At 41.7% G+C, this 121,896-nt stretch overlaps 1 protein-coding gene across 24 annotated transcripts; it reads left to right on the top strand.

Annotated features, from left to right (window-relative positions):
• Positions 1-1,629: 1,629 nt before the first annotated feature.
• Positions 1,630-86,486, top strand: ZDHHC20 (zinc finger DHHC-type palmitoyltransferase 20). 24 transcript variants are annotated; one of them, XM_034936433.3, is made up of 15 exons: positions 1,643-1,945; positions 6,421-6,463; positions 33,208-33,234; positions 37,726-37,829; positions 45,114-45,234; positions 56,568-56,637; positions 57,752-57,784; positions 58,950-59,070; positions 66,439-66,474; positions 67,586-67,718; positions 71,793-71,919; positions 76,421-76,527; positions 77,492-77,536; positions 77,921-78,036; positions 82,422-86,486. In XM_034936433.3, the coding sequence occupies exons 4-15, from the start codon at positions 37,770-37,772 to the stop codon at positions 82,473-82,475; spliced, it is 1,023 nt and encodes a 340-aa protein (XP_034792324.1). In that variant the 5' UTR covers positions 1,643-1,945; positions 6,421-6,463; positions 33,208-33,234; positions 37,726-37,769; the 3' UTR covers positions 82,476-86,486. The 24 variants fall into 24 exon arrangements, 21 of the variants coding, with proteins under 21 accessions (XP_034792308.1, XP_008956766.1, XP_034792311.1 ...); XR_004665820.3 differs by lacking the exon at positions 6,421-6,463 and adding an exon at positions 80,753-80,830 and having other exon boundaries at positions 1,690-1,945; XM_034936417.3 differs by lacking the exon at positions 6,421-6,463 and having other exon boundaries at positions 1,630-1,945.
• The last annotated feature ends 35,410 nt before the right edge of the window (positions 86,487-121,896 follow it).

Here is a 121,896-nt window from a genome sequence, read left to right as displayed (position 1 = left end):
TTTTGTGGTACTTTGTTATAGTCACCCTAGGAAACGAATTTGACAGTTTTATAGTTAGGTTATAAACAAAATGTCATGAAAGATCATTTCTAGCAGCCCTGGAGCTTGTAAAGGACATGGCTTTGTGCTGAGCTCTAGCAGCATGGTTTTGGTACGTAGAGATGACATAGAGGAGAAACGGCTTTATGTTCTTCCATGTCCATCCGAATTCTATGTTGAGGTCTAACCCTCCTAAGCAGCCTCTCTGGAAAAGTAGTTGAACTTGAACCTGAACCTACTGTCAACTAGGCCACTAACTAATATGACTTTTAAGGCACAAAATCGGGGAGAACAGAATCTTTTATACATGCTTTATTACTCAAGCAGCAGTGTGCAGTGATTAAATAATTACTCGCTTTTACTACATTTCTCTGACACTGCAAAGGGTGACGTCTTCTTCATGGAGACTTTAGTGAGCAGTAGCTAATTTAAAGCTCAGTGTAGGCCGGTCGTGGTGGCTCACACCTGTAATCTCAGCACTTCTTTGGGAGGTGGAGGCGGAGAGGGGTTGGGATTCCTTGAGCCTTGGAGTTCAGGGCCAGCATGGCAACAGGGCGAAACCTAGTTTTTACACAAAATACAAACATCAGCTGAGCATGGTGGTGGGCCTGTAGTCCCTGCTACTCTGCAGGCTGAAGCAGGAGGAGTGCTTTAGCCGGGAGGTCGAGGCTTGAATGAGCCCAGGTCGTGCCACTGCACTCCAGCTTGGGCGACAGAGCGAGAAGACCCTGTTTCAAAAAACAAACACAAAAATTCATTCTAACCAAAACTGAACGCTAGTAGCAGGAACTGGTATGAAGATTGCGGTCTGGAATCCCTTCTAATGCGTCTGACCTTGCAATGTGAAGTCTTCACAGTGATGCTTCTGGGTTCTATATGATTATCGTCATTGCTTAGCAACCTCTAGTTGTAAATAAATTCTTTAAATTTCCGTAGTCGTTTGCGGGGCAAGGAGAGGGTCATTTACATGCCCTTTCCTTCTCGCTACTCAATCTTAAATTTGGGTTACGAATCAAACTGATGGACCCTACATGGCTTCTACCCGAAATTACAGCTATCTACCGTTCCATCTTCAAGAAAGGGAGGGGTTCCGCCAAGATGGACGAACATAAAAATCACAGGAGGAGCCTTCTAACAATGTGCATTCTTCGCACACTGAGTGGGGAATGGCCTTGTCATGTTTGAAATAGTGCCCCAACTACTCAATGTCCCAGGAACCCCAGTGGAGCGAGTTCTGTACACAGAGAGGGCCAAGATCCACAAATCAGCTAAGGAATCATTTCCATAGTCTCCCTCCCCCAATGAGTCTCGATCCACAAAAGCTATCCCCTGTCCCTCTCATCCATCAAAGGCGTGTTTTTCGCCTCTCCTTCCCCGGCCTCCCGCGTCCGCCCAGCCTGTCCGCATCCAGCCCCGCCACGCCCCATGGGCGGTCCCGAGCTTCGCCCCCGCCCCCTCACCGCCTCCCCGGCCGCGGAAACCCCGCCCCAACGACGCGGAGACCGGGGGCGGCCCGCGGCCCGCGGCGGGCGGGCGGGCGGGCGGGCGGGCTGGCGGGGACGGAAGCGGGGGGAGGGGGGCGACGGGATGTGGGGTGGGGGCGGGGCCTGGCCGGGCGCCGGGACGGGAGGAGTCCCGGCGGCGCCTCGGACTTTTGCTCCCACAAGTCCTGCCTCGGAGGCGGAGGAGCTGGACCAGCAGCCGCCTGGAGCGTCCGAGTCGCCGTCGCCGGGGCTCCCGCGCTCCCCAGAACGGTGGGACGCGGGGCTCGGCAGCCGCCAGCGGAACATGGCGCCCTGGACGCTGTGGCGTTGCTGCCAGCGCGTCGTGGGCTGGGTGCCGGTGCTCTTCATCACCTTCGTGGTCGTCTGGTCCTACTACGCGTACGTGGTGGAGCTTTGCGTGTGTGAGTACCGTCCCCGGGGACTGCGGCGGGGCGCGGGCCGCGGCTAGGGCGCGAGATAGGCCTCTGCGCCCCACACCCGCCGCCTTTCTGGAGCCAGCGCCGGACGCCGGGCGTCCGGCCCCGAACGCGCTCGGAAGCGCCGAGGTTGCTGCACCCGCCGCTTTGTTCAATCCTGCGGCGCGGCCTTCGGGCGACCTGGGGCTCCTGAAGCCTTGCGGCGGCTTCCCGGGTGCAGGTCTGGCCCAGGGAGGCCCCAAGAGCTTCCTGGTTCCCGCCGACACCCGGGGTCTGCATCCTTCTGGGAAGGAACGTGCAGAACGGGAGTAGTCGAGCTTCTTAGAAGGTTTAGGTTGTGTTTGTGGCTTTTTTGGCTTTTGTTCATTTTTTTTAAAAAAAACCAAATCTGTTCCTTCTGGATTGTTTTTGTTCAAACTGCGCGAGAAGAAACGCCTGTTACCTGTAGAGCCGGCTGTGGCGGGTTGGGGGAAGGGAGGTGTGTCTTTTCGTGGCCTCGGGCTGGAGGCGGGTCAGACCTGGAGGACGAGTAAGCTCCCACTTTTGATTTTTGGTGGTACTCGACTCATTGTAAAATTCATTTATTTCTACTCTGAATCCAGCCGGCTTTTGCAAAAGGTTAAGACAGAAAGAATGGGTGGGAGGAGACATAACCTGATTATCTTTTTCTTGGCTGATTATTAAGGAGGCTTATATTTCTTATACTCATATTTTGGCGTGTTACTTTCGTTACTTCCATTTCCCTGATTAGTTCTTAGCACAAAATTCTCATCTGATTCCCTGGAAAAAAGGAGTAGCATTGCAGTATACTTCAAGGATTTAACCTACTGGCTTGAATTGGTTGCCTTTAAGATTGAAGGAAATTGGTTGTCATTAATCAAAAACACTGTTTAGGGGTGACTGCTATATTTGTGATATTGGGCAATTTCTCCAAGATTGTTTTGTCTTAAGTAAATTGTTCTTAGGCTTTGAGTATGTGGGTATTTTACACTTAAACTGGCCTCAACTAGGTTGTTCTGTATACATCTGCTGCCTATATCAATTTTTTATGAAAACCTAGGACCAAATGGTAAGTGGTGTTTGTAAACGTTATTGTTATTCCAGAATGTTCTACCCTTAGTCCTTAGACTGAATCTACCATTTTATGAAGGACTGTTAAGTGTTCTTTGAATAACGAACCACATCAGCTAGAAACTAATGTTATGAATGAGAAGAATCTGTACCACCCACTCTTGAAAGTGGCAGAATCAAGACTTCAATTATGTTTGGATTTGTACAGCTTTCAACCAAGTATTTGGTTAAAACCCTAGTTCTATACATGGAAGAGAATGCTTTGGCTCGGAAAATTTATAAGTTTTGAAATTAAAACATCCAGTCTTAAAATTACTTTGTACCTATAGAACGTTTAATTTTGGGACGACTATCCCTGCAGGTAGGCCCAGAATAAATTAGTTGTGGAATATATTTCCAAATAATATTAATCTTTTCAATATCATTGTTTAGTCTCATCCTTTTGGATACCAGAATGTTTACTAAAAATGATGTTTGAGTCGATTAAAATTACTAGATTTTAATATTTCTGGGAGCTACTTCCAGAAAGTGATAGTGATCATAGGATTCTCATCAACGTATGATGATACCTCCTTTATCTTCTTATTTACTCTGAAGTGGGCATTTATTCCAAAAGTTATATCATTCCTATTCTGCCAGAAGATTATTCCTACCATATTTTAATTCCCGTAGTGGTTTTGAATTAAAGCTGAAGGAACACTAAAAATGTGCATTTATGTTGAGATTCCACAGCTTAACCTGTAGATGGTTTTTGTCAAAAATATTAAGAAATGAGATCAAACAGTGCTGTGAAAAGTCTTAAATTGCTTCTGATTTCTTTCACCACTTCAAATAAAGAAGGAGAAATGAACATGAATTGAGAAGTGCCATGTGCTAGTGGGCATAGAGGGGACATTTCATTCACCCTCTCCTTTAATTCTTTCAGTATGTCACAGCATAGGTATCTCTACAGGTGGAGGACGTGAGACTGAGCGAATAGGTCCTTTTGGTTAGGTCACACAATTGATTATTGGAATGTGACCCACATCTTTCCGTTCTTTCATATAACTTCAGTGAGCTATGAGGGTCAATGGAACTGTAATTGTTTGGTCCATAATGGTGTGGGGGGATTAAGAGGTTGGCATATTTTTGGAGATCACTTAGTTAGGCTTGAGGCCCATTCTGTAGAGATTATACCCTACAATTTCATTAAGTTAAAACATTCTACAACTATGGCCTGATGCTTGGCAGAATCTTAAAATATTTGGTGGTGAAAGGTCTTATGTAGAGGCTGTATTAACTTCTGAGTTATCTCATTTTAACTAGAGAGAATTTGGCAGGTCTGCAATGTCACTGGAGTATAAAATAGTTGAGCATAAAAGTGCATTTACTCATATTAAAACTATCCTTTAAACTACTTGTATGTATTTGTTTTCATAAGTACTGACCCTCCCACTGAAATATGTATAGATATATTACTTTACAGGAGGACTTAAATGGAGGGAAGTGTGAGTTTTACTTAAAAGTGCTGTTTTAATACTTTTATAGGATATTCTTTTTATTTATATTTGTATTTTTTGAGCCGGAGTTTCACTCTTGTTGCCCAGGATGGAGTGCAATGGTGCGATCTTGGCTGACTGCAACCTCTGCCTCCCGGGTTCAAGTGACTCTCCTGCCTCAGCCTCCCAAGTAGCTGGGATTACAGGTGCCCGCCACCATGCCCAGCTAATTTTTTTTGTATTTTTAGTAGAGACGGGAGTTTCACCATGTTGGTCAGGCTGGTCTCGAACTCCTGACCTCAGGCAATCCACCCGCCTTGGCCTCCCAAAGTGCTGGGATTACAGGCATAAGGCATTGTGCCTGGCCTATAGGATATTCTTAGATTCTGGTATTCTTTATCAAACTAGGAGGAGAAGATCATAATTATATCTTTACATGTATGTATTAATTCATTTAATCTTAATAATGATCCCCATAAGGTTAAGTAATTTGTCCATGGTCATAGAGCCAGTAAGTAGCATGGTAAGAATTGGAATTCAAGGGGTTTGGCTCCAAAGCCCATGCTGTTAACCACTATACAATTAATGACTAATCTATTTGGTGTCCAGATCTGGACACTCAGGGCAGATTTCAGTCCTGTATATGATATATTTATATAAAGTACTTTTCTCCTAAAAGGCAGCTGCAGAAGATTCCTAAATATCTCAGACAATAAAAATACCTGACCCACAGTTGGCTGTAAGTTGAACAAATTGTTGATTACCAAGAGGCCCTCATTCCATCTTACCCTCTGTAACTTGCTAATTGTGTAATTAGACACACAAACACACACACACACACACACACACACCACTTCACTGGGAGTAATACTGAGGACAAAATTGAGGAAGAGGGTAATGCATGTAAAACGGCCATCTCACAGGAGTGATAAGCTGAGAAGCAAAGATTAAGTAATTAGTAATATTGGTCCTTGATTTTAAATTAGACTGAAATTCTCCTGTGATTTTTTTCCCCAGGGTTGATATTTAAAGTACGAATGGATTGAATAACTTCTTCTCTTTGGTCAAGGTGGTTATTTTTGAGGAAAGTGCTAATTCTGGTTCCCAAGGTTTTATCAGAATATCTTGTTGTTCAGGTCATCTTGAGTTGTTAGTGGATGTGTACCTCTTCTTTGGCATGTAGAGAATCTTAGAACTTAAAGAGATTTTAAAGATAATCTCATTCAGTCCCTTTACTTCTGATGAAACTATTGCTCAAAAGAGCTATGTTGGCCAGGCGTGGTGGCTCACACCTGTAATCCCAGCGCTTTGGGAGGCCGAGGCGGGCGGATCACGAGGTCAGGAGATCGAAACCATCCTGGCTAACGCGGTGAAACCCCATCTCTCTAAAAATACAAAAAATTAGCCGAGTGTGGTGGCGGGTGCCTGTAGTCCCAGCTACTCGGGAGGCTGAGGCAGGAGAATGGCATGAACCTGGGAGGCGGAGCTTGCAGTGAGCAGAGATTGCACCCTTGCACTCCAGCCTGGGTGACAGAGCGAGACTCTGTCTCAAAAACGAACCAACAAACCAACAAACAAACAAACAAAAGAGCTATGTTGTTTGTTCAAGGACAGGTATACCTTTTATATTTTTTTCAGACAAATTTGTGGAGTGGACTCTAACCTTTGAGTCTGTATTAAATATTTCCTTGTGTCTCCTGCATAACTTCTTCAAATTTAGAGACAGATTAAGATAAATAACTTAAGCACTATCATTGCACACGCTAGCTTGACACAGTTGATTCTGAAGTATTTTATTGATCTTGAAAGAACTAGTTTTCTATTTCATTGATTTTTCTGTTTTGTTGTTTTCCTGTCTGATCTTTACTATTTCCTTTCTTTTACTTTGGGTTTAATATGCTCTTTTTCTAGATTAATGTGGAAACCAAGGTCATTGATTTGAGCCCTTTCTTAGGTAGGTAGTCCTATAAATTTACCTCCAAATACTGCTTTAGTTTTATTCTATCAATTTTGATATGTTGTGTTGTGGTTGTCATTCAATTCAAATTATTTTCTTGGGCTGGGCACAGTGGCTCACCTCTGTACTACCAGCACTTTGGGAGGCTTGATGAAACCTCATCTTTTTGTTTGTTTGTTTTTGTTTTTGTTTTGAGATGGAGTCTCATTTTGTTGCCCAAGCTTGAGTGCAATGTGGCGATCTTGGCTCACTGCAACCTCCTCCTCCTGGGTTCAAGCAATTCTCCTGCCTCAGCCTCTTGAGTAGCTGGGATTATAGGCATGTGCCACCACGCCCGGCTAATTTTTGTATTTTTAGTAGAGATGGGGTTTTGCCATGTTGGCCAGGGTGGTCTTCAACTCCTGACCTCAAGCGATCCACCCACCTCGGCCTCCCAAAGTGCTGGGATTACGGGTGTGAGCCACCATGCCTGCCGAAACTCCATCTCTACAAAAAATACAAAAAATTAGATGGGCATGGTGGCTTGTGTCTGAAGTCCAACCTACTCAGGAGGCTGAGATGGGAGGATACCATGAGCCCAGGAGTTCAAGGCTGCGTTGAGCCATGATTGTGCCATTGCACTCCAGCCTGGGTTACAGAGCAAGACCCTTTCCCAAAGAACAAACAAATCCTTTTATTTTGTTTTGTTTTAAGACAGTTTTGCTCTGTTGCCCAGGCTGGAGTGCAGTGGCGCAATCTCGGCTCACTGCAGCTTCCACCCTTCAAAATTCAAATTATTTTCCAATTTCATTTTTGGTTTGATCTTTGACCCCATGGATTTAGTTTCCATTTATTTGGGGGTTTTCCAGATATCTTTCTCTTATTGATTTCAAATTTCCTTGTGGTCAGAGAACATACTTTGTATGACTTAAATCCTTTAAAATGTATTCAGGCTTGTTTTATAGCCCAGAATGTGGTCTCTCTGAGCTGTGTTCCATGTGTGCTTACGAAAAATATGTCTGTACTCAGCAATGTATTGTGCTGTTTGTTGCTGGGTGGAGTATTCTGTTATGTCATAATGCTCCATAAATGTCAGTTAAGGCAAGTTGGTAGTGTTATTCAAGTCCTCTATTTTCTTGCTTTCCTGTTTGTTCTCTCAATTATTAAGAGAGGTATAACTATAATTGTGATTTATTTCTCCTTGTAGTTCTATCAGTTTTTGCCTCATGTATTTTACATCTGTGTAATTAGGTGCATAAAACATTTAGGATTGTGATATCCCATTGACCAGTTGGCTCATTTAACATTATGAAGTGACTTTATTACCCCTGGTGATATTGTTTACTCTGAAATCTGCTTTGGCGGATATTAACATGGGCACTAATCTTTCTTTTAATTATTGTGAGCATGGTGTATCTTTCTCTGTCCTTTTAATGTGTATATGTCTTATATTTAAATTGTAATTCTCGTAAAGAGCATATATTTGGGTCTTTTAAAATCCAACCTGAAAATCTCTGCCTTTTAATAGGGGGTTTTGACCATCTACATTTAATGTGATTATTGATATAGGCTTAAGTCTATCATTTGCTCTTTTGTTTTATTGTCCGTCCTCTTCTTTGTTCCATTTTCTCCTTCTTTGACCTTCTTTTGAATTAATTGATCTTTACAATTTTTTTTAATTTTGATTTTTAAAAATGACTCTATTTTATCTCCTTATTGGCTTATTACTAGTAATTCTTTTTGTTACTTTATTGATTGCTTTAGGGCTTATAACATGTGTCTTTGAGTTATCACAGTCTACCTTCAAGTTACGTACTGTTTCATATATAATACCTTATAAAAGTATACTTCTATCTCTTCCATCTTGGCCTTTATGCTATTATGGTGCATTTTATATGTTGTAAACCTCACACTGTATTGCTACTATGTTTAAACAGTTGATTATATTAATAGTTTTTAAAGATTTAGGTTTAAAAAACCCAAAATATATATATTTATTCCTATAGTTACCATTTCTAGTTCTCTTCATTCCTTTTTATAAATCCATCTAGTGTCATTTCCTTTTGCCTGAAGGGCCTCTTTTAACGTTTATTGTAGTGCAAGTCAGCTGGACTGAATCATTTCAGTTTTTGTATGTTTGTAAAAGTTTTAATTTTGCCTTTAGTTTTTAAAGACAACTTGATCGAGACATAGTTTGCATGTCATAAAATTCACTAATTTAAGATGTACAATGCAGTTATTTTTAGTAAATTTGCCAAGTTTTGCAGTCATCACAACAATCCGTTTTTTGAAAATTTCTGTCGCCACATTAAGATCCCTCATGCCCATTTACAGTTAATCCTTCTTCCCACCCCCAGCCCAAGGCAACCACTAATCCATGTTGTCTCCAAATGCCTTTTCTGAACATCCCATATAACTGGAATAATACATGCTTGCAACACATATACTAAAATTGGAAGAGTACAGAGAAGATTAGCATAAAAACCAAGAAAAATTTAAAAAGGGAAAAAAATAAATGGAATCATACAATAAGTGTTTTTTTTGTTTTTTTTTTTTGGAGATGGAACTTCACTCTTGTTGCCCAGGGTGGAGTGCAATAGTGTGATCTCGGCTCACTGCAACCTCCGCCTCCTGAGTTCAAACAATTCTCCTGCCTCAGCCTCTCAAGTAGTTGGGACTACAGGTGTGTGCCGCCATGCCCTGCTAATTTTTTTTTGTATTTTTAGTAGAGACAGGGTTTCACCATGTTGGCCAGGCTAGTCTTGAACTCCTGATCTCAGGTGATCCACCTGCCTCAGCCTCCCAAAGTGCTGGGGTTACAGGTGTGAGCCACCGTGCCCGGCCAATAAGTGGTCTTTTTTGTCAGGTGTATTTTGCATAGCATAATGTTTTTGAGGTTCATCTGTGTATTATGTATCAGTATTTCTCCTCTACTCTTCACTTCACATCCTAATTTGTATTTTTCTGTTTTCAAAACATATTCACAGTTTTATTTAGGAATATATTTCTAGTAAGCCTCCTCACATCATTTGTACATTGAATTAGAATATAAATTAAAAGTATGCACTTTCTTATATTTATTTATGTACCTGAATAATCCTGCTTACAAGACTTATAGTATAATTGGGTCCTGTTTGTTCTTGTATCCATTAGAGCCTAGTGCTAGTAGACTTTAAATTAATATAACTTGAATTGAATTGAATCATACTCTTGTAAACTCACTTGAATCATGTTTGAATGTTAGGACACACAAACATCTAGAATAATAATACTAATTATAGTTACAAAACATGTATTTCACAATCTTTAGTGGTAAAGGCTACGTGAAATGGCTTATTGGTCCTACATACAGTCTTTGTTTTGGGTTATGAAACAGTGATTCTTTGAAATTATGCCGACATGGTTTAAAAAACCTATTTCCCTAAATGTTATCCTCAGTGGTTGGCATACTTATAGGAAAAGTTAAATGTGAATTAGAATTAAAAACAAAAAACTTTTGGCCAGGCATGGTGATTCATGCCTATAATTTCAGTACTTTGGGAAGCCCAAGTGGGAGGATTGCTTGAAGCCAGGAATTCAAGGGCAGTTTGGGCAACATAGCAATACCCTTTAAAAAATAAAATAAAAAATTAGCCAGGCATGGTGGTACCCACCTGTAGTCCCAGCTACTTGGGAGGCTGAAGCAGGAGGATTACTTGAGCCCAGGATTTCGAGGCTGCAGTGAGCTATGATCACACCACTGCACTCCAGCCTGAGTTACAGAGTGAGACCCTGTCTCCAAAAAAAAAAAAAACACCTTTTTATTAATTTTATCATTTCACATCTATTTTCAGATGCGAGAGTGTAGTAATTTTCTAGATAACTTGCCTTTGAAAGATACAGTGGCCAGAAGACCTATTTATTTGAATTCTGCAGTTACCTTAGCCTTCTCTTTTACTTTTTGTTATTTTTGAAGAAAAAGTTTTTTTTCTCATGACTACTAGTGAGTTAATCTGTCCTGGTATTATTTTCTGTGCCACCAGATAGCATACTGGTCTGAGAGAGCTCTGTAAATATATATATTTAAAAACCCACCTAAAATCAAATGAAAAAAAAAGATCTGTTTTATTTCCCCACATAAACTCAACCTTCTCTGGGGCTTCCCTGCTTTCTCGAAAGACAAGAAATGTGGAAGAGAAAGATGCTGGACAACCTAGAAACCAAGTCAGACTGTTCAGAAGAACCTTATGTCCTAGTCATGCAAGTAAAAGCCTGGCTGCCTCTCTGCCCACTCCCTTTCCGGCAGAGAAGTAGTAGTATGCTGAATTCCGGACTCTAATCTGTTTACTTGACATCTCTGCTTGGAGATCTAATAGGCATTGTAGACAAAACTCTTGATTTCCTTTTTTTTTCTCCCTTGAACCTGCTGCTCCTAATAGCTCAGTAAATGACAGTTGTATCCTTCTACTTCTTGGGTTGAAAAGTCATTCTACATCTGGATAATCAGCTTGTTCTGTCATTAAATGTATAAAATCCAGCTGCTTCTCACCACTACTACTGCAACTGTTATACTCCTTTAAACCACCATGATCTCTGCTTAGTGTAATAGATTGAAAAACGTGACTATAATAATTTGCACCATCTGGGTGCAGTGGCTCACACCTGTAATCCCAGCGTTTTGGGAGGCCGAGGTGGGCAGATCACGTGAGGTCAGGAGTTCGAGACCAGCTTCATCAACATGGCAAAACCCCATCTCTACTAAAAATACAAAAATTAGCACACACCTGTAATCCCAGGTACTCAGGAGGCTGAGGTAGGAGAATCGCTTGAACCCTGGAGGCAGAGGTTGCAGTGAGCTGAGATCATGTCACTGCTCTCCAGCCTGGGCGACAGAGTGAGACTCTGTCTCCAAAAAAAAAAAAAAAAGTATAATAATAATTTGTACCATCTTCCATCAAGAAATAGTCTGTTTACCACCCATTGAATCTGGGCTGGCCTTGTACTTGCTTTGGCGAGTAGAATGTGGTAGATATGTGAGTTCTGGAACTTAGGCCTCAAGACATCTTCTGCCTTAGCTCTTTTGGGACATTCTGGTCATCATGTAAGGAGTCCAGACTAGACTGCTGAGTGAGAGACCACATGGAGAAGAGGCCCAGCCAAGAGAAGCCAGAACCCCTAATGTGTGAACAAGGCGATTTTAGACTCCCACCCCATTCGAGCTGCCTGATGACTGCTATTAGTAGAAAAACATTCCAGCTGATCATAGCCCAAACTGCTGGCCCACACAATTGCAGGAAATAATGAACAGTGGTTGTTTAAAGTAACTAAGTTTTAGGGTGGGTTGTTAATGCCACATTATCACCTATATTGTAGTATCCTTGTAAACCTGTCTCTTCCTGTGCTCCACCCCCACCTTTATTCCATGTATTCTCCAGGAAGCAGTCAGAATGGTCTTTTTCAAATTAATACCAGTTTGTTACTCCTATTCTCAAGATCTTGACTGGCGTCCTTTCTTGCTCAGCAAGATATCTAAAAGCCTTACCATGGCCTTTAAGGCATTATGTGTTCATTACTTCATTACTTCTCTGACATAATTTCCTTTCCACTCTTCCTCTAATTTTATCTCTAGCTTAAGAAATCTATTTTCTATAGACAGAGGTGTGGGAGGGTGTGTTGTCTAAGGGAGGGAGCCCTCCACATCATCACCATGTGGGATTTTAAGATTAATACCTGACACTATTCCTGTAAGCATATAAGCAACACATTTAGATACTGCTCAAATATGTAGAACATATACTTGAACAGATGGGCATTACACTTAAATGACTGATATAATAAAGAATAAAGGTGACTAGTTTTATGGAGAATAGATTCCCTTAAATAGAGATCCATAGGTCTTTAAAATAAAATTTTAAAAAAATTTGGTTTTAAAACATCTCTATTTTGGCTTTCCCAATGCATTTTACTATCGTAAACTTTGAACCACTCATTGGAATCATAGGAAGAATTAATTTTTATGGACATACTAATTCAACAGCATATAAAAACAAACACAAACTTATTAAATGTGAAGTCTTCTGGGAAGCTTTTAAAACTAATTGCATGAAAAGGATATCCTCAGCATCTGAAGGAAATAATACCAAATACACCAACATATTAACAGTGTATGTTGCTGGGTTTGAGATTATACTGATTTTTTCCTTATGCAATACATAGCCTCTTAATAGACTTTCATATTTTCCCCTTACAGCATATTCTTCCCTTATCCCCCGAAGAGCTAATGAATCTGCTAAAAAAATACAAGTCATGATTATTACTCCTCTGCTCAGCACCCTCTGATGGCTTTCCACTTTGCTTAAAATGAAATTCAAAGTTGAAAATATATAAGGCTCTAGATGCTGTGGCCTGCCACTGCTAATTTCTTCCTTTGCTCATTCTGCTTCAGCCAACAGGCCACCTTTCTTTTCATCTGTCAGGCCACCTGAGGACCCTTGAACTTCCTGTTCCTTCTGCCTGGAATGCTTTCCTCCCAGATTTCCGCATGGCTAGCTCTCACTTCGTCTAGATCGCTGTTCAGGTAGTCACCTATCAGAGAGGCATTCCTGACTACCCTCTGTAAAAGAAGTACTTCGTCTTTTACTGTCTCCTCACCCTGCATTTTTCCCCCCTCATAACGCCTATTATTACTTGACATACAGTTATTTTTGTTTCTCTCCAGAGTCGTATATTCACTGCTGTATTTCCAGAACCTAAAATAGGGTCTGGTATAATATGTTCTCAATAGATATTTGTTGAATGAGTGAATTGATTGTGTAGCCGCCAATTCCCATGTTAGTAGAAGAGGGAGAATTGGAATGTTTTCATATAGTAGACAACTTGCAATTATTGATAATCGGTATTATTGATAATCTTAAAGTTGCTTCTGGATTTCAGATAGCCTGTTCATTAGGCAGGTGAGGAAACTGTCTTGAATTGTCAGGAGGAAATGTTAATTATAATAGCTATTGTTATTATTGTTTATTGTATGCCCGTTGTGTGTCTGACATATAGTCTGAGGCAGTTCACTTATGTTAGGTCTTTTTTAATTCTAACTCTATTGGAGAGAGATTATTAGCACTATTTTGTGGATTAAAAACAAAGACTCATAGGTTAAAGATCTCTTTTGAGGCCATACAATTGATACATAAAACCAAAGCTCAAATCCACATCTGTGTAACTCTATAAGTTTTGCCCTTTCCATTATACATTTGTCCATTAAAATATTTAATAATTTATAAGCTCTATTTGCAGGCCTTTCATTATATTTGTTATAACTAGTCAAATCTTGTGTTTGGGGCATGTAATGCAAATAAGACAAAACCTCTCCCATATATATATATAAATATATAAAACATACATGTAAAACGTGTGTGTGTGTGTGTGTATGTGTTTTGAGACAGGGTCTCACTGTGTTGCCCAGGCTGGAGTGCATTTGGCATGACCACGGCTCACTGCATCCTCAATCTCCCAGACTCAAGCAATCCTTCCACCTTAGCCTCCTGAGTAGCTGGGACTACAGGCGCATAACACCATGGCCGGCCAATTTTTGTAATTTTTATAGAGACGAGGTCTTGCTATGTTGCCAGGGCTGGTCTCCAACTCCTAAGCTCAAGCAGTCCTCCCACCTCAGCCTCCCAGAGTGCTGGGATTGAAGACATGAGCCACTGTGCCCAGCCCTATATTTTTATACAGGTGACATTTGGTATAACAGTACCTATCAAGAGCAGTTTGGAGGAAAAATATCATAAAACGGTAGGGGATGGATATACCTACTAACTTTCACGTAGAGAAGGCTGATTTACTGGCTGTTTGTATTTATAACTATTTCAGATGTATCCTTATTTCTTGGGTTTATGGCCCAATACGAATAATTTAATTTAGTAGAACAACATAAATTTACTAATTTTATCATATATAATGTATTTTTTGAAAGTACCCTTTATTATCACTATCATTTTATAAAAGGATATTCTAATATCAAAGTATGAGACATAATCTGAATGAAGACTTCAGTGCTTTTAAATTATTGCAGTTTATGAAAAATTCTCTCCCTTTTGCTTATGTTTCTTGTTTTACTGTGGCCTGGGTCATGGACTTGGATTTGGGAGTCATTTCTTTAGCACACCAATTTATCTCTCCAACTAGTTTCTATGTTGATGTACATAATAAACAAGTAACCTTCTGTGACTTCCAGGCAGTCTGTTTAAAGCCTAAAGCCTTAACGTGAAACCAGGGAGGTGAGGTATTCCTGGTTCTAACAACAAAATTTTACTTATTTATTTACTAATTTTTTTGAGACAGAGTCTCGCTCTGTTGCCCAGGGTAGAGTGCAGTGGCACAATCTCAGCTCCCTGCAACCCCCACCTCCCGGGTTCAAGCAATTCTCCTGCCTCAGCCTCCCAAGTAGCTGGGACTATAGGCACACGCCACCACACCTGGCTAATTTTTGTATTTTTAGTAGAGATGGGGTCTCACCATGTTGGCCAGGCTGACTCCTGACATCAGGTGGTCCTCCTGCCTTGGCCTCCCTAACTGCAGGAATTACAGGTGTGAGCCACCACACGCAGCCAAAATTTTAGAACACAGACTAATCATAAGATGATGTTATCTATAGCTACATGTGGAAGTTCTAGAAAAATGAGTGTTGGCAGATAATATTTTAAATCCTTCTGAACAATATTGAAGGACCCCAGGAAATAGTAATAATTATCCTTACTATTCATGCATTTAATGCGCTAAGTAATTAAGTGGTCTGTCTATATCTTTTGATCTTTACAATAACTCTACAAAGGAGATGCATATTTTTCTTCAGTTTATAACTTGAGAAGTTGACTTAGTTCCTCAATTCAGACCTTTCCACATATCCTTCTAAAACCCATACAGATTAGTAAGAGCAAATAAAATCAACTATATAACCTGGGCCTATGGCATAGCTAGGACATAGAGAATTTTTGAAACCACAGTTTATATGTGAGTGGGGAAATAGTCATCTAAGAATAGCTAGGTGAACTCTGGTGACTGTATCAGAACTAAGAGTAAGGGACTCTGCAGAGGATAACAGGCTCTTTGTTCATCCTCAGAAGATGAGAACCCTATCCCGAGTGGAAAATACTGAAAACAGGTCTGTAATCTGGTGGATCAGAGCATAGCAACTGAGAATGCAAAAGAAAAGGGACTTGGAAAAGTGTTTATGACTTGAGATGGCAGCCTTAAAAAAAAACACCACTCCTAGGGGAGAAGGTAGCACCTTGGAAGTTGAAAGTGTCCCATGAAGTATTAATATTTAATAGTAAAGAGAAAGAAGGAAATAGCTGGAAGGATACAGCTGAAACCAAGAGTATCAAAGCGATAGAGGATAAATAAATGCACTGTCCATCTAGCAAATAAACTGTACTTCATTGAAGTAACAGAAGAAGGCACTGGTAGAAATAAGAAATTAAGCAAGCCCTTTTGCCCCAGAGGGTTTCTTGCTGTGGATGGTCCATGAAAATCAGTGTAACTCAGCATGAACAATAATTAAAACAGCATCCATGTAGATTTCTCTGATTCAAAAAATGAGAATCAGTGTTTTCAGTAGATGAAAATACATTAAAAGGCAACAAAGAAGAGAACTAATTCAGTATCCAGACATAAATATAAATAAATATCTGCTGAATAAAAGAAACTCCAAGTCAAAAGTTTTTTTTTTTTTTTTGAGATAGAGTCTCGCTCTGTCACCCAGGCTGGAGTCCAGTGGTGTGATCTCGGCTCACTGTAATCTCTGCTTCCCGGGTTCGAGCAATTCTTGTGCCTCAGCCTCCTGAGTAGCTGGGATTATAAGCGCATGCCACCACACCCAGCTAATTTTTGTATTTTTAGTAGGGACAGGGTTTCACCATGTTGGCCAGGCTGGTCTTGAACTCCTGACCCCAAGTGATCCACCCACCTTGGCCTCCCTAAGTGCTGGGATTACGGGCATGAGTCACCGTGCCCGGCCACGTCAAAAGTTTTTAAAACTCAATAAAAACAGTCAGCGAGCAGGAAGATCTGAAATAAGAGCTGTTCAAACTCAGGAAAGAAATGGAAAATAAGACAGTATCAGAAATGAAGACTAAACTACAAGATGCCCAAAGGTGAACAGATGTGATTGAAGATACAGTAAAGGCATAGAGGATAGAAATGGAAAAAGCCAAGAACCTGAAATCACGATAAAGGGAAAGGTAAAAGGATTGGAGGAAAAAATGATAGATATACAAGCTAGGCTGAGATTCATTATTATAATTCACCATCTTAATGCATCTAGTAAGAAAAATCATTATTTCCATATATACCAAAAAGGAATTTGAAAAGTCCAACACATCCATTCTTGATAAACAATAAAATAGGGATACATAACGTAAACAACGTAAACAAAATTTATGATACCTAACGTAAACAAAATTTATGTACACACAAAATGCTTGATAATATTCCACTATAAAACCAGGAATAATGATACCTACTATGTCTGTTACTTGGTAACATTGTATTGACGGAATTAATTACCACATTCATTCAAGAGAAGATAATCAGGAGCATGAGACTTTGGAAGAGGGAAAACTATTTCTGTGTGCAGATTATCTGATAGTGTATGTTGAAAAGCCAAGAGAATAACAACAGAAAACCCAGACAAAAAGAATTGAGTAAAACGGCAGAATAAAAAAATTAGCAACAAAACTCAATACTTTTTATATATACAATAATTTAGTTTGAAAATATAGTGGAAGAGGGCTGGGCGTGGTGGCTCATGCCTGTATCCCAGCACTTTGGGAGGCTGAGGTGGGCGGATCACGAGGTCAGGAGATCAAGACCATCCTGGCTAGCACGGTGAAACCCTGTCTCTACTAAAAATACAAAAAAAAAAAAAAAGCCGGGCGTGGTGGCGGGCGCCTGTAGTCCCAGCTACTTGGGAGGCTGAGTCAAGAGAATGGCGTGAACCCAGGAGGCGGAGCTTGCAGTAAGTGGAGATCGCGCCACTGCACTCCAGCCTGGGTGACAGTGCTAGACTCCGTCTCAAAAAAAAAAAAGAAAAGAAAAGAAAATAGAGTGGAAGAGAACTGTCCATATCCAGTAGCATCAAAAAGAGAAAATACCTTAGAAAAAAAAACAAGAAAAATGTCACATTCACAAGAGGAAAACATTCTTAAAAGACCCAAAATGTGACTTGAACAAATGGAAAGACATTTCATACTTTATGTTCATAGACAGAATAATTCAGCATTACAAAGATGCCAGTTCTCCCCCAATTAATATATAAATGAATTCTAATCCCAGTAAACATTTTTTTGTTTTGGGTGCTAGACAAGTTGATACCAGAGGTCTTATGGAAAAATAAGAAAGAATAAGCAACCAGGAAATCTCTGAAAAATTAAGAACAATAAGTAGGGGAAATCCCCCAGATTTTAAACCAAAAAGCCTTATAATTAAAACTGTGGGGGCAGGAAGTATATGAGGAACTTTCTACTTTCTGCCCAATTTTGCTGTGAACTTAAAACTACTCTAAAAAATAGTCTCTCTCTCTTTTTTTTTTTTAAACTGTGTGGTATGGTGCATGGACAGATGTATTGACTAATGGAACAGTATATAATGTCCAGAAATAGACTAATTAAAGAAATTTAGAATATTGTAAAAATAGCACATCAAATTACAGAGGAAAAGATGGGACAATTGGATACATGTTTTCTAAGAGTAAAATCAGGTCCATACCTCATGCTATGTTTTAGTATAAAGTACAAATGGATAAAATCTTTCTTTTGTCATATATATATATACACACACATACACACACACTTTTTGTTTGTTTGTTTTTGAGACAGAGTTTTGCTTTTGTCACCCAGGCTGGAGTGCAATGGCATGATCTCGGCTCACTGCAACCTCAGCGTCCCGGATTGAAGTGATTCTCCTGCCTCAGCCTCCCAAGTAGCTGGGACTACAGGCGTGTGCCACCATACTTGGCTAATTTTTGTATTTTTAGTAGAGACAGGGTTTCACCATGTTGGCCAAGCTGGTCTCAAACTCCTGACCTCAGGTGATCCACCCGCCTCGGCCTCCCAAAGTGCTGGGATTACAGGCGTTGAGCCACTGCACCTGCCGGATCTTATATTTTTAACTTTTTATTTTAAAATAATTTGACTTTTGAAAAACAGTACAAACAATTGTCATATAACCTTCACCCACATTTTCTAAGTGTTACTATTTGTCATATGTGCTTTGTCATTCATTCATTCATTCTCTCTCTGAAATGTATGAGAGTAAGTTGTAGAGCTAATGCCCCTTTACCTATGTTTACCTTTATTTCCTAAGAACAAGAACATTGTCTTTTTTTTTTTTTTTTTTTTTTTCTGAGAAACAGTCTTACTCTGTCGCCCAGGCTGGAGTGCCATGGCGCGATCTTGGTTCACTGAAACCTCTGCCTCCTGGGTTTGAGCAATTCTCGTGCCTCGGCCTCTTGAGTAGCTGGGATTACAGGTGCGTGCCACCAAACCTGGCTAATTTTTGTATTTTTAGTAGAGATGGGGTTTCACCGTGTTGGCCAGGCTGGTCTTGAACTTGTGACCTCAGGTGATCCACCTGCCTCAGCCTCCCATATTGCTGGTATTACAGGCATGAGCCACTGCGCCTGGGAATTAGAATATTATATAACCAGAGTGCAGTTATTAAAATCAATAAATTAGTATTGATTAAATACTACTCTTTAATCTGTAGGCCTATTCAGACTTCATTTGTCCACTCAGTTCCTTGTTCTGCTCCACAGTTCAGTCTAGGATCACACATTGCAGATGTCATGTCTCTTTAGTGTCCTTATATTTGGAAGAGTTCTTCAGTCTTTATTTCATAATCATGATTTTTTAAGAGTACAGGTTTGTTTTACTTTGTTTTGTTTTGTTTTGAGACAGGGTATCACTCTGTTATCACTCTGTTGCAGTGCAGAGTGCAGGCTGGAGTGCAGTGGTGTGTTCGTGGCTCACTGCAGCCTAGACCTCCTGGGCTCAGGCAATCCTCCTGCCTCAGCCTCTTTAGTAGCTGAGACCACAGGCATATGCCACCATGCCTGGCTAATATTTGAAATTTTTGTAGAAACAGGGTCCCACTATGTTGCCCAAACTGGGCTCAAGTTCCTGGGCTCAAGCGATCCTCTTGCCTCAGCCTCCTTATGTGTTGGGATTACAGGCGTGAGCCACTGCACTCGGCCAAGGTTTATTTTGTAAATGTTCCTCAATTTAGGTTTATTTGATCTTTCCTCATGATTAGATTCAGAGAATTGCAGGCATACCTTGGTGGGAAAATTGCAAGTTTGATTTCATACCACCACAATAAAGCAAATATCAAAATAAAGCAAGTCATACAAGTTTTTGGTTTCCTACTGCATATAAAAGTTACGTTCACCCTATACTGTAGTCTGTTAAGTGTGCAATAGCATTGTGTCTTTAAAAAATACTTTTTGCTAAAAAATGCTAGCAATTAGCAGTCACCTAAGCCTTCAGCAAGTCTTGATCTTTTTGCTGGTGAAAGGTCTTGCCTCAATGATGATGGCTGCTGACTGATCAGGGAGGTTGTTGCTGAAGGCTGGGGTAGCTGTGGCAATTTCTCAAAACGACAAGAACGAAGTTTGCCACATCTGTTGACTCTTCCTTTCACAATATTTTTCTGTAGCATGTGATGCTGTTTGACAGCATTTTACTCACAGTAGAACTTCTTTCAGAAATTGGTATCAGTCCTCTCAAACCCTGCTGATACTTTATCAACTAAGTTTATGTAATATTCTAGATCGTTTTTGTCATTTTATCAGTGTTCACAGTATCTTCACCAGGTATAGATGCCATGTCAAAAAAACCATTTTCTTTTCTCTTCCATAAAAAGCAACTCCTCATCTGTTCAAGTTTTATCATGAGGTTGCAGCAATTCCATCACATCTTCAGGCTCTGTTTCTTATTCTACTTCTCTTGCTGTTTTCACCACATCTGCAGTCCCTTCCTCCACTGAAGTCTTGAACTGTTCAGTGTCATCCATGATCTTGGACTGGAATCAGCTTCTTCTGTGGTCCTGTTAATGTTGATATTTTGACCTCCCATGAAAAACGAGTGTTCTTAATGGCATCTAGAAATGATGAATCCTTTCCAGAAGGTGATCAATGTAGTTTGCCTAGATCCATCAGAGGAATCACTGTGGCATTGATAGCCTTATGAAATGTATTTCTTAAATAAATAATAAGGCTTGAAAGTTGAAATGACTCCTTGATCCATGGGCTGCAGAATAGATGTGTTAGCAGGCATAAAAACAACATGAATCTCCTTGTACATCTCCATCAGAGTCCTTGGGTTTCAAAGTGCATTTTCAATGAGCAGTAATATTTTGAAAGGAATCTTTTTTCTGAGCAGTAGGTCTCAACAGTGGGCTTAAAATATTCAATAAAGCCGCTGGGTGCGGTGACTCACGCCTGTAATCCCAGAATTTTGGGAGGCCGAGGCGGGCAGATCACGAGGTCAGGAGATCGAGACCATCCTGGCTAACATGGTGAAACCCCATCTCTACTAAAAATACAAAAAATTAGCCAGGCGTGGTGGCGGGCGCCTGTAGTCCCACCTACTCAGGAGGCTGAGGCAGGAGAATGGCGTGAACCCGGGAGGTGGAGGTGGCAGTGAGCTGAGATTGTGCCACTGCACTCCAGCCTGGGTGACAGTGTGAGACTCCATCTCAAAAAAAAAAAACATCAGTAAAGCATACTGTAAACAGATGTGCTGTCACCCAGGTTTTGTTCTTCCATTTCTAGAGCATAGGCAGAGTGGATTTAGCATAATTCTTCAGAGCCCTAGGGTTTTTGGAATGGTAAATGAGCATTGGCTTCAACTTAAAGTCCCCAGCTACATTGGCTCCTGAGAAGAGTCTCCCTATTCTTTGAAGCTGGACATTGACTTCCTCTCTCTGGCTAGTAAAGTTCTAGGTGACCTCTTCTTCCAATAAAAGACTATTTCATCTGCAGCGAGCATCTGTTATTTAGTGTAGCCACTGATATGGCGTGGCTCTGTGTCCCCACCCAAATTTCACAGTGTGAAAATGGACTAATATAGCTACCTTCATCAATTATCTCAGCTAGATCTTCTGAATAACTTGCTGCAGCTTTTACATAAAAACTTGCTGCTTCGTCCTGTACTTTTGTGTTATGGAGATGGCTTATTTCCTTAAACTTCATAAATCAACTTCTGCTAGCTTAAGACTTTTCTCCTGCAGCTTTCTCGTCTCTCTCAGCCTTCACAAAATTAAAGAGAGTTAGGACTCTGCTCTGAGTTAGGCTTTGGCTTAAGGGAATGTTTATGGCTGGTTTGACTCTCTGTCTAGAAAACTCAAACTTTTTTTGTATCAACCTCATTGCACTTTCTTATTCATCTATTCACTGGAGTAGTACTTTTTTTAAAATTAATTTTTTTATTATACTTTAAGTTCTAGGGTACATGTACACAACGTGGGCCAAAGTTAGTGCCACTCCACTGGAGTAGTACTTTTAATTTTCTTCAAGAACTTTTCCTTGGCATTCACAACTTGGCTAACTTTGGCCCAAGAGGCCTAGCGTTTATCCTGTCTTGGTTTTTAACATGCCTTTCTCACTAAGCTTAGTCATTTCTAGCTGTTGATCTAAAGTGACAGGTGTGTGACTTTTCCTTTCACCTGAACACTTAAGAGGCCATTGTAGGATTATTAATTGGCTTGATTGCAGTATTGTTGTGTCTCCGGAAATAGGGAGGCCCAAGGAGACGGAGAGAGATAGAGGAATGTCTGGTCAGTGGAGTGGTAGAAACACCACATTTATTAAGTTTTCCATCGTATATGGATGCAGTTGGTGGTACTCCAAAACAATTACAATAGTAACGTCACAGATCACTGATCACAGAGCACCAGAGCAGACATTATGATAATGAAAAAGGTTGAAATACTGTGAGAATTAACCAAAATGTGACACGGAGACACAAAGTGAGCACAAAGTGTTGGAAAAATAGCACAGATAGACTTGCTTAATGCAGGGTTGCCACAACCTTCGATTTGTAAAAAACATAATGTCTGCAAAGCACAATAAATCAAAGCACCTTATGAGATGTGCCTATATGTATTTTCAGCAAGAATATCACAGAAGTAATGCTGTGTCATTATAACATTTTGGGGACCATTAATGTTGATCAACACCCAAGGTAGTGTGTGCTATGTTTCTCCATTCTATAAAGGTACAGTTTTTCTTTGTAATTAATATTCTATTAGACCACCACATCACACGGATTCCTTTTTGAGGAAGGACTTGTTGCTCAATTTTGGTCAGTGCAGTCAGCAGATAGCTTCCAACACTTTCTGCATGACTCATATCACCCAAGGTCACACCGTTCCTGGTGCAGCTTGCACACAATGCCTGAGTGAGATGGGGTGGGACTGCCCACTTCAGAGCTCCCTGCCGGTTGCTGAAGCTAGGCCTACATTGCAGTGAGATTGCTCCCTTAGCCCAATTATACCTCTTCCCCCTTCCTTTCACATATGCTGGTCCCTAGTAAATACATTGCACCCCAAACTCTGTCTTAGCATCTGATTCCAGAGAACCCAACCTGAGTCATTTCTTATTGGGAGACATTTTGAAACCCTGTGAATAATCTGTTTGTTATTACTTTCACTTACTCCTTTTAGCATCTATTGAGAATTCTTGCTTGAAACAGTTATTACTGTCCTGGTTGCCAAATGGTGGTTTTCTAATTCCATGATTTCTTCTACATTTACTAGTTAGAATTCTACTGTATGGAAGAGATTATCCTTCTCCCATTTACTTATTTATTGATTCACTCACATATATCAGCATGCGCCGGCAAATTCTATTTTGTGAATTATAATCTAACATTTATTTTATTGTTCAATTTGTCCCAGATTTGGCCAGTAGGAGCCGTTTCCGTCTTGTTTCTGTGTGCTTTGATGTGTCCTTATTGTTTTTTTAGTACTTCCTTTCTTTCTGGCAATATATTTCAGCATTGTTTGATACTTTTCCTGCCCCTGGAATTGGTCATTTCAACAGGGACCAAGAATGAATATAAAAAATGGAAACATTCAAGCATTAGAAGAAAATATGGGTGAATGATCTTAAGGCAATGAGGAAAGCCTCTAACATCTCAGAATCACCAAGCACAATAGAAAAAACAAACAAACAAAAAAATAAGCAGATGTTTCACAGGAAAAAAAAAATGAAAATGACACATAAGCATAAGAAAAGATACTGACCCTCACTTATAAGATAAATACGAGGTAAAATTATCCTGCCATACCAAAAGATTGAAAACTTCATTGAGTAGACTGCAGAGAAACAGTCAGTTTCATTCATTGCTGGTAGAAGTATAAAATGGTACAAGCCGTATAAAAGGGTTTTTGCAAAAAGCTAAAGACATGGTGGACAGATTTACTTTTGGTTCAGTAATCCCACTGTTAGGAATCTACACTGAAGATAAACTTCCACAAATAAACAACACATGCACAAGGTTATTTATTGCAACATTGTAGTAGCAAAGGATTGGCGACAACACAGCCCATCAATAGAAGGCTGGTTGTATAACTGGAATATCCACACAATGGAATATTGTGCAATGCTTTAAAAAAAAAAAAAGGATGTCTCTGTGTGCTAATGGGTAGCGATTTCTAGAATTTGTAGGACATTTCACAAGACATCTGGCCTGATCTTTTCAAAAAGTCATCATCATATGGATTTAGGGAAGATGTTGGTAATAGTACATTATTTTTGAGTCACTCCAAATCACTGCATAAAGACAGAACATGAACAGTATCTGTAGCAAAACTAGTTTGCTAGAGAATGACAATGAGCTTCAGACAACCAAATTGACTGCAGAGATACAAATTAAACTCTAATATGAACATTAAATATTTATTTTCTTGTGGACCCAAGACTAAGACTAAATGAGGAATAATGTTTGTAATGGATACTATATGCTTTAACAATTTTGATTCAGCACAACTACTAGAGAATGGAGAGAGAATATATGAAAAAAATTATTCAAACTTCTAAGTAATCATATTACTGGCAGTGTTATTGGTGTCATTATCTTGAGATTATTGGGTAAGCAATATGGGATATTCTAATTCTTCATCCCTTGTGTCCTTGAGAACCAGAATTCTCAATGGAAAAAGGAGATACAAATGTGAGATAGAAGATGTTAAGTGAAAACCCTGTAGACTTTAATTTTAATTGGAAATATCAGTATCAACTTATCAGGTATTTAATCTTCCTTTTAAAATGGTGTGCACGCACACACACAGACACACAGACACACACACACACACACACGTAGGAAAGGAAAACAAACCCTGTTGATTACCAGACTAGTCATTTATGTAGAAAATCCCAAAGAAACTGCAAACAAGCTACTAGAACCGAAAAGTGAATTTAGCCAGCATACAAGGTCAATAAAAAAACTAAAACATATTTCTAAATAGTATTCTATAGCAATGAGTAATTAAAATTGGAATTTTTAGAAATGCTGTTTATAATAGCATCAAAAACATGAAATATTTTAGGGATAAGTCTAATAAAATATGTGCAAGATTCTGTGTGATAGAGAAAATCTAAAATGGAGAGCCACACCATGGTCATGGGCTGTAAGACAATATTTCAAAGACATTAGTTCTCCCCAAGTTGATCTGTAAGTTCAGCCAGTCAAAATCCAGGCATCAGCCAGCACTGGATCTGCCAGAACAAACAAACAAAAAACAAAACCAGGCAGATTTTTGTTTGTGAATTCCCGCCTCCCACCCCCACCAGATGGAGTCTTGCTCTGTCGCCCAGGCTGGAGTGCAGTGGAGTGATCTCGGCTCACTGCAAGCTCTGCCTTCTGGGTTCACGCCATTCTCCTACCTCACCCTCCTGAGTAGCTGGGACTACAGGCACCCGCCACCACGCCCGGCTAATTTTTTGTATTTTTAGTAGAGATGGGGTTTTACTGTGTTAGCCAGGATGGTCTCGATCTCCTGACCTCATGATCCGCCCGCCTCAGCCTCCCAAAGTGCTGGGATTACAGACATGAGCCACCATGCCTGGCCTTGTTTGAGTATTTTTTTAAGGAAATCAATAAGATGAGTTTAAAATTTACATGGGCCAGACACAATGGCATGCAAACTGTCTAGCTACTCAGGAGGCCTATAGTCCTAGCTACTTGGGAGGCTGAGACAGACAGACTGCTTGAGCCCAGGAGTTTGAGACAAGCCTGGGCAATACAGCAAAATCCTGTCTCTAAAAAAGGTAAAAATAAGTAAATATTTATATGGAAATGCAAACCTAAAATAGCCAAAATACTTTTGAAAAATAATAAGTTGGAGGACCCATACTATCTGATTTCAAGATTTACTGAAAGCTATATGTAATCAAGACTGTAGTATCTGAGTAAGAATGGACATATAGATCAGTGGAACAAAATAGAGTTCAGAAATAAACCCTTACACGTATAGTCAGTTGATTCCCATAAGAAAATTCCAAGTTAATTTAATGAAGAACAAATAGTTATTTCAACTAACACTGTAAGAACTATTCACCATTCATATGTAAAAAAAATTAACCTCAACCTTTACCTGTACCATATACAAAGTATCAACTTTTTAAAATGGATTACATGGGGGGGCATGGTGGGTCACACCTGTAATCCCAGCACTTTGGGAGGCCATGGTAGGCAGATCAGTTGAGGTCAGGAGTTCAAGACAAGCCTGGCCAACATGGTGAAACCCTATCTTTATTAAAAATACAAAAAAGTTGTCCAGGAGAGATGGCTCATGCCTGTAATCCCAGCACTTTGGGAGGCCGAGGCAGGTGGATCACGAGGTCAGGAGATCCAGACCACCTTGGCTAACATGGTGAAACCCCATCTCTACTAAAAAACACAAAAAAAATTAGTCAGGCATGGTGGTGGGCACCTGTAGTCCCAGCTACTCGGGAGGCTGAGGCAGGAGAATGGTGTGAACCCAGGAGGCAGAGCTTGTAGTGAGCTGAGATCACGCCACTGCACACCAGCCTGGGCTACAGAGCGAGACTCCGTCTCAAAAAAAAAAAAAATTAGTGGGACACTGTGGTGCATGCCTTTAGTCCCAGCTACTTGGGAGGCTGAGGCAGGAAAATGGCTTGAACCAGGAAGCGGAGGTTTTAGTGAGCTGAAATTGCACCACTGCACTCCAGCCTGGGCGACAGAGCGAGATTCTGTCTCAAAAATAATAAAATAAAATATGAAATAAAATGAGAGCAAGACTCTGTCTCAAAAATAAGAAAAAATATGAAATGATATAAAATGAAAATGAAATATATTACAGACCTAAATATAAAACCTATAAAACTTCCAGAAGAAAACATATGAGAAACTGTGACTTTCATAGGTTGGCAAAGATTTCCCAGGCATGAATGATAAAAGAAAAAAATTGATAAATTAAATTAAGACTTCATCAAAATTAAGAGTTTGTGCTCTTCAAAAGACACTGTTAAAAATATAAAGAGGCAAGTTATGGCCTAGGAGAAAATATTGGCACACACATATCAAGATTTGTATCCAGAATATATGAACTCATGACTCAATAAGCAATACAGTTAAAAGAGGGGCACCATTGAACATATAACTTCACAAATAAGGGATAGTGATTGTTAAACACATGAAAAGATGCTGTAGTTATTAGAAAAACACAAAAGTAAAATGAAGATACCACTGCATATTTTTTAGAACAGCTAAATTTTAAAAACTGTCAATTCTAAGTATTGGTGAGGATGTGGAGCAACTATAACTCTGATCCATTGTAAGTGGAAGTGCCAAACACTTTGTGCCAAATACAGCCACTTTGAAAACAGTTGGCCGTTACTGGTAAAGTGAAGCACATATTTAACATTAGACCCAGCAATCCCATTTTTAGATATTTACTTAAGTAATGAAAATTGATATTGTTTGGCTGTGTCCCCATCCATATCTCATCTTCAGTTGTACTCCTGTAATTTCCCCTGTGTTGTGGGAGGGACCCAGTGGGATATAATTTGAATCATGGGGGTGGTTTCCCCCATACTGTTCTCGTGGTAGTGAATGAGTCTCAAGAGAGATCTGATGGTTTTATCAGGGGTTTCTGCTTTTGCATCCTCATTTTCTCTTGCCTGCACTGTGTAAAAAGTGCCTTTTTGCCTCCAGCCATAATTCTGAGGCCTCCCCAGCCATGTGGAACTGTGAGTCCAATTAAACCTCTTTTTCTTCCTAGTCTTGGGTATGTCTTTATCACCAGCGTGAAAATGGACTAATACAAAAATATTATGTCCACCCAAAGGCTTGGTGAATACACGAGTAATCATAATAGACAAAAAGGTGAAATCACTCAAATGTCTATGAACTGATTAATGGATAAAGTTGTCGTACCTCCATATAACAGAATGCTATTCGGCAGTAAAAGGACAAGCAGGGACTTCCAGTTCTGAGACAAGATGAAATAGAGACTTCTTCCTTTTCTTAGTAAGTACAGCTAAAATCCCTGGAAAATGTACAGAAAACAAACCTGAGGAGACTCTGAAAGGTAGCAAGAAGAAGCCAGATCAGCTAGGGACCTTGCGACCTGAGGAATAACATGGTGGTGTGTTCCCTAGATTTTTTTTTTTCTTCATATATGTGCTAGAGAAGCTGTCAACCTGGAAACACCAATGAATACAGACCAAAACAAACCCTAGAAAAGACCAGTTTTATTAGTCAAGCCAGGAAAGGGACAACCTAGTAGTAAGACAGAAAACTTGTAGACAATAACTGCCCTACTCTAGCCAAAAACAATAGACAAACTGTGCTCCATCCCCCACTCTCACCAGCAAAGACTGAGTATTGAGCTTAAGACCTCTCCTGCTTGCCCAGCTGTAACAAGACCCCCCTCCTGTGTCTCTTCCCCAATATTCCTGCTGGGATAGTATCAGAAAAGGTGAAGCCCTAGTCAGGAGCCTAGATTTTCATTCCCACTGGGCAGTAATGATGTGTCCCTTCCATCCCCTCACCCCAAACAGTAACAAGTTCCCTCTCATGGTGTCAATGGAGGCTATCTGGGAAGCACTAAGGAGGCACCTCTACCCTTCCCAGCCAAGATATGTGTGCAGAAGCCTAGCAGGGAGCTGGGACTTGGACTCCCACCTGATGGCAACAAGGTGGTGCTCCCACATCTCTCACTGCACGGAGTCAGACGAGGCCTGCAAAAACAAATTTAAATAAGATCTAGAGTCTCAGCATAATACTAAAACATTTCAGGATACAATTGAAAACCATCCATCCTACCAAGAACCAGGAAAACTAAATGAGAAAAGAGAATAGATACTAAAACCAAAAAGACACAGATGTTGGAATTACTTGACAAGGACTTTAATGCAGCTATCTTTAAAATGATTCAATTTGCTATTGAATCATGAAAAAATAGAATTCTCAACAAAGAAATAGAAGATGTAAAGAACCAGATGGAGATTTTTAAACTGAAAATACAATAGCCAAAATTTTAAAAAGTCAACTGAACAGAATGGAGAGGGCAGAGAAAAAAAGTGAAGTGAATGAACTTGAAGATAAAACATTAGAAATTACCCAATCTGAACAAAAGAGAGAAAATATACTGAAAAATAAAAATGAACAAATCATCAGGGACTTGTGGGACTATTTTTAAAAGTTCTAATATTTGTACCATCAGAGTCCCAGGGGAGAAGAAAGACGATATGGTTGAAAAGGTATTCAAAGAAATGATAGCTTAAAATTTTCGAACTTGGCGAAGGACATATTCAAGAAGAACTTAAGAAGTTCAGCAAACTCTGAACAGGAAAATCCCAAAGAAATCCACTCCAACATACATTATAACCAAATTTCTGACCACTAAATATAAAATCTTGAAAACAGTGAGGACACTTTACCTATAGGGGAAAAACAGAATAACAGCAGATTTGTCATCAGAAACCATGGAATTTAGAAGGAAGTAGTACATATTTAAAGTACTGAATGAAAAGAACTGTCAACCCAGAATTCTATATCCAGCATATAACTGGCCCATCAAGGTTGAAAGTTGACAGTTGTACATTCAGATAGCACATCCTCACATTATAAGAATTCAAAGCAAAAACAGGATAAAGGAAATAATACAGCTTCTTTTTCACGTGCTTCTCACTTGTTAAGGAGGGCAAAAAAATTTTTTCCCAGTGACAGTTTTTCCCTCCCTCAAGATGTATCCATTTGCAAGAACTGGATCCCATAGCCATAGTAGATACAAGTATACTGATAAAGTGAGTATCTGATATTTTCAGGCTCAATAAGTGGGAGACAGGCAAGAAAAGGGGGCAATGAAATGAAGAATAGGACATAGCCAGCCCTCATGTTCACAAAGAACCATAAATTACTGTTGTCTCTAAATGAGGTTAGTGTCATTGACAAGATTGAAAAATGACATTTCTTACATAAAAAAAATGTATAAACATTTAGTGTGCCTAATAATTTTTGTTGTTGTTGGGTTTTTTTTGTTGTTGTTTTGTTCTTTTGTTTTGTTTTGTTTTGTTTTTGAGGCAGAGTGTCACTCTTTCACCCAGGCTGGAGTGCAGTGGTGTGATCTTGGCTCACTGCAACCTCCGCCTCCCAGGTTCAAGCGATTCTCCTGCCTCATCCTCCTGAGTAGCTGGGACTACAGGCGCACGCCACCATGCCCAGCTAATTTTTTGTATTTTTAGTAGAGATGGGGTTTCACCATCTTGGCCAGGCTGGTCTTGAACTCCTGACCTCCTGATCCACCTGCCTCAGCCTCCCAAAGTGCTGAGATTACGGGCATGAGCCACCATGCCCAGCCCTAATAGTTTTTATAAGCTTGGTTTTGTCATCAAAAGAATTTTTAAAAAACATAGTTTGGGCCTGGGTGCGGTGGCTCACGCCTGTAATCCCAGCACTTTAGGAGTCCAAGGCAGGTGGATCACGAGGTCAGGAGATCAAGACCATTCTGGCCAACATGGTGAAACCCCGTCTCTACTAAAAATACAAAAATTAGCCAGGCGTGGTGGCGTGCACCTGTAATCCCAGCTACTCGGGAGGTTGAGGCAGGAGAATTGCTTGAACCTGGAGGGTGGAGGTTGCAGTGAGCCAAGATCACACCACTTCACTCCAGCCTGGGTGACAGAACAAAACTCTGTCTCAAAAACAAAACAAAACAAAAAAGAAAAAAATATTTTGGGATCCCCATAAAAAGGAATAGCCTTGTCTCACTGAGAGAGGTTCTGCAGATTGCTGTTCCCAGCCATGTCTTTGTCTCTGTAGTTAGAGGTGCCATTAGCAAATATTGAGAACGTGTTCCATGCCGTACACTGTTTCAGATGCTGGTGAAAAAGTCATGTCCTCTACCTCCAGGAAAAAAACCTAGGAGGAACTATGAACTGTAAACCAGTAATTACAAGTGTCAGGGGTGTTATGAAAGGGAAAGTATAAAGTGTTGTGGGAATATATAATATATACCGAGATTTATTTAACCCATTCTGTGGTCAGGAAAGTCCTCTGTGAAGAAGTGATTCTAGCCATTGTTGGTTTGGTTTTTTTTTTTTTTTTTTTTTTTGAAACAGAGTCTAGTTCTGTTGTCCAGGCTGGAGTGCAGTGGTGCAATCTTGGCTCACTGCAACCTCTGCCCCCTGGGTTCAAGTGATTCTCCTGCCTCAGCCTCCCGAGTATGTGGGACTATAGGTGCATGCCACCACGCCTGGCTAATTTTTGCATTTTTTAGTGCAGACGGGGTTTCACCATGTTGGTCAGGCTGGTCTCGAATTCCTGACCTCAAGTGATCCGCCCATCTCAGCCTCCCAAAGTGCTGAGATTACAGGCGTGAGCCACCGTGCCCGGCCTAGCTTTGTTTTTATATGAAGCAGTTTTATTGTTCCCTGAATATCTTAGTGAGAAGCTGAAAGAGACAACCGCTGGAAACTGTTAGCTAGATGTTATTTTAAATTCAGATTTTCTACTTGGAGGAGGGTGATAACACAGTATATTATCAAGTTTTCGTCCTTACCAGTAGTCTGAACAGACTTTTAGTTCAAATCCCATCTATACTACATATACTAGCTCTGTGACCTTAGGAAGGTCATTTAATTATTTGGAGCCTTAGTTTACTTATCTGTAAAATGGAGCTAATGATAACTTGCAGGGTTGTTACTATTCTAAGACATGATTCCACACTTCAAGGAGCATTTATTCCAGTAAGGTGAGACAGACATATTGACAAGTAATTGAAAAAATAAAAAGAAAAAAAGAAAAATGAGATGGTGTGGTAAAGATGGAAGAGTGATCAGTGGTGATATAAAGGAGTGATCTACTCTGGCTAAAGAGGGACTCAGGAAGACTTTACAGAGGAGTATTCAAAACGGGCCTTGAAGGGTGAATAGTCAAGGTACATGGCACATATGAAACAGCTTGATGCATTTGGGAAACCACAATTTGTTTAGAATAATTACACCAGAAGTATGGGCAAATGACAGAAGAAACTAGAGAGGGCCTGGCGCGGTGGCTCATGCCTGTAATTCCAACACTTTGGGAGGCTGAGGTGGGCGGATTCACTTGAAGTCAGGAGTTCGAGACCAGCCTGGCCAACATGGTGAAAACCCATCTCTACTAAAAATACAAAAATTAGCCAGGCGTGGTGGCACTCACCTGTAATCCCAGCTACTCGGGAAGCTGAGGCAGGAGAATCACTTGAACCTGGGAGGTGGAGGTTGCAGTGAGCCAAGATTGTGCCACTGCACTCCAGGCTGGGCGACAGAGCTAGACCCTGTCTCAAAAAAAAAAAAAAAAGAAAAAAAGGAAGAAACCAGAGAGGTAGAAAGATTGTAGATTACAGAGGGCTTGTAGTGTTTGCTACCCTGAAGATTTTGGACTTCATTCTGAAAGTGACTCACAGGTATTGAAGAGTATTCATCAGATTTGCTAGTGGTGGTGGTGTGTTACACTGACTGCAGGAAGATGCCTTAAGCTGTTGCATTTGAGGAAGACAGTGGGGAGGGACTGAAGAATAGGTGACATATTATAAAGAGACTTAGATAGTAGAACCAGCAGGACTCGAGGCCATTGAATTATCCAGGAAGAAAGAGTAAATAGCAGTTCACAGGGTTTCAGGCTTGGTAGACTGAAGTGGTTGTTGGCTTTATTCATCACAATAGTAATACAAGGTGGAAGAAAACATAAGAGAGGTAGACACTGAATTACCTTTTCTGTGCGTAGTCTGACTTCTTCAGTATTTGATTATTCAGAGGAAAAAAACACTAAAAATTAGGGTAAGTTCCTCTACTTTTTTCTTTAGAAAAATACATTTGTCTTGAGTATAGATTCACAAAGAGGTTGATAAGAGTACATCACAGACTAACAAATAAGTTACGGGGGTCATAGAGGACAGTTCTGTTCATTCTGCAGATATCATTAAGGAAAGAGCTAAAGAAAACATTGCAGCTATAACCATGTTGATACACTTAAAATTAATAAAGTTCTGAAAACATTTAGTGTGACTGTAGCGTTAATGATAAAGAATTTGGATTTTAGTATTTTAATGGTTTTGGAGTTTTTTAAGTGCAATTTTGACTTTGCATTAGTGTCTACAATTTATAACTAAAGTTTATTTTTTTGAAAATGATATTAAGATGAATATTCAACCTGAAATAAAACTTACATACAAAATGTTTAAAGTATATTTATTCACTATTTTTTCTTCTATTCTAGTTACTATTTTTGGAAATGAAGAAAATGGTAAGGCACTTTTAGTTTCAATTTAAGTTAAATGCTTAATGATATTTTAATTGGAACATACTTTTTATTTAGTGATGAATGCATGTGTTTTTGTTTTTTAGAAATAAAATCCCTATCTTTACATTTTAAGTAATTAAAAGGAGATCTAGTAATGGGGTTATTTCCAGACCAAGACATTTCATGTATTCTCATTTTGTGTTATTTATGTAAATTAAAGTAGACATTATTTTGTACAACACCTAGTACTCAAACTTCTTTGTGTATTTATATAAATATTTGTCTCATATGTTCTTCAAAACTTTTTATTTAGATTTTTTTAATATGAGTTCTAGCTAGGTTGAGGAGACAATTCTGCTTTCATGATGTCTAAATTTTATTGATGGTTCTCGTTTAGGCATTTGTTAAAATCGCAATTTACAATGCACAGATATTTAAGAAAATAACCAGACTGTAAATTTGTAAATTGCATTACCAGTTTAAGGAAGCTAAAGTTTTTATAACAACTAAGTAAAAAAGATAGTGCCTAGAGGGAAAACTCATTTCTCAAAATTTCACTGGGATAAAAGCAAATTTCATAAGTCTGTTGAGATTAAATGTAAACAAAATTTAATTGGGCATACAAAACTCCAGAGGATTTCTAAAATACTCGAACAGTTAGAAATTATTAATAAATAGTAATTCCTCTTACTGGAGACAATTAGGCATTAAGTATGTAAATATTAAATTACCTTTAAATTTAATTTGTCAGTAACAGAATAAACGCAGACTCAATCTTGGTTGGCTTATTTTCTTTCTTTAAATCAAAAATGTTTCCTGTATGTTGGAAGCACAGATATAGAAAGCAGAGAATTTCAGAAGTTCTTATAAAAGAACTTTTAACTTATATCATTATCTCTTGGGGCTATTTTTACCGTGTCTCTCAAAGAGTCTTTTTTTTTTTTTTTTTTTGAGACAGAGTCTCGCTCTGTCGCCCAGGCTGGAGTGCAGTGGCGCAATCTCGGCTCACTGCAAGCTCCGCCTCCCAGGTTCACGCCATTCTCCTGCCTCAGCCTCCTGAGTAGCTGGGACTACAGGCACCCGCCACCACGCCTGGCTAATTTTTTGTATTTTTTAGTAGAGACGGGGTTTTACTGTGTTAGTCAGGATGGCCTCGATCTCCTGACCTCGTGATTCGCCTGCCTCTGCCTCCCAAGGTGCTGGGATTATAGGCGTGAGCCACGTTGCCTGGCCAAAGAGTCTTTCAATACAGTCTTTTGTTGTTGTTAGCTTGTTTGTTTTTAAATTCAGTTACGGGTGATTTTTGAACTTCTGAACACAGAGTTTGGTATATAGGTTTCAGGTTTTTCTTTCAACTTTGATTTAATTTTCTCAGTTAACTATGATTTTACTTCCTATATTACTTGTAACCAATGGTTTAATAGCATGTATATGTAACCAGAAGTTTGCCTATTGATAATCACATTCATTTGAATTTAGTGAAAAGCATTGTTTTCTGTTACTCTTTACTCATTATAAGTTAATGATAACATCTTTTAAGTACTTACCATATTCTAGGTCTTGTGTTAAGAGCTTTATTTTATCTATTTTTTAACAGAATATATTTTTAAGCAAAACCATTTTCTTTTGTTTTCATGAAGAAAGGAAATATTCTAAAATTATATTAAATGTTTTTAAAACTATGAAGAGTATATTGTTTTTACATTTAAAGTATCTCAAAGTTACCATTTATCTCAAAGTTAAATGATAGTGTATAGATGAGGAACAACAAGCCTGATTTAATATGGGGTCTAGGCAAAAATATTTATAAAGGAAGTAAGCAAAGTGAAGATAACATTGCATGGTTGTTAAATGGTCTCAGTGTTATCATAGCAGTAGGAAACTAAGTTCTTGCACACTTTTCCAAAGGAAAAACAAATGAAGCAATTATATATAATATATAAAATATACATATATATATTTTTTCTTTTTCTTTTTTTTTTTTGAGATGGAGTCTCGCTCTGTTGCTCAGGCTAGAGTGCAGTGGCACGATCTCGGCTCACTGCAACATTTGCCTCCCAGGTTTAGGCGATCTTCCCACCTCAGCCTACCAAGTAGCTGAGATTACAAGTGTGCACCACTACGCCCAGCTAATTTTTTGTATTGGTAGAGATGGAGTTCTACCGTGTTGGCCAGGCTGGTCTTGAACTCCTGACCTCAAGTGATCCGCCCGCCCCAGCCTCCCAAAATGCTGGGAATACAGGCGCGAGCCACTGCACCTGGCCAAAGCAATGATACTGAGTCCATTGGGTACACCATAGGGTTCAACCTGAAGGGAACTGACAGGATAGAGAAAGCAGATTTTGAGAAACCAGTTTTTAATGTGTATGACAATCAATGTTAGTGGAAACAAGAAGAGCACATTTGAAAATAGAAGGAAGTTAGGGTTACGATTTTATCTTGGCATCAGATATTGGCTTAGAAGTGGAATATGACCATTAAGATGATGGTTTAAAACGTGGAGGAAACTATAATTTTAGCTAGGACATAGTGAAAAGAACCTTGGATTTTTGTCAAACAGATATGAGTTTGAATTCTGGCTTCATGATTTAATAACTAAGTGACGTTGGGCAAAGTATTAAATTCTCTGAGCCTCACTGTTTACATCTGTAAACTGGAATGATACCTTAGAAGACTTACTGTGAGGGTTAGAAATAAGGCATAGATTATATGCCTTCTAGTTGGCTTTCAGTACATAGGAATGGTGATTTGAGTACCTATAGTCAAATATGGTGGCTGAGTAGTCCCAGGGTTTTACTAGGATGCACTGGTCATGAGGTTGGAATTATTTCTTAGGAATTCCATAGCCAAGAGGGGAAAGAAACTATGAGCAACATATTTTACATCACCACTGAGATGGATTGGAAGCAAGGAGACCAATTGGCTTTTGCAGCAATCCAAAGAACGTAGGCAACAATTTATGTAGTATGCACTGGCAGTGAAAATAATGATAATTATTGAAATTATTGAAAAATAACGAAAATAATAATAATGAGTTCACTTGGTGAGAAATTTTAGGAGCTAGAATTAGTAGTATTTGTACTGATAAGCTGTGAGATACAAGGAGTCATTTCAGGCCTGGATTTCTGCATTGGTCAACTGCGTGACTGGAGTTTCTGTTCTCTGACATCTGGCATGAACCCAATACAATTTCAGAAGAAAAGGTTGGGTTGCAACAGGGTTGTCACATTATTAGTATTATTTTATTTGAAAAGTACAAGCAATTTTTAAACCAAAAACATAAAGGAAAATAAACCTCAGTCCAAAGGAAGGACAGTACTTCAAACTGAATACATGTTAGCTTTTACAAAAGCTTCCTTACATTGTTCTTGGTCTTTCTTTTCTTTTTTTTTTTTTCAGCGCAGACCAGTGAACACTTTATCACTTCTTAAAATCGAGAAACACTGATAAGGGGAATGCACAAAAAGGACCAAATTTTGGAGAAAATCATTAAAATACCTGGATAAGACTAATAGTAATAATATTAATAATCAGTATTTATTGAGGATTTATTGTGTGCCAGGCATTCTTCTAAGTGTTTTGCATGTATTACCTCATCAGTATTAAGCAGCTAACTTTACTGAAATAAGTACTTTAATTGAAATCTAAGCAAATTATTTGGAGAGTGCAATATGAAGAAGTAATGAATTCTGAAAGTAACAGAAAAGACCTTTGTGGAAGGAGTAGCATTTTATCTAAACTTTAAAAATGAGCAGAATTTCAGACTTGTCTGAATTTATTATCTTCAGTGGGTTTATGGTGCTGCATTACAAACTGAAAAAGAGTTTAAGCATCTGATAGATAGTTCTTGCTTCTTAAAGAAATCAGTACTGCTTCTTTCAAATATGTAGAATACAACAAAAATCTTTTGAAATATTTTGGAATGTTAACATTAATCTACTTGGGAAACAGTTATGTTAGATATTCAAAATGGCCAAAACTTTTTCTTGTTAGCCTGTATTGAACAGGGGAATGAAATTTAGGTCACTTTTTCTGAACAATACAGGGAATGAGTTACTCAGATGTATTCATCATTTATGGTGATGGTAACTTATTTACTTTCAGTTGACAGTTCCTTGGATGTAATGTTCATAGTAATAGATTCTGTTTAAAATAATTTTAAGTCATTTAAAATGAGCTTTTGGAGAACTTGAAATATAGTGCGTGAAGAAAGTGTTTTAGCTTAAATCTTCAGCAATTTAATACAATCAAATCTCATCTTAAATCTCATCTTATAAACCAGACTGATAATCCTTAAATATAGGAACAGAATATTTCTTCATATCTAGTAATGTTTCCTCATGCAAGTAAAGTTTATATATTTGATGTTTCAGTACATTTTAATTTAATTGTTTATTGGATTCGGCCTCCTGACCCAATTATTGTGTTTTAATGTAATGCTTTTTGCTGTTTTCACCTGGATTCAATGAACTGTTATTTGTTTTTATTTACCAGGAAAGACCGTTGTTTACCTTGTGGCTTTCCATCTGTTCTTTGTTATGTTTGTATGGTCCTATTGGATGACAATTTTCACATCTCCCGCTTCCCCCTCCAAAGAGGTAAATTTAATGTTGGTAAATTACCAAATGTTTTAACTGATTATGGAATTTTTTTTCCCTTGTGTTACCTTTGTTAAAACTTTACATAATGCATGTGTTCTGTTTCCATTCATAAAACTGCTTGGTTGCTCTGTACTGTGAATGTGAGTCATCAGCCTATTCTCAGATACAGTCCACTGACACAGCATAGTAAAAGTTCAGCGGTATAGAAATGCTTACTATTTTTCTGCCATGCTATGTGTCCTTAAAGACATACTTTATATTACTGGAATAAAAAGTCTCAAGGAACAGAACTGAGTTAGGAAAGTAGAGTTTATTTTTAGAAACTCTCAACATTTATATTTTCTCAGGCATGAACAGATATGCTGCAATTAAAGAAAGTTTTGTGATGGAAACAAATTGTCTAGGCTATTGCTTGCTGCACTTAAATATGACTAGTGTTTCTTCTAATTGGAGGTTCCATTTGGAAAATAATATAGGTAAACATTTATGTGGAGTAGGTTTTATGACCAGTGTGTCTCTTACCTCGCCATAGCTGACTGAATTCTTCCTTCACCGAAAATTTCTTCTAGCAAGGTGGTCAAGAATATATTCTCTAGAGTTAGAGTTGTCTAAGTTTGACCTTTTGCTCTAACAATTTAATCTCTCCAAGCTGCAGTTTTCTTATCAAAAAATGGAACTAACAATTGTGCCTGTCTCTGTAGGATGTTTGTAAAGATTGTGAGATTTATTCAGTTAAAACATGCATGTATTTATATATTTATTTATTTATTGAGATGGAGTTTCGCTCTTGTCACCCAGGCTGGAGTACAATGGCACGATCTTGGCTCACTGCAACCTCCGCCTCCCAGGTTCAAGCGATTCTCCTGCCTCAGCGTCCTGAGTAGCTGGGATTACAGGCACGCATCACCATGCCCGGCTAATTTTTGTATTTTCAGTAGAGACGGGATTTCCCCATGTTGGTCAGGCTGGTCTTGAACTCCTGGCCTTGGGTGATCCACCCGCCTCAGCCTCCCAAAGTGCTGGGATTACAGGCATGAGCCATTTACGCCCGGCCTAAGCTTTTAAAATAGTAGTGTACCTGCCACATTGTTAGGACTCAAATATTAGATGATGATGATAATGTAATCGTTTCCCTTTGTGTTAAATTTATCAAAATCATTAAAAATTATAGACCATATGTTTAAAAATAGTATCAACTTCTATTTAACTTTGCAGTGAAGAACATATATACAAAAAGTATGCATATGTGTACACACCTGTGTAACTACCACCCAATTCAAGAAACAGAACATTACCAGAACCCCATCAACCCCTGATGCTTCCTTTCAGTCATCCACTTCATAAGAGGCCACTCTCTCGCCTTCTAACAGCATACATTAGTTTTGCCTGTTTTTGTATTAAATATAAATGGAGTTTTCTAGTGGTGTGTGTATGTGTATAGTCATAGTCATATGTGTGTGTGGCTTCTTTCATTAACATTCTATTTGTAAGATTCATCTGTGTTACGTATAGTTGCAGATCATTCATTCTCATTATTGTTTAGTATTCAGTTGTAGTAACATGTAACACAATTTATTTACTTGGTCTACTGTTGATGAGCATGTGGGTAGCCTCCAGCTTAGAGCTGTTACAAATAGGGCTGCTGTTAACATTCTAGTGCATGTCTCTTGGATAATATATATGTAGTTCTTTTGGATAGATGCCTAGGAGTAGAACTAGTATATATACATTTAACATTAGCAAGTAATGCCGTATAGTCTTTTGCCTGCTTTTTCTATTAGATGCTTTTGTTTTAAAAGGTAAAGTAAATTATAAGTCAAACTTTAGTGTTGCTTCAAATATATTCACCAGGCATTTGTTACTAATTAGTCAACCCTTAAAGTTATGTTACAAACTATCCATTTCTTAATCTTGAAATTGAAAAGGACTTAATTTTATTTAATCAATTACTAGTAGTGATGACTATTGAAAACATAGCATGTGTAAAAAGTAAATAATTCTCATTTCAGGAAATAAGAAATAGAATAAGAAAAATAATTGGTAGTACTTTTGAGAAGCAGTATAATGTAGAGGTTAAGAATGCAGGCCAGGCGTGGTGGCTTATGCCTGTAATCCAGCACTTTGGAAGGCCAAGGCAGGCAGGCAGATCACTTTAGCCCAGGACTTTGACATCAGCCTTGGCAATGTAGCAAACCCCATCTCTACAAAGAATAAAAAAAATTAGCTGGGCATGGTGGCATGCACCTGTAGTCCCAGCTACTCGGGAGGCTGAGGTGGGAGGATCACTGAGCCCATGAAGGTTGAGCCTGCAGTGAGCCGTGATCATGCCACTGCACTCCAGCCCAGGCAGCAGAGTGAGACCCTGTCTCAGACAACAGCAACAACAACAGTACCACACAGACTCTGGACTAAAACTGCTCGGGTTTAGCTCATACTTCTGCAGCCTACTAGCCATGTTAGCTGTGTGACTTTGGAGACTTTCCTTAGTTGATCCCTCCTCTGTAAAGTGAGGGTGATATTAGTACCCACCTCATAGGGTAGCTATAATAATTGAGCAAATTAGCAATCTATGTAATCAATAATAGATAATTAATATATGGAGTTAATAGTGTATATAAAGGACTCAGAAGAATGCTTAGCACCTAATAAGTACCATCAAAATGTTATTATTATTATTTTTGGTGGTGGTTCTAGCATATTGCATCCATTTAGCATTCAGCCCAGAGCTTAAGCCTTTACATCAACTTCTCCTTCATTCTCCTCTACTCCTATAAGGTCATCTGACTGCCCAAGCCTGTATCCAGTGACCTTGCTGTGGCATGCTCCATTTGCCCTGTCAGAGAACTTATCATCTGGTATTGTAATTGCCTGTTTACTAATATGCATCACATTATTAAATTTTAAATATTGTGAGGGCAGGGATATTTACGTTGCATTCTGCACTGTATCCCTTCCCACACTATCTGGCATATAGTGGATTTTCAGTAACTATTAAATTAATTAATTATTAAATCTTCATGGGCCAGCTAAGCTAAGCTCTAGAGACAACCAAGAACAGGAATTTAAGATTCTCTTTGTCACTGAGCTTACAGTGTACTGACTGAGGTAGGCCTGTATAAGCAATTACAAAGCTGTGAGTTTGATGTTAATGTAATACCAAGCTCACAGCTTTGTTAGGAGGATTCTGTCAGCTCAGAAGTTGGTGCTAATATAACACCAAACTCACAGCTTTTATTAGGAGGATTCAGTCAGCTCAGAGCTTAGAACAATGCTTGGAGATCTAGGTCTAGGGGAATTGATTGGGTCTAAAAAGCAAAAACTAGGGCCAGATGTGGTGGCTCACGCCTATAATCCTAGCACTTTGGGAGGCCAAGGCAGGTGGATCACCTGAGGTCAGGAGTTCGAGACCAGCCTGACCAACATGGTGAAACCCCATCTCTACTAAAAACACAAAATTAGCCGGGTGTGGTGGCGTGCTCCTGTAATCCCAGCTGCTTAGGAGGCTGAGGCAGGAGAATTGCTTGAACCTGGGAGGCAGAGGATGCAGTAAGCCAAGATTGCGCCATTGCATTCTAGCCTGGGCAACAAGAGCAAAACTGTGTCTCAAAAATAATAATAAAAAGTAAAAACTATAAATCTTTAAGGAAGTTAAGTTATAAATACGGGTGGGGTGTCTTTTCTTTTTTTCATTGTTTCAATCCAGTACTTCTTGACCACCCACCGGATATCAGACTGTGCTAGGCTTAAAGGTAGAGACAGACAGTAAACAAATAAAATAATTATAAATTGTGATAAATTTAGAAAAATAACATGGTAATATGATAGAGTATAACAAAGTAAAAGCTACTTTCGGGGAGAAAGAGCTACTTTAGATAGTATAGTCAGATAAATCTCCGAGGAAGTGGTATTTAAGCTGAGACCTTTATAAGTATCTCTTCCACTAAGCTTTTTGAAGGAAAAATCTTTGTTGTTTATTCCTGTATCCCCAGTACTTAGAATCAGACCTCGTATATAACAGGCAGATTGATAAAGACTTAAATGAAGAAATGGTGAGGAAGAGGCGGCAGCATGTGAATAGCTGATAGATATCTCCCATCCCTTCCCTGACTATAATCCTACAGAGTTTGCCAGTTAGCTGTAAGATAAAGGTCATGTTCATTTGCATGGTACACCAAATCCCTTCATGAACTAAAATCTTACTAATTTAATCTTCATTGCTTCTTCATGGAACTCTATACTCAAGCAGTGTATTGAGCTGAATATACTGTACCATTTTCACATCCTTGTGCTTTCTGTATGCTGTTCCCTTTGCCAAGATTTTCTTTTCTTCTCTGTCTTCCTGAAAGATTCCTGTTTATCTTTCAAAACTTAGGTACACTGCCTTCAAGAAACTTTCATTGATATCTCCCACTGCCTCCCAAGGGAGCTTTTATCATACCTTGTAATATATTATTAATGTTGTACTTTATGCTGATTCGTATTTTGTAATTCTTTGTTTATATGGCTCTCTTACTAGACTATAGAAATATACTTTTTGAAGGCCAGGGTTGTTTTTATTCATCTTTGGATCTCTGATATCTGGGACAACACCTCACTCTTAATTGGCATTTAATATATATTTAAATAGAACTGTCTGAACACTGAATTTAAGACAATAATAGCATTTCATAGTTTGAATTCTGTTCACTAGTTTTGAATAAAAAGACAAACTTGTAGTACTAATTCAAAATTACGATCTGTTTGAATATTTGTTTTGTTCCATTCCTCATCTAAAATTCTGATGTCTCTTGAAATTTTCATTTGGTTTAAGCTTTTCATAATTTTATAACCTTCATTCTTTTTTTTTTTTTTTTGAGATGGAGTCTCACTCTGTCACCAGGCTGGAGTGTAGTGGTGTGACCTCGGCTCACTGCAACCTCCACCTCCCGGGTTCAAGCAATTCTCCTGCCTCAGCCTCCCGAGTAGCTGGGACTACAGGCGCATGCCACCACACCCAGCTAATTTTTGTATTTTTTTAGTAGAGGCGGGGGTTTCACCATGTTGGCCAGGCTGGTCTTGAATTCCTGACCTTGTGATCCACCAGCTTCGGCCTCCCAAAGTGCTGGGATTATAGACGTGAGCCACCGCACCCAGCCCATAACCTTCATTCTTAAGGAAAAGTAATGATGTTGAGTAGCAGTAGAGAGGCTTGAGGCCTGGGATACTACTGCAGACTAGGAATAGGATAGCCCAGGGAAATCTGTTGAAGTTTTATAAGGAATCTGTAAAATTTGATCAGAACATCTTCTATTCAAATATATTTAACATGTTACCATGTGATTTTTATACTCTATTATGAATATGTAAGAGACACATCATGTCAGGAAATAACTTTCTAACAAGTTAAAATTCTCTTAAAAGAGAACATGCCATCTTGCAAAATAGAAAAATATTTCTCTGAAAGTATTCAAGAGGGGCCCAATCTGTCAGAAATGTCTGAAGACCCCTGCTTGTGATGGAAGATTAGATAAGGGACCTCCATTGTCTTTAAGACTTTTTCATCTTTAAGATTATGTGAGTCTTTCCTGACTTCTTACTGTCCTGTTCATCTGTCCATGTTGCTTCTTGTCCCCCATAAGTAATTTGGGGGTTTCTTGTCCCATCACAATTTGATTGTGGAAGCTGAGCTAGGTAATCTAAATAGACTCTTCTATTTCCTAAAGTATGGTGTTTTAGTCAGGTTAGAGTAACTATCTATAAAAAGCAAAAACATTTATTTTACACTGTAATATAGAGGAAAATGTACCAGAGTAGAACACAGAAGACCTGTATTTTATTATTGGCTCTGCCAGTAGTTCTGCAATCTTAGAAAATTGCCTAAGTCTCTTAGAATCATAATTTCCTCAACTCAGAGCTCTCTCTACTATGCCAAGCTATTGCCTTGTTTATAGCAGAATACCGTGTTGTTAAGCTAATACCATTAGCAATGATGGGGCAGCAAGAGGAGGAGACATTTTGGTATTTGAGTTAGCAACTAGACCAAATACTCCTTAAACATGAAAGTCAGGATTCCTTAGGGCTTTTTAAGCAGAACCTTACAAGTAAATAAAAATTGAGGAATTGTATTATTAAAATATAAAACACAATGAAGAACAAATCTCAAGCCATTCTTAGTTTTTTTTTTTTTAAATCTATGAAATAAAGACTGATAGAAACCTGTAGTTCCTGGTAACATGAAATTAAGGTATAAAACTTAGGATCCTTGAGATGTTAGGATGACATATGAAAAGAACAATTAAACATAAACAAGTACTCTGAAGGGAAAATGCTATTAAGAGAAATGAACCAGAGGCTGGCCACACGTGGGAACAAACAGTAAGAAGTGAAAACAAGAAACAGCCCTAGGCCAGGTGCGGTGGCTCACGCCTGTAATCCCACCACTTTGGGAGGCCAAGGCGGGCAGATCACGAGGTCAGGAGATCGAGACCATCCTGGCTAACACGGTGAAACCTCGTCTCTACTAAAAATACAAAAAAAAAAAAAAAAAAAAAAAAATTTAGCCAGGCATAGTGGCGGGCGCCTGTAGTCCCAGCTACTCGAGAGTCTGAGGCAGGAGAATGGCATGAACCCGGGAGGCGGAGCTTGCAGTGAGCAAATCACACCACTGCACTCCAGCCTGGGCGACAGAGCGAGACTCCGTCTCAAAAAAAAAAAAAAGCTCTATAAAGGACTGTCCTTGAAAAGGCAACTGTGCTTGCCTTGACAATCTTTCATAATTCTGGTGAAACTAAGTCCTATTGGTTAACTTTTCAGAAGCTAAAAATGGTTAAAAAAAAAAAGACTCGTTGGCCTTCATGAGACATTTGGCTAGAAATTAGCGGGACCCCATGACTGTGATTTAGCCTTTCACCCAAAGCAAGTAAATCTTTGGACATTCTTGCAAAAATTAAAAATCTCTTGACAGTAACTTTTAAACAACTAAAATTTTTACTAATGGAGACTATATATTAAGCCTTTCCTGTGTAGAAATTTAATTTTATTTGTGAAAAACAAAGATGGAAAAATATTTAGTTCATATTCTTTGCCATCTGGTGTGGAGGGCAAATATTTTTTAATATGCCAAAGGTATGTAGTTTTTGTTAAAATGTACTTGATTTATCTGCTTAACAGTTAAGTTTGAAGACAAGTTTTGTCTTCATAAAATAGTTTTTGGTTTTCTTTTTTCTAGATAAAACTTTTTCTGAGCATGATAATTAACATCATGGGATTTAAAAAATTTAATAGTCCTCTTTCCTTTTATAGTTCTACTTGTCCAATTCTGAAAAGGAACGTTATGAAAAAGAATTCAGCCAAGAAAGACAACAAGAAATTTTGAGAAGAGCAGCAAGAGCTTTACCTATCTATACCACATCAGCTTCAAAAAGTAAGAAAAAGAATAAGTTTTCCTTTTCAAATGATTTTTAAAGTATGCTTATTCCTGCCAGGATATATTTGCATGGTTTGACTATTAAATGGATACTATGATTGCCATAAATAATATCTGTAGCAACAAGACTTTCCTGTTTCCTTACTGTGGTATTTCAGATGCAGAAATAGATATATAAAAATAATATATAAAAATAATAATCAATATAAATTGTTTAAGGGGCCCACTTTAATATGAATCTCTTCTGTACTTGTTTTTTCCCCCAACTCAACTTTCATGGCTAAAAATTTTAATTATTATTCTTAGTAAACTGTCATTTGGAAGTCTGAATTTGAGTATTATGTGTCATCACTGAATAATTTAAAAAAAATCCAAAAGTGTGCAAAGAATGGGGAACAGTAAAAGACACAAATAGGAAGAAACTTGTTCAGATGTATAAGGCTGATATTCTGAGAGTCAGGCTGTGAACTCAGGTTTGTCTAGTTCCAAAGCCCTTGGTGTTTCCTCTGTACTAATGCCTCCACTGAGATCCATGACTGTAACAGCAGCTTCCTGTTCCTAGGTTGTAATCTTATGACAGGGAAGAGTCTATAAGTGGCTGGTCGTTTAAATACAGGGAATTGTTTTATTTTGTTTATTTAAAAAAATTTTTTGTTGTTGTTTGGGAAATTGTTTTAAATTATGTATTATATACTTCATTAATTGGTTTAAACACCAGGTAACGATTGCAGCTTAACAGTTATTCTGTTTACATGTACGAACTCATTTAGACCTCACAACAACCTTATGAAGTGTAGACTATAGTTTCCATTTTACAGATGAGGAAACTAAGACACAGTGAGGCTAAGTAGCTTGTTCAAAGTCATAGAGCCAGTATAAAAACAACAGGATTTTAAGTCCAGGTGCTCTGCCTCTTCAACCCACTAAGTTTCTAAACTCCAACGGGAAATTACCTTTGTGTAGCTATGTACAGATTGTGACTCAAGAAAATTTAAAGTGTCTACAAGATTTTAGGAGGGGATATTTGACTGACTGTCCTTTTTGTGTAACTAATATAGTATAGGAAAATATGGACTACAGATCAAACCCTAGCTTTTCCCTTACTAATATAGTGCAAGTCACTTAAACTTTCTAAGCACCAACTTCCTCATTTTAAGGTAAGGATAATAATATTTACATGGCTGGGTTATTGGAAGTATTAAAAGAGACAATATATGTAAAGTACTTAGTATAGCTCTTTGCATATAATAATACATTTCCAGTAATTTTTTTTTTTTGAAACGGAGTCTCGCTCTGTTGCCCAGTCTTGAGTGCAATGGTGCAGTCTCAGCTCACTGCAACTTCCACCCCCAGGGTTCAAGCGATTTCCTGCCTCAGCCTCCTGAGTAGGTGGGATTGCAGGCACATGCCACCAAACCCGGCTAATTTTTGTATTTTTAGTAGAAATGGGGTTTCACTATGTTGGCCAGGCTGGTCTCGAATTCCTGGCCTCAAGTGATCTGCCCACTTTGGCCTCCCAAAGTGCTGGGATTACAGGTGTGAGCCACCGTGCCTGGCCTATTATTTTATTTTATTTTCCCTTGATTGTAGGTCTTCTAGGTGGTCTGTATCCAGGGCCTCACTTTCTTCTAGTGAATTCCAGGCAACGGGCTTTCATTCTCCCTACCAGGATCAGTGGCGTTTTGTCATTCTGTCTTCTTGAAACGCTTTCCTCTTTGTGTTTTTCTGTAGTTTTATACTTCTGTTTTTGTTTACTTGTATGATTGTTCTTCTTCATCCCACATTTGTTGTTTTCTCCTATGTCTTAACTGCACAATGGTGCCTTACCCCATTTTTTCTGTACTGTCCTTTCAACTGTTACTTTTAGCCTTGGAATTCTAGTACCACAATATTGTGATCATTTGCTTATTGTGCTGCATAATTTGTTTTATTTAATAGTTTTCAGTAATGAGTTACCTTCTTAATACAAATTACAACAGATTCAAGGATATTACCATACTGGCACTCACCTACATTCCAAACCCTTTCTTGTGTGCCAGGCCCAGGGGTAGATTTGCAGCTGCATTCAAGGATTGCACGTCTGCAGAGTGGTCTGCAATCTAGCTGCACTCTGGGATGCAGCACCCTTCCTGTTGTTTCAGAGGAGGGAGCTGCAGACCTCTACCCAGAGCATCCAATCGCCACTATCAAGACTTCATCATTCACCTTGGCATGTGCCCTTCAATCCAGCGTTTGTAGCTCTCACTAGAGCTCCACTCGTGTATTTGCAGCTTCCAAAGGATAGCTGTACTTGAATGGCCTATTATGCAAAGCTTCAAGCTCCTACAATACTGGATTCATCATTTAAAACCTAATATCTTGGGGGAGGGGCCAAAAGTCTGCCTCGTTCACTTTTATATTTCCTGCATCTAGCAGTATTTGTCACGTGGTAGAAACTCTAAATATTTGTCAATGAAAAACACTACCCTCACGCAAACTCAGCTCTATTTCTATCCTTGGCACCATCATTCTTCTAGCCACCCTAGAAACTCAGATTTCCTTTGATTGCTACTTTTTGAGTTCAGTCTGCTCAGTCATCAAGCCTTTTCCTACAAGGTCTGTTTGGTTTAATCCCATCTCAGAGCCTAGGTAATTTCACAGCCTTTGCAATGTCAGAATGTTGAGTGGAGAAGGGTAGGGGAAAGAGAAAAGAAGATACTCGTTCCTGATGTTACCACTCGCTTAGCCATACAACCTTCAACAGATGACTCTCTAACCTTTGGGGTGTCTTTGATCTATAAAATGGAGAGATTGAACTAGGAAATCTCTAAGGTCCTTTATAGCTCTACTTTTTCTACATTATATGGTTTTACCTCCCTAGTGCCTAACCCAGGCAAGGTGTTATAGAAGGCCCTCAATAAAATATAACATACTCGGTCAATCGGGGCAAGATGGCCAAATAGGAACAGCTCCCAGTGAGACCAACGCAGAAGGCAGGTGATTTTTGCATTTCCAACTGAGGTACCCTCTTCATCTCACTGGGACTGGTTAGACAGTGGGTGAAGCCCACAGAGGATGAGCGGAAGCAGGGTAGGGCGTCGCCTCACCCGGGAAGCACAAGGGGTCAGGGAACTCCCTCCCCTAGCCAAGGGAAGCCATGAGGGACTGTGCCGTGAGGGACAGTGCTATTCGGCCCAGACACTATGCTTTTCCCACGGTCTTTGCAACCCACAGACCAGGAGATTCCCTCGGGTGCCTACACCACCAGGGCCCTGGGTTTCAAGCACAAAAGTGGGTGACCATTTGGGCAGACACTGAGCTAGCTGCAGGAGTTTTTTTCATACCCCAGTGGCACCTGGCACGCCAGCAAGACAGAACCGTTCCTTCTCCTGGAAAGGGGGCTGAAGCTAGGGAGCTGAGTGGTCTTGCTCAGCAGATCCCACCTCCACAGACCCCAACAAGCTAAGATCCACTGGCTTGAAATTCTTGCTGCCAGCACAGCAGTCTGAAGTTGACCTGGGACGCTGGAGCTTGATGGGGGGAGGGGCTTCTGCCATTACTGAGGCTTGAGTAGGTGGATTTTCCCCTCACAGTGTAAACAAAGCCGCCAGGAAGTTCCAACTGGGCAGAGCCCACCACAGCTCTGCAAAGGCACTGTAGCCAGACTGCCTCTCTTGATTCATCCTCTCTGGGCAGGGCATCTCTGAAAGAAAGGCAGCAGCCCCAGTCAGGGGCTTATAGATAAAACTCCCATCTCCCTGGGACACAGCACCTGGGGGAAGAGGCAGCTGTAGGCACAGCTTCAGCAGACTTAAACGTTCCTGTCTGCTGGCTCTGAAGAGAGCAGCTGATCACCCAGCACAGTACTCGAGCTCTGCTAAGGGACAGACTGCCTCAAGTAGGTCCCTGACCCCCATGCCTCCTGACTGGGAGACACCTCATACAGGAGAGCTGCAGCTGACATCTGGAGGGTGCCCCTCTGGGAGGAAGCTTCCAGAGGAAGGAGCAGGCAGCAATCTTTGCTGTTCTGCAGCCTCCGCTGGTGATACCCAGGCAAACAGGGTCTGGAGTGGACTTCCAGCAAACTCCAGGAGATCTGCAGAAGAGGGGCCTGACTGTTAGAAGGAAGACTAACAAACAGAAAGCAGTAGCATCAACATCAACAGAAAGGATGACCACAAAAAAAACCCATCTGAAGGTCACCAACATGAAAGACCAAAGGTAGATAAATCCACGAAGATGAGGAAAAACCAGCGCAAAAAGGCTGAAAATTCCAAAACCAGAATGCCTCTCCTCCTCCAAAGGGTCACAACTCCTTGCCGGCAAGGGAACAAAACTGGACTGAGATTGAGTTTGACAGATTGACAGAAGTAGGCTTCAGAAGGTGGATAATAAACTCCGCTGAGCTAAAGGAGCATGTTCTAACCAAATGCAAGGAAGCTAAGAACCTTGATATAAAGATATGGGAACTGCTAACTAGAATAACCAGTTTAGAGAAGAACCTTTGACTTGATGGAGCTGAAAAACACAGCATGAGAACTTTGTGAAGCATACACAAGTATCAATAGCTGAATCGATCAAGTAGAAGAAAGGATATCGGTGATTGAAGATCAACTTAATGAAATAAAGCATAAAGACAAGATTAGAGAAAAAAGAATGAAAAGGAACGAACAAAGCCTCCAAGAAATATGGGACTCTTTTAAAAAAGATTAACAAAATAGACCACTAGCCAGACTAATAAAGAATAAAAGAGAGAAGAATCAAAGAGACAAATAAAAAAATGATAAAGGGGATATCACCACTGATCCCACAGAAATACAAACTACCATCAGAGAATACCATAAATACCTCTACACAAATAAACTAGAAAATCTGGAAGAAATGGATAAATTCCTGGACACATATACCCTCCCAAAACTAAACCAGGAAGAAGTCGAATCCCTAAATTGACCAATAACAAGTTCTGAAATTGAGGCAGTAGTTAATAGCCTACCAACCAAAACAAGCCCAGGACCAGACGGATTCACAGCTAAATTCTACCAGAGGTACAAAGAGGAGGTGGTACCATTCCTTCTAAAACTATTCTAAACAATAGAAAAAGGGGGACTCCTCCCTAACTCATTTTATGAGGCCAGCATCATCCTGATACCGAAACCTGGCAGAGACGTGACAAAAAAAGAAAATTTCAGGCCAATATCCCTGATGAACATCAATGTGAAAATCCTCAATAAAATACTGGCAGACTGAATCCAGCAGCACATTAAAAAGCTTATCCACTATGATCAAGTTGGCTTCATCCCTGGGATGCAAGGCTGGTTCAACATACACAAATCAATAAATGTAATCCATCACATCGAACCAATGACAAAAACCACATAATTATCTCAGTAGATGCAGAAAAGGCCTTCAATAAAATTCAGCAACCTTTCATGCTAAAAACACTCAATAAACTAGGTATTGATGGAACGTTTCTCAAAATAATAAGACCTATTTATGACAAACCCACAGCCAATATCATACTGAATGGGCAAAAGCTGGAAGCATTCCCTTTGAAAACTGGCACAAAACAAGGATGCCCTCTCTCACCACTCCTATTCAACATAGTATTGGAAGTTCTGGCTAAGGCAATAAGGCAAGAGAAAGAAATAAAGGGTATTCAAATAGGAAGAGAGGAAGTCAAATTATCTGTGCAGATGACATGATTGTATATTTAGAAAACCCCATCGTCGCAGCCCCAAAACTCCTTAAGCTGATAAACAACTTCAGCAAAGTCTCAGGATACAAAACCAATGTGCAAAAATCACAAGCATTCCTATATGCCAATAATAGACAAACAGCCAAATCATGAGTGAACTCCCATTCACAATTGCTACAAAGATAATAAAATACCTAGGAATAAGCTTACAAGGGATGTGAAGGAGCTCTTCAAGGAGAACTACAAACCACTGCTCAAGGAAATAAAAGAGGACACAAACAAATGGAAGAACATTCCATGCTCATGGATAGGAAGAATCAATATCGTGAAAATGGCCATACTGCCCAAAGTAATTTATAGATTCAATGCTATTCCCATCAAGCTGCCATTGACTTTCTTCACAGAATTAGAAAAAACTACTTTAAATTTCATGTGGAACCAAAAAAAGAGCCTGTATAGCTGAGACAATCCTAAGCAAAAAGAACAAAGATGGAGGCATCACATTACCTGACCTCAAACTATACTACAAGGCTACAGTAACCAAAACAGCATGGTATTGGTGCCAAAACAGATATATAGACCAATGGAACAAAACAGAGGCCTCAGAAATAACACCACACATCTACAACCATCTGATCTTTGACAAACCTGACAAAAACAAACAATGGGGAAAGGATTCCCTGTTTAATAAATTGTGTTGGGAAAACTGGCTAGCCACATGCAGAAAACGGAAACTGGATCTCTTCCTTACACCTTATACAAAAATTAACTCAAGATGGATTAAAGATTTAAATATAAGACCTAAAACCATAAAAACCCTAGAAGAAAATCTAGGCAACACCATTCAGGATATATGCATGGGCAAAGACTTAATGACTAAAACACCAAAAGCAATTGCAACAAAAGCCAAAATTGACAATTGGCATCTAATTAAAGAGCTTCTGCACAGCAAAATAAACTATCATCAGAGTGAACAGGCAACCTACAGAATGGGAGAAAATTTTTGCAATCTATCCATCTGGCAAAGGGCTAATCTCCAGAATCTACAAGGAACTTACATTTCCAAGAAAAAAAAAAACCTCATCAAAATGTGGGCGAAGGGTATGAACAGACACTTTTCAAAAGAAGACATTTATGTGACCAACAAACATTTTAAAAAGCTCATTATCACTGGTCATTAGAGAAATGCAAATCAGAACCACAATGAGATACCATCTCACACCAGTTAGAATGGCGATCATTAAAAAGTCAGGAAAGAAACTGGGTGTGGTGGCTGACACCTATAATCCCAGCACTTTGGGAGGCCGAGGCAGGTGGATCACAAGGTCAGGAGTTCGAGACCAGCCTGACCAACATGGTGAAACCCTGTCTCTACTGAAAAAAATACAAAAAAAAATTAGCCGGACCTGGTGGCGGGCACCTGTAATCCCAGCTACTCAAGAGGATGAGGCAGGAGAATCATTTGAACCTGGGAGATGGAGGTTGCAGTGAGCTGAGATCGCGCCACTGCACTCCAGCCTGGGTGACAAAGAAATAGAAACACTTTTACACTGTTTGTGGGAGTGTAAATTAGCTCAACGATTGTGGGAGACAGCGTGGCGATTCCTCAAGGATCTAGAACCAGAAATACCATTTGACCCAGCAATCCCATTACTGGGTATATACCCAGAGGATTATAAATCATTCTGTAAAGACACATGCACATGTATGTTTATTGCAGCACTGTTCACAATAGCGAAGACTTGGAACCAACCCAAATGCCCATCAATGATAGACTGGATAAAGAAAATGTGGCACATATACACCATGGAATACTATGCAGCCATAAAAAAGAATGAGTTCATGTCCTTTGCAGGGACATGGATGAAGCTGGAACCCATCATTTTCAGCAAACTAACACAGGAGCAGAAAACCAAACACTGCATGTTCTCACTCATAAGTGGGAGCTGAACAATGAGATCATATGGACACAGGGAGGGGAACATAACACACTGGGGCCTGTCAGCGGGTGGAGGGGAAGGGGAGGAATAGCATTAGGAGAAATACCTATTGTAGATGACAGATTGATAGGTGCAGCAAACCACCATGGCACATGTATACCTATGTAACAAACCTGTATGTTCTACACATCTATTTTAGAACATAAAGTATAATAATAAAAACATAGAAAAGCACAAATAACAGAAACCTGGTTGAAATGCTTAAGTAGAGTCAATTAGATGTGCAGGAATAAGTAGTATAAGAAGAATCAAGTCCAGGAGTGATCGGGAAATGAGTATTAAGCAGTATTTGAAAAAGAGAAGATGTCCCAGGGCCCAAAAGTCAGAAGGGACCCACAAGCCAGGCAAGTTGCTTAGATGCTGTAAGTAGGTGTAGCCAAGGGAAGCCAGGAGTATTTGATATATGGCAGCAGGGGTTTATGGCTGCCGGGGGAAATAACTGGTCAAGTGTTGGGCTTTCAGTTAAGATCTAATTTAATTTCCTTTTCCTCATTCTGCAGCAATCAGAATACACAATCTTAACCACTCAGTCCTTAGTGGTTTTGTTCCATTTTACATTGGATGTTTTCACTGCCTCACAGAGTCCGTTTCAAATGTTTTGGCTGAAAGGGCTTTTTGCATTTGTATGTTCTGAGTTCAGATCCTGCTGGTGCACCCAAGCATTATGGAAACAGGGACTTAACTTAGCCCTTCCAATAGAGTGATGAGGGATTCTGCTTTTAAAATTTGTAGCATTTATCTTTTTATATAAGGTTTTCATTTACAGTTGAATAGGTCTCCATATTTTTCCATCATTAGACAAATACTAAAATGGACTAAATAATTTTAAGCGATAGTGGAGGAGAGGGGGTACAGATTTCCTTCTTAGAGAGTGTCAAAGAATATGCTCCCAGTAGTGGAAAAGGAAGATTTTCAGTCTAGCAGCTAAGTACCTCCTACACATTGCTCATCAATCAGAAAACAGGTGCACTAGAAGCACCCTGAGAACTCATATGGTAATTTCAGCACACCCAAAATCAAGGGCCCAGATGCCAGCAGCTGCAGCAAACAGGTTTTTCCTCCCTGTTGATCAAGACAGGTGAGCGAGACAGAACTTGGCTTTCTTATGTGATGTGGGATTATCTTGTGACTTGTGTCTTTTTCCCTAATGTGCTAGAGGGAAAAAAATAGCTGAGCTAGATTTCTAAAGCGATAGCTCTCTATTTTTAAATGAATTTGAAAAGTCAATTAAATTATGTATTTTATTGCCTCTGTATCATATTAAATGAATATTTTATTTTAAAGGCTTAAATGAAAATGATTTTTGTTAAAAATAACATTTAATAAGTAGATATTTGTGTAAATTCCCTTTGTTCTAGAGAAATTCTTATTTACATTATAGAAGTAATACATGCCCATTATTTAAAAAAAAAATTTTTAGGGGCACCAAAAAAGATTGAGTCTACACATCTCACCCATGACACCACTCATCAGAGGCTACCACCTTTTCTTGTGTATCCTAGCAGAAATGTTTTATATATAACAGAGTATTGTAGAACTATATACAAGTGACAATCAAATAGCTAAATATTAACTAATACAAATTTGGTTACCTGGATAGAGCTTTCTATGAGCTATAGCTTCTAACATTGCTTCAAAATATACTGTTTCCCTGTTATATATATTAATTGACATCCGAAAGATGTATGCATTTTATTGGGATAGGGTATATAGTTATAAAAAGAAAATATATATTCTTTTCCCTTTGGAGATGGGAACTCTATTCTGTATGACTTGCTTTTTTTTTTTTTTTGAGATGGAATCTCGCTCTGTCACCCAGGCTGGAGTGCAGTGGCACGATCTCAGCTCACTGCAAGCTCCACCTCCTGGGTTCACGCCATTCTCCTGCCTCAGCCTCCCGAGTAGCTGGGACTACAAGCGCCCACCACCACACCCAGCTAATTTTTTGTATTTTTTTAGTAGAGACGGGGTTTCACCGTGTTAGCCAGGATGGTCTCAATCTCCTGACCTCGTAATCCACCCGCCTCAGCCTCCCAGAGTGCTGGGATTACAGGTGTGAGCCACCGCGCCCAGCCCTGAATTCCTTTTTTTCCATGTAATGTCCTTGTATTTTTCCATATTAGGGTTGTCAAAAACCAAAATTTCAACAAATTGAGTTTGAAAGATCTAATTGCCTTTCATTAATGATTTATGAACTAGGCCTCATGCAGTCTACAAAATAGAAAGGAGCTCCAATGAGCTGGACAGGGGAAGTCGGCTTTAGAAAAGGCTGAAGAAAGTGGAAACAAAGAACAGAAAGAAGATTGGTTATTTCCAAGTGAGCCACCGCACCCAGTCATAAATGTATTCTGTATGGAAAATTTTTGTTAAACTCCACATAGTGTTTCACTGGATATACCAGTAGATGGTTAACTATTTTTATAAGTTATTCCTAGTGTTTTAGTAAAAACAATGCTGTAATGAACATCACTCTTCTTTGCTAATCCTTGAACAAGCCAAGCATACTCACACCTCAGGGTCCATTCTCTGATTAGAATCCTCATTCTCCCCGCCAGCCACGGTGGCTCACGCCTGTAATCTCAGCACTTTGGGAGGCCGAGGTGGGTGACTCACCTGAGGTCAGGAGTTCGAGACCAGCCTGACCAATATGGTGAAACCCTGTCTCTACTAAAAATACAAAAATTACCTGGGCATGATGGCGCACACCTGTTGTCCCAGCTACTCGGGAGGCTGAGGCAGGAGAATTGCTTGAACCCAGGAGGCGGAGGTTGCAGTGAGCCGAGATTGTGCAACTGCACTCCAGCCTGGGCGACGGAGCGACACTCCGTCCCAAAAAAAACAAAAAATAAACAAAAAAGCAACCTCTTTCTCATGACTCACTAACTTGCTTCTTTCAATTTCATTTTTCTCACATCTTTCTAAAATTACAATTCCCCAATGTTTCCTTCCCTGCTATCTATATTATCACTGTCTAATACATTATTTATTTTGTTAACTTGTTTATTATTACTCCACATTGCTTCCTGTAAAATGAAAGGTCTGTGAAGGCATGAACAATATCTGGCACCTAGCAGGTGTTCCATACATTTTAAATGAACATATGTATTGGGCAACAATAGTATATATTAGGATTTAGTGGAAAACAATTCAGAGTTTTTATTCAAAAATGCATTCCCAATTTTATTTTTTATCTGGGGTAGGGATGGCAGATAAAAAGTGTTTTTTTTTAATAAAGCTATTTCAGAATTTCAAAAACAATCCCACGGGATGCCTTAAAAGTCTAAATTTTGATATTACTGTAGGCATTGTGGTATAATAGAAAAAAACACTGGACTTGGGACTTACTAAATCTTGAGTTCTGGTCTAGTTCTGCTACTCACCCTGGTGTTTGACCTTGTATGAGTCATTTATTTGCTTTGCATCTACTTTTCATCTAAAAATTGCTGAGCAAACTACATTCTGATGTTCTCTTTTATCTCTTGACATTTTGATTTGAGAAGCTCTCTAGTATAATACATTTTGGTATTGTTGGTATTGTTTTAAAATTATTATCAATTACCCAGAGTTGTTTATTTTTTTTAGAAAATCAAGTTTTAATGTCAAATTAGTTAAGTTTGTACATCCTTCAGCATCTTCCTTTTACTTCTTTCGTGTAGCTATCAGATATTGTGAAAAATGTCAGCTGATTAAACCTGATCGGGCACATCACTGCTCAGCATGTGACTCGTAAGTGTTACTCACACATATGCTTAATATCTAGCACTGGAAATCAGTGATGGGAAAGTGCAAGGGGAAGGAACATTTTATATGCTTTACACTTGACAAGAACACTTCATCCTCTCCCATTATTTGCTGTGCATACAGGGCAGACAAAAATATTGATAAAAGCTGGAATATACTCACAAGTTATCTTTGATAACAGTTCCTATACCAGTTAATAGAATTTTCTTGGACTTTATGCTGTCTATGCTTGCGCTTAATATAAGTCTTTGTGCACATGTAAGGAGATAATATGTTGAAGGAAAGATCATTAGTTTGGAATCCCAGATAATCCTTGACTTTTAGTAACACAGTTACTTAACTTTCTAAGTATTAGATTACTCATTTTGTTATATTTTTTTAGATGATCTGTGGTCTACCTTCATATAAGTATAGAATACATATTCTAGTAGGGAGGCAAATGTGGGGTTTGGTGTTTTTTTTTTATTACAAAAATACAGTAGTGCTTATGCATGGGGTAAAATTTTATAGAATATGTGGAAAAATAACCATCTCCAAGCCCATCAGTGTTAATATTTTGACTTACTTCCTCCTAAATTTTTGTTTTTATGACCTGCATATGTTTAAAATAACATAGGGGCCATCTGTATTGCATTTTATCTCCTTCAGCTAATTTGTTAGCTGGATCTATCTTATGTACCAAGTACTGTGTACCAGAACTGAATGTTGTTTTTTTCAGGACAGGGTCTCACTATGTCAGCCAGGCTGGTCTTGAACTCATGGCCTCAAATGATCCTACGGCCTCCACCTCCCAAAGTGCTGGAATTAATTACACGCATGAGCCACTGTGCCCAGCCCAGATCTAAATATTACAGTATTATTTGATGTGGTCTAAGGCAGCTGAATATGTTCAGCTGAATTCCCAGTATAAAAATCATGACTTTTTACCTATGAACATTCTTGTGGAAGCATCAGAAATTATCTCTAACCTAGTTTCTGGGTTGATTCTCTTAAGATGTAGTTGTAAAGGGAATTTTAAGTCAAATAAAAGAAAATTATGAGAAGTTAGAATTAGAAGAATTTTTCTGCATGGATTTTCTTATGCTTGTTTGTTTCCTAGATGTATTCTTAAGATGGATCATCACTGTCCTTGGTATGTATAAAAAAACAGAAGAAATTGCATTGGTGGTGAGAGAGAGAATTTAGAGTAACTTCAGTATTCCTAAATTTTGAAGGCCAGTTTACTCATAGATATTAAGATTGATCTCTTTACATATATGCATAGATTTGTATGTAAACAGTTATATTAAATGGTTTCTATTAAAATATCTGCTGAAATTAACCCAAATAACAATGTATTAAGAATTAACATTAAAATTCCACATTCCTTATGGAATTTATTAAATACAAACATTCACAATTAAGACACTGCTCTCAATTTCCCAGATGACCCATTTCTAGGTAATAATGATTAAGTTTTCTAGTTTTCTGATTTGTCTTTCTTTGTGTTTCTTTGTTTTGTTTTATTTTATTTTTGAAACGGGGTCTCTGGTTGCCCAGGCTGGAGTACAGTGGCACGATCTTGTCTCACTGCAGCCTTGACCTTCTGGGCTCAGGTGATTCTTCCACCTCAGTCTCTCAAGTAGCTGGGACTGCAGGCATGCGCCACCACGCCTGGCTGGTTTTTTGTATTTTTAATAGAGATGGGGTCTCTCCATGTTGCCCAGGCTGGTCTTGCACTCCTGGGCTCAAGCAGTCCACCCGCCTTGGCCTCCCAAAGTACTAGGATTACAGGCATGAGCCACTGCATTCGGCCCAATTTATTTTTTTTAATTATTATGTTTTAATTGTTTTAAAAAACATTGAAGAGGTCAGGAGTTCAAGACCAGCCTGGGCAACATGGTGAAACCCCATCTCTACTAAAAATACAAAAATTAGCCGGCCGTTGTGTTGGGCGCCTGTAATCCCAGCTACTTGGGAGTCTGAGGCAGGAGAATCACGTGAACCTGGGAGGCAGAGGTTGCAGTGAGCCGAGATTGTGCCACTGCACTCCAGCCTGTGCAACAGAGTGAGACTCCCATAAGATGTACCATCTTAACCGTTTCTTAGGGTACGGTTCAGTAGTGTTAAGTATGTTCAAATTGTTGTGCAATTAATCTCCAGAACTTTTTCATCCTGCAAAACTGAAATTTTATTCTCATTAAAAAGCTCCCCTTCCCCACACCACACCAGCCCCTGGCAGCCTCCATCCTACTTTCTATTTCTGTGAATTTGTGATTTGTCTTACTTTTATAATGTGGCTTTCTTTATTTTTCCAGGGTGAATAACTGTGTGGGATTTTCTAATTACAAATTCTTCCTGCTGTTTTTATTGTATTCCCTATTATATTGCCTTTTCGTGGCTGCAACAGTTTTAGAGTACTTTATAAAATTTTGGACGGTAAGTCTTTTTTTCTATCTTGAAACATGTATTTAAGACTTTAAGATGCTATCTTCCTAATAAATTATTTTTTATGACAAGTAGATCTACTTTAGTTTAATTTTACAGGTTAGAGTTTTATAAATCCATCAGAGGACAGATAGGGCTACAATTTACTTTCATATACACATGTTTATTTGTAAATAAATGTATATTAAACAGGATATAGTGAGCCTCTTTTAGTGATCCAAATTATTTTCACCCACATTCTAACAAAGACATATTCATTTTAGGGAGGTAAATTGCTTTTCTTTGAGTTGGTGAGACTTACTGCAATTTTATAGTAATAAAATCTATAAAGACAGGAAGCAGTTTAGTGGTTGCCTCAGCCCCAGGCAGCCACTAAACTGCTTCCTGTCTTTATAGATTTTACAGCATTTCTTAAAATGGCAAATGAATGAAAACAATCAAATGTCTTATCAACTGAGGTCCCCTGAAACTATGATACATCTATACAAAGGAATGCAATGCAGCTTAAGAAAGAATAAGGAAGCTCTTTATAACAAATGATGTGAAATGATCTTTGAGATCTTTTATTAACGTGAAAAAAACAAGGTACGGAAGAATGCATATAGTATGCTGCCATTTCTACAGCAAAATAACATGTATATATATTTGTATATGTCTTATCTGAAAGAATGCAGTAAAAAATTCTTAACTGGTTGCCTCTGGGGAGGGCACTTAGAAGGGAGACATGCTTTCTACAGTTATCCTTTGGATTTTGTATAACATGGACAAATAGTAATATATTCAAAACAGATAAATATAGCATTAAAATTTTTTTTAGTATGGAAGTATATATTTTTTGGGGAAAAACTACGAAAAACATTGAAAGTAACTGCCTCTTGGAAGTGGAAAATGCTGTTTTTCATTCATAGCTTTTTAGCATTATTTTAATTTTCTCTGTGCATGTACCATTTTTAAAAAATTTATAAATTATTTTATATTTTATTTTATTTTTATTTTTATTTTATTTTATTTTTATTTGAGACAGAATCTTGCTTGGTCACCCAGGCTGGAGTCCAGTGGCACGATCTCATCTTACTATAACCTCTGCCTTCTGGGTTCAAGCGATTCTCCTGCCTCAGCCTCCCTGAGTAGCTGGGATTATGGGTGCCCTGCCACAATGCCTGGGTAATTTTTGTACTTCTAGTAGAGACAGGGTTTCACCATGCTGGCGAGGCTGGTCTCGAGCTCCTGACTTCAAGTGATTTGCCCGCCTCGGCCTCCCAAAGTGCTGGGATTACAAGTGTGAGCCACCGCGCCTGGCCAAGAAATAATTTCAAAATAAATGAACATTTTCTCCTTCATTTAAACTCTCTTTAAATTTCAAGATAATATTAATTCCTTTCTCTTTCCCCTTCAGCCCTTTAAATATAGGTTCAGTCCTGGGCTGTCTCACTGTTGGTTCTTTCTACTGTGTTTCTGGGTTATTGCATTGTCCCCCTGTGGCATTCACAATTGCTGTTCCTAGCCCTAGCGCTCACATGGGTTGAGCCCATTCCCCTGTTTCCAGTTGCTATTTATTGAACCAGCAGATATGAGGAAGACACCATAAAAATCAGCGCGTCTCAAACCAACCTCATTTTCATTTCACTGTTCTATGTTTATCTGATTGATTGGGAACAACATCTTTACAAATCTTATCAGTTTCCAAGCTAGAAAAATTAATAGCATCTTGCAACTATTGTTATTCCTGTATGAAACTGAGGTATAGAATCAGGGTGGTATACTAGGGAAAAAAAATGAGCTTTCTTTACATGTAAATGCCATGTATGTATTTATTTGCCAGAATCTAAGCTCCATGAGAGCACGAATATTCGTTTATTTTGTTTATTTGTTTCTTTCTTTTTTTTTTTTTTTTGAGACGGAGTCTCGCTCTGTCGCCCAGGCTGGAGTGCAGTGGCACGATCTTGGCTCACTGCCAGCTCCGCCTCCCGGGTTCATGCCATTCTGCTGCCTCAGCCTCCCGAGTAGCTGGGACTACAGGCACCCGCCACCTCGCCCGGCTAATTTTTTGTATTTTTAGTAGAGACGGGGTTTCACCGTGTTAGCCAGGATGGTCTCGATCTCCTGACCTCGTGATCTGCCCGCCTCGGCCTCCCAAAGTGCTGGGATTACAGGCATGAGCCACCGTGCCCAGCCTGTTTGTTTATGTTTCTTAATCACCCAGTACTGAACACACAGTAGGTGTTCAGTAAATATTTGCTGAGTGAATAGCCAGAATCAAGATACTTAAACTTTAGACTCTTTGTTCTTTCATTTTAAAACTGAGGTAATAACTTATAGGATTGATGTAATGATTAAAATAAATAGTGTAAATACATGGAAAGCAGTCAGTAGATGTTTTTTATTTTGTTTTTTCCAACTCTGTGCCTCAAATCATTCCTATTCCTAATATCACAGACATGGTTTAGACCCTCCATCTCCTAATTTCCTGTCTTTATTCTCTCCTTTCTTAAGTACAATCGCTGCCAATTTATGAGCAGAGGAAAATTTTTTTTTGCATATGCTTATGAGGATATGCTTGCTAGCTACTGGCATGTCTTTTTTGTGAAATTTCTATTGTATTCTTTGCCCATTTCTAGTAGGTTTTCATATTTACACATGAAAGAGTTTGTCTTATATTAAAGATACTAATCTTTTTTGTTGTTGTTTTGTTTTTTGAGATAGGGTCCCACTCTGTCTCCCAGGCTGGAGTGCAGTGGTGCGATCACGGCTTACTGCAATTTCAATCTTCCAGGCTCAAGCAATCCTCCTGCCTCAAGCCCCCAAGTAGCTGGGACCATGGGCAGGCACCACCATGCCCGGCTAATTTTTGTATTGTTTGTAGAGACGGGGTTTCACCATGTTGCCCAGGCTGGTCTATAAGTCCTGATCTCAAACAGTCCTCCCACCTTGGCCTCCCAAAGTGCTGGGATTACAGGTGTGAGCCACCGAGCCCAGCCACTAATCGTTATTCTTGACCTTGAGTTAGATGAGGATTTCTTTTTTTTTTTTTTTGAGATGGAGTTTCGCTCTTGTCACCCAGGCTAGAGTGTGATGGCACGATCTCGGCTCACTGCAACCTCCACTTCCTGGGTTCAAGTGATTTTCTATCAGAGACGGGGTTTTACCATGTTGGCCAGGCCAGTCTTGAACTCCTGACCTCAGGTGATCCGCCCGCCTCGGTCTCCCAAAATGCTGGCATTACAGGCACGAGCCACTGCGGCCAGCCCAAATGAGGATTTCTTACATTGAACATAGCAATCACCATAAAAGAAAAGATCAATAAATTGGACTTCATTAAAATAAAGAACTTTTTATAAAAAGGTGACTTTTGGAGTGAAAAAGCAAGCTACTGACTGGGAGAAGATATTTACAACGCATATATCTCACAAAGGACTCCTAACCAGAATATGTGAGACACTTCTAAAGATATTAATCCTTTTTCTGTCATGGGTTGCAAATGCTTTTTCCACATTTTCTGAGTTTTCCTTCTTTCTTTCTTTCTTTCTTTTTTTTTTTTTTTTTTTGAGACAGAGTCTTACTCTGTCATGCAGGCTGGAGTGCAGTGGCACAATCTCAGCTCACTGTAACCTTCACCTCCCGGATTCAAGCGATTTTCCTGCCTTTGCCTCCTGAGTAGCTGGGACTACAGGCATGCACCACCATGCCTGGTTAATTTTTGTATTTTTAGTAGAGACAGGGTTTTGCCATGTTGGCCAGACTGGTCTTGAACTCCTGACCTTAGGTGATCCACCCACCTCGGCCTCCTAAAATACTGGGATAATAGGTGTGAGCCACCATGCCTGACCCACATTTTCTGTTTATGTCTTACATTTCTGCTTTCTTTTGTTTTTGTCACATCAAAGTTTTATATTTTTAAAGCAGTTCTTTTTATATATGATACCTGTCTGTTGTCTATTCCATATAAATTTATACAGATATTGTCCTATTTTTTTCCTCTGGCACTTTTGTTATTTTTGGTTTTACCTTTAAATCTCTGATTTTGGAGGAGGGATTATTGTAGTTAAAAAGTACTTTTACATCTACTCTTTCTAAAAACCGTGTGAAGGTGTTTTACAATGTAGGTTTTGTTATTATTCAGGTATGGTGAGGCCAATAGATCAGGAGACAATTGCCATTGAAAAGATAGTTTGTTACTCACAGCGCCAAGAGGAAGGGGCCCCAGGATAGGAAGCACCACATGGGAACCAGAGCCTTTATTGTGGTTCTTGTGGGGAAGGCAGGGTAAGCAGATTTCGGATTGGCTGGCTGCAGGAATTGCAGAGGACTCAGGTATCGGGGCTATCTCTAGTTGTCTTGTACCTGGTCCTGGGATGATGAAGGCAGAGGACTGCTGCCTTCTGGGGTGTAAAAGGCAGAAGAGGTGGTTCTCAGTGTGGGATCTGGATTGTTTAGTTTGTGTATGAAAGATGTGCTCCTGGGTGAGTGGTTTGCTGTCTCTTAAGAACTGGCTAGCCTGGGGAGGGGCAGTTTCTCCCCAGTTAGTGAGGCCCCAGATGCCAGAGCCTCAGGAATATAGAAAATAAGAAAATAGGGTTGGGCGCGGTGGCTTATGCCTGTAATCCCAGCACTTTGGGAGGCTGAGGCGAGCGGATCACGAGGTCAGGAGATCGAGACCATCCTGGCCAACAATGGTGAAACCCCATCTCTACTAAAAATACAAAATTAGCCAGGTGTGGTGGCACGCACCTGTAGTCCCAGCTACTTGGGAGGCTGAGGCAGGAGAATCGCTTGAACCCGGGAGGTGGAGGTTGCAGTGAGCCAAGATCACGGATCACGCCACTGCACTCCAGCCTGGCGAGAGAGCAAGACTCTGTCTCAAAAAAAAAAAAGAAAAGAAAAGAAGAAAATATGGTTTATATAGAAGGGGGCCATTATTATTTCAGTTTTCAGAGTTGGAAACAAATTGGAGAAATTATGCAACTACCGAAGGTCACATACTTAATAACATAGGAATAATTTAGGCCGGGCACGGTGGCTCACACCTGTAATCCCAGCACTTTGGGAGACCGAGGCGGGTGGATCACGAGGTCAGGAGATCAAGACCATCCTGGCTAACATGGTGAAACCCCGTTTCTACTAAAAATACAAAGAATTAGCTGGGCCTGGTAGCTGGCGCCTGTAGTCCCAGCTACTCTGGAGGCTGAGGCAGGAGAATAGCGTGAACCTAGGAGACGGAGCTTGCAGTGAGCTGAGATTGCACCACTGCACTCCAGCCTGGGCTACAGATCGAGACTCTGTCTCAAAAAAAAAAAAATTTAAACTAAAATCTGGCTATTCCAGCATCCAGCTACTTTCCACTATAACTTGCTACTCATAGTTAGGAAGAATATAATTATAATTAAAGAATATAATTAAAGTAGGAGATACCTACTACATTTTAGAAGGATTTAAACATCATTAGATGTTTAAAGTTTGGGTATGTAAAACCAGGGGATGCTAACACTTACAATGCCTTTGCACATATTAGAAGAGAACACCCCTACCTGTGTGGTGTCAGCCTCATGAATTTTGGCTTTTGATTTCCCCCTTAGCTGGGCACCTTTGTTCAGTTCACAACATACTAACCATACCCCTTATTTAAACAGATGTAGTGCCAGATAGATGAAATCTAAATTACCTAATTTCATATTTCTCTATCAGAAAATTCAGCAATGTTTGTGTGCAATGATTTATTAAAGAATGAATAACTTTTCTGGATCAATTCTGAGTAAAAAAAGACTAGTAAACGTAAATATACCTTTTTCTTCATTCATTCAATAAATATGTATTTAGTACCTACTGTATGGCAGGTAGTACTCTAGAGACTTGTAGTATATCTCTGAAAAAACGGGCAGAGTTCTCTTTGTAGAGCTTGCTTTTGAGAAGGAGGGGGACAAGTAATAAATAATGAGCAGGGTAAGAGATTTAAGTATTGGGCGGTGGCATGATAGGGCAGGTGGCAATATTGAATAGCACAGTCAGGGTAGACCTCATTTAGAAAGTAGGATTTAAGCAAAAACTTGAAGGGAATTAATGGATATCTGAGAGAAGAGCATTCAGGCCCAGAGAACATGATACGTGTCCCTGCCATGTTTCAGTAACACAAGAAGGCTACTGTGGCTGGGGTAGAATGAGCAGAAAGGAGACTGAAAGGAATGGACCAAGAGGGGGCCAAAATGACAGAGGGCCTTGGAGAGTATTGAAATGACTGTGGCTTTTACTAGCAGCCAGGTTGGGACATGATCTGATTTGTGCAAGGCTCACTCTGATTGCTGAGCTGAGAATAGATGGGAGAGGGCAAGTGCCAATACACAGGCTGACATGGTAGGCTGTTGCAGCATCCCGGCTGGAATAAGGTAGAAGCAGTGAAGGTGGTTAGAAGTCATCAGATCTAGTTTTTGGAAACTAGTCGGAGGTTTGTTGGTTTGTTTGTTTTCAATATTGGCTAAAAACATTTTATTTTATTCTTCCCCAGACTGAAATGTGTCTGCAGGCCCAGCACAGGTGGCTCACGCCTGTAGTCCAGCACTTTGGGAGGCCAAGGCGGGAGGATCACTTAAGACCAGGAGTTAAAAGACTAGCCCTAGCTCTGGTGCCTTAGTGAGACCTTGTATCTTTTTTGTGTGTGTGTGAGACTTGCTGTGTTGCCCAGGCTGGAGTGCAGCAGTGCGATCTCGGCTCACTGCAACCTCCACCTTCTGGGTTAAGTGATTCTCCTGCCTCAGCCTCCTAAGTAGCTGGGATTATAGGCGTGTACCACCATGCCTGGCTAATTTTTGCATTTTTAGTAGAGACGGGGTTTCACCATGTTGGCCAGGCTGGTCTCGAACTCTTGACCTCAGGTGATCTGCCTGCCTCTGGAGTGCAGCAGTGCCATCTTGGCTCACTGCAACCTCCACCTTCTGGGTTAAGTGATTCTCCTGCCTCAGCCTCCCAAGTAGCTGGGATTATAGGCGTGTACCACCATGCCTGGCTAATTTTTGCATTTTTAGTAGAGACAGGGTTTCACCATGTTGGCCAGGCTGGTCTCAAACTCGACCTCAGGTGATCCGCCTGTCTCCGCCTCCCAAAGTACTGGGATTACAGGTGTGAGCCACCGCGCCCAGCCAAGACCTTGTATCTTTAAAAAAAAAAAAAAAGAAAGAAAAAAGAAAAGAAATGTGCTTGAACAGCTACATGTTCTTGTCTATTTTTTCTTTTGTATTTCTTGAGAAAATGTTATAGATGGCCATTAGAAAGCAACATCTTAGTGTCCCTTCAACAGGATTTATAAAACTAGTGTTTAGGATAATTTTGCATAAAAATTGGTTTCTTAATATATGTCTCTATTTGCACAAGCTTTGCCGCAGGAAGTCTACAGAGAGTTGTCCAAAGGTAAAATACATCATTACCATGACATTCTCATGATCTCTTTTGTGACATTTATAGTGAATATGTTTAATAAAAATTTGCTTCACAAAATGATCAGAAGACTCACTTGATATGTTTGAAACATTTGAAACATGTTGGTTACTCTGGAAGAAAAGAGAAAAAGATCAATATCACAATAACCTAATGCTAATAGTCTTCTTTTAGTCTGTAATACTTTTTAAATCAAACAGAACAGCCTCGTGTTCTGGTGGAGTAGATGCTTTGCCTATATGGTTTATTTTAAGAGCTAACATTTAAAGGCTGCCTCCTTCTATTAAAGGTACTAATTTCTTCTAGGCTCTAGTTTGCTTCTGTTAAAATGTATATAGCCATAAGAAGGGATACCAGAGAAGCTGTTTTCATTCATTAATACCTTGTGGTAAATTTATTTATCAAAATTGCTAACTATGCACAGAGGCTCTGTAGACATACAGATGAAAAAAGTAGGAAGTGAAGCAGCTGAAGGCACGGGTAAGGTGGCCTGAAAATAGAGATTAGAGAAGTTCAAAAATATTTCACAATTAGTTTTTAGTTAGCAGCAAATCTAAATAAAATAAGCAAATATTTTTGTATAGATATGGGCAGCTTATATATGTTGGATGTTGGAGAAAGCTTGAATATATACATAAAGTACAAAAGAAAATTTGTTGGGTAGAAGAGTCGATCTTTTCACTTTATTACTGAAAGTATTGCTTTTTTTTTTTTTTTTTTTTTATGAGACAGGGTCTCACTGTGTTGCCCAGGATGGCCTAGAACTCCTAGGCTCAGTGACCCTCCTGTCTCAGTCTCCCCAATAGCTGGGATTACAGGTATGCACCACCATGCCAAGCTAAAATTAAAAAAAATTTAAGAGCAGTATTTTAAATAACTCTTCCTGAACTCCTAGATAAGCAGGTTGCTTTGGTAATACCAATTCTTTGCTTTTGCCCTTGTTGCATTGGGATATATTAAGTAATTTATTAGTTTTCAAATATGGCAAGTATTTTGATATATTCAACAATCTTTAGGCAGAACTAACTTGTAAGTTATATTTTAGAGGTTGACCTCAAAATTAACATCTTTTTTTCCTCCTCAGAATGAACTGACAGATACACGTGCAAAATTCCACGTACTTTTTCTTTTCTTTGTGTCTGCAATGTTCTTCATCAGCGTCCTCTCACTTTTCAGCTACCACTGCTGGCTAGTTGGAAAAAATAGAACAACAATAGGTAAGTAGGTTAAAATAAATTATAATTACTTAGGACAATGACCATAAATAAATATGAAATCTAGAGAAGAACAAGGGTCAGATGATACAGAAGTGTAAGACAATTCTGACTCTGGAATTGGTGGCACGTGCCTAATAATCCCAGCTACTGAGGAGACAGAGGCGGGAGAATCCCCTGAGCCCTGGAGGACACCCTAGACAACATAGGGAGACCCAGTCTCTAAAAAATAAAAATAATAAAATAATTCTGTAGTAAAATTAATTGTGACTGGATGGGAACAATGGTTTTATAATAAAGGTTCATTATTTTGGAGAAGGTTGAGGAAATGAGATTGACTTTTTAACACATTTTCAGTAATGTGTTATATATAAAAGTGGAGAACTATTTTATAAATTTTAATAAATAAAAACTTTCCTGCATTCATACAGTGTCGTTTCAAAAATTAATCTATAAGAGGCCGGGCACAGTGGCTCACACCTGTAATCCCAGCACTTTGGGAGGCCAAGATGGGTGGATTACTTGAGTGCAGGAGTTCGAGACCAGCCTGGGCAACATGGAGAAACCCTGTCTTTACTAAAAATACAAAACAAAACTAGCTGCAGTGAGCCAAAATTGCACCATTGCACTCCAGCCTGGGCAATGAGAGTAAGACCCTATCTCAAAAAAAAAAAATTAATCTATAAGGGATAGACAGTAGATTTACATGCTTTAAGGAAGTTTGTTCTCAAATAAGAAAACCTTTATATCCTCAATTACAGCTTATCTTTTAGCTAAAACATAACAATGTATTTCATGTATATTCTTTTTTTTTTTTTCTTTTTTTTGAGACAGAGTCTCACTCTTGCTCTGGCTAGAGTGCAGTAGTACCATCACAGCTCACTGCAGCCTTGACCTCCTGGACTTAAGCAGTGTTCCCACCTCAGCCTCCCAAGTAGCTGGGTCTACAGGTGTGCACTACCGCACCCAGCTATTTATTTATTTCTTATGGAGATGGGGTCTTGCTATGTTGCCCAGGCCGGTCTCAAACTCCTGGGCTAGAGTGATCCTCCCACTTCGGCCTCCCGAAATGCTAGGATTACAGATGCAAGTCACCTTGCCCAGCCCATATATATTCTTTACTTTTTTCCCCCACAGTTAAACACATTTAACTGGCATATGTTCCATGACTGAGGCTAAGGAATAGTGCTTTTGACATGCCTCATTATTTCCATATTTGTGTCAGTTGTCAGTGAGACTTACGTATTGTGTCACTAGTATTAGCATTTATTTCTCTTTTTGTTTGCTCATTTTAAAAAATGAAAATATAGGGGGGAAAGTAAGGTATTCACGTAATTGGACAAACATTCCCTAAACAACAATGGTGGCATTGCTCACTGAGCTATTGACATGTAAGAAGTACTGCTATGTTATCATTGAAATATTCATGTATCTGCTAACATACCAAGACACAAAATAAGGATTTTTACGGTAGTGTTTTGTAAAAAAGTTAAAATCCACCTGCAATCTGCAGCCATATATCTGCCAGGTAAGTTGGAGGGGAACAGTTTTTAATTACAGAAAAATTAAGGGATTTGGGGTGAGACATGTAGATGCTTTAGTTATTGGATCATTTTAACGTTGTGTTACTGAGCTGTGTTGTAAGTTATGGTGGGCTTCCAGTGTGAGGATTTGTTCCTTCTCTTCCAGTTCCATCATGCCTTCATCCCTTTTCCATGTAAATAAAATTTCTTATCCCTATTAACTACTTTTTTTGTCATCTTTATAGAATATTATGCCATCTCTTTACCTTTAATTGAAAATGACAAAAAGGCAGCCTACAGGCAAAGTCCAGCCCTTAAGTTCTCCCCAACCAATAAAATCTATGTGAGTGATTTCACAAAGAAAACCAGATTTCTTCTTTTCAAAACTGATCAATCTAGTGGTAGTAGGCCCGTTTTCCCACTTGGCGTCAGTGAAATGGAGCTAAGCAGTGGTGGACTACCCAAGATAGGGCATGGATTTAGATAGGGTGTGGACACTGTCATTTGCTGCAGGTCTTGCCAGTCGTGCCTTCTTTGTTTCCTGCCCAGCCCCCGTAGGTATGTGAGAGATTGGCATTTCTAGGGAACCTGCTATTCTCTTGAACAATCTTTTTCAAACCTTTTTTTGCCGGTGGCCACAGTAAGAAATGCAGCATTTCGTATCATGACTTAGAACATGCACAAATATTTATAAAATTATATAAATAAAATAAGCAAAAGTTTCACAAAACCTTTTTAATCTCTACTATATGCAGTATATTCTGATATTTTCTAGTTTCTTAAAAGGAAATGCGGGTTGCAAGTCACTCAGTTGATTATGTGGTCTATTAAGGTGTTTTAACCCACACTTTGAAAAAACATTGCTTAGCACACCACTTTTTTACAGCTTCATCTCCCACAGCCCTGGTCTTTAGCTAGTTCTCCACTGCTACATTCAGATGTTTGTTCTTGGGTCTTTTGAGGGTGTCTTATTCTGCTGTATCACCTCTGTCTTCTTCATAACTGTCACCTACCCACCTTGAGATCGTTTACCCTCATTTAGTGAGTTCCTACATTTAAGCTAATGCCATTATCCTGAACAAGCAAGCTAGTCCCTTTGATTCTGAGTTTTTTAATCGCTTAGAACTGAAGAGCCCCTGAAAATGAAATTTTAAACTTGAATATGTTATTCTGTATTTGCCGTATTCTGATGTACTTCCTGAGTCTTCTATTCTCCAACAATTTTCTCCTAAGTTTTTCTTTCCCTTCTGGTTTTATTTCTCACCCGTGTCCATTCTAGATCCTATGATAAATGACTTTAACAGCTCTTGACAAAAACAGCTCCTTACATCTTTGGTGCCTAGACTTTCTCCCATTATTCCTTTGCTAATTCATGGCTCTGGTTATCCAGCCATCCTCTATCCGCGTGCACAGTGGGGCTGTTGAAAGCTGTAGAAGGATGTCTTACTCCATAAGGTTTGCTATAGCTACAGATTTAAGATGTTAGGCCTCATTGAGGGCCTTAGCTCTGTTTGGCAGTAATGTCACATGTTTCTGGTCAGGTCCCTCACCTGTTACCCAAGACGGTTATTCCAGATTTTCATAATTCTCCCACTCTCCTTACCCATTTTATGAGTTCCTAGTAGAAAAATTAGAAGGAGTCACAAGTAAACTCTCATCTTCACATCTTTATAGCCTCATACAAACATTTCTTGTTTCACACCCATCACTCTCACCTTCCTCTAACTTCTGAGGAAGAAAGATGTCTTTTCTGGTATTCAAGGTTAACCTTTACAACTGTTCTAGACTCCTTCCCATCTCTTCGAGGATCCCTTTCTTCAGTTTTTATTTTACTTTTTTATATCAGCAATCCCTCCCAATGCCCTGGGTTCTTATCCTTAGCTTATAAAACACACTGAAGTGCCTTGTTTTTAAATTAAAAAACATTTTTTGTGAAGCCTGTATCTTTCTCCAGACCTCACTCTACATCACTTAACAACCAAGCTTGAAATAATGGTCTAGTCATCCTCAGCTTGCTCACCTTTCCCTACAAGCACCCCCGAGGCACACATATGTCTCTATCGAGACAAAGCTTCCTTCACCTCTGTGCTCCCAGTACGTCATGGCTATGTTAGCACTTATAACATTGTAATTTTTGCTAGACTCTAGGTTCTTCGGTAGGAATTTTATCTAATTTATCTTTGAATCCCAAATACCTGGTACAATGCTATCAGGAACATAGTAGGAAATTCATAAATAATGAGTGAAGTTGCAGGAGTTAGAATATCTTGTAGAAAAAAAAAGCCAAGAGATACTGAGCACACAATACTAGATTTTCAGTAATATTTGATAATTATTTTGACATGTTATTTTATAAGGTTGATGAAATATTAAATGTGCTATTTTTTCCCAAGTTTCAGAAATTTATCTTTTAATTGCTACTAATGTATTATTTATTTTAAATTATATTTACAGTTTTTGTGTCAAAGATATAAGCAAGAAAATTGGTAATTTCCATCCCTCCTATAATTTTTAAATAGATTAATTAGTTTATATATGTATGTATATTTAACAGAATCATTCCGCGCACCCACATTTTCATACGGACCTGATGGAAATGGTTTCTCTCTTGGATGCAGTAAAAATTGGAGACAAGTCTTTGGTGATGAAAAGAAATATTGGCTACTTCCAATATTTTCAAGGTAATTTATAAAATGTGGGTCTCAGAGATTATGGCATCTGTGGTAGTCTCTTTTTCTGGTTAAATGTCTTCAGATTTAGAGAATATAATATATAATGATATTCTTACAGACTTTGAGAATGAAAACTCAAAATATCTTTTTTTATAAATAAAATATTTTATTTTTCATTTTTTAATTAGATAAGGTTAAGGAGAGTTTATATATTTGAATGGGAAGTAGAAGAAAAAGATGATTCACTAAAAAAATAAGATTTTTTCTTCAAAATGCAAATAACTTGTTTGAAGTAAAGAATTATAAAAATTTATAGTTATTAGCCACAACTTCAAAGATCCTATCACAGAAATGAATTGTGTATTCTGTTGTGTCCTAAATCAAAGAAGACCAACCACATACTGCAATTTTACCCCAAATGTAAATGAGAGTATATTCTTGAGATGATTGATAGTTTACATTTCTTTCCAGTTTCCATCCTTTTTAGGCCAGCTATATACCAAAGTCATCAAAAAGAAGGGAAAAATATTTGAAGATTGAGTGACATATTTGTAAGAGTTATGGGTTTTTTCCCTAGATTAACTGAATTGCCTTTTTTGATCTGAAAATGACTTATTTGCTTTCATTTTTTAAAGACATTTTTGCTTGGTATAAAATTCTAGATATTAGCCAGACACAGTGGGTCATGCCTGTAATCCCAGCACTTTGGGAGGCCGAGGCAGGTGAATCAGTTGGGGCCAGGAGTTCAAGACCAGCCTGGCCAACATGGCGAAACCCGGTCTCTACTAAAAATACAAAAATTAGCTGGATGTGGTGGCACACACCTGTAGTCCCAGCTACTCAGGAGGCCGAGGCACAAGAATCGCTTGAACCTGGGAGACAGAGGTTGCAGTGAGCTGAGATGGCGCCAACACATTGCAGCCTGGGCAACAGAGCAAGACTGTCTCTCAAAAACAAAACAAAAAATTTTAGATGTTGCTAAATGTTATGCTTCTGGGTTACATTTTTCTAATAAGAAATTGTGATAACTCTTATTTTTGTTAGTCTATATATGTTTTTTCTATGGCTACTTTTAAGACTATCACTACTTCATGCAATTTGATTATGGTATATCTTGATCTAGTTTTCTACTTTCTTGTGCTTGGTATTAGTTGAGCTTTTTGGATCTCTGGTTTTAGAGCTTTAATCAAATTTGGAAAATATTGTTAACCATTATTTTGTCATCTCCTTCCCCCTATTACTGTGAGGACTCCAATTACACGTTATCAGTCACTCACGGTCCTCCCACAGCTCACTGATGCACTGTTCATTTTTTGTCTTTTTTCTGTGTTTCATTTTGTATAGATCCTGTTGCTGTATCTTCAAGTTCATCGATCTCTTTTGTATACTTTATCCATTGTCTCATGTATTCAAGATTTTCCCCCTCCCATTGGTTGGAACACAGATTACTTGTTTTGAAGTTATTTTCTCTAAACACAAATTTTGAAGTTATTTTCTGTAAACAGTGAATTCTAAGTCAATAGGATTTTGTTGTTGTTTTTTGTTTTCCTTCGTTTAAAGATGTTCCATTATCTTCTGGTCTGCATTGTTTCTAATGAAAAGTCAGCCTGACTCCCATCTTTATTTCATTGTTTGTAAATTACTATCCTTTCCCCTCCTGTAGCTACTTTTAAGAGTTTATCCTTATCATTGGTTTTAAGTGGTTTGATGAGGTTCCTTGGTGTTTATCCTCCCTGGGGTTCATTAGGCTTCTCAGATCTGTAAGTTCTTAGTTTTCATCAGATTTGAATAATTTTCATCACTTACGTCTTTATTTTTTTCTGCCTATTCCCCTCTTTCCACCTCCTCCCTGACCAGCTTTTCTGGTACTCTCGGGTATACATATGTTAAATAGCTTGATAGTGACCCACAGGTCATTGCTATTTTGTCCATCTCTGCCATTTTCTTTTCTCTGCTTCATTTTGGTTAATTTCTACTGCTAATATCCACAAGTTCACTGATCTCTTCTGTAATGTCTAGCCTGCTGGTAAGCTCCTCCAGTGAATCTTTCACTTAAGATTTTTAAAATATTTATTTATTTATTTATTTATTTATTTATTTAGAGACAGAGTCTTGCTCTGTCGCCCAGGCTGGAGTGCAGTGGCACGATCTAGGCTCACTGCAACCTGTGCCTCCTGGGTTCAAGCAATTCTTGTGCCTCAGCCTCCAAAGAAGCTGGGATTACTGGTGCGTAACACCACACCTGGCTAAGTTTTATGTTTTTAGTAAAGACAGGGTTTCACCATGTTGGCCAGGCTGGTCTCAAACTCCTGGCCTCAAGCAGTCCGCCCACCTCATCCTCCCAAAGTGCTGCTATTACAGGCATGAACCACCATGCCTGGCCCAGATGTTGTATTTTTCAGCTCTGGAAGTTTGGTTTGGTTTTTTTTATATCTTACATTTCTCTTTTAATTGTATCTATTTTTCCTTTTAATTCACAGGTGCATTTATAATCATTTTAAAGTCTTGTTTGCTAATTTTCACTGAAATTGCTAATTTTCTGATTTTTTTCTATTGACTTTTTTTTTTCTTAGCTATAGATCACATATGTGCTACTTTTCATGTCCAGTAACTTTTGATTGGGTGGTGGACATTTTGAATGCTACTTTGCTGCCTATGTAGATTGGCCTCCCGAAGGGCTAGGATTACAGGCATTACTACTGCACTTGGCCTGAGGCTTGTTTTAAGCTTTATTACATTGAGTCCAGAGTAGTATGTTCTGTAGTGCTAGTTTAGCACTCCAATAAATGGAATTTCTACCAAATCCATGTGTTCAGTGAGATCGCCCCAGTCAAGCTGGTCAAATTTGAATGCTTCCCAGTGCTGTGAAAGCTCTGTGAATTATTCATCATTCATTATTCCCAGTTTTTCTTTTCCTGGATTCACAAATGCAGCTTAGTATTTATCAAAAGACTTCAGGTACACCACAGTGCAGATTTCTGTAGCCATTTCTCCGCATATCTTGCTCTCTCTCAACTCTGTCCCATAGATTTAAGCCACCTCAGCCCCTCTTTTTTTTTATATTTTTTTTATTTTTTTGGAGACAGAGTCTCACTCTGTCTCAAAGTGAGGCAGGCTGAGTGCTCAGGCTGAAGTGCAGTGGTGCAATCTTGGCTCACTGCAACCCCCGCCTCCCGGGTTCAAGCGATTCTCATGCCTCAGCCTCCCTAGTAGCTAGGATTACAGGCGCATGCCACCACACCCAGCTAATTTTTGTAGTTTTAGTAGAGATGGCATTTCACCATGTTGGCCAGGATGGTCTTGAACTCCCGACCTCAAGTGATCCGCCTGCCTCAGCCTCCCAAAGTGCTGGGATTACAGATGTGAGCCACTGCACCCGGCCCACCTCAGCCTGAAAACTCCCACCTCTGTCATCTCAATTCAGTGAAACTACCTTGTTCTGCTTGGTTTCCCACCCCCCATAGTGCCAGGGTCCTGGCAGAAAGCTGTAACTTAACTTGGTTTTGTTTTTGTTTGTTCTGAGACCACAGTTCTCTACTGCCTATTTTGAAAACAATTATTTCGTACTGTTCAGTTTCTGACTATGTACAGTTTACCAGTTATTCCATCTTGGCTAGAAGTAAAAGTCCCTATAGTATACAATTTTGATGTGTTTAGATAATATGAAAATAAGGCATAAGTGTGCTCTTTTTAGACCGTAAGCTTCTTGAAGGCAAAAATTTTCTTCTCTTTTGTTCACTATTTCCTATATCCGTAGTGCTTAAAATAATACCTAGAACATCATAGGCATTCAGTAAATATTTGTTTAATGAATATTGTTGAATAAATAAATATGTGGAACTTACATCATGAATTTCAGTTTGAGCCTGAATGATTATGATAAGCAGGTCAGTTACCCAAATACTTGAATACCTATGCTTGGGGTGCTATACTAGGCATCATAATCTTAATAGGCAAAGAAGACATTGTTTCTAAATGTATGTAAATTATAAAAGAAAAGGGCTTATGTCTGCAATAGAGGTATTAGTCTGTTCTCACACTGCTAATAAAGACATACCCAAAACTGGGTAATTTATAAAGGAAAGATGTTTAATTGACTCACACATGGCTGAGGAGGCCTCACTATCATAGTGGAAGGCAAGGAGAAGCAAGTCACGTTTTACATGGTGGCAGACAAGAGTATGTGCCAGGGGAACTCCCGTTTATAAAACCATCAGATTTTGTGAGATTTGTGCATTATCATGAGAACAGCACAGGAAAAACCCTCCCTCATGATTCATTTACCTCCCACTGGGTCCCTCCCTTGACAGTGGGAATTATGGGAGCTACAATTCAAGATGAGATATGGGTGAGGACACAGCCAAACCGTATCAAGGTAATAACCCCTAAATTAGAAATTTTAGGAGTTACTTCCTTATATGACAAGTTATGATAATGTATGCCATGTCTCTGAAAAATGAGTGTTAAATTTGACCATTTTGATTTAACTTAACATTATTTAAATTATTAGTCTTTTTCATTATGCAGCTTGGGTGATGGTTGCAGTTTTCCAACTCGCCTTGTGGGGATGGATCCAGAACAAGCTTCTGTTACAAACCAGAATGAGTATGCCAGAAGGTATGCTTCTTGTCCTTATGCTTTTCTATATTCATCATAAAGCAAACCGTATACATGTGTTGTGTGTACATCTTATTTACAGTAGTGATTTAGTAAGCCAGCATAGTTAGGGAAAGAGAAATTTAAATTTTTTTAACTGAGGGTTAATAAAGGTATATGTGCTAATAACCATAATTTTTTATTATCTAAACCAGAACACTTACGAGTAGGAAAGAGAATGCTTGTTTATTAATAGTTAAACCAGGATAATCAAATAAAGCTGGAAATGTCTGGGCAAGCTGGGAAGCAACTAAGACCTTTCAAGATTTGATTAGATTGGTTTATGTCAGTTATGTTTTTGCAAATAAATTAGTCATTATACTAATCACCATTTTATTTTGATAAATTTTAATATACTATCAATGAGAATTCAAAAATACAAATTTTTTTTCATTAATTCATCTTAGAGGAAATTTTCCCATAATATTTGCATGGCAAGTAAACTTTCATACATTCAGTGTAATAGTTCATTTTAAATGAAATTTTAAAGAAGCTAGAGATACTTCTGTCCAAGTAAAACATTGGTAATTTATTCACTACAGAAATAAGTTGTAGGAGAAGAGAAAATGATAAGTTCTAAGCTAGCATATTAATATTGGAAGAACCATAAATCTTAGAACGTAGCTTAAAGCCTTAGACCTTTGAGCTCTAATATTTGTTAGGGTTCTGGCCAAGTCACTTAAACTATGAGCCTCAGTTTCCACCTCTATAAAATTAGGATAATGATACCCACCACCAAAGTTTATTTTGAGGGTTGAGATAATGTGTATAAGATGCCTAGCATCGTGTCTGGCCCATAATAGGGAACCAACAAATATTAGTTTCCTTTTCCTCTTCCTTTCCTTCCTCCATTCCCTCCCTCCCTGGATCTTTTAGCTAGAAAAATAAGTCTACGCTAAATCACTGAATCATTTTTTCCCCTTAGATCTAAACTGCAGAGGTAGAAAGCAGAAAACTTGGGAAATGACAGGTAATTGTTTTGTACTGGCCACAGATATAGATCCTCACCTGTCCTTGTACTACCTATGGCTCCTGATTAACATATTAAGAACATTTCGGACTGGCCTCTGAAGCTTTTTAAATTTTGACTAATTGTTTTCATTGGCAGTGTTGGAATACAGATTCTTGGGTTCATTGGCAGTGTTGGAATACAGATTCTTGGGTCTAGAGAGCCATTTAATGGGGGGTTGTGGGCCTATTTTTATTTTGAAGATAGTTTTTTCAGAGTGCTAAGATCTCATGAGTTGCCCTCACATATTTAGGAGAAGGAATACTAATTTGCTGCTTATTAATTTATTAAGTATCCATAGTTGAGCATTAAGCTATTTACTAAGTTGTTTGCTCTTCTTTTCAGTAGTGGCTCAAATCAGCCTTTTCCTATCAAACCACTTAGTGAATCAAAAAACCGCTTGTTGGACAGTGAATCTCAGTGGCTGGAGAATGGAGCTGAAGAAGGCATCGTCAAATCAGGTAATAGTTCTCATTTGAAACACTGCTTTGTCTGGTTCAAATGAAAAGCACCAGATATAATACATGTGGAAAAATCAAAATAATGTAACATTTAAAAAATACTAAAATATGTGAAACTTTTAAATATATGCTGGGCGCAGTGGCTCACGCCTGTAATCCCAACACTTTGGGATGCCGAGGCGGGTGGATCACAAAGTCAGGAGAATGAGACCATCCTGGCTAACATGGTGAAACCCCGTCTCTACTACAAATATAAAAAATTAGCCAGGCGTGGTGGCAGGCGCCTGTATTCCCAGCTACTCAGGAGACTGAGGCAAGAGAATGGCTTGAACCCGGGAGGCGGAGCTTGCAGTGAGCCGAGATCGCGCCACTGCACTCCAGCCTGGGTGACAGAGCGAGACTCCATCTCAAAAAATAATAATAATAAAAAATAAATAAATAAATAAAATATATATAGGGTGTTTGTGTTTCTTAGTAGCTTCTATGAGGAAGGGATAGAGCGAGGAGAGTATAGTGGCTCATGTTTTTTTCTATGCAACTGCAGGTTTTTGTTAACCCAGCCACATATTTCTCCACTGAGATATGGAAAGTTCTTTTGGCATTGGCTGTTCTGAATAAGCAACGTTATTCTTTTTTTTTTTTTTTTTGAGATGGAATTTCGCTCTGTCACCAGGCTAGAGTGCAGTGGCACGATCTCTGCTTACTGCAACCTCCACCTCCCGGGTTCAAGTGATTCCCCTGCCTCAGCCTCCCGAGTAGCTGGGACTACACGTGGTTGCCACCATGCCCAGCTAATTTTTTGTATTATAGTAGAGACGGGGTTTCACCATATTGGCCAGGATGGTCTCGATCTCCTGACCTTGTGATCCACCCGCCTCAGCCTCCCAAAGTGCTGGGATTATAGGCATGAGCCACCATGCCCGGCCAGCAGTGTTATTCTTTAGGGTCCCAGCTTTTGCTTAGTTGAAGATAATTCTTGAAAAGCATTACATTCTTTGCTGCCTTAGTTAAAAAAGAGCACACTGGCCAGGAATGGTGGCTCACGCCTATAATCCCAGCACTTTGGGAGGCCGAGGTGGGTGGATCACAAGGTCAAGAGTTAGAGACCAGCCTGGCCAACGTGGTGAAACCCCATCTCTACTAAGAATACAAAAATTAGTCAGGTGTGGTGGCACGTGCCTGTAATCCCAGCTACTCGGGAGGCTGAGGCAGGAGAATTGCTTGAACCCGGGAGGCGGAGGTTGCAGTGAGCCGAGATCGCACCACTGCACTCCAGCCTGGGTGACAGAGTGAGACTCCATCTCGGGGAAGAAAGAAAAAAAAGGCCGGGCGCGGTAGCTCATGCCTGTAATCCCAGCACTTTGGGAGGCCGAGGCGGGCGGATCACGAGGTCACGAGATCGAGACCATCCTGGCTAACATGGTGAAACCCCATCTCTACTGAAAATACAAAAAATTAGATGGGCGAGGTGGTGGGCGCCTGTAGTCCCAGCTACTCGGGAGGCTGAGGCGGGGGAATGGCGTGAACCCCGGGGGGTGGAGCCTGCAGTGAGCCGAGATTGCACCACTGCACCCCAGCCTGGGCGACAGCGAGATTCCATCTCAAAAAAAAAAAAAAAAAGAAAGAAAGAAAAAAAAAGAGCACACTGAATATAATTTAACCTTTTCTAGGTGACTCTTAATCATTTATGAATTGAGGATTCAGGTATAGAATAGTCAGTAAAATTGAAGTGGGAATTTTCATCAGACCTGGGTTTAAAATATTGTCTGGCTACTTAACTAGCATTACAGTCTAAAACACATCTGTTTTTTAATGATAATAGTAATAACACTGATTATCTCCTTGCACTATAGAAAAGTGGTTTTGGGTCAGGCACAGTGGCTCACACCTGTAATCCCAGCACTTCTGGAGGCTGAGGCAGGAGGATCACTTGAGCTCAGGAGTTTGAGACCAGCCTGGGCCACATAGCCTATCTCTACCAAAAACTTTGGGAAAAAAATTTTCTAGGCCTGATGGCATGTGTCTGTAGTCCCAGCTATTCAGGAGGCTGAGGTGAGAGGATTGCTTGAGCCTGGGATATTGAAGCTACAGTGAGCTATGATCATGCCACTGCACTTCAGCCTGGATGACAGAGCAAGACCCTGTCTCAAAAAAAAAAAAAAAAAAGGAAAAAGAAAAATGATTCCGGACATTTAGCTCCATTTGTACTAACTGTAGCAAACACCCTAAATACCCTTAAAGACCTACTGTTAGAATTTCTGAGGTTTTTTTGTTGTTGTCTTGACTTTTAGCAGCATTTAAAACATTCTCTTAAATTGGTATCTTTAGGATCTTCATTGGGATCATTACACCTTTTGTATAAGGTCAAGGAAAAATTCCAAAGTTTAAGGCCAGCCTAGGCAATACTATTAAGGCCCGTCTCTAAAAAATAACGATCTAGGGAAAAGTTCATTTTGTGAACTTCTTAATTATTGCTGTTTAACATCTTTAAAGCCAATAGGTATTTCCACAAGATAAACATAAAATCAAACTTTTGACTGCTAATGTTAGCTCTTTACTTACTTCTAGGTTCTATAAGAAGACAAATGGTTGACACCATAAGCCTATTTTGTATTTACATGATAGTCATTTTTGCTTTCATTTTACCATTTAGCCAGAAACTTAATACTTCTTTTTTTTTTTTTTTGTCATGTCATATATAATTATATGCTTACAGGGACAAATAACCATGTAACAATGGCAATAGAAAATTGAGTACCACTTGTTCATAACTAACCATTTGAATAAGAGCAAGGTAAGACAGTATAAAGGTAATCCTTGAATAAATGCAGCTTATTTGCATATTTCATAATCTTTAAACAATTTGCAGTTCTATTTTTTTAGTCTTTTTAATTATATCAGCAAAATTAGGCAGTACAGGAAAGACTAGAATGTAACATCTGCCCAAATCTCATTTTCCTTATTTCTTATAGAATAATCTTAGTAATTATTTGTTGGTAAATTAATGACGAAACTAATAAAAATAGTTTAGGACTAGTATGTGGACCACTGGCCTTTTCAGAAGGCAGTACCTTATTAATTAAAGAAAAAAAGGTGGCCAGGCAAGGTGGCTCACACCTCTAATTCCAGCACTTTGGGAGGTCAAGGTGGGAGGATCACTTAAGTCCAGGAGTGAGAGACCAGCCTGGGTCAGATACTTAAATTAGTATAGTGAGACCTCATCTCGACAAAAAATAAAAAATTAGCCAGGTTTGTGTTGATGCACACCTGTATAGTCCCAGTTACTTGGGAGGCTGAAGTGGGAGGATCACTTGAGCCCAGGAGGTCAAGGCTGCAATGAGCCAAGATGGCACCAACTGCCCTCCAGCCTGGGTAACAGAGCAAGGCCCTGTCTCAAAAAAAGAAAAAAGAAAAAAAGGTGACTTTTGTCCACTATTGAGGAAATTCGACCCAGAGAAAAATGACCAAAATTAAAGGCTCTGAGAAAGAAATAAGAGGTTTATTTATGTCATATGGTTTGTAAAAGACACAGCAAGAGAAAATTGCTAAGTAGTAAATTACCACAAACATGGAGCTTATCGCATTTATCATCCTGTTCCTGTATAACAGGAGTTTGTTTTTCTAAAGGCATCTTATCTTTAGTGTCAGCTAGAGGAGCATCTGTTTCCTCACTTGTGGGCTTGTCCTCAGCAGTTAGGTCCTTGCAGAGGACCTCGAGCCTGCGTGCAGGGCTGCAGCCAGAACCTAAGACCCAGGACAGAGTCAGATCACAGGCACTAGGGGTGGAGGTCACGTCGGGCAGAGTCAGATCGCAGGCACTAGGGGTGGAGGTCACGTCGGGCCGAGTGCGCTGCAGTCAGAAGAGGAGCTATGTGTCCCGCATACGGTGATTGTAAGCCAGGTCCATGCCACCAAGAGCTGGAGCTGTGGAGTAGTACTTGGTTCCCAGAAAAGCCCTCAGTCCGAGGTCCACATTTCTTCTTAATGCGGGCGGAAATAATTGCTGATGCTTGTGGTTGTTGAGAATCCTCAGCTGCAGTTCCTTTAACAGTTGCTGTGGGAAGTTTTCTACATCTTGCACCAATCTTAGGACAGGTGTAGGTGGACCAGATGTCTTCTCAGATGATGTCCAAGTTAGCAGTCTGGGAGTACTGTAAGATTCTCCCTTTTAAAATACTCTTTTGATTGCTTCTGGGGAAGACAGTAATACCCACTCATTTACTGCTACAAAAATCTTTATTATTATAATATTAGTAGTGTTAAGGAATTCATTTTCTATCTTGTTATATTAGTAGCTTTGTACCTTAGCCCACAGAACCATTTAGTAAATATTTTCAGAAATAAAAAATCAAGTTTTAACCAATAATGTGTTTCTTTTTTTGTAGGTGTATGAAAACATTATAGACTGGTATTTTCAATTTTCATTTGCAAGGAAATGATCAGTGGAATGAAATAACTGAAGTATAACAGAAGATATATTTTTTAAAACGGAAAGCCTTTGTACAGTTCCTGGGATTCACAGAAGCACTACTCCAGAGCAGAACGATGCCTTAATCTTAAGTGTCCATTTGTGCAGCATTGACTTAGAGCTACAAAAGTGACTTAATGTTATTCTGGAAATAATACTTACCTGTTATGAGATGCTATAATATGAGCTGTCATCACATTTTAACATGCATATGTATTTTTTGATACCTGAATTACATTATTAGAATAAGTATCCGTATTTTCACTCCAAAAACACAAGCTTAAAAACTTTAAAGTACATCTAGGGCAAATGGTGGCTGAAAGTGACTAATATTCAAATTACTGTTGCTTGTACTGTATAAGGAAAACTGCTTTTTTAAATTGGGTATTTGCTAATTTATAATTACTATTTTATACTTTTCAACATTTTTAATAACTTTTTTTATTGTTGGCTATAACAGAAGGATTCAGATATCTAAATATCATTTAGAACATAGAACACATTGGTCTAATTCATCGAAAGCTTAGTTATGAGCATTAATATAACCATGTAGTAGAGCAAGTGCCCAAGGTTTAAAGGGAACTTGGCAGTATAAGAAATATTTTGGGTTCTCTCTGCTATTTTATAGCTTTTTTTGTTGAACTTTCAGGGGTATGTACATGGGCAGAGAAACACAAAGGTACATGTGCTGGAGAATACTGGACACAGTGGGAAGAAGTATAGGTGTCCAGAAGAAAATCTAAGAGGAATATTGTAATTTGTTAAAAAAAAATAGCTTTGAGTTTTAACAGCAGTTAGAATAAAGTATGCTGTTGACTTCACTTTCAAATTTCAGTGTAGGTAATGACTAAAAATTACTTTGAAACTTTTTACAGTAATACTGTAACAGCTTAAACAGTGATTTAAAATGCAATTCAAACTAGGCAAAAAAAACTTTAGAGTAAGTTTTCCTCCTGGCTGTCAGTTGGAAATTCTAACCTGAGTGGTCATTTTACATTCCCAGTCTCTTGAGAAGTGGATTCTACTCTTAGATGCACAGTCTGAAGTCTGACTTCCTAACAGCAACCCCTTTATGACTAGACACACTTCTCCTTTTTCCTTTTAAAATCTAAGCGACAGGAGGTGTTGCATTAACTCCAAGGAAAAGTACAGAATAAACAATGTAGAAATGTCACTCCTCATTTACACCTTTTAGACAGACACACACACACACACACACACCCCAAAATAATTGATTGCTTCCAGTGAGTGGGTGGAGATGAATCTCAGCAGCATCTGTGAGTACTACAGGTTGGAGCTTCCTGTCTGTAAAATGGGACTGCAGGGGAGGGGGTGTTGTGAATGAGTTGGACTGGATGACTTCTAACATTCTGCGATGCCTAATTTTGCAAAATCACTTTTCATTCACCCAATAAATTTTTTTCTTCTTTTTTCCACAGAGTTTTGCTCTGTCTCCCAGGCAGGAGTGCAGTGGCGGGATCTTGGCTCGCTGCAACCTCTGCCTCCCAGGTTCGATAGAGTCTCCTGCCTCAGCCTCCCAAGTAGCTGGGATTACAGGCTCTTGCCACCATGCCCGGCTAATTTTTACATTTTTAGAAGAGACGAGGTTTCACCATGTTGACCAGGCTGATCACAAACTCCTGACCTCAAATAATCCACCCACTTTAGCTTCCCAGAGTGCTGGGATTACAGGCATGAGCCACCACGCCCCGCCCCAGTAAATTTTTTGGAGTACCTTCTGTATGCTAAATAATACACTAGGAATAGCTCTATCATTTCCTAGTACAGCATAAATTTTATGGTTGCTACTGTAGGTTTATAATTTGTTTATAATTTGGCCTAATTTCCATCAGCCATACTAATATTAGATTTTAAAAGGAGGCAACTTTTTTTCTTTTTGAACCAAAGGAATGAGTTAGCTTTGAAAACATAATTTGGGATATTATAGTATGGATTCTTCTACCTTTGTTTCAACTCCTTAATAATCTTGATTCTAGCAAACTAGAATGAGATTTAAGAGATACCAATTATTGCTGGGTGTGGTGGCTCATGCCTGTAATCCCAGCACTTTGGGAGGCCAAGGCTGGCGGATCACCTGAGGTCAGGGGTTCGAGATTAGCCTGGTCAAAATGGCAAAACCCTGTCTCCACTAAAAATACAAAAAAAACCCAAAACTGTCCAGGCATGGTGGCACACGCCTGTAGTCCCAGCTACTCGGGAGGTGGAGGCAGGAGAATCACTTGAACCCAGGAGGCGGAGGTTGCAGTGAGCCGAGATCATGCCACTGCACTCCAGCCTGGGCAACGAGTGAAACTCCATCTCAAAAATATATATATATCAATTACCAACTAAAAACATAACTTCAGTTTGGCAGTTTGCATATTATAAGGAGATAAATGTTAAAACATACTTGACTACTTTCAGAAATGTTCTCCTGGTACTTTTTGCATTTCTACATTCAGATAAAAAGATTTGCATGCACCTGGCTAACGCCAAGGGAACTTCATTTTTTTCTTCACTATTATGCACTTTCATGGTATAGTCTTTCTCAGTTCTTTTAATTTTTGTTATTTAACATCTTTAATAGCACAGCAAACATCTTTTCAGAAATTTTCAGTTAAAGCCTTTGAATTACTTATCTTTGATTTAATTTACAGCCGGCATTTTGCCACGTTCTAAATAATATTTAGCTGAACTGATTCATACGTATTAATGACCATTCTAGCAAAGGCCTACAAGTGGTGTGGGAATCAGGGAAAGGCTGCCTCTTTGGTATCTCAACTGGTATTGATTATTGCTATCAACTATTTGGGGAGAAAAAATCAAAATGAAGCCCTGTCAAATTTTAGAAGTACTATCTTTGGTCCTTCAAACACTTTGTGATGACACCTTAAGAAAAATAAAGTTGAAGTTCAGGTCTTGCCATTGCCATTACAAACAAATTAGGAGACTTGGTTTACCTGGGAACAAATTTACTTGAATATTCAGTACCTGAAACTATGCCAAACCAAAGAGCAGCTGCAGTACATTCGTTATTTTAAATGAACAAGTTTACAAAGTTTATTTTCATCTATACGTAAGGATGATTTTTTTAAAACTTTTTACATATTAGTGGTTATGATCCAATGTGTCATGAGTGAATTTAACTGTAAGGTGGTTTAAATCAAATATGCAATGTTTACTTGAATTGTATTTCTATTAGCAGATTTTGACTATGTTTACAGGACTGTTTAAGGATTATCAGGCATGTGAGATCTTTCAGTTATCTTTAAAGTAGATGTATGTTAAGGGCTTAGATTTAGGATCTACATATTCTGGGCATTGAATAGGCAGTAACTTACAAATAAGTTTTGCTTACCTTTTGTTCTAGGGACTAGCACTGCTATCAATGGAAAGTATTTTTAACTAATCTGTTATTAAGAAAGTCATATTTTTGCATTTCAGCCAAAATAAAGACCGTATCTAATAATCTGTTAGAAACAGATAATACATGTCTGAAATCCATATGTTTCATATGATCTAAACTGTATTTTCCAATTTAAATTAAAAATGTAATATAGATTCAGAAAGGTTCATATTTTTCTAATGACTTCATTCTATATTATTTTGTTAGGTTGCATAAAGAAGCAAGGAATTGTACTTGTATTAAAAGATGAAGAAAGCTATTAGGTATATTTGTATATGACTGCAAATGAGTCTATGCCCGTTTAAAAGAAAAGATCGACACTATTTTAAAGTGAGCTTTAATATGCTTTTATATAAACAAATTTGAAGTACAGTTTAGTTTGGTTGTGTTTACCTAACAAGTATCATAAGCCTTGTGTTTGCTCTTATTTGTATAATCCTAGCCTGTGACTTAATGTTGATGCTTTGCTTTGTCTTTTGGCTGGCCTAACCTACATTGATATGTACACAGAACATTTTAAAACTTTTTTTTTCAAAAGTCATAATGAATTACTTTATTAATAAACAAAGTCTTGTATTTGAAGTGTTTTCTTTGTTATAAAGTGGTATTTACCAAATGAGAGAATAACTATTATTTTTATCAACTTGAAAATCTGGTAAAATAGTGCTTAGTTAGAGAAAGAGATTGGCTAATAGTTTGGGGAAACCACTTTTAAGATAGGTATTACTTTAGTGCAACAAAATTGTTGTTTACTTAGGTTTATTCAAAACCTGAAGAGTTTAACTTAGCTTTTTACTGAACATAATTTAATTTCAGAAGTCATTTAGGATCTTGAGAACCTTCAGATCACTGTAAGTTGTTGAATTGTGATTGTTAAAATGCTGAATAATTAATAGATTTCATTATGTAGAATTATTTTATGGCATCTGTGTTCCAGTGCCCTTCCAAAGAAGCCAAGTTTGTTATTAAAGCCATTTAAAGATTTCCTGTAGCTATATTTATAAAAATTGAAGTATCTCCACGAGAAAGGAAAGATCTTGAAGACGGGTAAAAATATCAAATTGCAGGCCGGGCACGGTGGCTCATGCCTGTAATTTCAGCACTTTGGGAGGCCGAGGTGGGTGGATCACTTGACGTCAGGAGTTCGAGACCAGCCTGGCCAACATGGTGAAACCCTGTCTCTACTAAAAATATAAAAATTAGCCAGGTGTGGTGGTGGGTGCCTGTAATCCCAGCTACTTGGGAGGCTGAGGCAGGAGAATCACTTGAACCCAGGAGGCAGAGGTTGCAGTGACCCGAGATCGTGCCACTGTACTCCGGCCTGGGTGACAGAGCAAGACTCTGTCTCCAAAAAAAAAAAAAAAAAAAAAGTCAAATTGCTGAAATCTGCAATCTGCATATAATGTGATCCCACTTAAGAGTTTTACAGTGTCCATGCTGTGTACCTGTGTGTTAAACTCAGCCTATTAATTGAGCGCCTACTCCAGGGAATGGGTGAGTAGTGGAAATAGAGCCACAGGCATCCTGCCTTTCCAGGCAGTGGCCCTGTGTGGGGTACAGGCATACAGGTACAACACCCCTCTGGGTGTTAATTGATGGAGTGAGAAATGATGGCTTATGGTTTGTCTCATTCAGCCACCGGAAGTGACAACCCTCTATTTAGAAGATTTACCAACTATGATCCTGTGCATATAATGTGGACCAGCTGCTGTTAAGTTTTTACCGCAACCTTCTAAAATAAATGTGAATTATTTGCAACATGTAGAGCCTCTCTAGATGTGGAGAGGTTGTCAACGATGCTAAAAGTAAAATGAGAAAAACTTGCTTTCCAACCCTTTTGTTAAGATTCACTGGAAAGGAACATTGCCTTCTGGAAATCACTTACGGGAATGCAATTTTTACAGCATTTCTTGGACTTATGCCCTCGTTCGTTTCATGGGTTGAAGGAAGGGCAGAAGGCAGTGAAGGAGGGGAAAGGTTCCCGCCAGAATGTGCATTTAGAAGCATTGATCCACAGGCGTGCTATTACTCAGCACTCCTGTGGATACAATGATAAACTTCACTCAGCACTCCTGTGGATACAATGTTAAACTTAGGTCCTTCATTCAAATGCCTGTATCTAGCTTTTCTACGTGTTTAGATGTGCTCACCACATATTAAAAATAGATGTGGAGTAGTGTTTGAAAAATATTGAAAATATTGAAAAATGTTTTCAATACAGTTATCTCTTGGTATCCATGGGGATACTGAGGTCTGCTTGAGCATCCTCGGATTTTGATATCCGTGGGGATTGGTCTAGGACCTCCCACAGATACCAAAATCCACAGATGCTCAAATCCCTGATATAAAATGGCCTAGTATCAGGCACAGTGGCTCACGCCTGTAACCCCAACACTTCTGCAGGCCGAGACAGGTGAATCACTTGAGCTCAGGAGTTCAAGATCAGCCTGGGCAACATGGTGAAACCCTGCCTCTACAAAACAAAAAACAAAAATTAGCCAGGCGTGGTGGTGGACACCTGTAGTCCCAACCATTCGGAAGGCTGAGATGGGAGGATGAATTGAACCCGGGAGGCTGAGGCTGCAGTGAGCAGTGATGGAGTCACTGCACTCCACCCTGGGTAAGAGAGCAAGATCCTGTAAGTAAATAAAATGGTCTAGTATTTGCATGTAATTTATGCATATCCTCCCATATACTTTAAATCACCTCTAGATTACTTATAATACCTAATATAGTGTAAATGCTATTAATACATATAGGAGTTATATTTTTATTTTATTATTATTATTATTATTATTTTTGAGACAGAGTTTCGCTCTTGTTGCCCAGGCTGGAGTGCAATTGCATAATCTTGGCTCACCGCAACCTCTGCCTCCCAGGTTCAAGCAATTCTGCCTCAGCTTTCCAAGTAGCTGGGATTACAAACGTCCCACTATGCCCGGCTAATTTTGTTTTGTTTTCTTTTTTTTTTTTTCAGTAGAGACAGCGTTTCTCCATGTTGGTCAGGCTGGTCTCGAACTCCAAACCTCAGGTGATCCGCCCGCCTCAGCCTCCTAAAGTGCTGGGATTACAGGCATGAGCCACCGCACCCGACTTTTTATTTGTATTTTTTATTGCATTGTTATTTGGGTGAAGGGTTCCCTGAATATTTTTGAGCCATGGTTGGCTGAATCTGCAGATGCAGAACCTGTGGATATAGAGCATTGCTTTAGAAAGATTGTCTCCCTAATAGAAAGTGCTAAACCACCTACAGCCGTACCGCCCTAAACATGCCTGATGTCATCTGATCTTGGAAACTAAGTAGGGTCGTGCCTGGTTAGTACTTGGATGGGAAGATGTTAAACCACTGAAAATTACATTAATCTATGCTCTTCTCTGAGTAGTTGGAGGATAGGGAGAAGGGAATTATGCACGTTTATTTAATGTTGAAGTATATATTCCAATTTCATATGACACATTTAATGTTGCTGTATACATAGGGTATATAAAAGTATATGTTCTAATTTCATGACAAATATCGAGTTAGCAAATATATTTTAGGATACTGTTGGTTAAATTCAGAAGAAAGTCTTTTTGTTTGTTTGTTTTTTGAGACAGAGTTTTGGTCTTGTCACCTAGGCTGGAGTGCGATGGTGTGATCTCAGCTCATAGCAACCTCTGCATCCCAGGTTCAAGTGATTCTCCTGTCTCCCGAGTAGCTGAAACTACAGGCATCTGCCACCACGCCTGGCTAATTTTTGTATTTTACTAGAGCCAAGGTTTTGCCATGTTGGCCAGGCTGGTCTCAAACTCCTGACCTCAGGTGATCCACCTGCCTTGGCCTCCCAAAGTGTTGGGATTATAGGCATGAGCCACTGCACCCAGCCAGAAGAAAATCTTTTAAACATTGCGTTTTTAAAAATTTTTAAATAATGTCAACATATTTATTTGAGAACAGGTGATGAGACTGGCTAATTTTTGTATTTTTCTGTTGGAGACGGAATTTCACCATATTGCCCAGGCTGGTCTCGAACTCCTGGGCTCAAGTGATCTGCCCGCCTTAGCCTCCCCAAAGTGTTAGGATTACAGGCATGAGCCACCACGCCCAACCTTCAACATTTATTTCAGATTGAAGGGGAACGTGCAGATTCGTTACATAGGTACATTGTGTTGGTCCTGAGGTTTGGGGTACAGTTGATCCCATTGCCCAGGTAGTGAGCATAGTACTTGATAGACCTACTGTCTACTGTTGCCATCTTTATGTCCATGTTTACCCAATAAACATTGCTTTTATTTTTTATTTTTTTGAGAGGGGTCTCATTCTGGTGCCCAGGCTGGACTGCAGTGCCACAAACAGCTCACTGCAGCCTCAACCTCCTGGGCTCAAGCAATCCTCCCACTACACCTTCCTGTGTTGCTAGGACCACAGATGGGCATCACCATGCCCAGCTCATTTTTTTTCTGTAGAAACAGGGGTCTCACTTTGTTGCCCAGGCTGGTCTTGAACTCCTGAGCTCAATCTTCATACCTTGGCCTTCCAAAGTGTGGGTATTACAGGTGTGAGCCACCATGCCCAGCCCCAAACATTGCTTCTAGAAATGAAATTCGTAATCTACCTCTGTAGTATAACATATCTGTACTTTGCCCATTGAGAAGTGTTCTGAACCAAAATGTCCATATTCAGATTATAGCCATTATCCCCAATGTGCACTTCATTCTACAAACAGCTGTGTGTAGAGTGGATATATTAAGTCCATATTTTAATATCTAGTCCTAGATATTTTGAAGTGAAGATGTTTGTGACAAATTTTTAAAAATGAGATGGTGAACTGGAATTGGCCCACAGGCCATAGTTAAGCAACCCCTATGTTAGCAGCTCCATGCATTCCACACCAGTCTCTATAGTAGCAAATAGGAAGCCCTGCTCCTCCCCCACAAAAAGTGACATTTTTGACACATTTTTGGATTGTTAAATTCAAAACCCAATGTCCTTTGGCAGCATTTGTAAAGGAGGAAGAACTCTCTCCAACTGATGGTTTTTTTTTTTTTTTTTTTTTTGAGACGGAGTCTCGCTCTTTCACCCAGGCTGGAGTGCAGTGGCGCGATCTCAGCTCACTGCAAGCTCCGCCTCCCAGGTTCATGCCATTCTCCTGCCTCAGCCTCCTGAGTAGCTGGGACTACAGGTGCCTGCCACCACAGCACCTGGCTAATTTTTTTTTTTTTTTTTTTTGTATTTTTAGTAGAGACGGGGTTTCACCATGTTAACCAGGATGGTCTTGATCTCCTGACCTCATGATCCGCCTGCCTCGGCCTCCCAAAGTGCTGGGATTACAGGCGTGAGCCACTGCACCAGACCAACTGATGTTCTTAAGCCATCTCTTTGAGCTGTAACTCATTAATGAACGCTTTACTGGAGAAATCAGAAAAGCATAAAATGAATGTTTCTATTTGTTTTTAGAAAACACTCCAGATTATACTGTAGTTCCATGTCAGTTCCACTTAACACAGCTGTGTTGCTAGTGGATGAAATTAAGTCCCTTGTTTTGAAACACCTTAGGCTTCTGGGTGTTCGGAGGTGATGACACATGATAAAGTACAGCTAGTAGAATAATACATGTTATAAATATCTCTTTAATTATTTTTAAAAATGAAATACTATTTTGTAGGTGGGATTGTTCATTCAGTACTTATTCCTGGGTTTGTGAGTGGGAGGGAGAGGCAGCACCAGGGTAGGTTTCTACAGATGTGTCTTTTTTTTTTTCTTTTTCTTTTTTTCGTTTGAGATGGAGTCTCACTCTGTTGCCCAGGCTGGAGTGCAGTGGCACAATCTTGGCTTACTGAGACCTTCACCTACCGGGTTCAAGCAATTCTTCTGCATCAGCCTCCCGTGTAGCTGGGATTACAGGCATGCACCACCATGCCTGGCTAATTTTTTGTATTTTTAGTAGAGATAGGGTCTCACCATGTTGGCCAGCCTGGTCTCAAACTCCTGACCTCAGGTGATCGGCCCACCTGGGCCTCCCAAAGTGCTGGTGAGCCCCTGCGCCCGGCCAGATGTGTCTTTTTAGATGACAGGTGCAGAGTGATCTGTGCCTGTACTTTATATGGCTCTGGCTGTGTACACACTCTTTTTTGAGACAGAGTCTCACTCTCTCACCCATGCTGGAGTGCAGCAGCACAATCACGGCTCACTGCAGCCTCCACCTCCTAGGCTCAAGCAATCCTCCCACCTCAGCCTCCTGAGTAGCTGGGGCCACAGGTGCACACCATCATGCCCAGATAATTTTTTGTATTTTTTGTAGAGAAGGGGTTCCACCATGTTGCCCTCACTGGCCTTGAACTCCTGGGCTTAAGCGATCTGCCTGCCTTGGCCTACCAAAGTGCTGGGATTACAGGTGTGAGCCACTGCGCCCAGCTAACACTGTCTCATTTACCATTATATTCCTAGTGACTAAAACAGTGCCAGACACATACTAGGCGGTCAGTACTTTCTGAATGAATAGTGTAATTCCCTATATATGAACAATCACTATGTATATATGGAAACCTGGGAGGATGTGTACCAAAATATCAACAGTAGTGTTTTCTGCTTGGTAGACATTAGGGTAATTTTACTTTCTTTTTTTGTTTAAATTTGCTACTACAACTACATATTATCTTTGTAAACAAGGTAGGGAAAGTTTATTCACTAATTCCTTCTCAGAGTATGATTACGGTGGCATAAATTGATGCAGTATTACAGGCACAAAGCCACTTCAGCAAACCCTTTTTATAAGGGCCCTAATACATTCATGAGGGAAGAGTCCTCATGACTTAATAACTTTCCAAAAGGCCCCGCCGCTTAATACTACCACAGTGGGGATTAAGGTTCAGCACGAATTTTGGAGGTGCCACCATCATTCAAACCACATAGGTGGTATCAGAGAAGACTACGTGGAAAATGGGAATTTTTATCACCATCCAGCGATAATGAGGCCTCACACCTCCCATGGTGACATTAGAGACCACACGGGGAGCAGTAATGAGGCACCCCTCCCCCGCCCAGCAGAAGTGTTGTCAGTGGAAGCCAACTGGGGGGTCCCAAAATACCACTGCTACCAACAGTAATGAGATACTCCTCCTACCTACTGGAGTATCAAAGGAAGGCAAAGGGGGAACTTTCAAACACACACCGTAGAAATGAGATATGTGTGTGGTGAGTTCGGTTCACATGGCTGTGAGTGTTTAGTGGGTCTGGGGTTAGTCGAGGGAGGAGGCAGACAGAGGGGAAGGAAGGTGCACAGAGGTAGAAAGAGGCCAGAGGTGTTCAGATCTGCAGGTGGCTCCTGGGGCGGCAGATAAAATGGGCCTGGAGGGGCAGGTCAGGGCTCTGTTGGGTAGGCCTCCGTGACAGGCTCATGAGTGGAAATTTCACCCTGAGAGAAGACCGCAGACAGATTTTAGGCAAGAGCCTGACATCAGAGAGACAGAAAGGTGTCATGTGGGGAAAAGTGCAGGGAGGAAATGCTGCTGGCCTGAGGCCACACAGGCAGTGGTTGGAACTCAGGATGTCATGAGACCCAAAGCAAGCCAGGCCTGGTGGGGCTGAGAGGTGGGCATGGGTCTGAGAGGTGTTGTAGAAGGCAGAGTGTGCAGGGTTTTGTGCTGAGAGACGGGGGAGGTACTGAGGTCAATATCTGACGTTTTAAGCTCCAGGAAACTGTGAAACATTAAGATAGTGTGATGGACAATTTAACATGTCATCTTGGCTGGGCCACTGGGTGCCCAGGTATTGGGTCAAACATTATTCCGGACATGTCTGTGAGGGAAATTTTGGATGAGGTTAACATTGGTTTATCATCCCAAAAATGTATTATCATGGATATGACTTATGTTTTAAATATGTGAACATTACTGTGCTTTCTTGGACATCCACTGCCTAGGGCAGACCTCTGCCCTGATGGGTGTTCAGGCACTGAACTACCCATGTCTTTACTTTTCTCTATTCATTCATGATACTTTGACATCTGGGGCATTGCTGACTCTGGGGGGACTGCCCCACCTTCCCTATCAGGCTCTCACACGAGGGCTACTATCCATCCACCTGCCTTAGTCACCCCAGGGCCATTGCCAGACATTAGGGATAGTCATCTGCCCCAGAGCCCTGAAATTAAACTAGACAATCCTAAGCCTGTGTGCTCCGCTCACCCACTCCTCCCGTGGAAACCATAAAAAGGCTCCAGCCCACAGTTCCTCCGTCTCCCTCTGTTCCTGACTGGCCCAGTGTCTCCTATGAGGCCCCGTGTGCTGTGCTGGGCCTCCTGTTTCTAGGGATGTATGAGCAGAATAAGCTTCTTCTTCATGAGAGTCATTTTTGTGTCTGTGTGCCTTATCATCCTTAATTAAAACAGATCCTGGGGACCCTTAAAACACAGGTAAGCACTTGCTCATCCATTCTTCAGGAGGCTAAGTCTGGATCATCCGCCTCTGTCTCTTCTCAAACCCTTTCAGGGCGTGGCCTGGGGCTGGGGTTGCAGTAAGAGCTCAACGAACGTGGCTGGCTGAGTTCTCCTGTGCTGTCCACCAGGCCTCCCCATCGGGTCTGTGCCTCCCATGGGGCTGTCTGTGTGTGTGTCTGATGTGGGGTGCCAGCAGCACAGACACACCAGTGTGTTGTGTTTCCCTCAGAGGCAGCCTCGGGGCTCAGCCTGCTAAGGGTGAGGACAAGGAGGTGCTGGGTGGTGACGTCTTAGACTTCATCTGAGCCTTCAGTGAATCAATCTTTTTGCTAGTGGAGGGTCTTGCTTCACTGTGGATGGCTGCTAACTGATCAGGGTGGTGGTTGCCAAAGGTGGGGGCGGCTGTGGCAATTTCTTAAAATAAGACAACAATGAAGTTTGCCTTGGCAATTGACTCTTCCTTTCGCGAAAGATGTCTCTGTAGCACGTGATGCTGTTTGATAGCATTTCACCCACAGTAGAATTTCTTTCCAAATTGGCGTCCATCCTCTCAGGCCCTGCCACTGCTTTATCAACTGAGTCGACGTAACATTCTAAATCCTTTGTTGTCATTTCAGCAATGTTCACGGCATCTTCACCAGGAGTAGATTCCGTCTCAAGAAACCACTTTCTTTGCCCATCCACATAAAGCAACTTCTCACCTATTTAAACTTCATCACGAGATTGCAGCAATTCAGTCACATCTTCGGGCTCCACTTTTAATTATAGTTCTCTTGCTATTTCCACCACATCTGCAGTGACTTCCTGTGGTAAATTGACCAAAGTCTCAATTGAGCTTTTCGAAGTCATCCAGGGTTGGAATCGACTTCTTCCGAACTCCTGTTAATGTTGGCATTTGACCCCCTCCCATGAATCATGAATGTTCTTAATGGCACCTGGAATAGTGAATTATTTTCAGAAGGTTTTAATTTCTTTTGTCCAGATCCATCAGAGGATTCACTATCTGTGGAAGCTATAGCCTTACAAAATGTATTTTTTAAATAATAAGAATTGAAAGTCAAAATGACTCCTTGATTCCTGGGCTGCAGAATGGATGTTGTGCTAACAGACATGGAAACATTCATCTTCTTGTACATCTCTATCAGAGCTCTTGGGTGACCTGGTACTCAATGAGCAGTCACATTTTCAAAAAATCTTTTTTTTTCTGAGCAGAAGGTCTAAACAGTGGGTTGAAAATATTCAGTAAGTCATGATGTAAGCAGATGTACTGACACCCAGGGTTTGTTGTTCCATTTATAAAGCACAGACAGAGTAGATTTAGCATAAGTTTAAGTGCTTTAGGATTTTTGAATGGTACATGAGGACTGGCTTCAACTTCAAGTCACCAGCTGCATTAGCCCCTGACAAGAGAGTCAGCTTGTCCTTTTAAGCTCTGAAGCCAGGCATTGACTTCTCCTTTCTAGCTATGAAAGTCTTAGGTGGCATTTTCTTCCAGTAGAAGGCTCTTTCATCTACATGAAAAATCTGTTGTTTAGTGTAGTGACCTTCATCGATGATCTTAGCAAGATCTGGAGCGCTTGCCACCTCATCTTGCACTTGATGTTATGGAGATGGCTTCTTTCCTTAAACCTTATGAACCAACCTCTACTAGGTTCCAACTTCTCTTCTGCAGCTTCCTTACCTCTCTCAGCCTTAATAGAACCAAAGAGATAGGGTCTTGCTCTGGATTAGGCTTTGGCTTAAGGGAACATTGCGGTTGGTTTGCTCTTCTATCCACACCACGCACACTTTCTCCATATCAGCAATAAGGCTGTTTCGCTTTCTTATCATACGTGTGTTCACTGCAGTAGCACTTTTAATTTTTTTCAAGAAATTTTTCTTTGCTTTCACAGCCTGGCTGTTTGGCACAAGAGGGCTAGGTTTCAGGCTGTCTTGGCTTTCAACATGCCTTCCTCACTAAGCTTAATCATTTCTAGCTTTTGATTAAAGTTGAGAGACATACCACTTTTCTTTCACTTGAATATTTAGAGGCCATGGTAGGGTTATTAATTGGCCTAATTTCAATATTGTTGTGTCTTAAGGAATAAGGAAGCTTAAAGAAAGAGAGAGAGAGAGAGAGAGAACAGCCTCAGTGGAGCAGTCAGAACACACACAACATTAATTGATTAATTCATTGTCTTATATGGGTGTGGTTTATCATGCCCAAAAACAATTACAGTAGTAACACCAAAGATCACTGATTACAGATGAGTATAGCATATATAATAACAATGAAAAAGGTTGAAATATTGCAAAAAACTACCAAAATGTGACAGAGACAGGAAGTGAGCACCTGTAGACTTGCTCGATGCCATGTTGCCATAAACCTTCAGTTTGTAAAAAATGCAATCTCTGCAAAGCACAATAAAGCGAAGTGCAATTAAAATCAGCTATGCCTGTATAAAAAGTGCCCGGCATATGGGAGATACCCCATGTGTGGTACTTATTAATATTGGTAGTTTTCATGTGCTGCCCCCAGGAATACATAGATAGATTAACTCAAATGAACTCTAAGGAAACTTACGTTAAGTCTTATGTCTCTTTCCTCCAGATGTCATGGGAACAGACATGTCTTGGAGAGGTGCACCCTGGGATCTGTCCAGGATCAGAAACTCTTGGAGCCAGCCCAGCCAGAGGTACTGCCCAAGGACTTGTTCTCCAAAGCTTCCAGTCATGAAAGTGCTCAGCCCAAGGTGGGTGCCAGGGTGACTGTGCCCCAGGGATGGCTGTGCTTCTTTCTCTATCTGGTTCAGCCCAAGCCACTTAAGGCAACTGTGGATTCACAGCAGTACCTCTAACTCTTCCCACCCCATGGAGACCTGGGCATGCATGAAAGGCTAGGAGGACAGCATAGAATTTGGCCACTGGCCCCTACGGCCATGGGTGGTGGTTGGTGACTGAAGAAAGAGATGAAGGCTTGTCAGGGAGGTGCTTGAACCCTGTCTGGTAGCCCGCAGAACCGAGATCAGAGGCTGTGGAGGCACTGCTGCCTCCTGGGTTCTAAATGAGCAAATGTTTGGGAACGACGGTGCCAGAACAAAGCTGCCTGCGCTCCTGTCCTGCCCTTCTCAGCTCAAGTCACACACATGCTAAGAGGCTTTTGGCTCCAAGTGGCTGGTGGACATTGGTTGACAGATTTGGGATGTGATAAGAGGCTGTTGATTTCATTCGTTTGTGCAATGTCGGAGATAAATTTTAACAGTTAAAATGGGGAAGGAAAAAAAAAAAAGCCCTAGAACTTTGCCAGCATCACAACTCTGCCTGTTTCTTCTAACGGATTTCTTGAAACTGTCAACGGCCTGAGCTGGAGAAGCCCACTTATAAGGAACGTTGTCATGTGTCTCCAGGGGAGCCGGGACCATCCGTGGGGTTGGCTGGCCCTTCACAATGTGACCCCACTTCCATGGGCTCCCTCTTTCCTCCTGCACAGCCCTGGGGTGCAGGGCTCCCTCTGGAAGGCAACAGCTGCCAGCGACTCAAAGGCCTGCAGGGTCGTGTGATCCCAGCATCACAGCTCTACCCATAGAACCAGCAATTTTATCAGTAGTAGTAATTATCCTCTGCAAAAAGAGACACTGAAAACAAAGTTCCCTTTCTCAAAGAACTCTGATGAGAAATTTAAAAATATATTTGACCTTGGAGGATTCATTGTTTTGGAAGCCACGGAGACCTGCCTCATGCAACCCAAAAGAAGGATTACATCTGTGATGAGTGGGACGGGCACGAGGGGCCTCTACAACCAATCTACCCTGTGTCTTGACTTCTCTGAGAGTTGCTTTGGGTTCAACAGTGATTCCATTTCCTCCCAAAGGGCCACTGGGAGATAAGCAGCATCGAGCTTATATCCAAAAAGCTCTATGTAGTTTCAAGGTGTTTCCAAAGCACCTCCTCTGATCCTCATACCCTCCAGGGTGGCAGGCAACACAGGGCATTTGCGTTTGCTCTGAGATGAAGATACGACCATAGGGTTGTACCCAGAAGGTCTCATGACTGGACATCCAGGTCTTTGCACCACACTCCGAAGGGAGAAGTGATCCAGGTTGCCCTTCTGAGAGTGAATATCACTTCCAGCACAAGCGGCAGCCTGCATCCCAGCCGGCCCTGCTGATGCCTCCAAGGATGTGAGTGAGAGTTGCCCACATCATGGGAACCCTTTGCTGGTCTGCAAAATATCCCAGAGGTTGTTCCTTTGAACCCTGTGTGGGGAGAGCTTTGACTTAAATGTGCCATGCATAGAATGAACCCCTGCAGGGGTGTGTCACCCCTTGGCTTCCCAGGAAGACCACCTGCTTTTCTGACACTGTCCCTGGAATGACCAACTGTGGCCTTTTTACAAACTCTTCATGCTCAAGAGTGCACATCCTCATTTACAAGGGACATGTGGAAAGTCTTGAAATTGGATCCGAAAAGTGTGGTTTCTCCAAGAACTAAAAGCTCCCGAAGCAGTTTTGAGAAGAGACGGACATAGGCTAGCATGGATTTTAGCATGGATTCTTTTCCTTTGCTCTTAGGATGTGTGTGATCCCGAAGAGTTTGCCGGCAGGCTATGGGAACTCCATCCCCACACACTCAGCCACTACCTCAGGTGGCAGGGGCCCTGGCTAGGGTTTGGCTGTAATATTCAGGACTGACTGAGCATCCTGCACAGTGGTGAAGGGAGGGGTCCTCTGGAGACCATGCCTCTCCTACAGTAAGCCCCACCCCCAGGTGGGAGGGATGTGCCAGTGCCTTCTCACCCCCACGTGCCTGCATGCTGCCCTTCGTTCTGCTGCTTCCTAATCACACCTGCTCTCAGGAACAGGTGCAACACAGTCCCACTAGGTGCATAGCTACTCACACTGTGACACGGACACTCCCAGGAACACCAGCCCCATAAAGCCTCGGAGGAGAGGGCTAGAATTCTAGGCAACCTTGAGCTAGGGAGGGCTGCTTTGAACTGGGAGATTCTCAATGTCTTTGGAGTCTTATTCTTATCAAAAGTCCCTCTGGAGAAGCCTCGTCTTGGGGATCGGCCAGAGGGAAAAGTTTATGGCAGCACTTGCATCAAAAGACACCATAGCATCACATCAACCAACGACCAACTGTAACGATTTCACTTTTATCAGTATACACATGATTAGAAATTTTGGAAACTGGACCACTCTTCTGTTCTACTAACCAAACACTCAATACCGTGAATCATGTGAGAGGACTGTTGCCCATGTTAGGTTATGTGACCTTTTTCTTTTGGCTGGGGATGGTATACTTCATTGATGGTGCATGACAAGCTGGAGCTGCCTAAGCCCCTGTCCTTCCTCCAGGAGTCTGGAATGGAAACTGACTTTGGGGAGCCTGAGTGGGGCAATGACTCCCCAGCAGCTGGGGGTTCACTCTTCCTCTCATGCTCTTGATGGAGCTGGTGGTCTGGGGGTCTTACTCCTTGGAGGCCGTGTGGACCCTAAGGTCCACCACCCTGTTGCTGCTGCCAAATTCATCCCAGGAAAGGAGCCTGACAAAGTGGCCGTTGAAGGTAATGCCAGCCATGGCATTGAAGGTAGAAGAGTGCGGATGCCACTCTTAAAGTCAGAGGAGACAACTTGGTCCTCAGTGTAGATCAGAATGCCCTTGAGGGGGCCCTCCGATACCTGCTTCAGCATCTTCTCATGCCATCATATTTGGCAGCTTTCTGCAGATGGCAGATGAGAGCCACAACCAAAATATTATGGGTGGGAACACAGAAGGCCATACCTGTGAGCCTCTTATCTGGCTCAGGGATGACCTTGCCCATAGCCTCGGCCACACTAGTAGATACAGGGATGATGTTCTGCAGCAGTCACGCCAAAGTTTCTATAACAGTCTTCTGGGTGGCAGTAGTGGCATGGACTGTAGTCATAGATGACCTTGGCCAAGGGTGCCAAACGTTGATAGTGCAGGAAGCACTGCTGACAATCTCGAGAAGATAATTCATACTTCTCATGGTTCACACCCACCACAAACATGGATCTGCACAAGAGCACAAGGGGCAAAGATGACAACAGTTTTGACTACTTCAAGTGAGCCCCAGTCTTCTCTGTAGTGCTGAAGACGCCAGTGGGCTCTGCACCATATTCAGCACCAGTGTTGCCTCATTTGATGTTGGCGAGATCTTGCTCTTGGAGGATGGAGATGGGTTTCCCATTGATTACAAGCTTCCTGTTCTCTTTCCTTGACTGTGCCATTGGACTTGTCATGAAATATACTGGAACATGTAGACCATGGAGTTGAGGCCAGTGAAGAGATCATTGATGATGACAGTGTCCATTTTGCCAGAGTTGAAAGCTGCCCTGGTGACCAGGTATCCAATATGGCCAAATCCATTGACTCAGACTCTCACCATTGTATCCTGGATGAGGCTGACACTGCATGAGCAGATGGAGCTGTTTGTCAAACGAGGAAGAGAAGAGAGCCACAGCTTTTTTCTTTTAAAAACAGACTTCATTTTCTGAGCAGTTCTAGATTCACAGAAAAATTGAGCAGAGTACAGAGATATCCCAGGTACCTTCCCCCCTACACATGCACAGCTCCCCTCATTATCAACATCCCCCACCAGACTGGCATGTTTGTTTCAATTAATGAACCAACATTGACACATCTCTATCACCCAGAGTCCATGGTTTACCTTAGGGTTCACTGTCTGTGTTGGACATTTTATGGGTTTTGACAAATGCATTATGACATGCATCCATCATTATAATATCAGAGTAGTCTCACTGCCCTACAAATCCTCTGTACCCTACCAGTTCATCCCTTCCTCCCGCTCCCCCCTTGGCAACCACTGATCTTGTTATCCTTTTCATCGTTTCACCTTTTCCAGAATGTCATACAGTTGGAATCATACAGTATGCAGCCTTCTCAGATTGGCTTCTTTCACTCAGTAATATGCATTTAAGTTTCCCCCATGCCTTTTCATGGCTTCGCAGCTCAATTCTCTTTGGTGCTAAGTAATACGCCATTGTCTGCATGTACCCCAGTTTATCCCCTCACCTACTGAGGGATATCTTGGTTGTTTCCAACTTTTAGCAAATACGAATAAAGTGGCTCTAAACATCCGTGTGCAGGTTTTTGTGTGGAAAAGGTTTTCAACTCCTTTCATAAATAAGGGGCGTGGCTGCTGGAAGTTAACGCAACTTTTACTTTGCCTTGATGGCTCTCAAGTGGGGCTGCCCATTGTAACCACCTGGTGAGCATTTAACAAATCCCTGTACCCACCCCCACCCAGGCCACTTTAAACCAGACTCGGAGATGGGTGGGGCTTGAACAAAGTGTTAACCAACCCTTTGGGAGGTCCTGAAGTGCAGCCGGTGTTGAGAATCACCAATTCAGAGGCTGACACCAGATTCCCGAGTTTCTGCAGATTTCTAGTCAGCTTCTCTACCAAGAGACATTTAGACGCTGAGAGCAATAAGAAGATGGTTAAATGACCAAGTATTTATGTTTTATAAAACATTTCTTTTTAAAAATTTATATATATGTGTGTATATGTGTGTGTGTATATATATATATATAGAGAGAGAGAGAGAGAGAGAGAGACTCACTCTGTTGCCCAGGCTAGAGTACAGTGGTGTGATCATGGCTCACAGCAGCCCTGAACCCAATGGCCCAAGTGATCAAGTGATTCTCCTGACTCAGCCTCTCAAGTAGCTGGAACTACAGGTACATGCCATCATGCACGGCTTTTTTTTTTTTTTGAGACTGAGTCTTGCTCTGTCGCCCAGGCTGGAGTGCAGTGGTGCAATCTCAGCTCACTGCAACCTCCACCTCCCAGGTTCAAGCAGTTCTCCTGGCTCAGCCTCCTGAGTAGCTAGGATTACAGGCTTGCGCCACCCTGACCAGTTAATTTTTTTTTTTGTATTTTTACTAGATATGGGGTTTCACCATGCTGGCCAGGCTGGTCTCAAGCTCCTGACCTCGTGGTCCTCCTGCCTCAGCCTCCCAAAGTGCTGGGATTACAGACGCCCTGCTAATTTTTAAAACTTTTTTGTAGAAATGGGGTCTCCCTATGTTGCCTAGGCTGGTCTCAAACTCTTGGGCTCAAGTGACCCTCCTGCCTCGGGCTCCCAGAGTGCTGAGATTTCAGGTGTGAGCCACTGTGCCTGGCCTATGAAACATTTCTATTTTCATTTCTAGAAAAATCAATGTCATTTTTCTAGAAAGTTTCTATATGAAATTCACATCTGCCCCTTTTCACCCCCTTTGACTGACAACAGGCCCCAGAAGGTCCCCTTTTCATGAATTTCAGCATCCCTGGGCCCAGCCAGGCCACCATGGGCATTCCAATCAATTCCAACTTCTCCCAGCTCCCAGGGGCAACAGTTCTTGGTGTGAGGAACATGGACTTGCCCTTCCCTCTGCACCAGCTTGACCTGGCCAGTTCCTTGTGGCTAACAGAGTGGACATCTGTCACTGTCTGCCTGGGGCAGGGTGAAGACCAGGAGATGTCTGAGGTAGAGGGGTCCTTGGTGGGGGGTGGGGGTGGGGTCTAGGCCAGTCATCTATGTGTTTATGTTAAAGCATTTACATATTTATTTATTTATTTATTTATATATTTTTTGAGACCGAGTCTCGCCCTGTTGCCCAGGCTGGAGTGCAGTGGTGCAATCTCGGCTCACTGCAACATCCGCCTCCTGGGTTCAAGTAATTCTCCTGCCTCGGCCTCCTGAGTAGCTGGGATTACAGGCACCTGCCACCACGCCCGGCTAATTTTTTAAATCTTTAGTAGAGACGGGGTTTCACCATGTTGGCCAGGCTGGTCTCGAACTCCTGACCTTGTGATCTGCCCATCTTGGCCTTCCAAAGTGCTGGGATTACAGGCATGAGCCACCGAGCCCAGCCCCAGAACGTCCTTTTTAAACACATTGAACAGATATAAACTGAGTAGCTCTCCTTGGATAGCGGGCTGGAGGGTCAGGCCCCCCATGCAACATCCCCTGCTTGACGACCTGGTGGCTCAGACACTTTTAAGAAACTTGTAGAGTCCCAAAGGAGACATGTTGAGCCTTATTTTCCACAGATGACATGGGGGTAGGAGTGGGCAGCAATCCAAGAAGAAATCACCTCATTTCACAAGATCTGTTGGGGCCAGCCTTTCAGTCTTTAGATGTGTCTGTGTGCGAGGCACTGTAGCTACTCTCCAAATGGTGTCAAGTGTCTCCCTACTCTCCTCCACCTTGTTCCTCCCACCTGTGCTCTGTCCTTGCCCTCCCTGCTCTCTCCTTCCCCTCCCCTCCCCTCCTTCTACCTTCCCTCCTTCACCTCCCCAGGCTAGCTCTGAAGGACAGATGTCTTCCCCCGAGAGGCAGCTGCTCTCAGATGAGGAGCTAACCTATGAATGCATCAGATGTCCCAATATTAGGGGAAATCATCTTCCTTGAAAGTCAGAGCCTAAGCATTTGGGCTCTCCCAGGCTTCCCTCTGCCCGAGTGGAGCCTGGAGCCACTGAATTCAGATCCAAGTGAAAAGCAAGTCCCAGGGCAGCCGAGCAGGCAGCTTGTAAGCAAACGAGTGTGGGGCTCTGAGTGGGAGAGAGGAGGAAGTCTGAGAGTGAAAAAGGAGTCTGTTGCTCTTCCATTTCTTCCTCCTCTCCTTCTACTTTCTCTGTTGCTTTCTCTGCCTTTGTTGCTTTGACTCTCCAGAAAGTCTCCCTGGAGCTGGAAAGTGGCATCACTGAAACATTCCAGAAACGAGCTGAAGTCACTCAAGGAAGGCCTTGGGAACTAGGGTTTGGCCCGGTGGGCAGCGCATGGTAGACATTCACACGCGCACTCCAGCACTGAACACTGCGACCTGGCAGGTAAGTACTCAATCTTTATGATGGCGGTAATGAAGCCCGGTGACACCTCCAGTGCACGCTTCCTTTCTCTGCCCCTGGAACATCGCTGACGTGCGTGTGATGCAGAATCTTTGAAGCGGTAATTATGAAATGTTTGGCACTGAGCTCTCTGCTCTGACCCAGGAAGAGGCGTTAGAGGAATTCTGTGAAAAGTTTGCAGAGGTCATTGACCCAGGATGCTGCTGGAACCCCAAGCAGGAGGGGAGGTTCCAGGAATAGCACATCACCTGTCCTGCATAAAGGGAACCACTGGGAGCCCGCACCAGAAAACACCATGTGCTTCTTACTCCTGCTGCAAGGGAAGAGGAGAGACCCGGAGAAGGTTGCAACAAGAGCAACTGAGATGACCACGATTAAGGAGATGTGGCTGCAGAGGTCAGACTCCAAAAGGACTCTCAAAGGTGAGTGGCTGGGGGTTGTTAGGGCTTATTCATGAGGATGCCTACCACAAAGAGCTTTAAAATAGGCAGCAACTCCAAAAAGTCAACAATGAAAGCACAAACGTCCCAATTAAAAAGCAGAGAGAGGACTTGAGCAGACATTCTTCAATGGAGACAGCCATCAAACACATGAAAAGGGGCTTAACCTCGATAATCATTAAGAAAATGCAAATCAAAACTACAATGAGATCCCACCTCACACCCGTTAGAATGGCCATAGCTAAAAATAAACAGAAAATAGCAAGTACTGAAGACATGGAGAAACTGGAACCCTCATGCACAGTCAGTGGGAATGTAAAATGGTGCAACCACTGTGGAAAACAGTATTGAGGTTTCTCAAAAAAATAAACATAGAATTATCATATGATCCAGCAATCCCACCTCTGCGTATACAAGCAAAGAATTGAAAGCAGGGGCTCAAACAGATATTTGTACACCTATGTGCCCGGCAGCATTACTCACAATAGCCTAAAGATGGAAGCAACCCATATGTCCACTGAAGGATGAATGAATAAACAAAATGTGGTCTATCCAGACAATGGAGTATGATTCAGCCTTAAAGAGGAAGGGAGGCCGGGCGTGGTGGCTCACGCCTGTAATCCCAGCACTTTGGGAGGCCGAGGCGGGTGGATCATGAGGTCAGGAGATCGAGACCATCCTGGCTAACACGGTGAAACCCCGTCTCTACTAAAAATATAAAAAATTAGCCGGGCACGGTGGCGGGCGCCTGTAGTTCCAGCTACTCGGGAAGCTGAGGCAGGAGAATGGCATGAACCCTGGGAGGTGGAGCTTGCAGTGAGCCAAAATCGCGCCACTGCACTCCAGCCTGGGCGACAGTGTGAGACTCTGTCTCAAAAAAATAAAATAAAATAAAATAAAGAAAGAAAGAGGAAGGGAATTCTGCCACATGCTACCACATGGATGACCCTTGAGAACATTATGCTCGGTGAAACGAGCCAGGCACAAGAAGACAAATTCTCTGTGATTCCACTCACATGTGCACCTACAATTGTGAAATTCACAGACAGGGAGTGACATGGTGGTTGCCAGGGACTAGAGGGAGGGAGGAATGGGGCGTTAGTGTTAATGCATTCGGGGTTTCAGTTTGGGACAGTGAAAAAGTCCTGGAGCTGAGTGGTGGTGATGGCTGCACAACAACATGCACGTGCTTAATACCACAGAACTGTGTCCTTAAAACTGGCTAAGATGGCACATTTTATATTATGTATATTTTATTGCATGATAATATTTAAAAGATGGGCAGGGAAGGAAGTAGTGATGAGTGTGGGCAGGGGTTTGAATTTGTGTCCCAGAAACCAGAACAGGGCAGGAGGCCAGGAGAGAGAACCTACAGGAGAGGCTCCCACACACGGGCCCTGCAGAGGGTCCTTCCCCCAGGCCTGTGCGTAGGTACCCAGGGGCCCAGGTTCCTTGAGGGTGGTATGAACCCCCTGCAGGCAGGGCCTGGCAGAATCAGAGCAGCAGAGGATTCCAGCAAATGTCCCCAGGGGCAGGAGGATGAGGCTGCGCTGAGGTCCCTGGCCTCATTGGTCAAGGGGTTTAGAGAAGAATGTCAGATAGCACTGGTGCCCTTGGGGCTTCTGGAGCGAGCACCGAATCTCGGATCAGCTTCCTCCCCTTGATCGGCTTCCTCCACAGTCACATAGAAGGCTGGAAGCGCGTCATACAGGGTCCTGAACTCTCGGGGGCAGGTTGGGGAGTCTAGGGACAGGGAACAGCGTCTCTATTGGCCACCACTGCCATGACGGGAGGACCTGGGTGGGAAGTTTCTGGAGCTCAGTGACAACCACCAAGCCAGCATGTGTGACTAGGGCTGGGTTTGAAGGAGGAGCTCAAGGCAGTAAGAGAAATGCAGCCTCATTGGTTGAGGTCACTCCACATTCATGCCTTTAACTAGCTTGACCCTCTCCAGCCCCTTAGCAGAGACAATGAGGCATCCCTGCATCCCTGCCCATTGGCTGGACCTTCTGTGCTCAATCCCACCTGACTTTCTGCTTCCAGTTCCTCGTTTCAAGTGGAAATCTCACAGTTTCTAACCCTCTTGGCAGGACTTCTGTCTTCTGCTCTGAACTCTTCTTGAGACTTCATGTCAGGATTCAATCTCTCTAGTTTTGACCCCTCTGGTTCTTCCCATCCTTGAACCCACCTCGCCTGGCTCTGGCCCCCGGGTCTTCTATACGCATCTGCCTAGACCCTGTCCCCTGTGAGAGAAACTGACCATGGGATGATGGGTGTTCAGGGCTGCCTTCAGGACGTGGCTTCAAAAGGCAACTGCCCCTGAGTCCCTGCGGTGCTGAGGAAGGTAAGGAATGGGGAGAAGGGGGACAACCACCCTGCCCCAGAGCAGGCTGCTGAGGAGGTGTCAGGGAGGACTCTCCCCCTGTTATCACAGGCCCCAAGGCTTGCTGGACGGGCCTGGTGGTGAGCAGCAGCGTGGTGTGTTCGTGCTCTTGTGGGAGGTAGCAGGAAACAATCCCAGAGGCAGGGGGGAATTGCCCCGGGCCACCCACAGGCCAGCACTCAAGACCCAGCAGCAGCACTGGGCTTCAAGCCACCAGCCATCCTCTCCAGATGCTGCTCCCTCAACAGGAGAGCAGAAGGCTCCATTCCGCCCCCACCATTAGTGCCTCTTCTGAGACTGAAGCTCACTAACTTCTCAGAGTGAGGCTCACTAATGTTCACTAACTGAGCCTTGAAGCACACTTAGGGGAGGCAAAAAGGAGGAGCGCCAGGCTCTGAGTCCTGGGGAGAAAGTGACGCTGAGCACTGTTTCTGCACTACATGCACGTGAATCAGCCTGTCACTTCCTCTAGCTCAGGACTTGTCCCTGTCCCTGTCCCTTTTTTAAGACGGAGTTTAACTCTTTTTGCCCAGGCTGGAGTGCAATGGCATGACCTTGGCTCACTGCAACCTCCACCTCCTGGGTTCAAGTGATTCTCCTGCTTCAGCTTCCCGAGTAGCTGGGATTACAGGCCCCCGCCACCATGCCTGGGTTAATTTTTGTATTTTTGTACAGATGGGGTTTCACCATGTTGGCCAGGCTGACCTCGAACTCCTGACCTCAGGTGATCCACCCACCTCAGCCTCCCAAAGTGCTGGGATTACAGAGGTGAGCCACCACGCCCGACCATCCCTGTCACCTTTAAACAGCATTGTCCACAGCTCCGTCTGCAGGGTCAGGGCATGGCCTCTCTCCATGTTCCTGTGAAGAGCCTTCATTGGAATCATCCCGGGACATACAGCTTGAATGTGCTGTCTGGCTAGCCCCTCCACTAGGGCAGCAAGGAGAAAGAAGCTTTTTAATTTATCTTAAGTTAAAGCAACAGGAACTCAACTAAATGGCAAGGAAACAAATCCAGACAGTCTCCCACTTATGATGTTTCCATTTACAATTTTTCAACTTTATGATGATATGAAAGTGACATGCATTCAGTAGAAACCATACTTCCATACCCATACAACCATTCTGTTTTTCACTTTCAGTACAGTATTCAATAAATTACGTGAGATATTCAACACATTACTATAAAATAGGCTTTGTGTTAGATGATTTTGCCCAACCATAGGCTAATGAAAGTTTTGAGCACACTTAAGGTAGGCCAGGCTAAGCTATGATGTTGGGTAAATTAGGTGCATTAAATGCACTTTTTAATTTTAATATTTATTTATTTAGAGACAGGGTCTCACTCTGTCACCCCAGCTGGAGTGCAGTGGGTCCATCTTGGCTCACTGCAACCTCCACCTCCCAGGCTCGAGCAGTCCTCCCACCTCAGCCTCCTGAGTAGCTGGGACCACAGGCATGCTTCACTATGCCCAGCTAATTTTTGTATTTTTAGTAGAGATGGGATTTCGCTATGTTGCCCAGGCTGGTCTTGAACTCCTGAGCTCAAGTGATCTGCCTGCCTCAGCCTCCCAAAGTGCTGGGATTACAGGCATGAGCCACCATGCCTGGCTTAAATATACTTTTGGCTTACGGTGTTATCAATGAACAATGAGTTTATTGGGACATAACCCCATTGTAAGTCAAGGAACATCTGTAAATCAATTAAAAAATGGACACCGGACCTGAATAGACGTTTCTCAAGAGAAGACATACCAATAGGTGTATGAGAAAACGCTCATCATCAATCATCATGGAAATGAAAATTAAAACCACAATAAGATAGCACCTCACACCTGCTAGGATGGCTAAGGATGTGGAGAAAAGCAAACCCTTGCACATTTGTTGGGGATGTTAGTACAGCCATTATGTAAAACAATATGTAGGTTCTGCAAAAAATTAAAAATAGAACTCCTGTATGATCCAGCAATCCCACTACTGGGGATATGTCCAAAGGAAATGAAATCAGCATGTGGAAGAGATATCTGCACTCCCATGTTCACTGAACATTCTTCACAGTAGCCAAGACAGGGAGTATCCATCAATGGATGAATGGATAAAGAAATTATGATGTATATACATAATGTAATACTATTCAGCCTCTAAAAAGAAGGAAATCCTGTCCTTTGCAACATGGATTAACCTAGAGGACATTAGGTAAGTGAAATAAGCCAGGCACTGAAAGCCAAATACAGCATGATCCCAGTTACATGGGGAATCTAAACTCACAGAAACAAACTCATAGAAACAAAGAATAGGATGGTGGTTACCGGGGTCAGGCTTGAGGAGATGTTGATTAAAAGATTAAAATTTTCATTTAGACAGGAGGAAGTTCAAGACATCTATTGTACAACATGGTGACTATAGTTAATAACAATATATTGTATACTTGAAAATTGCTAAGAGTAGATTTTAAGTGTTCTCATCGCAAAAAAAGTATGTGAGATAATGCACAGGTTAATTAGCTTGGGTCAGCCATTCTACATGTCAAAATATCAAAACACGCTGTACGCACAAATATATACATTTTTGTCAATTAAAAAAAGTTATGGATTTTACTTTATCTAGAAAAAAACAAGAGATACAAGAGAACAAACCAACACCAGAAGCCACTGTGACCACTTGAGCCCACCCATGGGGGGACGGGTACTTTACATGTGTTATATCTTATCTGGCTCTCTCTCTCCAACCCTGCAGGGCAGGTGGCATCTCTACTTAACCATGAGGGAACAGAGGCTCAGCCAGCACATTGAGGCACCAGAATTCAAAAGCCCAGTATCCTCCCAGGACTCCATCAAAGCAGATGTGCAGAGGGCAGTAGGGCCTGAGCCAGAACCAACACCCCTGGGGGAGGCCCATGGGACCTTTAGGAAAATGAGACAGGCACAGGAAAGAGATGTCTAAAGCCACCATTCTGGGTTTGGGAATGTAAAGAACTTCAAATCAGATAAATGAAGACTGCAGAAGAAAGAGGAAGAAATGGAAGTTGCTCTCTGACAGGACATGAATTTGGCAAGGGGTGGATTAGGCCGAGTGCTATCTGCAGTGATGAAACGCAGGAGCTGATGGTCATGAAATAGTTATGAATGGGGAGAGGACGCTGTATTCTGCAGTGTAGCACAGGGGAAAGCGAAGTTTCAAGAATACTGTAATAGCAAAACCCTCCATTAATTATCGGAAGCAAGCTGTAATGCCAGTTCCTATGGCAACGGGGTCCCCAATGGATTTTGTGCTTTTTTTAAAGCTGCTCCCATTTACTATGGTACATTGTGTTTGTTTTCTACCAGAGATTTTGTGCTTGTCCTCTGCAAATGAATTCATCCTGTCCTCACAGTGGCTGGTGTGGAGACCCACAGGCTGGGGCCTGGGGAAAGTTAAAGATGATGCAACTTAGAGCTAAATGCTCTGTAAGGGCATTGATGACCGCTATGAGCACCTTCACTTCTGAGGGGAAAAGGAGGGAAGGGCAGGAAAGAGGTGTGGGAGGGAATAACTAGGGTGCATGGCTAATTATAGGGCATCTATCCTAGCCCCCACATGCATGGTCTTTGCAATCCAGGCTTGCACCAGGGAAGAGTCCTTGAACCCAGCTGGGCTCTCCAACAACGTGCCTGCTGCAGCTGCAGTGGAAGCTGATAATTGCTCAGAGAGCTCAGACACAGAGTCCTCTGGGGTAAGGGTGTTGGAGAGAACAGTGGCTTGGTTCCCAGGGGAGCAGGCTGCCCCTCCCAGAGAAGCACTGCAGGCCTCCTCCACCTGTAGGCCCAATCTCTCTGCACCCCGTGCCCCATTACTTATCACTTTCCCCTCCTCAGTGTGAAGTGGGAGTTTAATTTGGTGGCCCTTTGAATGCAGGTCTTCCAGGGGAGATGTTCTGTGCTTGCCTGGCCATGGGCTGCTGTTCACAGAAGCATTCTGTCCCAGGCCACAGGAGCGCCTCACAGCCACTCCGGGGCGTGGGCGAAGAGGTCAACAGCGGCTTCCTCCGTCCTGCCCCGGATGAATGACTCTGACAACTTGATGGCGGGGCAGCCTGCCGCTCACTCAGGAAGAGGCTGCCTCCAGGTGGGGAGCTTGTATGTTTCCCTCTCCGGGCTGCAGCTGTGGCTTGGGAGGTGTCCTGTCTCTTTGGCGGCCTCATGAGGGCTGTGTCAGTCCTGATAAATGGCATAGGATGGGGAGTCCCCTTAATGGGGGACAGTACAGGTCTCCTGTCCATGGGGCTATTCCAGGCCAAAAATAGATTCTACCACTGCAGAATGATTATGCTGGCTCTACTGTGCTTTCTAAGTTATCAAAGGGACTCACAAACATGTGTGAGTAGAACTGGGAGGATGCCAGAAGAGGGATGAAATAAAGATTGTGTATGTATATGTTTCCTTTTGTGGAATTCTACCTGGAGCCATAGGAACGCGACTTACCACTCATGGGAAAGGCTGTGCCCAGAGCCAAGGAGGAGCTGTGGGGACGTCTCTCCCAAGTCATCCGTTCTCCCCATTTAGACTTCATCCTTAGGACGGACCTTCAGGCACCCAGGCTGCCTAGTGACCTCCCGGGCATGGGTGGGAACCGGGAGCTCGTTGGTAAGCAGGAGGATTCAGGACTATCGACTGAACACCACCTCCTTTGTGGCACGCACCGTGCTGTGTCTTTGCAGTCATCATCTCATCACCTCTGCACAGGAAGATTATCTCCCCCATTTTGTGATGGGGAAATGGAGGCTCCAGGTGGTAAGTCATTGCCCAGGCCACACTGCTCCTCAGAGGCAGAGATGAGATCAGAACCCACTTCTGTCTGGCCCCAAAGCCTGTGCCAAATGCCTTGCTCAATGGCCTCTTGCAGGAAAGGGCAGTGTCCCATTACAGCCGGACCCTAGCATAGTACCAGGCTCTGCAGGCCTGTATCACTTTCCCAAGGCCCAGAGGGGGCACACCACAAAATGCTGGGGGCATAGGAAGAAGATATCAGAAATTCTAGTTGTGATTTCCTATTATCCTAGTAAAATATCAACTTTTATGTCACTTGTGATGCATTTATTAGCTCAGTAGCACATTTATAGAATTTATAAATCAATAAACCTTCGCATTGTGGAACACATGCTTAAGTTTATTTTACTGATATTGAAAATGAGCAAAAAGACTAGAGTCACATGTTCAAGACAGTGACCAGGGTCCACCCCAGGGCTCCTCGGGGGCCAGAAAGGACGGCTTGCCGAGGGGGCCTCCATCTTCACCTGCAGCATTGTTTGTTCCCCGGGATCCTTCCAGGCCCGCTTGACTCTGATCTCAGTCCCCTGTGCATTTCTGTAGGAAGCTCGCTTTTACTAGACTTGAGACGGCTGGCTGTGTGCTCTGCTGCTGTTTGCTGTCTGCGGAGGCTCTCCAGTGGTCCAGTGGGCATTACAGGAGCACAGGGAGGATGAGGGGAATGAAGGGGGGAGTGAAGGGCACACACACTTAGACCCCACCGGCCACCTACAGAAGGCCTGAGGGGACAGCCCTTTCTGAAGTGATGCCTTCCTCTGTTGGGAAGCCAGGAGCCTCCCCTGGTGGGACCCATGAGGCCCTGGGTGTGGGGCAGGATATGTGGGACGGGCACAGAGCCCCTTCCATTTCCTTCTCAGGCCAGAATCATAACTGTCCATGCATTCCTTAAAAGCAGAGAGGGACCCTCTCCTTCCCCATCCATCAACAGCCTTCAGAGTCTAATTACATGCACGGAGCTTCAGTTCCCTTCTCTGTAAAATGGGGCTAATACTAATAAGACCTCTTCAGGGCAGTGTGGGAAGTCAATGAAACTCCAACATCTCCAAAACCACCCAGCAGATCACAGGATCTTGAAGTAAGCACAGTGTTTGGCATACAGTAGGCGCTCATCAATGCTGGTTCCTTTCACTCTCTGCCACTTGCTGGCTATGTGTGACTTAACCTCCCAATGCCTCCGTTTCTTCATTTTGAAGTGAAAGATGATGCCTATCCTCAGCTTCAGACGAGATCAGGCACGTTCAGGGTGGTATGGCCGTAGACCCCAACTTCAAAACAACAGGCACATCCATTCAATTCAGGTAGCACCCTCCAAATGTGCCATGGGCTTAAGAGGCAGGAAGAGAGCCTGGTGTGAGCCCACGGCTTCGGCTCCTGTTGCTCACTCTCTGCAGATCCTTGTGCAGTTCTCTGGGGTCACTTGCTGGTCTTTTTGAGTTTCAGTTTTCTTATTTGTAAGCTGGGGATAGTCATATCTCATTAGATTTTTTGGAGGACTAAATGGGACAATAAATATAAAATGCTCAGCACAAAACTTAGTCTATGGTCAGTGTTCAACAAATACTAGTCACTGGTAATAGTAGAACCACCTGCATTATGACACTATTATTTCTAGGCCCTTATGAGGATTCTCATTTACCAGGCATACTAGCCCTGCAAAACGGACACTATTGCTTCCATTATACAGATGAGGAAACTGAGGCTCAGAGAAGCTAAGTAACTTCTTCAAGGTTGCCCAGGCTGGGCGCAGTGGCTCATGCCTGTAATCCCAGCACTTTGGGAGGCCAAGGAGGGCAGATTACTTGAGGTGAGGAGTTTGAGAACAGCCTGGCCAACATGACAAAACCCCGTCAATAAAAAATATAAAAATCAGCCAGGCGTGGTGGCACATGCCCGTAGTCCCAGCTACTCAGGAGGCTGAGGCAGGAGAATCGCTTGAACCGGGGAGGCAGGACTTGAGCATGCCACTGCACTCCAGCCTGGGCAATAGAGCAAGACTCTGTCTCAAAAACAACAAAACAAAACAAAACCAAAAAAAGGTTGCCCAGTTGCCCAGTGACAGAGCCAAGTCTTGCTTTCCAAGCTTGGGCTCACTCTCCTACACTAACTACCTGGCCCCATGCTGCCCAGTCCTGGGCTAGCTGCAGGAGGCTGCCGCATTACCCACCTCGAGCCACACAAGCACTGGCAGTAACAAGAGGCCGTAGAGAACCTAGAGTTCTCCAGTGGATGTGGTTCTCTGGCTGCCGTGGGCTGCCAGGGATCCCTTAGATCGCGGACTCCACAGTTCTTTCTTGCCACCTCCAGAAGGGAGGCTGCAGCCCCATGAGCCAGGCAGCAGGAAGGGAGGAAGTCTCGCGTCTTGCCAGACACATTGTTTAACTGCAACAGTCAGTTCGCCAAAAACTCTGCCGGAAGTCCACCCCAGAAACTCAAGGGAGGAAACTGACTGCCTTCTTGGGGTTTTCTTAACTGTGCTTTTTCTGCTCTGCAGGAAAGATGCAACCTGGGCCAGAGGCCCCTGGAGGTTGTGCCTGAACCCAGACAGATCACACAAACCTGAGCAGCCATTAGCCGCTGTGTGGGCTCCTTTGCACTGTGGGGCTGCTCCTGGGGTGTGTGTCTTTGTGTGTGTGTGGGGTTCGGGGGCTGGGATGGCTGACTTACAAAGGACACGCTGTGGCCCAGCCCTGGGCAGCATCCAGCCTGCTTAGGTGGCCTTCTGTGGGCTTGGCCAAAAACACTGAGGCCTTTCTCTGTTTCACCTTCTCGTGCCAACTTGGCTGTGTGTGAACAAAGAATCACAAGCACACACCTGAGTTCACACTTGTGTAAAATTGGACTGAAGAGCTTGGTGAATCAAAGTTCAAGAAGGGTGACTTGGCCGGGCATGGTGGCTCAGTCCTGTAATCCTAGCACTTTGGGAGGCTGAGGGGGAGCAGATCACTTGAACCCAGGAGTTCAAGACCAGCTTGGGCAACACAGAAAGACCCTGTCTCTACAAAAAAATTTAAAAATTAGCTAGGTGTAGTGAGGTGTGCCTATATTCCCAGCTACTCTGGAGGCTGAGGTGGGAGGACTGCTTGAGCCTGGGAGGTTGAGGCTGCAGTGAGCTGTGATCATTCCATTGCACTCCAGCTTGGGTGACAGAGTAGGACCCCATCTCTTAAATTTAAAAAAGAGAAAGGAGAAAGAGAAGGAGGAGAAGGAGAAGGAGGAGGAGAGGGAGAGGAGAAGAAGAAGGAAGAGGAGGAGGAGGCGGGGGGGAGGGGGAGGAGGAGAAGAAGGAGAAGGGAGGAGATGGAGAAGGAGGGCACCTCAGAAGCCCTCAATAAAAACAGGGAGGAAGAGAACAAACACATCAAAGCTGCTGAGTCTGGTGCCAAGAGCAGGGGCCTTAAAAGCTGTGTGACTTTGTCATTTGAGTTAACCTCTCTGATCCTCAACTTCTTGTTTGTGAAGTAGGAATAAGATTTTTTTGTGAGTTTGTTCTGAGGCTCATTAGTAATGTATGTAAAGCTGTTGGCTCCTGGTCTCTCTTATCATCCGGGGTTAAGCTTCGAAGTGGGCACAGGTGCTGGCAGCTAAGGAATGGTGGGGAGGTTGCAGGGTGGGTCCCCTGGTCACAGAGAGCTCCTCACTGCCAGGGCTCAGAAGCCCCCTCACTGAGAGGCCTCACTGCCAGGGTTCGGAGCTCCCTCACTGGAGAGGGACTTCTTGCGTGTTGCAAGCTACATGGACAGACCATCTGTGAGATCAAGCATCCAGGCCCCTGGGCAAGCAAATCTTGGGCCAAGATTGTGTGGCTTTAGGGGACATTATGGAGCCTCTGAGGGCCTCAGCTCCTCCTCTGTAAACTGGGGACTGTGGTGGTGATAATGGTACCTACGCATACAGAGATTGACAAGTACTGCTGAAACAGAGCTAGGGATGTCTGTCTCACAGCAAAAGGCTTTCAAACAGCTGTTTTTAATAATAATAATTATTAATTATATTATTAGTTATTAATATTGAATTATATTATGATATGTAATAATTATATATTAATTACATTATATTAATTATTAAAAATAGAATAATAATTATTATTAGCCCTGGGAGAAGGTTATCATGAATTTTTTTTGGAGGGAGGTCAGATGACAGCTTGTCAAGGTAACAGAGTGCAAGAGAAGAGCCTGCCTCGGTTGGGGGTGGTCAGGGCCTGGGCACCCCACGGAGACACAGGGGAGCCTGGGGGAGAACTGAGACCCCTTCTCTTGCTCAATCAACTTTTTCAAGTCAACAATGACATGTGCGCCAGGCTCTGACCCCTGATCACAGCTTCCCCTGACAGGGGCCTCTGTGGGGATGTCTCATAAGGCCAGGGAGGACCTGGAAACACATCCCTCCCATAGGCTACATCCCATCGTCAAAAGGAGACCTCGGGGGACCCACCTGCTCCTCCTGCCTGCCCCTGCCCCCAGCCCAGAGAACCAAGCTGAGCCACCTGCCTGTGCTCCCAAAAAGACACCCCTTCTGTCCCAGCTTGATTTCCACAAAATTACCTGTGGGGCATGTGCTGGCCAGAGGCCAAGTGGGCTCATCTATCTGCCCAGGGCAGCATTTTAGAACAGGGAGTGGAAATAGTGTCCAGGTTGTAACGAGTTTTTGGAAGAAGGGAGGGGGTGGAGAACAGAGGAGGAGGGGGCCAGGGAGCAGGAGAGAGGAGTCACCCGAGGCTTCTTCTCTGCGGCGTTTAATGGGAAAATGAGATATTTCCTAGGCAATTGCTTTTAGGTGACTATTGAAATTAATGCCTCGTTCCAGCAGCACATCTTTGTTAGAACATTAGTCTCTCAGAGGGAGCAAGAAAATGAGAAGGGAAAACAAAACAAAAACAAACTACCTGAAATGAGCCCAGCAGAGAAGGCTGAGGACAGAGGACTTGGGCCCATGGAGAGCTTGAGGGTGAGCTGACTCTGGGATCATGCGAGGGGCCTAAGCGCTGAGGAGCCTTGGTGGCCTGGCGAGACTGTCCCGCCCAGGGGCCGCCCTCCTCTGCCACCTGGGGCTGGGGTATGGTTGCTGAGTGACAGGGCGACTTGGGGTCCACTGGACGGGTCCTGCCGAAGTCCCTGCTTGGCCTCTGGGCTCCCTGGCCTTCTGAGGTGACGGGGAGGCTCTGAGCCCACACGTGGTCTCTCACAGGCTTTGGGGCTGCATTCACAGTTTCTCAGTTTCCCTGACATTGGGGGTTCACTGAGATGTTAGGGACCACTGTAGTGATAATATCCGCTATGACTTATGAGTGCTCCCTACCTGTCAGGCACAGTCCCGGGAGGAGCAGCCTGGGTTCCTGCTGGGGAGAACCCCTTGAGCAAGCGTGAAGGCTGTGACCTTCCCAGGTCTTATGGGCGGGGATTCCTCAGAGCTGAGACTCGTGCCTTGCTTCACTTGAGGCCTGAAAAAGCTCCTGTTTGTTCTTTGATTTGGGAGGGGGCGGGGGTTGCATTTTCCTTTTTTTTTTGCTTTGTTTCCGTGCATGTATAGAATTGAGCCAAATGGAATAGATGCTTTAAACTCTGAATGCATTTTGCCATTGCTGTTTAAAAAGCTTGTTCTCGTTTAAATTCACATCATCAGTGAATGAGAGTGTTTACCTCACAATATCCTCACCTGTTTTATATATCATGCTTTTCAAATTTGTGCCAATTTTAGAGTGGGAAAATGGTTGTGAATGTGAACTTATAAAAGAAATAATTGTTGGCTGTTGTGAAAAATAAGCATTTGTGTTTGTTTCCTAAAAACTAGAGTTGGATCCCTAAGAATACCCAACATTGTCAAACAACAGCAGGCGGGCCAGGTGCGGTGGCTCATGCCTGTAATCCCAGCACTTTGGGAGGCCGAGACAGACAGACCACTTGAGGTCAGGAGTTCGAGACCAGCCTGGCCAACACGGTGAAACCCCGTCTCTACTAAAAATACCAAAATTAGCCAGGGGTGTTGGCGGGCGCCTGTGATCCCAGCTACTCAGGAGGCTGAGGAAGGAGAATCGCTTGAACCCAGGAGGCAGAGGTTGCAGTGAGCTGAGATGGCGCCATTGCACTCCAGCCTGGACAACAGAACAAGGCTCTGTCTCAAAACAAAACAAAACAACAAAAAACAACAACAGCAGCCACCCGCTTCTTGAGCAGCCTTGAATGTCTGTTCTCCTGTAAGCTCTGGTGAGGAAAATCCTCTCGGAATTTGCTGCCGTCCTCCTCTCTAGGGCTGGGACATAGGATGAGTACTCCAGGCTGGATTTAATAGAGATGCAGTTGGATACCTGAAACATGGACTCCAGCCGGAGGCTAGCACACTCTGTCCTGCCTTGGAAACTCCAGAACTAGAGTTTGGGGGTGAAGTCAGCACAGTTGACACAGTTGTCAGGGGAGGGGGATTGGTTGGCTGTGATTCTGGGCCACTGGGGCCACTTGGGAAGGTTGGCTTTGCTATGCTGCAGTAGGAACTTCTTGGACATGCAGTCCCCAAGGTTTGGATATTCCCTTGCTGGGCTACATGCATCCAGGATGAGCTAAACCCTGGTCCCACCCGCTCTGACCATAGCCCTCTCTGGAGCCTCTTCCAAGCCTCAGTGCTACTGGGTGGAATTGAAGGAGAGACCCTTTTAGGCTTGAGGAAAAGGACAGTCACTGGATAGCCAGAGCTGTGGAAAATAGGGACAAGGCTTGGCCAGGCAAAGCCATCGATTCAGGAGAAGGCAGGAGAAGCTTGGGTCAGGTGGGGCTCCAGCGGGGCTTCTTGCCCCCAGAGGGGCCTTGGGCTACAAGGTCCCAGAGCTCCCCTGATTCCAGGATTCTGCAAAAGAGTGAACCAAGAACAACCTAGAGCAAACGTCTCTGAATCAAAAAAGGGACAGCACCTCGGGGCACAGAGGTGGGCATAGAGGGAACAGGCTGTTACGTACCTGTGTGACCCCAGGCATGTCACTTAACCTCTCTGGGCCTAACTTCTTCACCTAGAAAATGACAGTTAGGGCAAACTCTGAGGAATGATTTTATTTTGGGATTTATGCATGCAGCCAGGTCTACGTGAGCCATAAAGATAACTCTTCCCTCTCTGCATCTTCCAAACCTACCAAAGAACCGAGGCTGACAGAATAGAAACGGGGACGCTGAGGAGGTGGGACTGGAGGCATCCTCCTTCCTTTCTTGGTGTGGCCGGAGCTCCCTCTGCCTCCAGACAGGCCACTCCTTGGGCTTCCATTTGCACATCTTATCCCTTTGATGATAGAACATGCCCTACCTGCCCGCAGGTTTGACAAGGCAAACATTTGGTTCCATTTATTGGGGTAGCTCAGGGCCACTGCTTCGTAGCTGTGATTTCACTCAGTCCTTCACACAAACCGTGAGGTTGACCTCATGTTCATCCCCACAACACAGATGAGAAAACCAAGGGTTAGAGGACAGGCAGTGAGGGGCAGGCAAAGCCAGGGGTCAGATCTGTTCTGGCTTCAGAGCCTCGACTCTGTCTCACAAATAGAATATTTTCTTCTAAAAGTCATAGCACTGTCTTTGGGGTGGGGTGGGGCCATGGATTTTCTTGTTGAAAAAGATCCAGAGCTCTCATATGGAAATGGGTCCACAGGGGCAAGGAGCCTGGCCAGGATTGGAACACTGATGGATGGATACTTTTGGAAGGTGCTGGGAATGGGCACGCTGTCAAAGTCACTGGCCACTGCTCTCACCTGTACATGGTATTGAGTACTGGTCCACGTACTCAGCCAGTTCCTTCACAAGTCTGCGAGAGTGGGCACATGCCTGAAGAATGAGGATGGGGCGGGGAGGGTGAGGAGGGAAAATGGGGGCATAATGCAGGGTCCTACCTGGGGGACTGGATATTGATTGGGAGCTTCCTGGACAAGTGAGGCAGGTAAGACTAGGTGAGGGCTGGTGAAGACAGATGAGGCTAGGTGAGACTAGGTGGGGGCAGGTGAGAGCAGTGAGACTGGGTGAGGGCAGATGAGGGCAGATGAGGCTAGGTGAGACTAGCTGAGGGCAGGTGAGGGCAAATGAGACTGGGTGAGGGCAGATGAGGCTAGGTGAGCCTGAATGAGGGCAGGTGAGGACAAATGAGACTGGGTGAGGGCAGGTGAGGTCAGGTGAGACTGAATGAGGGCAGGTGAGGACAAATGAGACTGGGTGAGGGCAGGTGAGGTCAGGTGAGACTGAATGAGGGCAGGTGAGGCAGGTGAGGCAGGTGAGGGCAGATGAGGTCAGGTGAGGGCAGGTGAAGCCAGGTAAGGGCCTGGGCTTTACTGGGAGATGCAGAAAGGCAAGGACAACCCTGAAGAGCAAATGGAGACTTGCTGAGCCTGAGGACATCCAACCACATGCCTTCCCGGAGTCCCTTTGTTTCCTGCTCCAGCCTCATATGATGCCCCTCCCCCCACCTGACCTGCCTCCACAGACACAAAGGTGTCATGTGACACTGGCTGAAGAGAAACCTGTGCTCTGTCCCGAAGAGAATCTTCACAGTGAAGGGACTAGAAAATAGAGTGAAGATGACCACTGAGGGGAGCAGGTACATGGGCCCTGCTTGGGGCTGATGGGAAGACAGGAGGGAACTACATGGGCTGCCAGCTCCAGAAGGACATGAGCCAGTATGTGACCCTGCTCTGACCACTCTGAATACTGCAAGTGTCCACAGAGGCTGCACTGTGGCTCCTTACAGATGTGATGCCTGCTGTCACTACCTCAGTTGTTCCACATGCCAAGCATCCAGGAGAGATGACAGATTTTCTCAGGTTCCAATGATACACTGTAGCAAAGCAGAGAGATGAGCTGAACACCGCTGCTGCTGTCAGAGATGCCAGGAGAAGCCAGCAATTTCTGCCCCTCCCCTGGAAGGACTTTGGGAGTCCTGACACCTGGTGGTAGTCAGCCACCGACCAGTGCAGCTCTTCAGGACACTACTAGAAAAGTGTCCCCTCGCCTCCCCGCTACTGCTGCCCAAGCAGAAGCTGAGTTTCTGCTCTACTTTTCTGCAAGTGACCTTCTGCCAGCAACTAGGGTCTTCTATCCTTTAGAATTCTCATCCTTGAAGGGTCCTTTCACAGATCTCTCCAGCCTTCCCTGTGGAAACAGATCAGCAGACACTCTTGAAACCACAACCTGTAGTCATCCATCCAGGGCTTAGAGGGGAATTCCTTGATTTCAAAGAAACCTGAAATGTCATGTGTGTGGGGCTGTTGCATTAGGAAGCCTGGATTCCCTTCATACTTCTACTTACACAGCTGTGTGACCTTGGACAAGTCACTTAACTTCTCTGGGCTTGTTTCCTCATTGATAAATGGACACCAACCAGATGACCTGGAAGGTTCTAGCCAAACTGAAACTCTGCGACTCTTGCTGAGATCATGCAGCAGTTTCTCTTCCCCAGGCCTAGGGAAGCAGACAGTGCAGAAATTTGTCACTGGAGGTTGGCTTAAACATAATGCAGGGTCCTACCTGGGGGACTGGATATGGATTGGGAGCTTCCTGGACAAGTGAGGCAGGTAAGACTAGGTGAGGGCAGGTGAAGACAGATGAGGCTAGGTGAGACTAGGTGGGGGCAGGTGAGGGCAATGAGACTGGGTGAGGGCAGATGAGTCTAGGTGAGGGCAGCTGAGGGCATATGAGGCTAGGTGAGACTGGGTGAGGGCAGGTGGGGCAGGTGAGAGCAGATGAGACTGGGTGAGGGCAGATGAGGCTAGGTGAGACTAGCTGAGGGCAGGTGAGGGCAAATGAGACTGGGTGAGGGCAGGTGAGGCAGGTGAGGGTAGTTGAGGCAGTGGGGTCTGGGGACAGGTGACCCTGGGCACAGTGACTTATGTTCTTCCCACCCTCACCTATGACATGCCAATTTAGACACCACCTGTGAGGCTGTCCTTACTGATTTCCATGACAACAGCAGAGCACTGGGCACAGGACAAGCTTGCTACCCCTGGGTGTGGGGCTGAGCAGGCCTGGAAGAAACAAGGCTGCTGGGCTGAGCTTGGGGCCAGCCGCTCATTTCACCAAGCTGAGCTGTAATCACATCCCCAGGTAGCACTGTGTCTT

Source organism: Pan paniscus, chromosome 14, assembly GCF_029289425.2.
Source record: "Pan paniscus chromosome 14, NHGRI_mPanPan1-v2.0_pri, whole genome shotgun sequence".
NCBI lineage: Eukaryota > Metazoa > Chordata > Mammalia > Primates > Hominidae > Pan > Pan paniscus.
The sequence above is the reverse complement of the archived record's forward strand: the minus strand, read 5'-3'. Positions and strand labels throughout refer to the sequence as shown.

Excerpts from the sequence above, each read along its gene's own strand:
- ZDHHC20 (XM_034936417.3), top strand. The coding sequence starts at position 1,828 with ATGGCGCCCTGGACGCTGTGGCGTTGCTGCCAGCGCGTCGTGGGCTGG. Across the intron at positions 45,235-56,567 it reads TACCACATCAGCTTCAAAAA|CTATCAGATATTGTGAAAAA; the intron begins GTAAGAAAAAGA and ends TCTTTCGTGTAG. Across the intron at positions 78,037-82,421 it reads AGAAGGCATCGTCAAATCAG|GTGTATGAAAACATTATAGA; the intron begins GTAATAGTTCTC and ends CTTTTTTTGTAG.